The sequence below is a fragment of the Pieris rapae genome, chromosome 17 (assembly GCF_905147795.1).
Source record: "Pieris rapae chromosome 17, ilPieRapa1.1, whole genome shotgun sequence".
Classification (NCBI taxonomy): domain Eukaryota; kingdom Metazoa; phylum Arthropoda; class Insecta; order Lepidoptera; family Pieridae; genus Pieris; species Pieris rapae.
In genome coordinates, this window is record NC_059525.1 from 6,104,948 (window position 1) to 6,247,480 (window position 142,533).

The 142,533-nt window shown below is 31.5% G+C and overlaps 3 protein-coding genes and 1 long non-coding RNA gene across 6 annotated transcripts; 2 read left to right on the plus strand and 2 right to left on the minus strand.

Annotated features, from left to right (window-relative positions):
- The first annotated feature begins 319 nt into the window (after positions 1 to 319).
- On the plus strand, positions 320 to 69,764 carry LOC110995258. Its single transcript, XM_045631978.1, has 6 exons — positions 320 to 485; positions 51,645 to 51,853; positions 57,805 to 57,940; positions 65,770 to 65,903; positions 66,346 to 66,547; positions 67,551 to 69,764. The coding sequence occupies exons 1-6, from the start codon at positions 437 to 439 to the stop codon at positions 67,709 to 67,711; spliced, it is 891 nt and encodes a 296-aa protein (XP_045487934.1). The 5' UTR covers positions 320 to 436; the 3' UTR covers positions 67,712 to 69,764.
- A 6,144-nt stretch (positions 69,765 to 75,908) lies between these two features.
- On the plus strand, positions 75,909 to 78,588 carry LOC110995252 (BPTI/Kunitz domain-containing protein-like). The gene is made up of 4 exons (XM_022262322.2): positions 75,909 to 76,088; positions 76,830 to 77,018; positions 77,226 to 77,380; positions 78,414 to 78,588. The coding sequence occupies exons 1-4, from the start codon at positions 75,980 to 75,982 to the stop codon at positions 78,582 to 78,584; spliced, it is 624 nt and encodes a 207-aa protein (XP_022118014.2). The 5' UTR covers positions 75,909 to 75,979; the 3' UTR covers positions 78,585 to 78,588.
- A 973-nt stretch (positions 78,589 to 79,561) lies between these two features.
- LOC110995255 (transmembrane protein 135) lies at positions 79,562 to 97,473 on the minus strand. 3 transcript variants are annotated; one of them, XM_022262328.2, is made up of 10 exons: positions 97,452 to 97,473; positions 84,837 to 85,006; positions 84,387 to 84,520; positions 83,348 to 83,474; positions 83,119 to 83,270; positions 82,935 to 83,025; positions 82,528 to 82,680; positions 81,488 to 81,628; positions 80,145 to 80,311; positions 79,562 to 79,783 (listed from the first exon to the last, which is right to left on the minus strand). In XM_022262328.2, the coding sequence occupies exons 2-10, from the start codon at positions 84,993 to 84,995 to the stop codon at positions 79,729 to 79,731; spliced, it is 1,179 nt and encodes a 392-aa protein (XP_022118020.2). In that variant the 5' UTR covers positions 84,996 to 85,006; positions 97,452 to 97,473; the 3' UTR covers positions 79,562 to 79,728. The 3 variants fall into 3 exon arrangements, with proteins under 3 accessions (XP_022118020.2, XP_022118019.2, XP_045487914.1); XM_022262327.2 differs by lacking the exon at positions 97,452 to 97,473 and adding an exon at positions 94,199 to 94,264; XM_045631958.1 differs by lacking the exon at positions 97,452 to 97,473 and adding an exon at positions 94,138 to 94,160.
- Positions 97,474 to 124,293: 26,820 nt separating this feature from the next.
- Positions 124,294 to 125,827, minus strand: LOC123689926. The gene is made up of 2 exons (XR_006750791.1): positions 125,758 to 125,827; positions 124,294 to 124,496 (listed from the first exon to the last, which is right to left on the minus strand). It is a non-coding gene; the product is annotated as an uncharacterized LOC123689926 (long non-coding RNA).
- Between the last annotated feature and the right edge of the window lie 16,706 nt (positions 125,828 to 142,533).

The window sequence follows — 142,533 nt, forward strand, 5'->3', positions numbered from 1 at the left end:
CTTGGCATTTCATGACTGAATACTGTTTATGCTACCAATAAGTAATAAATAGCTTATTTGGAACTTATCCGGACATTGTGAAACAGGCCCTAATTATAAAAGGTAACTGAACATTTTCACAAAGTCCACTTGAACGAAATCACTCGAGATGAGAGATCGATAGTACTCAATAAGACATATTAAAACAAAGAACTTTTCCGCACGGTTTGAATAATGTTCATTGAAATTATAGGAAAAGTGTCACAGACTACAAAAATCACAATTAACTTTATGAAAATGAAGCACGCCATTTACTAAAGTGACTGGGGATTCTGTGTCACTGGCGCTTCAGTGTTCTCTAAGTCGAGGTATAGGACGGACGCGTCTTGATTTAAATGAATCATGTAGCGATGTTTTGTCAAACGGATTAAATTAAAGTGAATAGTGTGTGTTCAAGATGCATGAAATGTTCACGATTTTTATTCAAATGTTCTTCACTTTTGAGGGTAAGTTTGAAAAGATTTTTCTTTGAAATTATTTGTATATACATTTAGCTTAAATGTATATAATATATAGGAATTATAAATTTGTGAAAGTTTCTTGAAAGTTTTAATTAATTTTTAAATAAAGCCGGGTATTAAAGTTTAGATTGGTTACGATTTACCAAAATTGAAAATTGAAACTTTTGGATTTTGAAATTATCCTTTAATTTTGCGGTTTGTAATTGTTTCATTTAAAAAAATTTAAACTCACACTTAAATTTGATTATTTACAAGAAAAAATTATGTCACTTACTTAAGTTCAGTCAACGAGGTTGAAGGACAACGATTTAAAATATATATTCAGATAAATAGAACGCACACAATCCTCGTTATATAGTGTGTTTGAAGCTAAAAGAATTATTAGTGTGGTGTAGACACATTTCTTAATCTATTTTCCTACTAAAAGAAGATGCGCTCTTGATGTGATGATCTCTATAATATTATATAAAATTCTTGTGTCACAATTTTAGATAAAATTTATTATGTATATTCAGTACGTCTGAGAATCTTTCGAACCACTATGCTATAAGGGGTCCAGCCAGCCTATCCAGCCCAGTAATTATTTTTTTTCTTTTACTGTATTCTGACTTATCATGTATTCACGACATACTCATGACATATGATTCTTACGATGGATATCTCATCATAATTTAAATTAAAGTATATTAATTGAAATATCTTTCTTAGAATCAAACATTTTTTTAATAATATACCTTTTCATATTTAATTGCAGTATTTTTATATTTTACTGTATTACGCACCCTGCGCGTATTAGCTAAACGTTGTAACACAGCATGTATCACTACTTTTAAGCATTGGCTAAGTTTTCTAAATAAATGTACATAGTTTAGAAAATAAAATGTATTCCATTTCCGTCTTCACCTCTTCTCTACAAATAAATAGGGAGTATTATTTTACGCAACCAAACATCCCTATATAATTAGCATCTAAACACTACATATATAATTAGCTTTACATACATTTTACCAAGCATTCATTTTACTCTATTTGGAAAATATTTGAAGTGCGCTGGGCTGTCAGAAATTTTCCCTTTCATTTTTTTATCTCAATCAACTGCCATGACAGAGAGAGAGACTCAGGCTGACTTAAAACCAAATATCAGCCAATTTGCAATATGCACCACTGATTTTATTTCACTCGTATGCTGAAAGCCTTGCTCTTTATATTAAGAATAATTAAATTATTACAATTATTGACGTTTCTTATTTTATTTCTTAAATGAAGGGTTTGAATTGAAATGCTGAAATAACTATCGAAATTGTTCTCGATGTTTTTTTTTATACATCAATAATTTATAGTTTTTTAAATATATTGATTTTGATTTTATAAGAGCGTTTGTGCTCTAAACGTAAAGAAATGACTGCGAAAATTTGTTAATTATCGTTAAATATTATGTATATAGTAATCAATTAAGTTATAACCTTAATATTAATATAAATCTAAACAAAAACTTGTTTTATTAACAGACAATAAATCAGTCAAATTAATAAAGATATGTAGAAAATATTAACGCGATCATTGCTTTTTCTCAATGGATATTATCTAATATTTATGAAAGATATAGACAAAGATACCTAATATACAAATTTTTATATCTTCAGATCCCATGGATATCTAAATAATTGTAATACTTTTAAGTAAGTATCATTAGTACAAACAAAAACTTAGTTACATTACAGTGATTGAAAAGTTATCTGTACTGATAATTTAGTTTTTAGTCTATGTTGCAGTTTATTGCTTAACCAACTTGCGTTTTATTAAAACACACGAAAAAAATTGAGAACACAAGATAGCATAGTGGAATGCATTTGCTAAGATTAAGTTATAGAATAAATAGGATTAATGTTTTACTTAAATAAGTATTGGAATACACAGAAGTTATACAAAAATATATGAAACTTCATTATATGAAAATTTATACCGATGTTTTTTTACAAAAACATTTCTCACTAACACGCTTTTACAAATTATTTGTCGAACATTTTTGGTATTGAAGTACAGGAGTACAGTGATATCATCATTTCTGGCTCGCTTTGCTATTTGTATTTCCTGGTATGTTTGATTTGCAATGAATGACGACAAATCGTATATTCTACGAATCATCGAATTATGATTAATGAGGCTTATTTATTGCGTGCATCAAAGCAAGAATTTTAGTGTTAATATTTGAAAATCATACGAACTATGATGGCACCATATTAACTTTGATATTTGGGTCTCATGTTTGCCAAACCTCTTAATCCTGATTTATAATATTACATTTTAAAAAATTGTGTTGTGATATTTCTAAGACCGTTTTATATTATTATTCGTTTATATAATGTACATGTGTATTTATTTAAACTACGTATTGTTTTAAAGAAATTTCAAAACGGCACCGGAGAGTTTTGCATTAATAACAATATACAAACAGTCATGTTCTCAGATGGCTTGGCTTGAAATCTTCCATTACAATATAATAAATAACGCAAACGTCCTTAACAATTCTTATTCTATCAAAGGTTTTGCCTGTCTTGAAAACCCAGTTCGTCAGTGCCAATGGTCGTCCCTACCATTACTAACTTGTCAAGCCTATTTTATTCTCTCCTGGCAATAAGGCTAAGCCTTTAGTTCTCATCCAACACTACACTTCGAAAGCCTCTAAGGATTTTTCGGTCCGGTGAACGAATAAAAAAAAAAGGTATTTTCCATAAATAAGAACTTCTGAAGTTTCTGAAGAACCGACTCTTGGTAGACGCACTATCATAACGTTTCTGTTTTGCCATATTCTGGTCAGTTTACTTATTGGTACTATAGATGCCCGTCACATCCTCCTTCACTTATGAATGATCTTAAATAAACAAATTTGTCCACAAGTTCAAAGTCCACCATTTCTCCAGAACGTGTGAGGAGTGCAGCCACATCAACTAACATGGCTTTTGTCTTTACACTATTATTAGAAAGACCAACTATTTCACTTACTTGCTGGTGGTAAATAATCCTGTTTACCTTAACAATATCCATTTTTTTTATATAACAGGAGGGGCAAACGAGCCTGCGGGACGCCCATAAAGGCAGTCGTAGCACCCCATAGACACCTATTTTTAGTAGGTGCGTTGCCGGTTTTATAAAATATATCTAAAAGGATTTCTCATTTTTCAAACACGATTTGATTAAATGCTAAGATTAGAATCTGAACTCTTAGAGAAAAGAAGGAACCTTTTTAAAAAGCACAGTTTTACAAAAAACTTAATATAATATTGCTTCATAATATGTGCTACTTATATTATATATTACACTTAATTAAATAATAAATAAGAAAGTTACCGCGTTCGTAGGGTGAAAAAAAACATATAAATGCAAGACTTAGAAGACGTCAGGCATAAAATCAGGTTATCAGCTACTTACCTATAAAAACGAATAATAATAAAAAGGACACACCAATCTACGGACTGGCCTTAATCCAGACATTGAAATGTTGTAAATAGAGTAATTTAGTATGTATTATATTGTTATTTATATACGGGTTAGTAACCGATGAGATACTATTACCGAAATGCGGACTTGGAGCTCGTAAAGCACGCGAACACGTAAAAAAAGAATTTGAAACAAAAGATGGCGCCTTTGATTGTACTTATTGGTTGACAGCATGTCAGTCCAATGCGCGCAGACATGCGATATGATACATTACAAATTACACAACACCGCCGCTTTTGTTTTTAAAATTAAATTGTTTACTTAATTTGTAACAATGTGTCTTTATGAGTTTTTTAGCTGATATTTAGTCATAGGAAATTTATTACCTTAGTTAAACCTTAGTGCGGTAACAAATAATATGGACTTCTAATGCATTTTCTGACAGAGTTGGTGGTAATATAACTTAGGTCAGTGGATTTAACTAACTTTCAAGCAATGTTTTGTTTATGCAGTAATATTGTATGCGACTTCATGTCATTCTTTACTGTATTTATTTTCATAAATGTAGTGTTTAATTGACCTCTTGCGCGCATTAATTTATGTAAATGTAATTAATAACTGAAGATTTAGTAACGAAAGTGAATAATAAATAAAAGACCATATGTAGCAAACACATTTACATAAAAAATGTAAATATTTATAAATACGCGGCAAAATAAAAGGCTTATAGAATATTAAATGAATGGAATATGGGTTTTCAGCCATTTACGTGGAATAAATATTTCTTATTGTATTTTGAATTTTAGATATTTATGGTTTTGTTACATTCGTTTTGAATACTATTTCTAAACCAATAATGATAAGTAAGTAATACAAAAATTAGCCTAAAAAAATCGAACAAAGATAGAAGAAAAGTTAAGCTAAAATCAACAAAATCAATGTATGTTGCCTGGATGAAATCACTCGAAAGCGATAAGGCAACGAAGTTTTAGTAAATAAATAAATTATTGCACCCTTTTTTTTTCGTCTCTATATTTAAAATTTTGTTAACGCTAAGATAAAAAGAGACAGATGAGTCTAAAAAAAGAGAAAAATATGAAAATCGGAATATCGTACGATCAGTCTTATGAGCAACGCAAAAATAAATAAAAACGATGCCAAAGAAGCCTACGGAATAGGTATTAAAGGTAGCTCCCGCAGCCCATAGATACGTCAGTGGGTTCTTTTAAGAGAGGATATTTTTTTTAATATTCGCATACAAACGAAAAGCAAATAGTTGAGTGTTTAATTTAATAACGTTCGAAAGATGAAAACTTTGGTATATCTGATACCTGTAATTAAAATAACAAAGGCACATTATATAACTATGACATTATATAGTTTGTAACTTGAGCTCATTTATATAGTCTCGGCAAGTTGAGCTAGGAGTACCGAAGCGGAGAGCCGGCTGGCTTTGTTTAAACAACTTCTATTGGTTAGATCGCTTACAATTGTATTGTAGAAAAATATTTTTTCTTGCCTGAAATATATGTAGAAATTTGAAAGTTCTAGAAGAGAAAAACTGAAAAAATCTTTTTCCTTTTGATGATTTCATTCTATGCTCTTCCTGACTAAAACTCTAACTAAAAATGAATTGCGTTTCTCATATATATTCTGGAAATTTCCTACCCCGTTATCGGATTTTCTTGGAAAGTCTTTTAAAATCTGCGCTATAGGAGTCTTATCCTATTGTCTACCTATTTTCCATAAATCAACACATAAGAAGAATTTATATAAAAAATATGTCACTGTTGTTTGATAAAATTTATTATAGGCGAGTAGGCTTGGCTCATGATTAAAATTATAATGACAATTAAAAAATCTTAACTAAAACGTGTCATGTCCTGTAATCTCGGGGTTACTAACAATAAACAATAAAGTGCCCAATTTTAATTCAGGAAAATTCTAAGCAATAATATCGTGCTTATAATGATCATGGTACTGACTTCTTTCTTCACGAATATTCTTTAATGTATAAGTATTACAAATAAATGTTTAATTAAAACAGTTCCGTTCAATACCATCCTTCTTGAGTCTCAAGATCGAATTCAAATACTGGCAGTAATTTCGCTCCAATAGATCGGAACATTATGAGATTCATCAATACAATTTGCAATTCAGCTAAGTTTTTAACTAATTATGGTAACTAGACGTCCTTGTTGAAAATAGTCAATGTTTTAATTATTTAATACTAAAAAGTTTATTTTATTTGACTGATTCTAAATAAAGATATAGTGTTCATAATTCCGAAGGCTTACATTAAAACGATTACCTTTGGTTAGTGTTAAATTTAGCATGAGTTCGTTTGTGACTGAGAAGTGGGCGACTTGAAAAAAAATCAAACTTATTAATTTGTTGAGTAATATACTTTTAGTAATCAAAAATCAGATACTAATAATTTATAATTTTATTTCATGTTGAATTCTATGAACGTTTAAAATTTTATGTTGTGGAATATTTCGAAATTTCATTCAAGAACAGAATCCAAGTAATTACTTTTCAGTTTAATTGGATGTTAATTAATTTAATAAATTCGAAAATAAATTTAACTTATGATATTGTTTTGGCACAGTTTAAATTTATTCATGTAGGTAACATACTGTACACTTATGAACGTCAAAAAAGAAATATACATTAAATGCTTCTAATTTAAATATGCTAAACCATTGTTCTCTTAGAAGAATGAAACATTCTAATAAACCCCTTCAATCGGTGGTAGGATCATAAGTTTCATCAGCAGTATGCTCCAATTGCGCTCAAATCTTGCAAGTTAGAGCATCTGGAATTCAATAGATCATTTCAACTCTAACAAAGTTCTGGACCGAGATTCTTTTACTGAATTGAAGTTTAAAAACTGAAGTTAAAGTGGTTTTTTGCTTTAATTTGAGGTCATGGAAATCTTAATTCCTTAGTTGAATAAAAACTGAGTCTAAATCGTAGGGAAACATTAATATGTTTGTTTCCTTACGATTTGTGATACGGGATATATGTATTTAAATTGTTTGACTATATTTTTGCAAAGAAATATCGAAAAAAACTTATAATAAGCCCTATAAGTTTTTTTCTTCTTCCTTCATTATGACTTTTGGAAATTTGACTCGCATTGTTGGATGTACTTTTTTATGTTTCTTATGTACGGTTATACTTATCGTTACAATACGAGGGACAAACACATTTTCCACAATTGAGTGTATAATCGGGTATAAGGTTCCCATCTAAATTTTTATTTTTGAATTAATTAAAATCAGCGTCCTTTACTTGATGTTTTCTTCTCATTCGGTACGCTCTTGCCAGAGCGGTCGTGATCGCTATGTGGTAGAAGGCGCAGATGTGATGCGCTTCACGACGCTCCGCCACCGCTGCCTATTGGAGGTCATCCTGCTGCACTGATTCAGTGTTTCTCCTACGGCGGACTTAATCTGATCAGTCCAGCGTGTAGGTGACCTGCCGCGCGGTCTAGCGCCTTCCACCTGCCCCTGGACGACAAGGCGTTCTAAGGACTGATCGCCACGCCGAGATACGTGACCGAAGAGAAGAGAAGAAGACTTGATGTGATAGCGTACCAATTCTTATAAGAACGGCTATGCCGTCTGGGCGAGTGATTGTTCACATTCAGTATTACTCAATTACAGGTAGATTGTTTGCATCCTGTTCTTTAAATATAATCTTTTTTAATATTATAAAGTTGAATCATCTTTACTAATATTATAAAGTTGAATAGCTTGGTCGTAGTTACTTTAGATGGTAAACTCCAGTGGTCTTTTTTTTTGACGTTCATAAGTGTACATTCTGTTACCTAAATGAATAAATGAATTTTTCTTTCTTTCTTTCTTACTTTCGGGAACTACAACTTCCAATTGAAATATTATTATTACTTATTACTTACTTATTTTCTTCAATAGTATCTTATGATAATGATCTGATTGTACGTGTTCGCTGGTGTAGAGGCTGGCTATCTTTCATTCAGGTTTCCTTTTATAGAGTCTCTCACATACACTTCCAAATGTTAAAATCTTAGTTTAATCATGATATGTATGTATATGTGAAAGACGAAACAAAGATTTTTTATTATTTGTGTTGTTACCCAGAAAGGATGTTAAGCTACGAATTGAATAACGCGGGTGCAGCTATGTTCCAGTTAATTATAATTTACGAAACAGACCACAACTTTATCAGAAATATTTATTTTGACATTATATATGAAGTCATCATATATAATGTCAAAAGTCAGGTATTAATGTACATAAATCAAATAGCGCCACGTATGTAAACACAGTTCCACGTATGTTTATTTTTATATAATGGAAAGAGTTTAATGAAATGGTAGCAGAACTTTGCATTATTAAAATAAATCGTGTATGAAGTCACCAAATATAAGCTTAAACAAGCCTTTGATTTTTTTCGGGCAATATGCAAATTTCATGTTTGAATATCCATGACGTACTTATGGATACCTGCGGCGCTGTTGCTGAGCCAGTAGGATTTTATATCCTTAGTAGCGACCCGCCCCGGCTTCGTACGGGTGCAATGCTGATACTAAATACACTACAGAAAATCTGTGAACGTTGTATATAAAAATGTGGGTTATCCATAAGAGATAAACATATACCATCACGGACTTTTCTGTAGACCTTTTCAATGTGTACAATAATTAGTGCATTATTTTGATAAAACTCGTAGGGTTCAGCCTGCGTTTGCAATGTAAGCGGAAAAAATGTAATTATTTACGACATCACATTAGAAACCTCAAAAATAACAGTACTTTTCCACTATTTAATGGATGTTATTATACATATAAACCTTCCTCTTTAATCACTCTATCTATTAAAAAAAACCGCATCAAAATCCGTTGCGTAGTTTCAAAGATTTAAGCATACAAAGGGACATAGGGACAGAGAAAGCGACTTTGTTTTATAATATGTAGTGATTTGTTGTTGTGTATAAATTGGTAAATTCAAATATAATGTACTTAACGAAATACATAAGATAGCGGATATTAATTGTCCGTTGAGTGAGCTGGCAAAAGTAATATTGATTGTTAGCTCCTACAGTTAGTAAATTTCTTGTATTTTAAGTTAATTAATTTTAAAGTTTGTTTTTTTGTGTTTCGCCTGTAAAGTGTATTATAATTGTTCATACGTGTTAATTAAGGGTAACCTTTAAAAGAGTGTTGTTATAAATAAATATTTGAAAGACGTTAATGTCGAAGTTTTTAACGGGGCTTCTACCATTCTAAACAATTAAGCTTATATTGCTTAAGTATAAGTGTTAAGCAGACTTAAGACCACACATTAGAAATATTAAAATATATAATCAGTGGCGGTACAACCTTTTTATGTTTAGATTTATGTATCGGTTTCATACTAATTTGTCAATCGGCTAGCAGGTGATCAGCCACCTATGCCTGACACACGCAGTCGGGATTTTGGGTCTAATGTTAGCTGGCTTTGATATTTTCCTTTACCGTTTAAGCAAATTTTAAATGCGCTAGTAGTAGTTGTAGTTGTATGCAGCCGGGGAATGAACCTACGACCTCAGAGAGTCACACGCTGAAGCCACTAGACCAGCACTGACTGCTCTTTATAAAGCTTAGATATTTATACATCAAGTTACGAAATTATATATACACGATAAGCCGTATCTCACTAAAATGTGGTGGCTCACTCTCGCATTGTCATGGGATCAACAATTTTATGCTTATACATTTATCAATAATGGAATTAGACTTTATTAAAATTGCAGATAAACTTTATGATTTTTCCATCGTTCGAATTAAATTACGATATTTAATAACATCATAAATCGTAAAATACGATGGAAAGCGAACATAATGAGATATTTCAAAATGGCTGTGAAAAAAATAAACTATTTAACCAAAGGTTAAAACCATACATACTACTTTACATCGACTCGGCTAATTGGGCTGTGTATTGCACTTTATGCTTGGGTAATTAGGAAAACGTGAAAACACGTATAACATTTCCATTTTTTCTCTTTGTTGTTTACGATTAATTAACTGTGTTTAGTCAAAATATGTTCTGAAAATATGTTCGGTATTTGTTGATGCAGAAAAGTAATAGGAATAAATTTCCTAATTGTCAGGTCCCATGTCTATTTTAAATTACTCTTGAAATAGTTAAGACATTTTGCAATCAGTATTTAACTACTACAAGATATTTAAAATTATATTAAATATAATTTAATTGTCTCTTCCGACGACTTTAATGCTGCTAATCATGTAATATATATAATGTGGATATCAATTATTTTAGTGAAAAGTTAAAATCATAAAAATTTAGTTAATTTAAGTCCTCTTACGACATAAAGTTCAATTATTCCTAAGAAATAAAAAAAACCGACGCATGGACGCCGCCAATTTGATAATATAAAAATCGTTTAATGTATGTGAGAAATGATTATACTCACACTGCGATGTAGTCTTTCCGTACGCCGACGACGCACGATGCCATTGTCGATATTCAAATAACAGATGGGAAAAATGTTTCTATTTATGTAAGTAATAGTTTCGGCTAAAATATATGCAATATATTTAATAAGAAATAATTACACAAAAATTTTAACCGCGGCAAACAAATTTATATATACAAAAGGTGACTATTGTTATTAATACCACAAGAGCAGCTATATAATTTTATTGAAAATATAAATACATGCGAGCCTACACGCACCGTAATTTATCGAAAAATAAATATAATTTGTATTCAGGTTACGTTTGAAGTCGGCCTTTATCACAGCTACAAGTGACGCGAAATTATAATAATTCGTTTAAATACGGTCCTGAAATAGGGTTGTCGCGGAAATAAAATTTGATTTTGTAAATCTACATAAATTACGGCTTCGAGGAAATATTGTTTTGTTGGCTAAGATTTTGTTGTTCGTCGTTTTAGTATTTGAATCTTACTTTTTACTAAAAGATTTATTAAATAATGTTGATAGGTCTACATTTTCTTTAGTAGCTTAATGAATATTGGTCTTTTCAATCCAATTGTATAAAACAATTTCATTTCAATCAATCTTGTGAGAAATCATGGTCATACCAGATTTGTTTAACTGTCGCAATCTTATAAAATACTTAGAAATTTTTAAAATGACAACTGACAAGTTTTGATTAGGTTGGTCTATTAATATGAATATAAAATAAATAATTTTGTATATACATATATCTTAAGTACCTACCCTCTTAGTTGCAGACTTATTTTTTAAAGTGTATATTTTCTTTATCAAATGAGACCAGCTTCATCTTAAGACGGCTTTACAAGTCGATCGGTAACAAAGAGGCTCGGTTTCAATAAGTAATCAATCAATTCAAATCGCGATCAACGTTTGAATGACTTCTTGTGGAAAGACATTTTTATACAATCTTTTGGAATATTATTATCGAGAGATGGTGTAAGTTAGAACATGAATTAATAAATTACATTTGAAATTTATACAATATAGAGTAAAATATATTTAGGTGCTCTCAAGTAGATAAGATAATATAAATAATGTAAAAATATGTGAAATATCTGAAATATAATGTTCTATGGATTTTATAAATTGCTATATTGTGACAGCCCTACCCAAAATTATTCACAAGACAGTATTGGAATTTTAATTAAGTTGAAAATTATTTAATGACCTTAATTTAACATGGAAAATCACATTAGAATATTAGTATTACTAATGTAATGGTAATTTTAACTTTCTTTTAATTTTTTTTTGTCTTTACCTTTTCTAATGTAATAGAGAGTTGTTTTTCTTGGCACATACAATGCTTAAGTCTAAAGTACAAATACCGCGAAAGTATTACATACAAGACTCGTCTTATGCATTTGTGTCTATTGAAATTGCCTGAAGTTTCTGAGGTCCTGTCTCCCAGTCCAAACACAATCAATGGAAACGCATCATTGTTTGATCTTATATTCTTTAGAAATCTTCTTTTGTTTACACATTCTACTTTTACTGATATATGATGGGTGTGATAGATCTGGATCAAAATATTTTACATTTTATTGTATAATCTTTGCTTAATGAAGTCTAGTCAAAAACACTATGTCATTATCGCATAGTGTTTTTGACTTGTAGATCTTACTTACTTACTAATCTATAAAAGGAGGTTGGAGTACAGGTATAAAAGTGCGTGTCAGTGTGACCATAGAAACGTGGCTACACAGCCAAGTTTATAGTAGACAGTACTTTGTAGAACTTTCTTAGTTAAGAATAAGAATATAGGATTATTGTAGCTCAAAAAATTATCCAAGATTAGGCGTGAGAGGCATAGACAAACGAAATACCTTGGAAGGATTGTCTTTTTACCATAGCAAACAAAGGTTTAAAATACGAGTGCGTTCGAAATTTAAATAAATATCTCAAAAGTGTTTTGTTTTTTCCACATCCATCATTTATCAGGAATCCATTAAGCAATTGAAAGCGCTGGCGTCACGGGAAGGATTAAGTATTAAAGATTAATAGAAAATTCGCAGATAAGAGTTTAAGCAGGGTTGCGACATTCACTTTATCTTAACTATAAATTATTGAATTTTCCTTTTTTAAAAATTGGATTTCGTCAACAGTAAAAAAGAAAAACCAAAAAATAGGAAAAATAAAAAAACAAGTGATATGGCAAAAGAATGCTAAAGTGGGGGTGTTAGATGCTTCATTTTGTACAATATGACATTTTACTAGACTTGTCGATTTTTGGATTTATAAAATCCATAATATTTTTTAACAATTATATTAAGAATTACTGATAATAATTTTTTACCGCTTGACTGAAGGAAAGTATTAGTTATATACAATTTAAAAAAAAAAGTTATATAATACATTAAATTAAACATTATTTAACAACAACAACAAACAATATTTGCTAAATTGTAATACATTTTAATAATAATCGTACATTAGTAGCTTCATAGGAATACAGTTTCGTTCTAAAATATTTGATGTATATCACATACATGCTTCCTAAATATATTGCTAAAGTCTTTCAGACAAACGTTATTGAAGATTTATCAATTCAATAGATCTTTTGAATATTATACTAGAGTTTAAAACGCGAGTAATTCATGCTCTTTTCTAAATAAAACTGAAGTTTAAATAAATTTCCGATAATATATCTCTTTCATTTGATCGAGAATCTAATTTATCTAGATATTATATTTGGCAGCAGATAAATCTTGCAAACTAGAAACTATATATTACCTTTAGTATTGGAAGCCGTATTCAGCTGCTGCGTAGCTGCCTCTACTTAGCTTCGTAAGAACAATACGATATTTGGTACATGTTACGCACTATACAGAATTTTCACGGTAATTCAAATCTTGTAATTAAAATAAAAAAAAACATAATAATAAAAAGTTTCTTTATTTGACCCAAAACAAATACCACATTACATATGTTACCAATGAAATATGTTTAACTACTAATACTTAACTATAAAAAATATTGTTAGCGATAAGTATCTGAGGAATTGTAATACGAGATATACCAAAATATATAAAGTTAAGTATAACAATAATAATATAATCCTTTTATTTCAGATACTTTTATACTTTAAAATAAAAAATAAATCAGTGGCACCATATCCTTTTTAGGTATGAGCCTCAGATTTCTGTATCTATTTCATGATCATCTGTTAATCTAATAGGCAAGTAGGTGATCTGCCTTCTGTGCCTGACGCACGCCGTTGACTTTTTGGGTCTAAGATAAAACGATTTCTCACGATGTTTTCATTCACTGTTCGAGCGAATGTTAAATGCCCACATAGAAAGAGTCTAGTGGTGCATAGCCGGGGATCGAACCTATGACCTCAGGAATGAGTGTTGCAAGCTGAAACCAGGCCAACACTGCTACTTTTACAATTTCATGCATTTATATTTCTATCTCATTCATTTGTGTGAGTGGCGACGGCCACTCTGCCACTCTCTGCCATGTACCACCTGCTGTTTCTTTAATTTGATGCAGTACAGTTAACTATATGAACAGATAAATCATTTCAAAATTATCATCATAAAAACAAAATATGGTCAGTGTCACCCGTTGAATCATTAGAAGGATAGCGTAAAAGTTTTACGAGTATGTTAAATTACCAGACGAAGTATTAAGTAAATAGTCCTAAACTTGCTTATGTTGTGGCAGCAAACGTCAAATAACCCGCCAAAACAATTTCCTCTAAATATACCGTATGTTTTAAACCATTCGGAAGTCGCTATCATCGATTCGGTTGGTTGGTGAGCGTCCAAACCACTTAATTTCCTGGCTGAAAGCAATTTTTATGAAACGGGCAAGTGAATATAGAATAACGAGTGGTTGGAATCGCCAAACGGCGCTTACAATATTGACAACGTGTTTGCCAAAAGTTATCGCGCTGAACTTAGTTCTCATTAAAAGTTGACTGCTTTAAATGTTAGATGGCGTAATTAACAATTCAGGTTAATGTTATTTGGAAGATATTAAGTTTTAATGCCTTAATTTTGAATATGAAAATCTGTTCGTGTTTTTGTTCAGGGCTTTGTAATTAATTCAAACAATGAAACAGCCTAGTACATGTTATGTGTTGACGTAACATTATTAAACAACCATCAACTACTACCAACTAATAACATTGTTGTCTTATATTTTCAACTCCCAAAACTGTATACAAGCTAACAACTAGTTATCACTACTTTGATTATGCGGATAAATTACTGTAAATATGTTGAATATGATATTTTATTAGGCTATTTCAAAAATATATTATTTGACGCTAAAATATTATAATACTATTGCACTATTCACTTTCAATTAAATAATGAAAGATAAAGAAAGGGGCCAATGATTACAAGTTAATACAGGTTTAATTAAGTGTTATTAAGTGTTATAAGTAGTAAGGTATTTATTTGTGTTCATTGGGTTAGAACAAATTTTTGATAAATAATCTATACATATTGACGGAAATATGTCAAACAAAGAGTATTAACTTGGTAAATATCTTAATATATATAATAAATATTGTTACAAGGTAAGGCCCCAATGAATGTTGATCTTTAGCGTTAATATTAGTCCGCACTAAACTGGTTAACTGTTCCGGATGAGCAATTAGGTCAGGAAGAGCTTTGAAATGTTACAGTTATAAAAAAGGCTCAAAACTCTTTGATAATGAGGATCTTTACATTTCTTATGTAAAATGTCTAATTGGAGATTTCAAATTTTATGTAATGCTTTCAGCTTGTAAATATGGAAAATGAAAAGGTAAAGACTGCGATTTCCTTAAAAATTATTCTCTAATTTAGCAATATTTAGAGTCATATTATTAATTTTTTTTTAATTGGTTCTGGCATATAAACCAATGATTATGTACGTAAACTGATTTTATTAGCATAGTATTTATATAAATGCTTTAAAACTTAATTATTTGTATGAGAAATTTTATACATTACTAGTACATTAAAAATCAGAATAATTTATCCCTATCACGTTTTATAACATAGATAATTTAAGGGTACTTTTTTATTACAATATGTAGTATACAGAAAATCTCCATGCAACCTTCCTTAAGTGGCGTTATAATGGGTAGGACGTGAGTAATAATTATAAATTGTTTGTATAGGGAAATTTTCACTGTCTCTTTGTGTTCGTAAAGCGACACATAATCTAAATGTGTAGAATTGAATTACGTAATAATATATTTTTCCTATAATGACACAGATGGATGATTATTTGAAACCGAAACAACATTGAAACGGAAAAAATCATTGTAAATTTAAGATAAAAAACCTGCTATAGATGGCAATTAAATAACAGTTATAAATTACAATTAAATGTAATATTTTAATGAGTGAAAAAAAAAATTAAGTTAAATATTCACTAACTAGTCATTTAAGGTTTTTACCTTTTAATTTTCCTTCATAAGCCTCTACACGGCAAAATCTTTTTGATCATATTAATTATGCATCTTTGGAGACTAAGTAGGATTAATGTGATTCCTAATAATACCAAATTCCTTGGAATAAAGCTATTTCTGATTTAATGAGTGCTAATAACATAAAGAATAAACACGTGATAGATTTTAAATCATTATATATATAATATAACGAGTAATTATTCTTTTCAAGGATTTTTTTTTAACTGAAAGGCTTATTTTTATTCATATGTCGTATTATTTTAGGCTGTATGGTTAGAAAAACATTACGAATTAAAAACAAAATAGGTAATTGTATATAAACAACTGTAATTAGACGCTGGTATATCTGTGAATTACCTCTTAATTGTCGGTCGGTTTTGGATAAAGTTGTCAAAATATTTGTTATTTTATTTAACAACCAATTTTTCATTTGTTACACAACTTGCATCGTCACCGTAAGAATTATTTTTGTCTCAAAATATCTTACCTAATACTCGACTTCGTGACTTGGGTAAAACTAATATATGAAAATACATCAGTTCTACGAAAGGCATTTTGTCTTGCTTAATGTAGTCCACGATTTTAAAATATAATTTTTCGAAAAATATGAATTTTTTTTGGTAAGTATGTAAAGCATCGCTATTAGTTCGTAAATTTTAAATATATAATAATACCGTTAGATAATTTAAATTCAATATATCACACAGTTATGCGGATTATGTGAATGACTGACCCACGTGTATCATTTGTATTTATTGTTTGTAGGATCACACAGTTAAATTGAATAGTTTTACAGTTCAATTAGAGAGATGGGATGACTTGCTATTATACAATTATTCGATAGTCTGTAACAATCTAGAGAATTGAAGTGAAAGTCGATAGTTTGCTAGCTACAATTTTACTGATCATAGTAGATTCATGTTAACTGGAATGACTAACTTACGAATAAAATAGTATCAATAAATATTTACTGACCCTATTTTATAAACTTTTTAACTTGGGTTTTAATTTAAATTTCGAAGCTTTCTTTGAATAAAGATTTGGTTTGTTTTTTTAATAAATATCTTCGCTCAAAATTGTTAGAAATTAATATAAGAATTATTGCCACAAGGCTTCTCTTGAGAATCCCAGAATACCTTAATCCTGATTAAGATTAAATTATCCTTAATTCTTAGATAATTCTATATCACGCGAATCAGAGATCGTTTAATTTGCCAATGTTAAGACTATATTAGGCAATTAATCTGCATAACGTCTTAATATATGCGTAGCTTATTGGCTACGGTATTCGTTGGCCTAAACACTAAAAGAGGCTTTAAATTTACCTTCAGATACAAAATTTATCCAAATATGGTTTGAGACATAATTCTAAATATGACTCTAAAAATCACTTGTAATAATGAAACTAAATTAGTATGTTATGTCGTCTTCTATACTTAGATGTTTTCAAATTTACGTAACCGTATATTCTATAACAATAATCGTATTAGCTGTTATAGAGTCGAGTATATTAATTGAATAATCTCAATTCGAAACACAGATTAGCACACATTATAGTAATGGTACTAAACAGTTTCAATACGGAATGTATTATCTATGGAATCCTAACTTTGATTAACAATTAACATACAATACTGCTTTGTTAACCGTTTGTTTTGTAAATAGCCATGCTATTTGTTAATCTTTCAAAGGGATTCTGTGAAACTAGAATGATTATCAAAACGCTTATTTTAATAAGAAACTAATATATTTTAATATGAAATGTTATTTATTTACACAAGGATTTTATTGCTGCTAGTATAAATTATTATTATAATTTACATAGATTATTTTATAAACTTACCACTTATATTAAGTTATATGTAATTATTATCATTGCTTTAACTGTTATATAGCTTCACATGTAAAATTCAGCCTTCTAAAATCTAAACTTGATATCTTTTTAACTTCATTGGACCCAGGACATATGCTAAACCACTTAGTCCCGGGGGAGATTATTCGCAGCTTAAATGAGCTTATTTGGTGACAGATTGAGAAGCTTAATTCTGACTTAAATACCTGTTATATGACATCGGTCTTTAGGTGAAGGGATCTTGTTATCGGAGCCACAAACACAAGCTATATGTTAAATTTCCTATGAGTAGTGTGATTAAATTCTCAGTCTTGCTTCGATATTCATGAATTTGTCTTGGTCATTGGGTTCACTTGAGTGTGATATCGTTTTGATCACTTTGCGCATGAGACGGCAATATGCTTGTTAAAGGGAAATCAAGTTCGGTCTGAGTCAAGACAATCATTTTGCTTGAAAGGCTTTGGAAGCAATTTGATAATAGACCTTACCCATGGTTTTAGGTATTTGAAAAATTACATTGTTGGATTTTTTTAACTATCTTTATTTATGATATTCATGGGTATGACCCGGTAATATATTTTTGTTGACCTCCTTCACACATTTCATATTTTGTAGAACAACCATTCCAGGCATGGCCTGTGCTTTGTCCCTTAGGCCGTTACGGATTGCTGTTCAAACAAACAAACAAAAATCATTTATTCATGTAGGTAACACAATGTACACTTATGAAAGTCAAAAAAAGAAATATAAATTGAATGCTTCTTATTTTACAATTACTAGAACAAATAAATATTACGGGGGGTATGCGGCGTATTCCGGTTTTTTTCTCACCGCTTCTTCATTTGCATACGTAATCCGTCCCCCCCTTTCCCCGGCGTACCAACGTGCCCCTTTAGCCAGAAGAGGCTTAAATTTGTTTTGCGGCACACTCCTAGGTTCCGGCGAATCTCGTCTAGCTACGGTTGGAGAGAGCGTCCATACACAATGCCATCTATTGCTAACCTAGAATCAATGTAGATTTCTGCGTTACGCTTAATTTTGTTAACGTTATTAGTCGCGTTTCGCTGCGCCTTCAATTGTGTTTGAAAAACTGTTAAGTGGGTTTGCCATCTTTATCTTCTTGCTCTTTATTGTCGTTTCATCTTTACATTCCGTCCATGCGGCGAAAACTCCTACACTTGTTTGGCTGCTATCCGTATACATTTGTGGTCCAACGTGTCTTCCAATTTCTTCTAGATTTGTGAGCATATTATAGTGTAGTTTCGTTTGTTTCGCGTGTGGGAAATCTACGTATTGCATAGATCTCTTTTTTAAATCTCTCTCTCTTCTTTAAATCATCACCCTTCAGTATTTTCGGGCTGACCCCTTTCTTATCTCGCATACGGTAGCGTATCATATTTCAGTTTACGCGTCACCACAATGGCTTTGCTTGAAATCTAACTTGAAGGCTTACTTGAGTTAGGTAATTATTAGGTTACGTGTACATGACATCTTATTATTTAGGTAGGACAATTATTAGGTTTTTGTTGTAATATTGGATATTAATATATGGTTTACTGTATTAATATCCAATATTACACATCCATACGCAAACTTTATAGCTATTGCAAGCAAGAGCAGATCTAGCCTCCGCGTCATTTTTATAGTCAAAGTTAGTAGAACCTTAAATCATAAATCTTTTCATTACTTATTCTCCTTAAAACCCCAGGAGGTCATGACCCTGAATCCTCAACAAGGGCTTGGTATATGTAGGTACTTATAATTTATCGAATTATTTTGTTTTTTCATGCTTCCATGCCTTAATTCACTTTAGAATAATGTTCAGAAATTTGTTAGATGTTTGTGCGTAGACTTGAAATACCAGAATTTTTTTTTTAATTTAATGTCATATCAATTATACTTGTTAAAGTCAAGTACATTTCTTTCTAGTTTTACGAATAAAGTTTCTTTGACAGTCTACTTACTGGAGTTTTCAATATAGATGATGTTAAAAACCACTGCATTGGACACATACATTCGACACTATATTCAGTAGATAAAAGTGTGGGTTGGACGTTGGAAATAAGTTATTGCCTCCAATATTAACTGTTCTAGCCTGTAGGGCTTATCCAATGGAAGTATTATTTTTTCTTTGTAAACTTCTATAGGTTAGGGCAGACGTCTCTGTCTTTTACGTTGTGAGTCTAATATCAGTATTTTTGAGTTGACGCAATTTTTTTATTTTTAGTGTGTTAATAAAACACAAGAAAGAAAATCATTAGCACAGCTAAAGTACCCACGACTTCCAGTTTTTACGTCATAAAGTTATTTGTAACAGTTAATTCAAATACTGTCCATTTTGAAACAAAGTATTTGAAAGTATTAACTATCGATAACATAGAATACACTTTATGATATTAGCACATTGCACATTAGAAAGTGCGTAGTGTTTTTTATGTACAAATAAGTTGGATTAAATTGTAATTTTCCAATATAACGGCCGAAGTATGTTAAAACGCCTGAAATTGACTTTCCAAATTGCTTGAAATACAGGTCACAGTTGCTTTAGATGCTGAGCTCTCATTAACTATGTCTGACTTGTTTTAGATTTTTATAATTAAATGTAAAGACACTTAATGAAATTTATTTCGAAAATAAATTGTGTTAATATATTTCGTTGAATTTTTGAAGAAGAGATGCGATTAAAAATTCTTTCTGTCTGCCCTTTTTCGTCTTCATCGATCTAAAAGTTGGAAGAAAAAATAGTAGTTTTGAATGTCTAAAATAAAATCCATTATGTAACATCACGACTCTATTCGCACTCCTTTTTCATTGATTCGGTTTTGGATTTAAGCCGTGTTCTAGAAATTCAATCAAACATCAAACATAAATCTAGTTTCAGGAGTTGTCAAATCATTTTCTTTGTACGAATTCTAACATATTTGATAGCGCTTAGGACGAGATTGTGTTATGAAATACTTTGTTACAAGAGAAATACCTTCGCTGGTAATCGCGGCGTTTGGGAGTGTCTCCTTGGTGGAATATTGTGGTCGCTAGAACAGCATACACTTACCGTCTAGATCCCAGATGTGCGCTGACACAAAGTAGGATTGTACGATTGCCCAGGTAAAAGTCCTTCGTTACAAGACTGTTTTTTACAATATTTACTAACAAATAACTTAGATTACAGTTTTTGATGAGCTAATTTTACTTATTTAAAATCGGCACATAATATTTTTTTTAATGCTACAAATCAAAATTAACGCTAATAAAAGAAACAAATTATAGTATCTATTTTGTTCTCATTATGCGGTTTACTTTTAAGAGTTGCAAGAGTTTTGACTTTTCAACAAACAAAACCAAAGAGTTGAACTCAGTAACGGTTCAGGATATACGAAATTGCTGACGTCAAAATTGCTTCTTCAAAACGTTTAAGCAATTCTATGATAGCAGTTAAGTGGATGATTCGGTGCAATATCAATACAATTGCTGAATTCCAACAATGTCTTCGAGAACTGCATTTCGTTCACATTTTCGTACTAAATTCAACTGATAAAGATTTTGAGAGATATATAAAGTTCTGAAGGAATTTCGTCGCTTCTTAATCGTATAAAACATTATAAGTTCAAGTTCCTTGTTTATAAGCGAAATAAGAATTATTAAAATTGATAAATAGATTAATAAAATATGTTACAAAAAGTCTCCTAGTGGCAGTAGTTTTTTAAAGCTGGCAACATTTCCTCGCTGTATTGCAATATTCATTTGTATAATATAACCGTATTAACCAGTAAAATAATAAAATAATGTTTTAACTTTATTTTTATAGCAACATTTGAATTATGATATTAATACATAAAATTAAGTTAGTTGTTAAATTTTCTCATCTAAAATTAACGAATGATCTAAATATGACGGAATGGGGACGTTGAAGTTGAATCAAACCAAAATAATATTTTTTTTTTCATAATTAAAGATTTCACTGGTTAACACACTGGGTACACATATTTAAAAACTGCAAAGTTAAAGTCGACGTCTATTTGCTAAAAAAGGGAATAAATTGTGACCGTTGAAAAGGCTTTGACGGCATTTGTTACGCTATTCATGACTTTTTCATTCGCTCATAAATATTAGAGTCGTATTAATATATTACAAAATATAAAAATTAAATTGTTAATAGATCTATTGTTCTAATAAAAAGATCTCTTATAATTTCTGCGTACAGATAATTCTTAAGATAAAAAGAGGTGTGCGAGTGAAATTAATTTTCATATCAAATATTGTATTAATTCTTTTGTTATTAAATGGACATTAACTATAATATTATAATAAATTGTCTAGAAGAAACTGCTTTTAATTTTTTTTACATCCCTTGTCTTCTTCTACTTTATGTTTTCCTATTTTCTGTTATTGTGATGTAAATAAAGTATTTTCATTCAAATACTACTTAATCGAAAGCAAATGCCATTCTTCTATACAATATATTCTAAATCAAAACATTGAAATTTAATTAAATGTTTAACATTTCTGGACACACATTTTACCAAAGAAAATAGTGAATGGAATGTGAAACGAAAGGCTTTTCGATTTCCTCAATAGAGTTAAGTTAATGAGGAAGTTTTAAGACTAAAGATTCGAGCTCCTTTCAAAGGTGAATGCGCCCTACCAAAATTTTGTTTAATTAGTCTTTGTTTGTGTTAAAATTACCATATGACTTAAAAGTTTAATATGACTTAGGAAATTTGCATTGCCTTTATGTTAAACTTAAAGTTTCGTTTCATGAGGGACGTTTTGGAAGGAATTAATTACTTAAATATTTTTTCGTCAGTTATAGAATACTTATATAATAAGTATATAGATTATATAATATTTAAAAACTTGTAAACAACTAGAAAAATATATACACAGAAGAGTAACCATCAACAAAGCTAGAAGTTAATTAAAATTGCGAAAATAATTCATAACGTCTTGAAACGTTTAGATATTAACTAAAGTTGTTATTACTAAAAATATCTTCACATTCTAGACAATTTTATAGAAAATGACGGATGAATGCTATAAAATTCCTATTATTTTTAGTTTAAACAGTACTACCGGGCTTTATCGTTTCACCAGGGAGGCTTTCCCATAATATTTTTCAAAATCACGAAATACCTACCCTTAATTAAAAAAAAATATTCCTTTTGGACCATTGGTTTTATGTTGTAATGTCCAAGAAGGGTTTTATTCTTTGCTCAAACATCTTTTCTCGATCCATCTCTTTGGATAGACGGCTCAACCCATAGTCCCTTCAATAACGATTAGGTTTTATACTTAATAGTATAATAATAATATACTTATTTTATAAAATACATATATTTATCTAAAAACTGATGCCCAATTGATTACTACTTCTTAAGTACATTAAACTTTTTAGGATTTTCATAATGCCGACATCAATTACAAGTTTTTGCGCATTATTATAACTTATATTGTTACGTTCAGCGATATTTTTCACTATGTTATTAAAGGACGAAAAACTTGGCATGAAGCCTCTTTCCACGAAAGAGCGAAGGCAATAACATAGGTATATATACATAAATATCAGTTATGTTATAGTCCAAAGTAAATTCACTTTAGCTGATTATGCAACACAATACCACATTTTTTCCAAAATAACGGCATATTATTCTAAATAAAAAAAGAATCCAATGCTACTTTGTTTCTGTTTGGTTTCTGTCCATACTAAGTTCGTGTTTTTAATAACACGGTCACTCTATTTGGACCTTCGGTTTATGCTGTAACGTGGAAGTCCATAGCGGGGTGTTATTTGGAGCAGAAGTTCCTTCACTTCTTTTCTCGTCGTGTGGCAGTTTTCACCTTTCATTGATCCATCTTGTTGGATCGTTGCGTTGCCCGTTTTCACTTCAATAACCATTAGGATTTTATACTTCGATGTACCGCCATTCCGCGTGTCGTATCACCTCGACGTCCATCGTTTCACACCCACCAATTCTACGAAAAGAGCGTTTCAATTTAAAGTTAAAAAACTCCCCTATAAAGTTGATTCGCTCAGTAGAACGACGGATATCCAGGCATATGGGTACAATTTCATATTCTGTATCTGTGGTCCTTTATTATACCCAGAAGGTTATCCAAATAACTCTTACGAATATACAATTTTCCTATGTCGTGTAAACTCATTATCACCTATACCTAAAACCCTTTTTCATAGTACTGTCAACCAAAATTAAGCCATAAGTTCCGTTACAAATAAAAATGCATTTTTTATACTGAAGTAATGTTATATTATTAAATTTATACCTACCTAATTATTAAAGTCTCAGCCAAAGATAAAAAAATATTCTATTCGACATGGCCACCTTTTGCTCTTATACAGGCCTTTAATCTGTTTGGCGATTAATCTATGGATGTACGTACTTTACATACGTTTCCAAGGGAAATTTTGCCACTGCTTGCTTCAAAGATTTTTTAAGAGACTCAATGCCGCCTCAAAATGTTTGTAGTATAAAGGGTTGACACTGGCCCTCATGAAGCTCTGGGCTAGTCTTATAAAGACCGGAGCGATGGTTTTAAGCCAGTCTTTGGTAGTTCGTGCCTTGTGACCAGGTACAGAATCCTGCTCGAGAGTGCAGTATATATTTAAACGGTTTATTCCTAAGAGATTTCACAACATGATACAAGACCGTATTTTGATACACTTTGACTGAAGTTTTCACTAGTTTTGAACGAAATATGTAATTTTTATTTTAATCATATTTTATGAGTAGAAGAGAAAATTTAGAAGTAGAAAATAAGTGAAATTGCGCAAATTCGAAAGAGTTTTCCAAAGAGTGTTCCAAATTCAAAATAATTAAAAGTTTATAAAAGGAAAAGTTTTTATGTAACTGTATTTATGGCCAGACTAGTTATATTTGACACGGGTTTAAAGTCAACCGTAAATTCAATGTGTTGGTTTGGGACCAATTTGACACCATCCGTCACGGGAGGCCTCGTTAGATGTATATTGTTTCATTTCCGCTCTAAAGGACCCCTTAAGACCTGTCCGTGACGTTTCAATGAATGAAAGTGGGTTAAACTGTACCGTTGAATGTTATTCTTAACCATTCAATGAATGAATACAAACCATTTAAAATATTTAGTTGTAATTTACATAGTATTTTCTTGATAATTCTCTAAAGGTCTAAATTCTTGCTAGAATATTATTATATGATATACAATATAATAATATTCTCAAAAGGATATATTTTGGCGCGTTTGACAAATTCAAAAAGAGATTAAAGATGCATGTTAGAGTGAACATAGTGGACTAAAATTGGGACGGCTAATGGCGACGTGTATCTAGCTTGTATATACCTTCATATTAAGTTTCTCGTGTATATATTCTTATAAGTTTAAAAATCGTTTATTTCTACATTTAAGTGAATTTTAAGTATTCACACACACAAACGCACTCTAAACTCTAGAGTAGACTATTCACACAATATACACTTTATTTACACAACATCATGTAACATAATTTGACTGAAGTAATTTGTACCTATATATTTTAAAGGGACAACCCATTGTATATTATTTTAATTACTATATTGTACAAAAATATTACTTTACAAAATATTAGGCGAAATTATTTAATAGATTCTGTTCCATTAAAGTAAGAAAGAAAGTGCGGATTCGTAGTATTCAAAATGATTTTAAGAGCCACTTTGATTTTACATTATTAAAGTAGCGTAAGTTAGAAAACGGAATTTTTAATTAGAGAAATTTAATGCTGAGTAATTTCTAAGTGCTATCAAGTACCTTTGTCATGTTTAAACCGAGAAAATATTACAAATCACAAATGTGTACATTAAATCAAAATTTATTTTATGTGAATGATTGGTTGAACTAGGACCGTTTGTCATTTAAGAAAAAACGAGTGTGCTTATGACCACACGACTGAAGTGAAACTTCTTTCGCTCCATGTATGTACATATACATATATTAATTTTCTATAATTATTTTTACATAGATCTTTTATTTTTATTACTTAATTTGTTATTATTTACCCGAAAATTCACAAAACATGAACTCTAAAATGAATTTACAGTTTTATTCACTTTAAACGTAGAATATTGTTGTGTATTGAAAATTATTCGAAACGAAATAGGTTTACGAATAATAGTTTATACACTACACGGTCAGCTACTGCGAACTATGTGCGCCGCCATATGGGTTATGGCTGCTATGACGAGCGCCTTTCACTTTATCCCTACTCCGCGGCCGACCGTCACGCGACATGCGCCACACAGACCAAAAAGTTTGAGACGATGTAATAAAAGTTTCACTTTAAAAACATTTTCATTTATAATAAAGTTAACATATTACTTGGGGCAAAAATGGCCTGGAAAGGAGACTTAAGACAACGAAAGGGCGATGGCCTCCAACTACGTGACCATATATGGTGCGGGGGGAAAAGAGGTCACAGCTACATTGACTTTAGTAGAGAGTCACTCACAGTCCTCCACAGATAGTATCATTAATAAATAGTAATATAGTTAATGAAATAAATAAGTCATTAAAAAATATCCATCTAACCACATATTAATAGATATTACTGTAAAAAATCTGGTCCCAAACGTATTATAAGCGTTATTTGTTGAATAATGTTCAAACGCGTTTATTGCAAATGACGTGAGAATCGCAAGTTATTTGACACTAACAATTTATGAATTAGTTAAGTTCTATAAACTTATAAATACGGAGTTATGGTTGCTAAAGCATGAGCAAAGAGAAAATTATTTCGTATAATTGTAGAGTTAAGTTAATTTAGTTTCGATGTATGACTTTATTTAATTAATTTAACCAAACAGTATGAATGATTTCAGAGTAAAGTAATTAATTTTGAGAACAGAAAGTTAAATGTGACAAAGCGCGTAGGTCTTTTTAAAGAACATTTAATTAAATTTACTTATTATTAACCTCATGTGTAATACAGACATAATTTACACACATTTTTATAGACATTTCAATTGGTACAACTATTTAATTTGCATTTTTGCACATTAAATACCGCACAAGGCTCGCAAGGGCGTTGTCGACCTAAAAATGATATGCGCAACAAAAAATGATATAGCGAATAGTTTTAGAGATAAGGAGTATCCTCCTCCGTATCGCAATCATTTAGAACCACATAGTGGACAAGGTTCGAATCCCGAGACAATAACGTGGTTAGTACCGATAATCATATTAAACGTTAATGTGCAGAGATATATTTTTTACCTTTTAGACCTACCTGCTCGGACTTCAAACATCGTATTGTCATACCACAAAAATTTTTATATGATTATAACACCTACATTAAAAAAATGAATAATTGGGTGGTATCTCCAACCTTGCAAGAGAAAATTATAAATAGAAAACGACAAATAGGGCGAAGTAATGAGAAAGAATAGATAATACGCGTACTACAAGAAGAGTGCTTATTAAAACATTGACAAGAAAATTAAAATTGTATCCATAGCATTTTGTACATTTATGTATTTTAATTATTCCGATGTTGCATTAAAAAATAACACAATAGAAACATATCAAAAACTGCTTTTAAATTAGTCAAATCAGCGTTAAAAACGATTTATAACTTCCACTGCAAAAAGAGTATCTAGAAAGCCACATCCTGTTTGTTTCATTCTTTATACAAAGTACAGGGCATGACAATACAGAATAGGGTTTCAATGACACAATAGGCAGTTGCTTTTAAAGAATATAATGTTCTGATTGAAAAGAAACATGTACGCATTTTGTTTGGTGGGTTACAAAGTATACCTTTAGCTTTCCAAGGAAATGCCTTACACATCTTCCTGACCACAGTGGGTATAAAGGAAAGGTTAGGCTAACTTCTAAATACAGCTTCGTCAAGTGTATACAGAAGTTCTTGACGATGAAGTGAGTGACTTATTCTCCATTCGTACGCATCACAGGTGACGTTTTGGCAAATGATGAAATCACGTATCATCGTGCATCATCAGCAAAAGGGCCACTTCTTTGCTGTTATTCCAGTAAACTACGTTATAAATGGTATAATGCGGTACTGCTGGTTTCAACAGCTAAGAAGTACTCCAGCGTGCTTCTTTTTACATTAAACCTAAATAAATCGTCAAAAAATAAAATATATAAAAGGTAGAAAAAAAACTCATAGTTTGCTTTGCATAGTAACCTTATATTTTATTGCATAGTAACCCTGAGAATCAAGGTTCAAGAATTTAATCAAGACGATACTGGTACATTCATTTCGTTTACAATTCATTAAATAATTGAAAATAATTCTTACGCTTTGTAGTGGAATGGATTTTCCTAAGCTAATTGAAAATAGGAGTCTTTTTAGTCAGTAAATAGTTTCGTTTAGGAAAAGGGTTTGTTTATACCTCTACAGAAGTACATACACATATAACAAGTTGATTTAAAATGTAACAATAAAGCTATTTTTTCTGAAGGCTTATTAATATGAATGAATTTCCAACGACAGTGATGGGGTTGAAAAAGCATTAATAAATTTTGTTAGCATTAGGAGCGTTCTTGAACAAGTTAAAAGGAAGGAAATCTATAGTGTATTCCTTAAGGAATAGGCTATCAGTATATTGTGTATGCAAAAAGAACCAATACTTTTTTACATAAGCTCCGGAAACCAACGTCGCATTAATTCGGAATGTATATTAAACCTATATTCTAGTAACCTCAGTTACTAACACTAATCTTTCGGGAAATCATTTTAACAAGCCGGTTTGACGTAAGTAAAAACGACAAAATATAGTTTTTCCAATTCCCTTAAAACTCTTGGGTGTAAATATTTACCTAACATCTAAAGCATTATTTGTGCACGTCAAAACGATTCGACAATACTTAAAAACTTAATATTACTTCACGTATTTTACTTGTTATGAACTTCTTTATTCTTTGTGTATTGTATTTTTTTAAATAATTTCTGATACCAACTTGTTCGAGCGCTTCTAAGGATTGTCTTCAATATTCTTTTCTGAGAAGCATATTTTTAATAACTTGAATTACATCTAGTTTTTTAAGTAGAAAAACTGATCGCAACAGGAAATCGGTTAAAGTTACTTCAAAAAAATTGTTTCCAGTTTCCTTTTGTTGAGTACAAAAATCTGTTTTCTTTTTTCTTTTGGTGGCTTTCCGTTACTGGAGATTGGCCGGCAGTCTCGTGTTGCGTATCTTGTCCTGTGCCAGATGCAGCAACTCTTTTACTTTGACGTTGCGGAGCTATTTTTCCTGGCGCATAACGTGACCCAGGTACGCTGAAATCGTATCGTATCGCTCAATGATTTTTATTACTACTGAAAAGTGTAGTAAAAGTTTTTCCGGTTGGATTAAATGTCTCTTATTTTAATAAATGTTTGATACTCGTATTAATTAATGATAATGCGACGAGTAGTTCACTTAGTTATAGTTATTTGAAAGCAATTTAAACATTAAAAAAATAGATGTAGTAATTATTATAGTGTTTTGAGAGGCAGCTTAAAGCTTATTATAATACTTTTCTTATAATTATTTACTGTACAATTAAATTAAATTAATATCGTGTAACGCGGGCTTCGCTATATACTACTAGGATTACACCACAGGCATTTCTACACTAATACATAATATTACGCAAATTCATCCAATGAATAATCTTCATAGGGTTTCCATTTTACGTGTTTATCTTGAACATATTGAAAGCATGATTTCCATATCAATAAAATCTTGAAAGGAAATTAAGGCATTTCGGCATTAATATCGCAATTTGTTTGAGTAAAGTAATCATGTCAAGATTTATATTCAGTATGAAGGTAATTTATATACTGAAGCGTATTTAATGTGGTTTACATCAATAAACAAAATAATATTAACCGTATGTTACTTCCTGGGTTTGTATTTATAAAATTCGCAACCTGAAGTCAGAACATGAAACCATGAGGCAGAAGGCTCATCTAATGTGAAGATAAACCCTTTAAGCGTCCTGAGGCAAGGAGAACAGTCATCCTCTCTAAAGTACATGCAAACTCACGCCCAGGGGACAACGGAATGTACCAATTTTTACCGAAGGTAAGGAAGTATCATCCGGGGAGGAAGACCGAGTTTCAGTAAAAAAGAAGGTCGGCTTGGCAGATTCTAAACAGTATAACTAGTAGTAGGACAGCGTGGATGGTGGAATTGAGGCCACTAACAATTTTGAAGTCCACGGCGAGAGTAGAAGGGGTGCCTTAGTTAGTCTCCTTTTTATTTATAGAACAGGAGGCAGATGGAGTGTCCATCAGGGCGGTGGTATCACTATACCGCAGCTCAGATTAAAACTCGCAATGCTAGAGGGTGCGTGGCCTTCTGTCATTGAGTGTAGTGAATTATTTGGACAGCTGGTTCCACATTGTACTCTACTACACTAGATAGGTACATAGTGGACTTAACGAGAGAGCAGAGTTCCTCCCCTACAATAGTAAGGGTAGGCGTCCACTACCGGGTGCTGAACATCCCCGTGGACGGACGGGCTCTCGATTGCAAACGCGTGTCGTACCCTGATAGTCTCTGTATCTTCTACATAGTCATATTTTTTGCAGGGGGCATAGGGAATCTTACTCACCGCAACGCATGAAATGTAACGTTTTCTGTAAGGCCGTAGTTCTGCCATTGTGTCTTTTTTTTTTTTTTTATGAGGTGGAAATGCACTTATGCAGGCCCGCATCAAGAATATCGAACTTGACGCGGGGACTGTGGGGCTGGATCTACACTCAAAACCCTCTGCTATTCAGAGGGGTAGCGAGGCCCTACCCACTAAAACCACCTCAGCCCATCACACGCCCTTAAGATGGGCCCTCGGGGTTCGCTAGGCATTCTACCCAAGGTACCCGGGCTTATATCCGACATAGAGAGCTAATCATGACCTGCGGTTCCGGGCTACTCGAGGTCGAGCCCCCAACCTTGAACTACCGGTCCTTCTACAGTCATCCCCAGACCTCTCCCTCAGCTCAGCTCAGCTGCCTGCTTCTGCAGCATTACATGCTCACAGAAGGAGACCATTGCACTCCAGGCCTCCTCGCTCCCTAGCATAGCTATTATAATACCCGGTAATCTGCCAATGTTTCTGTCTATCTGAAGCCAACAGCATGGTACTTCCACTAGGAAGAGGGTTGATTGATTTCGGTGGTGAAATAACCTCTGTCATGTTATTTCAACAGTGGGCGATGGATTTCAACACAATTTATATCCAGTCGAAGGTATTTATTTAATCTAACTGAACTAGCACGAAATGCGCAACGTTGCCGTTTTGGATGTCGAGTTAGTTGTGAATGATGCGTAAAATTTATCGACTAATCGGCTTTTTACATATTCTCTGTAATGTTGTACAATATTTATATTAACACAATACCCTTGCATTACAAAAAATGCCATAACGTTTTTTCTATCTCGTAATAGAGAAGAAATAACATTATAAAATCTAAATTAATTTCGCCGGTAACTCCAGTATAACAGTTGGCGTTATATAGGCATACATTTGGATTTGTCATTGGCGTTCTATAGATACCTACAATTAATTAATTTATGAATGCAAAGGACGGCCTTTTCACTTATCTCTCTCTGATAATACGATCTAGAGAGCTAAACTAACGGAAAAAAGTGCATTAGTAAAATAATGTCGCAATTACTTATAAAATTTCCTAGAAATTTAAAACTGGTAGATTGCCTAAAAACTCTATAATATAATTAATTAGAAAACTTGTTTGGATATAAAATAATATAATTAGTGTACTTAAAATTTCTAACTTCAGTTCCAAGAATGTTTTAGGTTTAATTTAAATGGAAAATATTAATTGTATCTCAACGATTCGTTGCTTATTGTAGATTTACAACCTTTAGAATGTAAGTACAGAATGTAATATTTTTGTGTGAAATGATGTGATTTTTATTTATATATATATTTATTTTTCTCTGGCTAAGTTATAACTTAGAACTTAGCTAAGTTATAAGTAGTTAGTTCAATATGTTATATACATATTATGTGCCGATACATAGATAGATATGTCGAACGTTTAAAATATTATGTATTGACAAACAACCAATACAGTTGTGGACTATATTAGGGCAACATCACGTTACTTCTGGTTGTACAAAAAATATTATTTTACAAAAGTATATTAATATTATTTTAAACAAATACTCAGAAATGTTTTTGTCTACTGGATATTTTCTGCAATATTGCATTAAAAGGGGAGGATCCCTTTTAATGAAATATTACAAGGGACTTTTATTCATAATGACAATTCAACTTGTATAATTGACTCTTCATCAACTCAAGCACCAAAAGTTTTCAAAAAACAATGCTGCTTAAATAATTAAAAATAAGCTACTTTTATACCAAGTTTCATTGAAACTTTGACGGATTGGTTATAGATTTATGGATTTATATACAAATTATTTTCTTTAGGCTGATTATTATATATATATCAGGTTTTTATATAGATATGCTATTAATATATTTTCTAATCAAATCAAATCAAAAACATTTATTCATATAGGTAACATAATGTAGGTATACTTATGAACATCAAAATAAAGAAATATACATTAAATGATTCGAATTTTACATTTACTGCCAGTTCTCAAATCAAGGGCGTAGAACGAAAGAGAAGAACTGGCACTAAACTTTCCGCCACGCTTTTTTACACAATGTTTGTAAGGAGGTGCATAATATAATATAATAAAGAATAATAAAATAAATTAAAAACAAAGATTTGTCCTCTATCGGCAGGAGTCATGGTGAAATAGAAGCACGCACTTACTACTACTACGCAAATACATAGTATAAACAACTAATATCACCGCATACACGAATACGACCAGCCACCACAAGTAGCACCCGTTCACGAGTATGACGCATGGCCAGCCATCGGTGCCCTCGCCAACATGAAAAAGTCATGAAGTCATACATAAGCTTAAGTCGGTACCGACTTCGTTTTACTCACGCGAGCTAGGATGCTACAATATTCAGTAAGGATCTGGAATTAGTGTTTCTTTAGGTAGAAATTTTTTATATGAGACGAAATTTTTATATAAGACGAAATATTTGAACTGTTTTGCTGACTGTGTTTGTACTTTAATCACTATAGTCATAATATTCAATAATATTTAATATTTTTGACGTAAGTACTACGTACGACTATAAATATATTTATTAATAATTTATTCCTTCGAAAGATTTACCATTTCAAATAATTAGACTTAACAAGATTTATGTAATTAATCTACACAGCCGATAAGTTTTGTAAAGACTGATAAAGTACAAACAATAATTTAGTTTCATTACTTTATATTTTCAGTGAAAATTATTTTAATCTGAATTTATATTATATAAATCAGCAAAACTTTAACTTAACAACATCTTGGGAATTCAAAACTTGAGCGAATTCAACTATTGTTGATGTTGAAATTTTGAAAACACTGATCTTTATCAACTGTAACGAAAATACTTCCCTGGTCTAGTAGTTTTCTAGACCTTCAAATAAACCTTATTTAACCTTATTTGTGAACAGAACATATTTAATATGGAATTCAAAACATATTGTTTTTTTTAATTTTATAGTAAACCAGTGGACCCGACTGATTTCGTTCAGTCAAAAAGATTTGGAATGTCACAGTATTTGCTCGTATCTATTATATAGTCTGCACAAAAAATCTCCTGAACAGAACCGTCACCATGATGTCAGGGCAGTGTGTGAGGTTCAGCTCGGGTGACCAAAGTATCTTTGCTTCCACGAAATTTGGCTAACCTTCTGTGACCATTAAAAAACCCCGTATTTTTGTCTACTTGAGGGCTTCAAACTAAGATGCAAATTTATGGTTCAAATCTGATTGGAAAATAATCTAAAGGGACAGTTGGAACCTAAAGGTGACATATATTGAAAAATTGTGTGCCTCAATGATATATATAGATAGATAGAGATAGACGGGTTATTAACCGGCATGTAACTTTCTTGCTATTCAATAAAAGTTTTTAGTTTTTAAAATCTTTTCAAATAGCCCATTATCATAACTCAACAAGAAATCCTACCGTAGTCGTATGAGCTTAATAATTACGTCGTTCTCGCAATGATCCAGTTGATGACGTAACACTTGACTCTTGACGTACCCTTCAAAGTCTTGAGTACCCACATTATATAAATGCTTATGCAATTATGTTCTTGTTCGTAGTACTAACTTGCGGCAATGACTGACTTTGTTTGCGTGCATAATGAATTATATATATATATCAAACGAAAGGTATATAACTGCACTGATATTTTGGAAATCCAAATAACCATAGCTACATAAATGCGAGGTTTTTTTTACCGCACGATCTATAAGATGTGGATGAAGCATGGAAACGAGAATTATATATTACAATTTATAACAGAATGAAAAACTAAAGGCCACGTTTATTAGTAACACTTTATTGGCTACAAATGTAAGTGCTAACATATTTGTATTATATATACAGATACATGTGATATAACTCTTGGTGATCATAATATTTCAAATGCCTTCGGAAATTTGTTTCATAGGTCCGATCTCTTTGATCTGTTTAAAAAATGTTTTCTAAACTTTTGACACAAATATACTCGTACTTATGTACGACGAAGTTCCTCTGGTATGTAGTTTAAATATAAATAATTAATTATTTTACCAGAAGAAAATCTCATAAGATAATAAAGTTTGTCTGGTGCCATTATGTACGTAATAGTTTTTATACGACAAATGTAATTGCAACATTTTACCTATGTGCTAATTCTATGTTTGTAATGAATAAACTGAAATACGACTGAACTCATTTGATAAATTATTATATCAGTATTATTCGACCTACACGATTTTTATAATGGTAATATTTCCTTACAAAATATTTAAAATGAAGTCCCAGGCCCCAGCGAAGCAAATACAGTTTGATAAGGGAAATATTAACTTACGTAATATAATTTTATTCTGTAACATGACCTATTATTGGCTCTATACTCAATCATATCTGATCTTGAGATCTCTTAATACTCCATTGGCATGAGCCTGAACAAGCTCTTCTAATTGCTAGTAGATACATTGCTAATTGACTGATAGGTATAACAATACATCCTGCAAAATATTTTAGATTTCTTAATTAAAATAATGGCTTGAACTCAGAGGTTTATTTAGAGAATTTTTTTTTCTCTTCTTAAAAATGTATTTAACAGAAAAACCTACAATTTTTCATTCCGGAAAACCCCCAGAGGGGTAGCATAGCAAAATGTTCCATGTTGGTATGTACTTAAAAGGTTGGCTTAGTCAAATCATATTAACGAGAAAAAAAAAATATAACTACGTTAATAAGATTGTTTGAAAATTGTGTGTATGTATAAATATATATTCTTATAAAATAACTAACCATAAAAACTAATAAATATATTATTAAAAGGAGTCCCTTTAGGCAAGGTTTCGAAGATACTGGCAACGATCCCCCTTTGAATAGCTAGACTAATTCTTTGTCCGAGGTACCTGCCAGCTGTTGGGTCTCCAGTGATGTCGATTTACTTTTTCAGTATTTCCGGTCCGGAAAGATCCGGATGGGTCACGACACCGCCTGGGACAAAATCATATTCGGAGCCTAGACCCCTAGTATTTGCAGGTTTTAGCTTTTTCAGTCGCATCACAAGCCAGCATTGTGGTTGGTTCCATGAAGTTGGGAAGGGGCCAGTGTGTCTGAATAGGAATAATCGTCGTACGGTATGATAGCACATACAATATACATGTTTGTACACAAACCACTACTCCAATTATCCTACGACAGTGAACACTCCAGCACCTGTGATGGTGTAATTTTCAAGTCGATTTTTTTTACGAGCCATTCTGTGATATTGCCCGATAGCCTCTGAGAGGACGCATAAATTTAACTCTAAGATAGGTCTTGAATGGATCCTGATTCAATATTATGACAAAACGTACTTTAAAGTTATAATGTAAGTTCCCGGCATATCATTTGCAAACCACTGTTGAAATTCACACATTCGTGTAGTTGACTATAAGATAAATATGGGGCGAGAAAAGCCTAATTGATTTTTTAATTTGAATAGTAGTACTGATACTGGTTCATGTACGAAATGGAATCACCGGAAGGCCATTCTCTGTTATATATATTCCGAGGTATACGGAGAAGATCAATGATTGATGTTATAATGGAAGCGCCTGCATATCTACAAACTATTCAAAGGATAGCGCAATGTTCATACAGTATTGCACTTGATGCATGATTGTATTGTCGTAGAGTTTAGTGATAAGTGCCATGCCATAATAAAAAAAATATTTCATATTTAGTTGAAGTTTTAATAATTTATTATAAATTATAAACTACAACCTTTTACGCCACAGATTTTTGTATGTTTCTAAATCATTAATTTTTTTAATAGGCAAGTAGGTGATCTAGCATTCTTTGCTTGACACACGCCGCCAATTTTTCGTCTTAGGCATGCCGGTTGTGTCTCCATATGTTCCTTTAACGTACGACAAAGTGTATATACGCAGTTAAAAAATCATTGGTGCCTAGCAATTTCTCAGGGTTGTGAAGCTCACGTTCCAGTTACGCTCTTATATAGCTATTACTGACGATAATATACAGGCTGGCTGCTAGCAGAATATTGGCGTATAGAATTGTCTTGTTAATATGTAGTCATACTACTTTGAGTATAAATACATAGAATTACATAACTGATGTTACTACTGTCACCTTAAGAAACTTCAAAAATTACGTGCGCATACCTAAAAATCAGTATAAACAAATAGAAGTTTATCCATGGGAAACCCAAACTGCAGTCAAAATACTTCGCAATACACATATTCAAACCAAAATCTTGAGTCAAATTAATCAATATGTATACATATTACATTATATTGTGTTTCAATTATTTCGTAATCTAAGCCGTTTTACTAAAACAGCTAAATGATAATTTAAATTTAATTTAATTTTTATTCACATTGTATCATTTTTATTTGACCTCTTTACTTTGAATTTAATTTATAATTATCAAACTGCTCATTAGTAGTCAGCTAAATACAATTATTAAAATCAAATCTATTATTTATTTCATAAAGCATAGTTTTAGCTGGAAATATGATCGAAATATAATTGTGTTCATTAATTTTGTTCGTAGTTAGTGCATTTACGGTAATTCTGCGTCACAGGGGTTTACCAATTATTATGCAGGTTATAAAATATATTAAGTTATATAAGTTATATTTTTTTTATATGGGAGAAAAATAAATAATTTTAGCGGTGGTAGTTTACATATTAGATAATAATAATATTTTTTTATTTATTTTTCTCCCATATAAAAAAAAATATAACTTATATAACTTAATATAACTTTTCTCTAAGTTACGTCTAATATATGGAAGTGAAAATTTAATTAACATAGTATTTTTCACATTTAGGATACAAGACATAGTTCTAGTATGATAACACTTACGATCAGATGTGTCATAAATCCAATATAAGCATACGAATGAAAGGATATGACCAGTATATAGGATCTGGAATAGAAATTAAACAGGAGTATAATAAGAAAGACTTAAAATCACTTTTACTAGAAGTCCCAATCGTATCTGCTGGAGTTGGTGAATTTTAGCCCAGTGTTAGTTATTTCATTGAGAAGTGGGGATGGACCTAGGAGGGTCTGGGCCTTACTGCTACCTGCTATTTCGTAGCAGCTGTAAAAACCGTTAGCCAGTATTCGAGATACAGAGTAGTGTACAACATCGTTTTCAAAAATACACCTGCAGGCTGAGTTACTCTAAGTGATTTGTGAGAAATTTACTTTATTCAAAGAAAAATTCAAAATTCACCGAAGGTCACTCAGGTATATAAATTATCTTAAAACAGCAATAAATAGGCATCTACAAATATTATTTACAGAAGATTCTACAACTTTTTCAAAATATTGTAGATGTCTTATTAAATATTAACTTTATTAACTTATTTGTTTGTTAATTATAGAAGTAAATTTTTATTTGCAATTTTTTCGTTATCAATGAAGCATGAAATCTTACGTTTTTTGAGTAATTAAAGTGTAAATTTTAATAAATACCTCAAAATTGTACATAATTAAAAGAAAATTTTCGAATTTGAGGTTTTTTCAATTTTTTGCATTTTCTAATAATATTTCCTATGGTAATGTATATTTTTTTTACACCATCAGAAAGTAGATATTTCAACGAACAAAAAGCCCCCAAACTTTTTGAAAAAAGCTGAAATTTTGACGTCAGAATTTTCGATTGAAAATTAGGGTGCTTTTTTGATATTAAGTTAAAATGAGGCGAAAAAATAAATATTTTTAATCAAATAAATTACAGTATATTTGGGATATAATAAGGTAAGTTTTCACCAAATTTCGTAGAAAAAAAAAACTTTTTGAAAAATATATAAATAAAAAACCAAAAACTTGGTTTTTTGAATTTTACACCTAAATTTTTAGGTTATGTGAAAAAATTGTAAATACCAAAGTTGTAGATCTTTTTATGACCTACAACTTTGCCATTTAACTTTTTTCCATAGGACTGGTAGTTTCGCCGGAAATCAAGATAAACAATTTTTCCCCCTTAAAAGTCACCCCCCTCCCACTTCCCGAACTCGGATCGACCGTAATTTATTTTTCCTTTCATTTTGATCATATTCCCCTGCATTTCTAATAGGTTTCATCCTACTGTAATTTTTTTTGGTTTCAAAAATTATCGACACTGGTCTACTAGTCCTAGACCCTTTTGTCAAGTAGACAATCGTTAACCTTATTTTTAATTTTTTTCACACAGTTTTCCTAAAATAAATTTCTTACATTTATTAAAAGGCAGATAAAAGAGCCTCTGGGATTTTCTTAAAAAAAGTATGACTTTTCTCAAAAAATACTATTTACGACCAGGCCTACCCAATGCAAGTTCACCACCCACGGTTGCATTGAATATTATACATGTCAACTTCTCTTCTACATGGCTAAACAAATGCTTAATTTTTTTGGCCATGTAGTTTGTTATCTTCACATGTCGCTTCGTCCTCTTTTGACTCAAGCTGCTTCCATATCTCTCTATTACATATTTTACCACACAATATTACACCACACATCCATTCTTTCTTTGGCACTCCCAACATTCACTATCGTATGGTGACGTTGGAACGAGCACTCCGCTATTTACGGTCAGTAGAGTTTGAGATTTGTTGGCTATGCATAAATGAATGAATCGTTCTTCTATATCATCGCCATCCGGAGTACACATACATCCTAAGTACACAAACTTATCACTTGTTCCACTTTTGAACCATCTATCTGAATACCACATACAGTCCTATTGACGCCTCTTTCAAATACCTTACCTACTTTGTCTACCCTGTATAAATATTACAATTAGCGACCTTTATTAAGGTACTTATGCGTTGTGTACCCGTAGTAAATCGGAACTTGATTCACATAAGCTTCCTCGATAACACACAGTTTTCAATAATTAATTTCCTTAGATTAGCTTAAACTCGTCAGCTTTGTAATATTAGTATACGTTTGATTGTAAACCCAACCCATTAAAAAAAAAAAAAAAAAAAAACTAGTGGATTAATTTGATGATTATAAACGTTAAACGCTGTTGCATAATCAAGTGTTTTGAGATAGGAAGCAATCTGGGTTAGTTATATTAGACGCCGCGAACTCGGTTATGCGCGTATTAGCTTTTGAATATATTTTAGTTTTTTGTTTAAAATCCCAAGTTTAAACGGCCACATAATATGTAAGTCAAAGGTTGCTTTTTCTTGTATAGTTTATGTATTAATTAGTATATAATGCTAATAAATTTAATAAACAACTTAATTTATTATTGGGACTCAAAAAATTATGATTTTTTTTAAGAGTGTAATGTGTTAGCCATTTTTTTCTTAACTGAAGATTTTTAGTGTAAACGATTTGTAGAACATTGCAGTGTTCTTTGTATGAAAAGACAAGAGGCAATTTATTTCTCAAAAACCGGCAGAACGCTTGTCACGAAGAGACAAGGTATTCACAAAGAAGGTGAATGTTTTTAAGAAGAAAAATATTAAGTTATAGTTTTTAAAGTCGGCTTAAATTAAATCTGCCAAATCTAATCTAATCTTCAAGTTTAGTCAACGGACATATACCTCCATGCTGACCTCTAATCCCGAGAATAGAATAATTATTTCTAGCTGCTATAGAATCTGATCACCCTCTTCCACCAATCAAATGATTATTTCAATCAAAACTATTTTGTGCCATCCCAATTGTAACATACATATTTTTAATATTAATTGTTCACTTTAGAAATTATAGATTTAAGGAAGAAATCACTACAAATACTAAATCACTACTAATAAACTACAATAAAAAATTTATAATTCAGTATTTATAAACAATTTGTTTTATCAGATATACATATACCTATCATGCTTCTAAAAATGAGTTTGCAAATAATTTAAATTAAATTTAAACCGTTAAATTAAAACAAGATTAGAAACCGGATGAATTCAGGAAACATGTTAGCAAAACGAAATCTCAATCTCAGCGGTATACAAAATCTGAATAAACAGAAATAAGCAGAAACAAATTTCAGTGACACAGCGAGGAAAAGCAAAAGTTGCAGTCATTAGAGTTGCTTAACGAATTCTGTCGGTATGTTAAAACGACAGATAAAACTTGCTCACAACTCGTCGTTACGATTTTATGATTTTCATAGCAACACTTTCTGACAAGCGTTTTATTACTAACTTCTACATTTTATTAGTTCTTGACAACTGTGAATGAATTAAAGCATGCCTTTTTTAAATGACTATCACTTTGTTTCATTCAAGCTAATTAATCAACAAAACTTCAAACTTTAAAAAACCGTCAAGATATGGTCATCAAAGAAGCTGAATATTGAATAATAAATGATCAACACAAACAGTTAATACAATAATTTTATAATATTACGAAAATATATTCAATTATATCAAAAAGTTCGTCTATAACCAGTCTAAGGTAGCCACGATTTAATGTGAACCGGTTCTAACATTGTTAATTGTCGACACTTTAATATCGCGCACTCGATGATAAATCGTCAAAATGTTTGATGGGATTTTGTAGTATTTTGAATTTCAATGGTTTTGAATTGACATTTGGCACGTCGAGTTCTCATAAAGAACAATGATTATCATAAATAGAAGGAAAGTAATAAATGTTGGGAAGAATAAAAGATATTTTATACTATAATTTATAATATTGTTGAATATCTATTATCTAGTTTCTAGCTTTGAGCGTACATAATTATTATGCTTTGGTTCTATATGGACGTTTGAATTTATAATTTTATTTTCATTTATTCGTCATATGAAACATTTTACAGCCTACCCGTTTTCTTAAATATTCAAGTTAAAATTTCTATCCTTACAATCTTTGCAAACTAATAATATATTGAGGTAAATTCTTTCTGTGACATAAAAGTACTAGTTAAACTTAGTACTTTCAAGAATAGGTCATGAATAATATGATACCATCCCTTTTCTGTCGCAGACAAAGTGCTTCGTCCCTATAAAAAATGCTTAATTTACTCGAGATTTAGGAAAAATATGGACTACAGTAACAACAGGATTAGGGAACAGAATTGTGGAATCATTTTTTCTTGTAAGAAAATTTCAAGAAATTTTCTTGATTGCAAGCTTATCGAAGATAATATATAATCTTAATATAAATAAACCTCCTGTCACGATGTTTGTTCGCGATGGACTCCTAAACTACTTAACTGATTTTAAATTTAATTGGAACACCGTGAGCAGTCTGGTAACAGACTATCATATCTCTTAAGTTGAACCAGTCTTTCGATCTTTAAGTATAGTCGCAATTTTATTTTATTGCAAATATTTGTTTATTATTTGATACAATTCTAACAGATGGCGCTGTGTTAAAACTACCAACGTTTCACACAAGCTATCACATAAGTTCACCTACCGTTTCCCTTGAAAAGTTTGCTACTATGTGATATAACAAACACCTTAGCCACAGCAACGCTTGGCCAAGTCTTCTAGTTATTTATAATAAACTTTATTTTTGTTTTTAATAGTTAATTGACAATGATATTAATAATGAACTAGTTATAATAAATAATTAAATAGCGATATGTAACGTTAGTTAATTAATAATTGAAAATGTCAGTTATTTCGCTACACTTGAACGACATGTCCAAAGCACACAAGGCGCGGCTACTTCGTTAATGAAAACATAAACTTAGTAACAAATAAAATCTTAGGCGAAGATCTTGAGGTAGTAGGTGAGGTTGTTTTATTGATTACCACTTTATTATTTTATAATTATTAAAAAAAAATTATAGAACCAGGGGCAAATGGGCAGGAGGCTCGGCTCACCTGATGTTAAGTGATACCGCCGCCGCCCATGGACACTTTCATTGACAGTGCGTTGCTGATATATTTATACCTAAGATTAAACGAGATGAAACCATAAAATATTATATCATGCTCGCTTTCGTTCGTAATTTTAGATTGATGTTTAGAACTTCAGAAACTATACACTAAATCTAAATTTTGTAAGAAATTCACATATACCAACTAAATTTGTTATATTCTAAGTTAAAACAATTGTAACAAATAATGAATACGCTTTTTAACATACAACAGAAAGCTAATATAATTTAACGATTACAAGAACCAATTATGTCTCATAATACATTCTATACACGTACATAATTGCACAAAGTTCTATTTGTTCAGATAATAGGTATAATATTAACCCCGGCATCGCACGCGGAATTGACTTGCACTGAAATACCGAAATTACTGCGCGCTTTAAGTTCAAAGTTGACTCGGGTTTAAATTGCCGTCATTAACAGTTTATTAATTATGTTCCAAAATGGATAAAGTAAAATTTTATTTAGTGGAATAAAACTTAATATTAATAAATGAAGCTTTAACATGAGGTTCTACGTCTGTTTTACAATTTAAAATTTGTTATTTTTGGGACGCCAGATTGGAAACCTTTGTTTCGACCATTTGACAATATTTTACTTGTCAAAATGGATTTTATTCGATTTAAATTGGGTCACATTGAACCTGCAGCACCGTCTTGTAATACAAAGAAATAAATCCTCATTCAATCAATATGTTTATTATATATCCATCCATTTCATAATAAGTTTGTATTATGATATAATCAATCATAGATTACCATCTGAAATACCTATTCTATGACGTGGTAAATACAATCGAAATGTATATCGTTTTATAAAACTGTTAGTCGTATTTCCAACTGCGAAAATAGTTTCGCTAGTATTTCGTGTCTTGTGCCAAAATTAAAAAGGAAATATACTAGCATTTAACTAACCTTTAGCTGCAGCTAACTTCGAGACAGTTTTAAACTTAAATTGCCAAGTTACCTACACTGCAAGTTTGATGCCATAGTAAAACTCTTTGCTTTATAAATGTCTTATATAGATTTATGTTGCATATAACGTTGGCTCTGGAAAAATACGTTCAGTAATTATACTTTTGAATTAAATCGCCTCAATGTTACAGAATATTTTTAATAAATTGTCCTGAAATTAGGCATTCTTGTAATTTCGTTTGGATATGTTATTATTACCCCGTGTCTGTTTGTTACCAGGATAATATAATATTGGAAAAGATTTTCATTGTACCCATGTACCGGGTGTCTCAAATCAACGTAGACTAATGAATTAAATATTTAAATATTTTTAATAATTTTACTGAACTAACAACATATTATGGACTTATTTATTTATTTAATTATAAGTAATCTAACAGCTTATACTTATACAGATATAATACAAAATACTAAGACAATACAGAAAGCCAAAACAGATTACATAGATAAACAATTTATGTATAAAAACAGAAAACAAGCAAGCACATTAAAAGACAAAGATACATTAAAAAAAAAAATAAAAATAAAAAAAAAATAAATCAAAATACTAAAATTTGACATTTAAAAGCAACAAATAATACTAAGAATTTAAAACTACTACTAAAAAAATCAGATTCTTCCCGCTTCTCCAAGTTCTTGACATCTCACTTTTATTGTATTCTATTCTGTTCTGTTCTGTTCTATTCCGTTATATTCTCTTCTATTAGGTTCTGTTCTATTCGGTTCTACTCGGTTCTATTCGGTTCTATTCGGTTCTATTCGGTTCTATTCGGTTCTATTCGGTTCTATTCGGTTCTATTCGGTTCTATTCGGTTCTATTCGGTTCTATTCGGTTCTATTCGGTTCTATTCGGTTCTTCGGTTCTATTCAGTTCAATTCGGTTCTATTCCGTTCTATCCGGTTCTATTCGGGTCAATTCGGTTCTATTCGGTTCTACTCGGTTCTACTCGGTTCTACTCGGTTCTACTCGGTTCTAATCGGTTCTATTCGGTTCTACTCGGTTCTACTCGGTTTATTCGGTTCTATTCGGTTCTACTCGGTTCTACGCGGTTCTACTCGGTTCTATTCAGTTCTATTCAGTTCTATTCCTATTCCTATTCTATTCTATTCTAATCACAAACAATTTTCTTAATTTTACTTTGTTTCTTAAGTTATTCTGTTTTTCAATGTAGTCATTGATAACCTTCCAAGTTTTAATACTTTTTTTAACTTTTTTCTATAGTTATAATTCACTTATCCTTAAAAGTCCGGTAAATATGAGGGATGTTCCAAGAATTTGAAGCCAACTTCTTGAATGGCAGCCATCTTCACTCTCGACTTGCGCGCGGGCGCGGGGGCGTTTTCTTGGTGAATTAAAACATCATTACCGAGTTAACCACGCTTGCGAATTTCATCACGCAAACTGATTTTTTTTACACTTATAAAGCCTTAATCATCGATCCACTATTAATCCTTTTATTAGTGGTATTGGATCTTGACTATCCCAAAATAAACAGTCCAAGAACCTTATTTCAGAATATTTTGGAATATTCTTTCCAGTTGGAAATAACGGTTTCTTCTGTGTTATGGACGGTTTTTTTTTGTTTACGGGTTGTTATGGTGAAGATATACATAAAATTTTCATAATTTAGCAAAAATTGTTGAAGATCTTAACCAAAAACACCTGTAAGATTCTAAGTTTCGTATTTTGTTGTTGTGACGCACAGAAACGATCGCCGGCACTTTTTGCATACCCAACGTATTATATAATGGACTCTTCCGATATATTTTTTTCTATATGTTCTACTATAAAATAAACAGTAACACGACAATCTGCTAAGACTTTACTAACTTTCAACTTTTTTCATCAGTTCCGTCACTTCCGTTATATATTGTTTATGGAAGTACTTCCTCGTTTGGACCCAGAACACCAACGGGCAACCGTAGAATATTGTAAAATATGAACCCTTAATACTGCTCTCATGTCTTAATTTACGAGTCGTTATCAAATTCATAAAGATATTTTATTACGACGTCATGTTAAATTTTACTTACTCATTTTTTAGAAAACATTCTAATGACGAAAACAAATGACTTCTATTTTTTTAAACAAAACATAATTAACTGCTTTTTTTACTATTATATATATATATATATATACATGACTGGGCTATGCCTGAGTTTGTTTGTTTCTTTTTCGAGGAAATGTATCGTATAATCACTATTTATTGTACACCCTTCGTACAGTACGCAGGAGATAAGAAAGCATTTTAAGTTGTCAGCATTACATTTAAGATTAGGCTGTTACGTTCGCCGATTTGTATTGGCTGCTAATAAAAAGTATTACGATTTTTATGTTCGTCCTACGGTTGGTCGTAAATCTTTGCAGATGTAGTGGGTTTTTTAGTGCAACATCTTCTTGGATGACCCGTGGATATTTACGTGTTACGATTTAAAATCAAATCGTCTCAGATCTAAGGTTTTTTATATCTCATATTATTTGGATATTATCTGTTTTCTGTATTTCTTTTTTTTGACGTTCATATGTGTACATTATGCTGCCTGTATGAATAAATTATTTACGATTGTTTTTAATTATATGAGTACACAACATACAATAAAAAAACACATTTTTCCAAGGATTCCACCATAAACAAGACTTGAATTGTATTGTATATTAAAAATATAATCTGTAAATACTTTTTATTTTCCGTAGTTCCGACCCACGGACAAACATAGCGCGTCAAATACGGCTACGATAGAAATATAAAAGATACTTGTACAGTATATAGTATTTCAAATTTTAGATGCACTTCAATTTCAACGTTTGTAAACGAAAAACGTATTTGGCAAAAGTCACTCCACTCAAAAACTAAACTTTTGGGCCGGTTTTTTACAAACTGTCAACCCTTATTTTTATTCTCTCCTGCCAAAACTACAGGTACAAACTCAATGTACAAAAAATAAAAATGAGTGTTTTAAATTTCGAATTTAATTTGCGAATCGTAAAATGTATTCAAGTAGGCTTTTGAGGCACTTTAAAACGTCATTCTCTCAACAAAATCAAATGAGATGGTTCAGTATTTTTTACGATTTTCACTATTTTTATAGAAAAGCCCGTTGCACAGTTTTAGCGTGTCTAAGGGTGCCTTAACGTTTTTTGTCTGTGTAGTCGAAATTGTACATAAATATTTCTGAAACTGGCTACTAGCAGATTCAATTCTGTAATAGTGATTGATTAGGTTGATTTTATGTTTAAGTAAACGATTTCTGTAAGTTTAGATTAGATTGATTGAGATTAGATTGGGTAATGAATAAAGTGATCTTCAGTAAAAAGGAAAAATTACTTACGTATATGCATCCATATTATTAAGCGTAGGTTTTATTTTGATATTTTCGGTGAGACAAATAATTTGCAAAAGATTTATATGCCTATCTGTAGCGCTCAATATTTCTTTTATTGGTCGGGGTTCAAATGAAAAATGAGAACTTAGATGTGCTTACTAGCTAGGTTAGCTTAGCTGCCCATGGACATCTGCAACGACATACGAGTATGTTTTCGGAAGTTAAACTTTTACACCCTTCTTTACCTACATCCAAAACGATTTAGATTTTTTTTAGTGCTTAAAAAGATGTTACCTTAAGCTAAAACTTTATTTTAAAGATAGAAAATGAATAAGCTTCATGAAATATTGTATGTGTTAATCTGACGGTCTGTTGGCCTTGAATCGTTGACATAGTTTCTCTAGATTAAAAACTAGAATCTTATCGATCTCATGTTCTACTTTATAATTAAGGACAGTGAAGCTATAATTAAAAACTGAACTAAAATTTTACTTTGCTTTATTTTAACACATCAATATTACCATTGGTTTAAAACACTTTGTCCAATCATAAAGTAACCGGCATAGACTACACGGCAATAGCGATCTTCTTTTGTTTTAGAGTGGTTTAGTGCTCCAAATAGTCTTATGGATTTAACCTCATATTCCCATAGAGTGATAACTTTTTATTAGAGATTCATAGTTTCAGTTTCATATATTTACAAAAAGATTGTTTGTAACCTTAATAATATTACTAATATACACTATTTATAAACGATGGGTAAATTTAATGATACACTAAATTTTCTTCTTCTCATTCGGTACGTTCTTGCCAGAGAGAGCGGTCGTGATCGCTATGTGGTAGAAGGCGCAGATGTGAGGCGCTTCACGACGCTCCGCCTAGTCTAGTGCCTTCCACCTTTCCCGCACTAAATTTTAGTTCTAATGAATTTAAGTAGATATTTAATAATATTTTATGTAATAGTCTCAATTGTATAATTGGAAAGTTTTAATCGTATAAAGTATAAATATTTTAACTGAACTCAAATAATTAAAGTAGAATATTTTCCTACAAGACTATCAATATAAATCGCGTACTATAGATCAATACTTTATATAACCATGTAAGTCTACACAGGGGTAACCACATCGTTGGTGTAATGTAGCATAAAATGAATTTACTGTAGCGATTATGTTTGTATAACCTCCCAATCATCTGAACTGATTTACGCTAAAGTGTCTCAGATGTTGAGAAAAGCGGAAGAGGACAAGGGAAAACCGTTCCTTTAAATTATAATTGTATCATGAAATATTATAAAATATACTTTCAATACCTGAATCGTTTTAACAAGGAAACGCCCTTAAATTCGACTATTTCTGCGAAATTGGTGGCGGGAAAATTATGCCGTAATCTTTGTTTTTTTAACTGCGATCTGCGCTTTAACGGCGGGTAGAAATCTTAATGGGACATTTTGAATGCTATATCTTTCGTACCTAAAGGGAACCGAACAACGTTTTTAACAAGTTTTAATATAATTGTTACGGACTTTTTACTTTAAAATGTGAAATATTCTAAACACTTTATTAGGATTTGTAAACAGCAAATATGTGGTTCTTACATTGTTTATTCTTAAGGTAATTGGGCTGGTAAATAAAACTCTTTACACCACTTGTGAAACTTGTATTATTTTGAATATATTATGACCTTTCGCTGGTATATAAGAACTGATGCAGCACGTTGACCAACCTTACAATAATAATTAAAAGTTGGTATAAAACTTGCGCATAGAAGTAATTAGTTTAAAATGTTCACAATTTTGCGAAGAAATTGTACAAAAATAGTTTAAATACATCACATTATTTGTCGCAAAAACATTACTTTTTGTACTTATAAATATTTTAAAGGTTTTAAACATACAAAATACAACGAATCGAGATAAAATATTCATTTTGGTTAACATTATACATAATATACTTCTATGAGCACTAGCATTTAAACTAGGCCTAGCCTTAATGCTAGTTCCAGTAACATTAACAAATTTGTTAAGTTGTTTGTCATTAGATTCATGTGATTTTTTTATTAAACTAAATCTATAATAATATTAATAAAGAAGTAAACCTAACATTCTAAATCAACAAGAAAGCTTCTATAAATCTATGGAAATCCTTATTACAGGTCAAATTTCGCAAGAGATAAGACCTTTCCAGAAGGATTTGCCTGATTCTATCCTGAATCTGAGTTATGTGGCATTATTCTGAACTATGTCTAAGATTAAGGCGGTCTAGACCTAGATTAATATAAATCCTACATTACAATGACACTTCTGATTTTTTTTTAAATTATATTTTGTTACAAGCATTCATTGTGATTCATGAAACTTATATTTTTTTTAGATTGTAGTTTAGTCATTCTCTTTGGTAAATTAGTTATGGAGTTCCTGTAGTTTATAATTTTTTTCCTCTTGGGCAAAGAGATCGCTTGTAAGCAATAAGACCGCCACTTGCATAGGACTAATAGCGTTTTTTGTTTCTATACTTAACATAACAAAGTTTTATTAAATAAATTAAAAAATATATAAGCCCCTTGGACATTTTTGAAACAGTGTTTGTTGTCTAGCGTTACGTTAAGTATGTTACTTGAAAAGCAGAGGGATTTGAGTGTAGACCCAGCCCCACAGTCTATTTATTTATTTGGAAACAAAACAGATACATCATACAGTCCCCGCGTTAAGCTCGACATTCTTGATGCGGGCCTGCATAAGTACATTTTCACCTCATTAAAAAAATGTATGTTACTTTGAATTTTACTTTTTAACGGTAAGTAGGTAGTAACATTGTCACGCATATACCCAGAACGCACCATAAGCGTTAATACAAATAATTCAACGAATGTTTAGTTTTGTTATTTTATCATGTAAGGGTTTTTAGCTGTAAGAATGTAATCATGTTAAGTTTAGTCTAACACCGACCACCGTTCAAATAAGAATCGAACATCGACCACGGTTAAAATAACACTTGTATTATTTTTAATTCGCCAATAATGTTTCTTATTTTTAAAAAAAATCTTTTAAATACGTCACGATTTGACTAGGTTGTGTTATGTTATATTAAAAATTGATTAACCGGAAATCAAATACTAGAGGTGGTATTCGTTACTAATATATTGGTTATATGTATTATCTCATAATTATATTATATAATGGAATATGCTTTAATACTTATTTTTTATATTAAACGTCCAGAAATTGTTATAATACTTTAATTGGTAAAATAATTACAATAATAAGGGTTTGTTTCATAATGCCCGGATAAATTCCAAATAAGCTATTCATTACTTATTCGTAGCATAAACAATATTGTTGCGTTTCACGACTGTCAGATAGCGCTATTCGTCATGAAACGCAAAGTTTCTTAATCGGAACTTTTATCTTCCGAATAATTTATGTGTTGCATAGCTATTTGATGCTTTATCAATACATTGTGAAACAGACCCTAAGTACATAAGCAACTATTTTACATAGTAAATACTAAATAATAATCTCCGAAACTCGTAAGCGTCGGAAAATCTGTCTTTTTACAAAACTAAGTTCGTTAAGATAAATGAAAATGAACTTAAACCTACACCCTAGTTTGTATTAAAGTTCAAACTCAAAAGTCACAGTAAAATGAATAGCCGCGGTTGAACTTTGAATAATTTAATAGAGTCCTTTAGATATAGCTTTTAGGTAAAGCTCGAGTTTCGTTGAAAGATGTGAGTTATTGAATGGGTGAGTTAATAACAAAGTTGCAGGCCGTAATTAGTAACTTTTAATGTGTCTGGGTAATCAGCTTTTGTCTGCGCCTACGTGAATATTTAATTTTCGATAAATTATAAGTACTTAGATTATAATATCGAAAAATCATATTGTAGTAAAGGTTTTAGTGTATCTAAGGCGTCAACCACCTGAAAATTTATTGTATGCCCTAAAACTTAAATGGATATGGGCAGGCCACGTAGCGCGTGATACAGATTACAAATGGTCTAAAGCAGTAACCGAATGGACTGGTAGGAACAAGAAACAAAGGAAGATCAATAGAGCGATGGGCTGATGGGATCTAGAAGGTAGTGGAAGAAATTGGATGACGATGACACAAAATAAATTAGGGTGAAAAAAGACGGAGGAGGCCTTCACCCGGACAGGGGCCGCATCTTAGTTAAAATTGTATTTAAATCTATTTTATTTAATTTATGTAAATAGGATGTGGAAGAATAAAAGCTTATTATTATTAATTAATAACAGGTTGTTTTATAACCGAAAGTTAGGTTTTGTACGATATAGTAACCCTTATCATGCCATCAATGGTCGTGTCTATTTACGTTATTTATGTCTGCGTGATAAATGTACGAATTTTAAATTGGTTAATAAATTAGTTTCTTCATTGGTATTCCTTAAATTACATAATTTCTAAGAAAAGGTTTCGTCCTCGAGGAATATTTTGAATGCTGCAACAACATAACTTAAATCGCTGAAGGCCCGGTTAATTGCGAAACCGACCCGAGAGCCTCACTTAAACATTTTGTTTCCGTGGAATGAGGATAAAATTTATTTATTCTAACCCGAAGTTATTTTACAAGTTCAAATTGCAATATTTCTTATAAAGTAAATAAATATTTTTCTGCAGCCATTTTCACCAGCCACGAGTCTTTATCTAAGCCTCCATCTTCTATAAGTTTGTCTTTATGTTTGTCCGCGACAGACTCCTAAATTACTTAACCGATTTTAAATTAAATTGGCACACCGTGAGCAGTCTGGTCACTGGTGCAACTTAAGAGATAGGATAGTTTAGATCTTTAATTATAGTCGCAATTTTATTTTACAGTCACAATTATCTGTTTACTCCAAAAGATTCTAACAGATGTCGATACTTTTCGACTGGATTGAGTGAGTAATCAATCGATGGCACTGCTATGGTAAACCGACAAACATGTCATATACGCTACAATTCAATATCATGATTACCATGTGTTATTGAGGCTAAAGTATAAATTAAATTTATTTTGTGAAACGAAGTTCACGGGGGCAAATAAAAATTGCCAAAAAAGGGCACACAGATATACTAGAAGACGATTAAAATGGACATGTGTTTAAATGTTAAAGACAAAGGTATCTGAATAAAAGCTATTATAATTAATATAAATGATATGAAATAATAAATTTGTTCTTACAGTTGTTACCAGCCTGCGAGACGTGCGACTTCTCGTAGAACCCACAATTGTGGTGAGGGGCGGTGTAGCAGCCCTCATCTGCTCTCGAGACATGCAGGGGGCGCCACTATACTCTGTGAAATGGTATAGGGGTAATCACGAGTTCTACAGATTCACACCAATGGAGGTACCAGACACCAGGGTGTTTGGATTACCAGGGATCTATGTAGATGTAAGTCTTTTATTATTATACTAGGAACTTCCCGTGTCTGCCTTATTTTATTTATATGATCACGCCTCTTTCCTGAACATAATATATACCTCTCTCTCTTCTTCCACTTTGATACGATTCATGGGTTCTTTTTCCTTCTCTAGTACCTCCAGGTTTAGGTATGCATATAAGGCTGACTTCACCATCCATGGTTACTTTGTAACTTAACTAACTTGTGAACCGCACTTCCATCCATCCGTTTGAAACATACAGCCTAAGTGTACTAATCCACTTCTTCCACTATTTCTCTATATATTATATTTATGAAAATTACACAAAGTACATCATAAACTTAAAAACTAAGATTACTCTCAATTATACTCCCCGTTGCTGAAACGAAAATAAGATATCTCTAGAGTTGTATATAAAACTCAATGTGATAGTATCGTTTGTACATAATAACGTAACAAACGAATTTTAGTACTACGCCTAAGTAAAATAATAGGATAAATTTAAATCTTGCAGTGGTGTTGATTTCAGTCATCTTTGAATTAAGTTTCATCCTGCACACATACAAAATAAAAATAGACATGATATTTCGGTTCCTAATTGCCACAATTGATTTCTCAGAACGCCTTTCACATTTAAACCTGACATAACACACCTTCTCCTTTGGAATTGACTATATTTCGATTGTGAACTATTTTAATACCCAAAATATCTGAAAGACCCATTTAACAATTCAATTATTAACCACAAAACCCGATTCAAGGTCCATCTTACACGAAATTGTGAAATGTTTTGCTCCTGACACGGCTTAGTTAGCACTTATTCTCACATATAACCCACAATGGGTATAATTATAATTATCATACTCATAATTATGAGTTAAATTTTTAGTGTAGTATATTCTCCTATCGAATTTGACGGAATATCGTATAATATATAGCTAATCATCTTATCAGCTATAAGAGATGAATTATAAGAACAAAAAACATACAGGATATTTCGTCATTTATTTATTTATTTATTTATTTATTGGGAAACCAAACAGAGACATCCTTAATAAAAACACAGTCAAAAATAAAACAAATACAAACACACTGGATGAATCTACAACAGGTTACACTTATATATGATACAAAAAATAATACATGACAACAACACACATAAAAGTAATATTAAGTTAAGACATTAAGAGTTGCTTTATTTTATTCTTAAACAAAGCAGTAGTGGAGTGCGAAAAAGGGTCAATGTTTTTGATTGAATCTAAGGAAGAACACATCCTGTGAAGAGGCTCGCGGAACCCAATGTTGGTTCTGGGAGTCTGAAAATTAAAAGTTCTATGTAAGCGTAGAGACCTGGCAGGAACATTAAATGGTATGAGTTCATTGTATCAATACTAATGTGTGCGTGTGCAAATATCGCCGAAAATAATTACTACTGAAATGAAAGTTGAAAACGAATGAAAAATTAAATAGAACCCGTATTGATCAAGCTAAACCAAACATTTGATTTAGTAGTAAATTTTCTCAAGTTTGTAAACACTGATCAACACTTTCAATTTATTTCATGAAAACTATGTCAATGTCAATGTCATACTCGGTGAAACTGGCCACTGAATTTTAAAATAAATTTGGGTTTTATGGGCCTCATTATGTATTTCAATTATACCTTACGGTAATAACATTTTTGAGGTACAATTTAGTACTTTAAAACTACAGAGTTACGTTATGCTTCAAAACTAATGTATGTTATTTAGATACAAGGCTCACATGAAATTCTATTGTCACAAATAGTTGAATATTTTTTCCTGCCTTTTCGTATAGCAAATGAAAACAGAAATTTAACTTTTTACTTGTCAAATGATTCGCTCGCAATCCAACTCAGGGTCAGCAATGCTTTTAATGTCGTCGGTGTTTGTATATTCAACGCAGCAATATGTATGAAAAACGTTTCCCAGTATAAACGTATTTAAATTCTTACAAAGGAATTCTTTAGATTTACCTTATACCTGTCTCTGACATGCCAGGATAAGTTGAAATAGCACATCCACGTAAGTAGTTGAGCGCCTGACTCAATATTATCTACACACGGTACCGATAAACTTGTTTATAGTGATACTATAACTTAATGGCGTTTCAGGATTTAATAGGAGAGTCTTTATGTTATTTATTCAGTCATAAAAATATTTTATTGGAAAAGTAATTCCAATTTCTTGTCTTAAGTTCTCCGCGCTTCATTTGAGAATTGGCGCTAAATGTAGATGCATATATGAAGATATACATAATAAATTAGAAGCATTTATTATGTATATCTTTTTGATTTTCTGTGTACACTGTACATTGTGTTACATAAATGAATTAATAATGGATCCATCATATTATCAAAGAATTTGTAATGAATTAATACTTTTGTATTATAGTTTTATTTTTTTGGTTATAGGCTCAAAACTTAACGTTTAAAAATAATGGCGGAAAGTTACTTGCCAGTTCTTCTAGGCCGCTCTACGACCTTGGACTGCGAACTGGTAGTAAAAAAACATTTTCGAGGAATTAGGCATATTTATTTTACCAATCATAGAGTCTTACATAAAACAACTAACACCAATATGTTTATAATTTCAGAAATATCTCTTTTAGTTATGCAATGTTCATTAAAGTATTTGCATATAATTGTATTTTGATTAGCAAAATATTTTTGCTTAATTTACAAAACACGAAAATAATTAGCAAATGAAAAAATAACTATTAATTTATTATTGTTAGACACAGCAGCACATCTGAAATGTTTTATTAACATTATTGTATCTGTGCATTGCATAAATATTAAAAGAGACGGCTAAGATTAGAAAATGATATCTTGGAATGTAAATAAAACTAGGTCTTATTTCATTTTAATTCATCACGGAAGAAGTTAGCAATTTGCCGTATTAGACATTGTTGGTATTCTACAATATTGTCGATTCGGATTTATTTAAGATTACAAACACGTGAACTTAAATTTGTAAGTTAAATAAAAAAACACAAAAATACTAAAATGTTGACTAAATTTAACTTAAAGGTGTCGCTTTTTTTGACGGTGTGCGCGCATCATAAAAATGTTTGTTGACCAACAGTATCGGTATATATATCGGTACCTAGGGAGCAGTCCAAGTTTTAAAATTGCTTACTTAGTTTTGGAAATATAGTTAACCTTGTACAATATCAATAAGAAATTATATGTTTATTTTCATTCATTTCAGTAGACATGTTGTTTTTGGTTCGTTTTTTAAATGACTCTTATTGAAAGCTTTGTTCGACCGAAATTAATTCAACGCGCAAAGGCTTTGTACATAGGCATCGGGACAGTTTTATAAATTTTATCTCAACGTTAATAACTGCAAATTATTAAATAAATTTAAATCTAGTAAAATTATAGTAAATATTTTTAAAATCAGTAGATTAATATTTTCCTTATGTGTTTTACATTATAAACTCACTTATTACATATATTACTACTACAAAGGTTTTACTGTTACATTTTTGCGTATATTAGATAATTTTTCTTCAGTCAAGTAGAAATAAGCCTCTGAACTTGTTACACGTTGATTTTGGTAAACACAAAAGCTGCACATAAAGGTGCATAGGATTCAAAAATACAACTCAAATTCAAAAATCATTCATACATGTAGGTAACATAATGTATATGAACGTCAAAAAAGAAATATACATTGAATGTTTGTAATTTTACATTTCTGAAATCAAGGGCGTAGAATGGAAGAGAAGAACTGGCAGTAAACTGTCCGCCACACTTTAATTGCCAAGATTTTTCTTTTACACAACGTTTCTAAGGAGCTGCAACCGTTAAACCATGTTCCATATGACATCTAATCAAGAATAATAAAATAAATCAAAAACAAACATTTGTCCTCTATCAGCAGGAGGCATGGTAAAATAGGAGCAACTACATTAACAACAGTTAATAATCGTATCTTTAATTACTAAGCTGATACTGCTTTATAAACTAAAACCTTGAAGTTTAGTACAAAGTTCATAAATGTGAACAAATTTGAATATAAACAACTTCATTCACATTAATTAGAAACACATTTTATCTCTTCATTAATTAAGCTATTTAATGTTTTCTTATGTATTTTCAAAGCGTTATTTACTCATTTTAATTTGTTGAGCGATGCGACGGTATTCTACGCTAAACGTGAAAAAAATTAATTACAGAAACGACAATTCAAAAGCCATAATAATTTGCATTATGTTTCTAAAACTGAAATATTTGTTCATATGACGATAACGCTCGTGTGGGTTTCATAATAATGTATGAATTGCTCCTCGTTTGATTGTATGTGAGACTGAAAATGTTTAGAACTGCCAGTTTTAAACATTGCTAATGAAAACTTTTTTTGAATTTCAATTTTAGAACTCTTTGGTAACCTGATGTAGTCTATTGCATTCATTTGTCATTTGTTTTTGAGAATTGGTGGCAAATCTCAAACTCTTGTTACACGTGAAAATGTACCTAATGCGAGAAAATTTTCGGTCAATTATGTATTATGACTTTCGTCGTAGGCAAGAACAAAGCTATGATAGGCTTTAATTAGCATTTCTTTATGAAGCCCCATCTCGTGCCACTATTTATAATTGGTTTAAGGAGTTTAAGCGTGGGTGCAGCAATCACAATGATGATCCGCGTGAAGGACGTCCTTTAACAGCGAATACTGAAGATAACATCAGTGCTGTGCGACGCCTGATAGAGGAAGAAAAGAGAGTGACCTATCAGCTGATACGGGCAAGCCATTGGTATGAGTCAATTTCAAAAAAATTACACGAATATTTTGGCATCAGTAAGCTTTGTACCAGATGTAACCGAAAATGTTAGATAAGTTCAACGGCGGTGACTCATATCCTGTATTTGACATCGTTACAGGTAATGAAAGCTGGATATATTGTTACGAACCTGAAACCAACAGACAATCAGCTCAGTGGGTGTTTCCGTTCAGGAATCCGTTCATGAGATGATATTTGGATATCATAATACATAATTTAATTGATAAACAATATGGTTTTAGTAATTTTACTACTTTTTTTTTAGTAACATTACTAAATACTTATTAGACATCGGGCTAAGTTTAATTGACTATAAAATTTCATACATATTCTACAGGTATCTGTTTGAGGAATATGTGCATTTAATATTAAGGTCTCGAAGCACCAAATGAAGTATACACTAGAACCAATACAACATTAGCTATTTTACTTATCTATAGGGCATGTGAGGAGTTTTCTCTCTCTATAAACTCGATGAAAATATTATATAGCTGGAAATTAAATCTATAATCTCCAACTACACCATTAGCGTAACCTTGAACGATGCTAATTATCAAATCTTCATTATTTTAAACTATTAAGTGAGCATTACGCATTATATATAAGTCTGCCAACTTTTCAACTGCGTAGGCATATAAAATAAGTTTTTGAAAATACATCTCATTGAATTTTCATAACATGAAACCCAAAGGGAAGTTCAAAGGCAAAAAGTACATTATTATCCTTCAAAATATTCTCGGTCTTTTATTCTATATTCTTTTGCCACGGTTTGTATCAAATTTCTGATCAAAGTGTTTCAATGCGAGAAGAAATTGACATTTCGGTTGCGAATCGAGTGTCGCGGAAATATTGGTCTCAAATGTATTGGCTCAAATATTGCTCAAAGCTAATGTTAGCGACATCATTAGGCTTACAAGAACACCCATGCACTGTACTATCCAGTGAACCTACGAAAGATTTTTCTGGTAGTAATTAGTTTCCGTAACTTCTTCTATTCGTTTACCTAGTATGTGCCTGTTATTTTTAAAGAGAATGCTTTTTTACATCTAATTCATTCTAATAAAATATTTGTTATTTTATATTATATACTATGGTAGCATCGTGTAATATAATTTGCTTCACACTGATTTTTGTTATAAAATATTTCAGATGAACCGCTCAAACGGCTCCCAAGTTCTTCTGCGAAGAATGGATTTAGGTCTAGCTGGTAATTTCAGCTGTGAAGTGACAGCTGATTCCCCGTCCTTTGTAACGCAGATTGCCACCAAGTATATTGATGTAATTGGTAAGTATCATTAATGATAATACCCCGTTACATTGCCCCGGGGAACAGTTTTAAAAGCTAAATCTTTATTGTTTAGGAGAAGATTACATATAAAATTATATATATTATGAAATGATAACTTATTTTTCATATTCACCGTTTTAAATTTTGTTAAAAAATAACTAAATATGCGTTTATGGTTGTTTCACTATTTAAACAAAGTTACAACTACTGTGCTTTGTATAACTGTGCTTTATGTTTCTGTTTATATGTATGTGTATTCCGTTTTGGCTTTTGTGTGTAATGTAATTGTTTGGATATTGTTTAGTGATTAGCTGTAGGAATACTTAAATAAATAAAATAAAAACTACGTGAAGTAACCAAAAATTGACCAAGATACAGTATCACGTTATTGTTCTGATATTGTCACAAACCAGATTCTTCAGATTGTGTTTTGTACGACAGTAAGCTGAAAAATGTAAATGTGAAAAATGTAACCTTATAGGTTTTCAGACGTTACTTTTTATTATTATTGCTGTTTTAATAATAGTTATTTATTTATTTTTAAACACTTCGTAGAAAAGAAAACTAAATTATTTTGGTATTATTTGTATAAAAAATAATACACATAGTAAAGTTAATTTCGTGTTTTTTGTAAATTGTAGGTATTTAAAAAAATAATCAGTAATAAAATAACCAGTAATAATTTCCAATTTATTTGATTTTCAAGTAAAACTTCGGTACTTTCGGGAGTGTTTTCAGTAAACAGTTTCATAGTTATCTAAGCAGTGCTATTTCCCAAAACTATTTTAGTGCCAAGTTTAGTTATTCTCGTATCTACAATTGATGGGTGTAAACATAGCAAGTGGAGCAAATACCGATTTCAATGTATGTGTTTGTATTGAAAGTTATAGTAAGCATCGACTCATCATTTTATCTTGATTATTTGATATTTAATAGATGGCGTTGTGCATCTGTGAAATTCCTTTGAAATATATAGTGATTAGGATTTTATATCATAGATATCCACCCCACGACATCCTAAGCCGATTTCCGAGTCTCGCAGGAGAAGCTCTTGCGTGCCCCCCCAACCCTTAAAGCCGACAAAATTCCATTTAAAAAAGTTGAATACATGTCTAAACAAATTTGTATTTGGCTAACAATCACCGTAGCCTACGACGGATTAAAAGTTGCTCGCAAATAATCGCCTTATGAAGGCTACTTTCAAGCCGTGGTTCTTCACTTCGTACTTTCGATGGCCCAAGTCAAGGTCGAAGAGTCTCAGGGGACGTACTGCCGCTATTCGCGGGAAAAAGCCAATTCCGGTCTAGCTGCAAAGAGCCCAGCAAAAAAATTGAATTACTTGGAGCAGAACTTCGTCTTTCTCTTTGTTTACGAATACAGTACTAGTGGGTGGTGTGTCATTCCGTACGATAGGTTACTTTCCTACTATTATTAAATTTAGTGTAACATCATAATACTTTCATAAATTTTAGACTATAATTATTTGTCTAATTACGATTTAGATAAAGAAGTATAATAAAGTAAACCTATGTATTTTTCACCTTTATTACAAAGTTGGTTAAGCGCTAGGTTCGATTTCCGGCAAGAATGATTGCTTCGGGTTGAAATCTACAGACTGATTGGTAATCAGCTAATACTTAGCTATACAGAAAAGTGAAGAAGATATACTTTATCTAATGGGACTTCATAATTTACGTAACATCATGTATTGAACAGTTTATTATATATTTGATATATTTTATTTATTTATTTGCCTTTTACATGTTTATTATCTTCATCATCATTGTTCAACTCATCTATATACTGTAAAGGATTACCTTATGCTGTCATCTAAAATCTAAATGCGCTTTAAGCTACGGTACCTCATATAATATAAAAGGACCCAAGCTTTCACAAGCGATTTCTTCCAGTCAACCCTAGTAAGAAAATAAAAATATGCTGACATAGGGTAAAGTTCCGGAAGTGCATAAAATTTCCAATAACTCTAAATTATAAAAAAAAAATTCTATAATACTATTACACAGAGTAAAAACTCTGTAAAAAGAGCCTTAAAGTTAATGAATCAGAATTAATATATATACGTATAAGCTGAACACTAGAAGAGAAATGACCAAGAAGAGCATTCTTAAATGAAGTTAAAGAATGAACTCGTCTCCGTACAAGAGGTAAGGACTTCCAAAGCAGGAAACTTTGCATCGTAATGGAGACTTATAAGTAGGAATTTCAAGAGTTAGATTGTCACGGGAACTCCTATCAAAATAAATTTCTACTTACTAATACTTAATAAATTCAAATATGAAACATAACATAAATACGAAAATGCTTGAACCAAATATCTTACAATGAAAATATATAAATAATTAAAAATAAATTACGTTCCATTTTCAAAATTATTCGTTGAACAGTATTTTTTTATAAGGCTGCCATATAGCAGTAATTGGTTTTAATGCTTCATAATTTTATATTATCGAAATTTGATTGCATTTAAATTTCAGTTGGCGTTATTGCGTGACTATTGTTAACTATAAATGAGTGCCATGTTTCTACGCGTATATAATTAATGTAATTAAATCCTCCTTCATGGATGCACTTGAGTAACACTGAATATTTTTAGAACTGGCCAGTCAGAAACTCGTAATGAAAACTTTTTTGGATTTCACTTTTAGAACTGTTTGGTTACCTAATGTAGTAAGTTGCATTCATTTGTAATTTATTTTTTCGCATTTGGCGGCAAATATAACACACTTGGAAATGAACCTAACGCAAGTAAATTTTCGGTCAATTATTTATTATGACTTTCGTTGTAGGCTTACTTAACAAATAGGCTGCCATTAACATTTATCTCGTGTCACTATTAACAATTAGTTTAACAAGGTTAAGCGTGGATGTTTCAATCTCAATGATTATTCGCATGAGGCGCGTTTAACAAGGACTACTGAAGATAACATCTGTGCTGTGCGACGCACTGTGAAAGATAAGAGAGTTACTTATAGGCAAGCCTAGGCATTGGTATGAGTCAGGTAAAATTAGAGGTATTCGCTTTACGAGCCCTGAAGATGCGGTGAAAGCGTACCAAGATGCCATAGATCAAACTCCTAAAGAAGAATGGGTCCACTGCTTTTCTCTGGGGTTCTTTCAAATGCGACGATGTGTAGAGAGGAACGAAGATTACTTCGAAATTACAATTATTGATATGATTACTTCAAAACAACAAAAAGTATTGACAACTTTCTACAATAAGCCGTTTTTTCATTTTTTAAACATCAGTGTCACCTAGGTAAAATGTTTTAAGTGACAGACCGAAAAGGTTATCTTTCTTTTATTCCATTTATTATAAATAACTAATTTCATACAACTAATGGCGCTAAAACCCTGGGATTTCGCGTTGTTGGTATCTTGACTTTTATGTTGAGTTTTTGTAACGCGCAACGCCATGTTGCGACTGCGCTACGGATACAGAAATACTAATGTCTATATAAAAAAGCATAAATAAAAATAATAAAAAATAAAATACGTTTCTTTTCGAATATAAGATACAGGGATCACTTATTCCACGTCATTAAATTTGAATCGGTAGATATCCCTACTACTTAAAACTAAGTACTTTTTTTAACCATTATACAAAATAACTATGTCAAACAATACTTATTTTAAAACAAATGTCGCATATTAATTAGAAGCAGCCTGTCTCGCACTAATCCCAGGCCTTTTTATAAATTAGATCATCGTTACCTTTATACACAGCTTTTCTTTAAAACATTTCTTGAATTTATAAAAAGGCAGATATAAAAGAGACGGTAAATTAAAGACATGCGGAGCATGACCCATATATAATAGGCCATGAGTCATTAAGCTGACAAGTATCTAAAATAAACAAGTCTAGTTGTAGTACATCACTTAGTAGGCGAATTTTATAACCGCGTAAAAACGTCATTATCGTTTTTTTTTTCTTAGGCAATATAAAACTCTTTGGTGCCTGACATGCCAGCATTCTTTGGATCTAACCGGTGTAAACAGTAGTTAGGAGGTTTTAGGTTGACACTGCATTGAGTAGTCCTTTTCTTAAAATACTCGTAAAATGTATCTGCTTAATTCGCAATATTTAATATAAGCTAATATTAGTTAGTTCAATCCCATTTTGTATTTCGTAGAATCTAATAATATATGTGATATAGTTTCCAACGTAGTACGTACGTGTTGTAAATGCTACGTGCTACGAAGTAATTCAAAGAGCGCTACGTGGTCGTGTTATCGTGTTATTATTGTATCCGCTTAAGAACCAAAACAATAATTTTTTTATTTTAAATTTACTTTGAAAAAAATATTTTACCTCGGGGTTTATTTGTACTATATGGAGAGGCCGCAAGCAGTAGTTACTCAGGCATTATGTATCTTCCTAATGATGGTATTTCGATCTGATGATGACTGACCCCCTTTTAATGAATGGCAAAGGAGTATATGACCCAGCCCCATAGCCGCGTTGGATGTAGGTGGCGCATTATCTCGCTTAAAAAAGAATAAAAAACATTCGTTTTTGAGTTAATTTATTTTATTTCATTTATTAACACTTCGTTACATTACAATATAAAAATTTAACATAATTAAATGAAAAGCAGGGCAACTGGCGGCCTTATCGCATTCGAGCGATCTCTTCCAGGCAAACACTTAATTCGTTTCAAACATAAAAAATATAAGTTCCTCTATATATCTCTATATATAATGATATTGTAAATAGTATATATATAGTTATTAGATGCAATCGGTCCACCTTGCAACCAAAATCATAAAGCGACACAATTAATAATACAAACTTATTTATGCTATGACTTAGATGATCCGTATGGCGAAACAATTCTGAAATATTAAGACCATATAGGTAGCTGGTACCGATGCCCTCGTTAAATTTAAACATTACCCTCTCTTATAGATATCAGATATACATCTCTTAAAACTGCAACTATTCAAATTTAAATGTATAAGTTCTAGACCTAATTAAAACATTTTATCTAAACATAATGTTCAAGGTCACCGTATCTGCAGTAATTACCTTTATATTATTCGTTGATGTTGCAAAATCTTTTGAAGCTTTTCATGCTGTCTTAATCAATATGCATCAAAATTAAATAGGTCAAACTTCACTTGTGTGACGTCATATTTTAATTACTAATTCACATAACCTTAGCCGCACTCTCAGAATACATTATGTGCTACAATTGTAGATTTACATGGTAAATTCGAATAACATATTCGAATAACATTCGAAAAAACTAATACGTCACCTCGACGTCAACCGTTCCACAACTGCGCGTTTTTCTGGGCAGTTTTTGCCGCCCACCACCACTTTGTGGAACCAGCTGCCGACTGAAGTATTTGCGAACCAATTCGACTTAAGGTCCTTCAAGAAAAGAGCGTGCCAATTCTTAAAAGGCCGGCAACACACTCGCGAGCCCTCTGGCATTGAGAGTGTCCATGGGCGGCGGTATCACTTAACATCAGGTGAGCCTCCTGCCCGTTTGCCCCCTGTTCTATAAAAAAAAGTTATAGGGCATAGTAAGGATATTGTATGTATATTATACTGTGAACCTACAATACTTTCCTCTGAAAAAAATAACCAATGAAACAGAAATTACCACAGCAAACCCACAGAATTCACACACGTCTGTGTGAATTTTTAATTAAAAAAAATATACTTAGTATAGTTATTAAAAATATTTTAACTAAATTCTAATTTCTAAGCCTTTATGGCCTGTATAATGATTAAAATAAACTTTTTTAATAAAATGTCCGTTCTCATACAAAACTCATAATGTCCTTACAAATCTTTGTCCGTGGGTCTCCTTCGTCGCATTGTTAAAAATAATATGTCCTTTTCTAATTTATGCTTTACAGAGAAATGTGTATCTTTTGTGGTGAAATTTCATTTGCTGGGTATTTGCGAAAGCATAAAAACATGCTATTCTGTCCTTTCATATATTTCTATTATTTTAAATGTTTATTTAAGCTTTCATTAAGTTTACAATTGCCCATTTAACGTTTATGAATGTTAGAAATATAAAAAGAGGTTTTATTTTAAAAAAGTATGACAATGACCTCAAAATACTTTCATCGTCAATTATTATTATTAGTTTTGCTTGGTTTCAATTCGTATTTTGTTTTAATATTTTTACATGTGGAAGAAGATGCCCAAGCTTCTTTAAATAAAATATCAAGGTTCAACATGCCCAATAACATTCGTAAGGATTTATTTCCCAATAAAATATTAAGGATAATAAACGAACGAATTGGTTACTATCCTTTTCAAAAGCAATTATATTTTATTCCAACAAACTTAGTTAAGTACTAGTAACTTAGTAAGTTAGTTATTTAAAGAAACTATTTCCTACGACGTAATTTCAAAGAAATCTATGTTATCCGGGCACGAAGGTTAAAATTATTAAGGTATTTTAAGACTCTTGTTACTTCCAAATTGCAGTACAAATCATTGCGTTTGAACTAAGACAAAATCTTGATTACAGAATAGAGTTATAGTAATATTGTTAGCGTCGCTATCTCCAAATGAACTACGAACTTCCTAACTACCTCGTTACACAATGGCTTACGGACAATTTGTGATGTTCGGCAAGTTTAGAGTTACGTTGCGTTTGTGTTACGAATCAATGACGCATTCCTATTAGAGAGATACAATAAGTATTAATCATGTTGATTGTAAAGTAAGCGAAACAGGCATGCATGTTATAAACATTATTTCATAACACAATTATCGAGTAGCATAATATATAGTTGGTTTAAATCAAAAGAATATATAAAATACAAATTAGAATTGTCGGGTTATTTGTCGAAATAAAAGATTAAGTTATATAAATATACATATTTTAGGTAAATATACATATACATAATTATGTTTGTTATTAAAGTGCTGGGAACCCTGACACAGGCATATTTTTAACTTGAAAGTAAATAAGTAAGAAAGTAATCATGAATAAACACATTTTTTTAATTTTATAATTTGATTTATAAAGGGTTAAAGAGCAGGTGCCACCACATTATTGCATTACACACCATTGACAAGTGATGAAAAAATATGGAAAACTATTTGGAGCTTTTTTAAGGCGCACCTAAAGGAAGTCAAAAAGGATTTGTTTCCGTCGTTGCTATTTATAAAAATAGCGTATGATTAATAATATACAAATTAAATGGATCAAACTCGAATATAAGTTCTAATTCCGTAGTATTCTTATAAAAGAGAGTACGCTAGACGAGAATATAGCGGGGAAGCCTGGCTGCTAAAAAATAATACTCTATATATACTTAATAGTATATATAGAGAAACGCTGCTAGTATCTTCGGAACCTTGCCTAAAGGGACTCCTTTTAATAATATTTTTTAATAATTAAATTTTAAGGTTAGTTATTAGATATATTTTTAGTTTATAATTGTATATTAATATAATTAAGTAGTATATTATCTATTTTGTCATGATTGGAAATTAAATCTCAAGAAAAAATATAAACAATAATATGGATAAACAGACATGTAAAGGCTCTGCCAGAGGTTAGTTTACTCACATTTAACATATACTTAATAGTATTATGCTTAAATATTATTTATATGTTGATAGAACATGTATTATAAACAGAATATTCCCAATGGGTATATGTAACGTGAATATGCAACGATAAATCCTTTAGAAATTATGGGGCCTAAACTGAAAATCTAAATCATTTGATACCTCAGATCCAGATCGGTTCTGGTATTGAGGATAATTTTATATATACAATTTTAAGTCAGTTATAAATTAAGCTAATATTTCCAAAATAAAATTTCAGCGCTGCCAACGTCGATACCAATTCTCAAAGCAGATAAGGACCGCTACCAACCTGGAGAAACTTTGCGAGCAAACTGTACCTCACCACCAGCTAGACCTTCTGCAAACATTACTGTATATGTCAATGAGGAAGCGGTTAGTATATACAACTTGTTTTATTATAAAAAATATATAGTGAATTTGTCTAACCATACATTTTAGTCTTTACTATGTTTCTTTTATCTCTTATTAGTTCTTAAGACCGTTCCGGTAATGGTGGCTCTTCTCTATAAAAGACTGGCAATCTGTAGAAAAAAAAGTCATAACATCGGGCGCAGACAGTATAGCCCAATGCGAGAAAAATGGTCGAAATAGACCAGGTTCGATCGAGAAAGAAATCAGACGCTAGACCACTTCCATCGAGGCCAAGTGTTTAAACACCTCCAACTCTTACTAAGAGTAAATAATATTTACAACCAAACTTGGGTCTTCTGGAAAAGTTTCAACGCTTAAATAAAACATAAAGTCGCCGTATTATTATGAGAAATGTTTGATTCATATTAATTGTTTGACGTTTATTTAGAAACACTTTTTCCAGGTTCGAGCAACAGAAACGAGCCTTCATCCAACAGATATTGGCCTTTTCACAACGAAAGTGAATATAGAGCAAAAGATCACCCCGGATTTATTTCCTGGGGGTAGGCTGAGGCTAGCATGCTATGCAACTTTATACAACGTTTATAATAAGTCTGCCAAGCTGGACTTTCTAACACCGGAGACCGATCCGAGGCCAGAAAGAAGTAAGTTGAGGAGAATTCTTTGAATTTGTTACACAATATGTTTGTGTATATTGTAATAACGGCTTTAATACTTAATAAAATTCAATATATTATATATCTAAAATCTTCAAGACGGTGATAAATTTCTGTGTTTCAAACAAACTATGTGATTATACTTCTTGTTGCATATATCTGATTTCAAATTTGATTTTATACCGCGAATCATAAAATGTAGGGAAAATTTTAACATTTTATATATTTATAACATACGAGTTCAAGTTCGGGTAATATTACGAGATATAGCGTTCAGTTTGTGCAAAAACGTATGAGATTATGATATATGGGAGTCGTGGGATTTCATTCGGGATTTAGTGTTTAAATTTATTGTACTTTACTTATATCAGAATAGTTTCACAGAGCTATCATAATATGAAAAAAATAAAACTGTATTATACCTACACTACCTACCTACTACATACTAGTTTAAGGAAGCATATGCAACGAAGGTATTTAATTAAACTTAATTTTTTGTGTTCTACAATATATGCGACCCCACTTTCTTGGGGTCCAGGACTGCGAATTAAACCATTATTTTGGTACACATTGCGTTTGTTAGTTCGTCTGAATTAACATAGATGGCGCTGAAATAACATAAAAGTTTGATGTGACAGACAGAAACGATGGGTTGCTAAGCTAAAATAATTAACTAAACAGAGAAATTTAGTAACACAGTGCTGTTTACCCATCATGGACATCTTATGAATATAACTATTTTATAAATCTATCTATCAATATCTATTTTACAAATGCTACTTGAATCTTGAATTTCACAAACGATTTTTAAAATATATTGTATTTTTGGAACTATCAATTGCATGATTGTCGTAACAACCGATAGTGAACTTACATTATACATATGTTTTTTTCATCGTATTATAATAATATTTACTCAATCCAACTCCTTAACTTTAGTTAATTCTTTAATATAAATTCATAATTTATTCAAAAATATTTTATGTTCCAGTAACGCTCAACGGTGGTGCATCGAAGACGTTCTTAAATTGGTTTCTACTCATCTTGCTCTTTTTTCTTCCAATGGTAATGGCGCAGGACTACGATTTGTCGTATTATGAGGACACTGACGTTAGCCAGGAAGATGCCGTTGTATCTTTACTTGGAATATAAATATATAAATTATTATTTACGATATTATTACTTTACGGATTTTAGGCTTTAAATTATAACAGTTATTTAAAAAAAATCATTTTTTTACACCGTATAAGACAAAATAGGGACATTTTCGCATAAATAATCTTGGCCTTAAATTAGTTCATTTGTTTTTTATCATCATTTCATACTTTATACCGTATGATAGGCCCGTTTAGAGTATGAATTTACAAATGACACCAACGGAATTCGAGCAAATATAGGGCTTAAGGATCACAGTCATTCATATATAAGATTTAATGATATTTACATTGGGTTTACACAAACAATCATTTCACATAAAATAAATATATAAAACTCATTTCAGTTTCTAGTAAAATAACGAATAACTTAGGTCACAAGCTAAATTGCACGTTAAATGAGCACATAGAAAGAGTCCATTAGTGCACAGCCGGGGATCGAACCTACGACCTCAGGCATGAGAGTCGCACGCTGAAGCTAGTAGACCAACATTGCACTTAACTACTCTTTTCAATATTATTAAACCAACCTTTAATAGCGTTGAAAAAAAGGAGCTTGACTCGTATCTGGCGTTCATAGAACATCTTTCATTTTCCCAATTACCCATTTTCTGGAAGTTTCGGTTTCGAATGGTTGACTTTATAAAAAGACCGGGATAGTCCCGTGGGACGAACAACCTGACGCGTCCCTCGCAAGTATATGCTTAATTAATGTATTGGCTTTTAACTAGAAATGTACTGTTTTCATATATCCTTAATTTATCTTTTGATTTCATATGTGATCTGATCATAGTGTGACAATGATAATGACTAATTGAATAATTAAATTTTACCACGAACTAACTATTAAACTTGTTTTTAAGATTAATATTGAGACTCGACAACGCGAACTACAAATAAATCAGCTGAAAACCTTTATTGATATGTATTTTGATTTTACATGACATCTAATGAACATTGCGATAGAAAAAATCCATATCCAGTTTTTTTTTACTAAAAAAGGTATCAAGGTATAAAGACCGGCCGGGTGTCCATAGGCTGCGGTAGTTAGTTACAAACGTGCTCTCAATTATATATATAAAAAAATCTTATGTACTGAGTTATTGGAGCACAAATATCACGAAACTATCAAAGCCCTACGGTATAATTTCTAAGTTTACGTTTAGAGATGACTGATTTTTACATGAATTAAAATATTGTTATTTTTTTATACTGTGTTATTGTTTTTAATTTCACATGTACATATATTGTAAATACAGCGTTTAAATTAATAACATTTTAAGATTTGCCTTTTGCAGTAATAATACTTTTCATAAATTATATAAATGGCAAAGGCTTAAATCAGTCTTCTTAAATGTCTGAAATTCGAAGTTTCCAGAATAAATTTAACGTTATCAAAAATTTACGCAAAAGGTTTATCTAATTGGAAAATCATACAAAATACTTGCTTCAAACTCGTAATAATTTTTAAATAATGTCGTAAAAATTGTTAAGCTTAAATAAGGAGTTTTATTATTTGATACGGTTATGTAGCATAGCTATCATTATTTTTTAATTCTTTCTGTTACATAAAACATTTATAATACGTTTCGAGTCTGCCAGATGTTGTTATAAGCGATGGTGACGTAAACAATTGAATGATGTACATTGCGTGCCTTTAAAAAAGTTATAGCTTATACTTGTCAGCACTCAGCAGTATAACTCGGAAGGGTGTTTGGTTGCAGGCCTGTTATGTACGGTAACGATATAAAACTATTGTATTAACACTTAAATGGAGGTAATCCATAACTATACTATCTAACGACCCGTAATCCGTAGATGTTACACATCTCTTATTACGGAATTAGTAGTAAAAAATACATATTGATTTTTTTATTTATAGAGTACTATTTTTTATCCGGGTCAACTGTAAGTATTAAAGTAACAAACTTAGGTTTGCGAATTATTAGTTACCAGGAAAAAACCCAGGTTTGTTGACTACATTGAAACAAAAAACGCAGCAATGCATACAAGTCAGCAAGTCAAACGCCATCGACTCAAAATCTATTATTGAAAAAAAAATTATGCTTGTATTTTTTAAATCTCTAGAAATAAGTCCCAATGACTCACTGCTTATGTCACTGCCCAATGCCCCAGGTTAACTGCGTTGCATCATGTTAGGATTTTGTCAATTAAATATTTCCGTATAGGTCCTTTAATTAATGAAATGTCAAGTATATTATTATTTAATTTGCATTTCAATTTACTAAATACTAATAGATTATACTATATGTCTTGCGTCCGTTGACTTAAAGTATATATGGATTTTTAAAAGCTATGATTATATTAGTACATATTTCTCGTAGTAATTTCCTTTTATAGTAAACAGTAAACTAGTTGGCTAGCTAATAAGTAGTTTACTTAACTATATTTTACTGATTTGAAGATCCTTAATGTTTGTATCTGTTGAAACTTGTAATGCCAGTTCATTACCAGTTCTTCTCTTCCGTTCTACGCCCTGGATTTGAGAACTGGCAGTAAATGTAAAATTAAATTCATTTAATTTTTTTTTTGACGTTCATAAGTGTACATTGTTACCTACATGAATAAATAAATTTTGATTTGATTTGAATGATGTCAGCATAGCGCTGTAGTATTAAAAACCGTGCTAAATAAATATGGATGGCACTCCGTCAACGAAGCATTGATAACGTCATTAGGTTAGGAATCAATTGGGAATCGATAAATTGGGCACTTTAATGGCGTCATATAAGCTTATAAAAACTTATTACATTCTTGTGACGTAGTTTGTTTCATTATTATACCTTCAATGTTTTTCACGATAATTTAAAGAAATGATGTATATATATTTTTTGATCCTGTTTCTTTTTTTGTTCTTGCTTATTACACTGACTGAGATGCAACGTAGTTTACACTCAGTATATACTTATGATTTGCACGAATCTTTTTTACATGGCAATTTTATATGAATTTTTTATTGAATAAGGAATTTAACTTTATTACTAAGAAATCGAATTGTAAATATATTAAGTGCAAATAAATGAAATTGACACGAAACTTTGTTTTATTCTATAAAATTTCTTAATTTAATTTAAATATAACTTAAACGGAGTATTTATAAAAATTTCTAGTAACATAAAATGGATGTGCATATAAATGAAAAGTTCTGGATGAGGCCTTTACCGTATTATTAAATACCAAAAAACAAAACAATTATATAAATTAATATATGTACATCGTTTTGCATTATTGCAACGCGTAAAAAGTTGAGAAGTTTTTATTAAAATTATGCCACGTGTTCATAAACTTTATTTTGAAAATATTAATTAACAGCAAATATAAAGTTAACATTTTAGTTTTATAATAAATCTATGATAAAAATCTGTTGTTTCTTAAATACTCGTTTCATCATGAACGATTTTGAGGGGCTTTGAGGCCCAAAAACATTTCTGCTAATTAAACTTTTGTTCTAAAGATAGTTTTTTTGAAAATTTTTCTATGTCGACAGTTTAAGGGTATATATAGAGTATAATTTATTTCTCAGTATAGAACACGCAGAGAGACCATAAAATAAATAGAACAAACTAATTGTGCCCAGCGTCTCCGCATAAATGAGCCGAGAATTATAAAAGCAATGCAATTAGGAGCGCGCTAGAAAAATCAAATTAAACCTCTAATGAACAAACATAGTCCATGAGTTGGCTCCCTGTAGGACGGCCTGGGCTAACTCAATACAGAGGTATTTCTTTAAATATGCGCAATGACTTCAATGGCAACTTAAAAAAGATTTTTCAAAAATATACAGTCAGATCAAATATTAAGCGTTTTGAAACATTATAAGTACGAAGTTCTAACAATTGTATGCACTTCTACGTATTAAAAGAAAGGCAAATGCTGGGCTGTTGCAGTCACAGTTTTGCTTGGACATAGACAGGTCTAATATACTATACGTAGTGTCATATTTGTACGTTAATTAAAACGAGACAGGAGACAACGCACAAAAATACTAATGTATTTGAGTCAGTACAAATGATCAGTTAGTAATAAAATTAAAAGTCCCACGTAAAGGGGTTTTACAATATACATTTAAATTTAAATTATTCGATTTTGCGATATATTCGATTATGATCACAAATATTACGGTGGGTAAGCTTCTCACAGTATAGTCGCCATCGCCGTGAATTGATTTGATAGCTGCTGAAGAGATTTCTTTTAACTTAAACCCTGAACTGAGTTATGAACTTCTGGCAAGCTCCTAAAAAGGCACATAATACTTACTAAATATATCCTACAGAATCACCTAGTTCCAAAGTTTTAATTGTCCGGTCGACATCATATTCACAATGTACGATTTGAATCTAGGATTTCTTGTATCAGTTTATAATTATCAAATGTATTATTGCATTAGTCTCTATCCACAACCTACTCTACGCAAAAGTGTTCCTTCCGTAGTTGCATAGTTTGTCGCCGCGACTTCCGGCGCGGTATGCCACAACTTCAGCTAAGAATTTTATGCCCGCCCCGGAGTGGGTCATTGCGCTTTGAAAGGCTTCGATCGCTTTGAATATGAAATTTACTTTGCACACTTTCAGTTACATCGTATGCCATATTTTAGTTGGCTTGCTTTGCCATTGCGACTAATTAAATATTGCGCGCGTTTCCTCTTTAAAAATAATTTTAATGTAAATAATTAAATATCGAGGGTAGATGCTCAAAGTGCATATTTAACCTGCTATTTAAAAGATAGCATTACCTTACTACTATGTCTTTGATGGAAAACGCGGCACAGTCAAAACCTTGGTTGAATTTACCTCGAATTTTATTTCTATGTTAAAATAAAGAGATTTATCTAGAAAAGACGTCGGGAAATTTTTCCAGGTGTTTGCAAAATACAACTTGACACCTGGATTTCCTTATTGGCATCTGAATTGTTTCGCTCGGAGAAATACGGATTTGGTTTGGTATGGGTTATTTTAAGATTTCTTTACGTTTTATTGAAACATCTTGAATCGAGGACTGTTATTTTGGTGTTTCAATGTTAATGCTAATTCGGACATGAAATTGAAGGCGGTTTTAGAAAAGAGCAGAATTGACCTGGTGGCGTCAGCGACTCTCCTCCCTGAGATCGTAGGTTCGATCCCCGTCTGTGAAATAATAGACTTTCTCCCTATGTCCGCATTTAACATTCGCTCGAACAGTAAAGGAAGACATCGTGAGGAAACCGGCTTGCTGATACGGTTACTTAAATGTTTATTTTGTTTTGTATACTATACATATCGTTTAAATTTTTAATAGCAAAACAGTGTTGCTTTTAAAACAATATTATTATATAGAACTCTAAATGCAATTACACAAAGAAAAGATACGGCGGATGGAGAATTCTCAGGACATCGCAAGACATCCTTAACATCAGGCAGGATGGGCGGGCTGATGAGCAGGAAGGCCTATGAACATTCTCAATTCCAGTGGCCCCGCGAGTGAATAAATTCTTACTATAGTAAGACAATACAAAACATATATATTGTAAAACAGATACGAAGATTCAAGTATTTATAAGTCAACACGAAACCATTCCCGTCACTATGAAATAAACAAAGTTGTTCTTACACAAAGCCAATTATTAAACACATTATACAGGTACTAAACTGCCCTTATGTCGTATGTAAGTTCAGCCAACACATTAACAATGCAAATGTAACCACTGCTGTTCTGAATTTCATGCCGAATACATATGGTAATGGAGTTTTAGTAAACGTCAGATGTAAAGCTAAAGAAATTTACACTCCTAGATATTTTTAATGGAAACGATGCGCTGACATTTCTTCTAGAATAAAGAAATTGGGGATGGGTTTACAATTCAATACCTTGAATTTGATTATACTGAGTATGTACGAGTCTAAGCGTCCAAAAAACGAATTATTATCTAGTTCGGTTAGGTTAGGTTAGTACATTAATATTTTTATTTTAAAAAACTGTCCAAAAAACTAATTATTATCTAGTTTGGTTAGGTAAGGTTAGTATATTTATTACGAGGTATTGAATTGTAAACCTTAACCAGAAATTGTCCCAAGAGCATGACTCGAACCTTAAAAAACCCCTTAAGTTATGCGTTCGTCTAACAATTGTAAACCAATAGATTTTACTTTCAATTGGGCAATTCTACGCAATTAACGCTTGCAAAGCGTACGTTGGCCTTTGACCTAAAAATCAATGGCGTGTATTAGAAGAGTATTGATTAAAAAAACACTTACCGTTAATACAGAAACCTGAGGGAATTTAAGATGTTTTTTAGAATGAACAAATATTGATTAGCCTTTTTTAGTTCTTTATTTTTTAGACTATATCTGTGTGGCTATTACAGCAGCATGGAATTAATGCTTGTAGGTAACGTTCACTGAATTTTTTTATTATTTTGTTCTGATGATTTGTAGTTTCGGCCAACGGCGGTGATATAAAAGTGAACGCGATATCCAGACTCCAATATTGGGTTTTAGTACTACTGTAAATATTGAAAATCTAAAAAATACGACATAAAAATATTTCTTTTAAAATTAAATTGCTTGGGTCAAATTCACATTATTATTGTCACTACACTCTTCCATTCTACTTGTTGGTTTTCATGAAACTTTGGAAAACACCATCAAAGTTGTGGTTTGCCGACGCCATATTGACAGTTTGAAGAGTTTCGTTTCGAGTTTGATACTGGCAGAAAGTGGAATTAAATTAAAATTAACAGTCAACAGGCTAGGAAATTAATGAAACTCATCGATCCAAGTCATTTGGCTAGATGTTTGATTAACTAGCTGAACATATTTCAGGCCGCTACTTAAACGGCGCCGTTTAATTTAAAGGCTAGGCTGTTAATTAAACGGCTTAGTAAGATAGTTGGCTACGAAATAACCGATCCAAGTTTGCCGATGCAATTTTTTTTATTTTCTAAACAGTCGTAAAATAATTCAATTGTAAAAATAGTATATTATGAATGAACTGGGAACCAAGACAGGTATTTGTTACTTAAAAGGGTTTTGAAATCTCACAATTGTAACGCATACTAAAAATGCAGTCACAATTTTTTTTTATTAATATTTTTTATTCAATTGACAAATAAATAAAAAAGAGCGTACCAATTCTTAAAAGGTCGGCAACGCACTCGCGAGCCCTCTGGCATTGAGAGTGTCAATGGGCGGTGGTACCACTTAACATCAGGTGAGCCTCCTACCCGTTTGCCCCCTGTTCTATAAAAAAAATTGACGTACCACAAGCAAGGGTTTATATCGCTATCACTATTAGAAATTAAAGAGTACCAGCGCAAAACCCACGGCTATGATCAAGAACATAAGCAAAACCTCTTCTGGTTCATAGGTAGTAACGTAGTATTACATGTTAACAATTTTTATTAGAAAACCCACATCAGATATGGGTACACCACTCATTTCGGGTCTCCCTTAATTTATGAGCCCACGAAGTTAATTCTCGCGCATTGTTTAAAGAAAACTTTGCAGAAAGTTAGGTTTTACACGGGTTCTCTTAATTTACATTCACATGACTAAATTATGAGATTTGCTCAAGAACTCGAAAGCGAATTCCTTTGTGTAATAACATATGAAGTGTGTTCTTCAATGTTGCTTAGATACTTGAATGGTGTTATTAAGTTTTCATCAATCCTTTCTTAATGTGAAAGCGAACTATCGCCCAAAGTATAGTAATTTTTCAGTAGAGCTTTTTTTATTCTGTGTTTGTTATTGGGTATAACTTAGAAAGATGTTTTCATATTTGGATTAATTCTTAAATTTGGTTGCAAAAATGAATGTATCAAATACGGCACCTCCAATTTAAAATAATTATCAAATACTAGCTGCCCCTGCGAACTTTGTTTTGCCTTAACATTATTTTATGCCTAGGCTAACATTTGAGTAGCTATATACCAACAGAAGGAAAATATTGCTATCACATAGAGATTATTTGCTATTCCGGTATAAAAACCTTAGTAAATACAACAAATATCTCAAATTTTCTCTTCATAAACCTTCCTTAGATCATAAAAAAAAAATTTTTTTTGAGCTTTGCAACATACTGGTATACTATTGTGATTCATCGTTTATTTATATATTGATTCATATAAATTTTCCTATATTCGCAATAAATACAACTATTTTAATACAAGGAATGAATATTTGATTTATAACAATAAAAACTACAGTTACAATCATAAAATTTTATTTGAATTTACTCGAACAATAAACTCAATTGCACGATATGTTTAAAAATGTTACTAGTTTTAATAACGATTTTTATTCAAAATATTTTGGCGCTTAAACAAAAGTATAATACGTACAAACAACCGATTATACGGGTAACACCTTATGTGCCTGAAGGTAATGTATCATAATAAATAATAATCATCGAAACTTCTTTCTTCACTTCAAGGGTCAAATGGGCTCTCTTGCGTTTACCTTGACGGCATAGCCTTGGCTCTGAATAAGACTGTTAAAAACCCTGGGTCTTCTTCGACCAAACGTTATCCTTCACGTAGAGGAAATCAGCCGTAAACTTCACGCCGTTTCTAATGCTCTAAAACATCTCTCTAATTTTCTTCCTATCCGCACTAAAACTGTGTTAGCGCAATCTCTTCTGCTTTTTATTCTCGATTATGCGTACTCATGCACCTCTGATATGAATGAAGAGCTACTTGACAAGATCGAACGCGGTATCACTTTAGCAGCTTACCGTATCCCGTTTATCTTCAAGGATACTGTTCAATGAAAAAGGAAGTAAATATAAATCTGCCTCATGGCCTCTGTATCTGTTCTGGGACATACGTACGACTAGAAAGCCTCTTACTCAACTTAATGTGACTGGGCCGGGCGTCCAGAAACCTTGTCAGATAACACAAGATTTACAATGACGATATTTTGTGCACAAGAAACATAAAATAAATGACGATAAAATATATATATACGCCAAGGACAAACACTCGTACAATAGTCAAATAGATGCCCTGTTTTTAAAATAAGGAAATAAAGATGAAGTGGACTCCAATAACTCATTATATAATAATATAAGTCAGCTTAATTCGATAGGCTGAATCCAAGTTTCATAATTTTCTACATTTTCAGTGATCGACAAAACATGTCTTTTAAACCCAGACAGAGGGCCGTGTCGCGGTGAAATTATGATGTACTACTTTGATCCGAAAACAAAAAACTGCTCAAAATTTTTTTGGGGTGGTTGTCAAGGCAACGGAAATAGATTCGATTCAAGATACGATTGCATTCAAAATTGTTTGAGGGCTCCCGACGGTAGACGTGCGTATTAGAAATATATTGAATTACATTATTTGACTTTAATTAAAGACGACTACTAACTCTATTAAAAATTGTTTAGCTATTGAACACTCAACTATATATTTCGAAGTAAACATACATTTCATCAAACAAAATCTAATGAAATAAAATTCACTGTTGATTCAAAAAAAAATGAATCATAATATTACGTTTTTATATTTTTCCCAGGACAACGACCTAGGTGGTGCAGCCTCACGTTTGATTATGGATTTTGTTTCGGATCTCTCACGAGGTGGTATTATGATCCCATTTGGAAGGTTTGTAAAGAGCGAATATATTCGGGCTGCGGTGGAAATAAAAATAATTTCTATAATAAGGAACAGGTGAGATAGAAACACATCAAGAATAATATTTTTCTATAATTACTCTTTCTCGTATACTAAATTGTATGTTCACTTTCCTGGCCCAACAAGTACATTGCAGCAATCATTTTCGATACATGAATGTTCACATACGTGACTCCCATATTATGTTAAAATTAATCATGTTTCTAGTATATAAGAAGCTTAGCAACTATAAAATAATAGAGCTTATTTGGAAGAAAACCTAAAGTGCAAGTGAATAATGTGTACATAAGTGTTACACTTTATAGAAACAGAGACTCTATGAATAAACTTAGTATTTCATCTAAGTCTAAATTTAGTAGTGCTTTTGCAATAATTCAAATAATAACAAAAAGTGATCATTAGATTTTAAGCAGACTTGTATGTAGCTGATATTAAACCTACTGATATTAAGCGAAACTTTTAAATTTATTAAATTAGATAATGTATATTAAGAACAGTGCGGTCCTCAGCGAGACACATCTCTGAGGTCAAAGGCTCGATCTCAGCTGTGTACCAATGTATTTTGTCTATGTGCACTGGTTTGTTGGGTGTGCAAAAAGCATCGTGAGGATACCGGCATGCCTTAGACGCAAGTTGCCGGCATGGAAAGCTGATCACCATGCCTATTAAAAACACATTGATCATGAAACAGATACAGAAATCTGAGGGCGAGACATAGGCTCGATTATTCTTACATAAATTATATTTTAAATGAGTATTTAGAATATGTAATAGTGTTGTGGTAAATCACAGAACAGATTTTTAATTTGGTTTTGACAGATCAGATGTTTATATTTTCCTTTGAAAAATTGAAATGTAGAGGGCGGGTAAGAGTTTCTTTCCCGTTTTTCTCAGAACCAGGCCTTATGATAGTTTTGCGAACGGATGGCGTAGTCTTGCTCTTTCATGAATTTTCTAAACAATCTTGACATTCATAAGCATGCCCTAAGACGCATATAAACTGAATAAACGTATTATGATTTGATTTGAATTACGTTGCGCATGTTATTGCATATAAAACATTTTTCAGTGTGAATCGATATGCACCTATCAAAAGGGTGTTTTGAAATCCAAGTCGACGAAGAAAGATAGACTTAAGAAAATCCTAATCATAAACCCTATAGGAGCGACAACAAAGCGAGGGAAGTCTCAGCAAAATACTACTAAACTCTGGAATATAACAATTAATAAAACTCCATAAAGAACTTTATGTATCATTTTTAAAAGGGATCCTCAAAAAATATTCATGAGATAAACAATAAGGAAACATCTTTGCCTCTATTTCTGTAATCCTTCAAAGTCTACAATTGTGTTATAGTTATTTTATCTTCTAATGTACTACGTTCTTCTTACGATGTGAATAACGCGCAGTATTTTGCTGCAGGTTATCGGCATTTTTTATCCTGTTAACAAAAACTTATTATTTCCATAGCAAAACATAAATGAATCACCTCGGACCTAATTTTCGTTTCTTATTGTATCTCTTTTAAATTTAAATATTAATGGATATGTAAAATTAAATAAGTATAAATGAATAAACATTTCTCAATCTGGGAAACCGTCCAAAAAATTTAGTGATTCTTAAGTTACTGTCAGTTCTCAAATCAAAAAGTCTATAGCGAATGAGAAAGTCAAAGTCAAAGGCAAATACATTAATTCATATAGGTAACATACTGTACAATTATTATGAACGTCAAAAAAAAGAAATATACATTCAATGCTTTTAATTTTACATTTACTGCCAGTTCTCAAATCAAGGGCGTAGAACGGAAACGAAGTACTGCCAATAAACTCTCCACCACTCTTTAGAAAAACGGTGACATTTATAATATTGATATGAAATATTTACTCTAACGTAAATTGACTATTAATACATCTAGTATTGTAATAAGGAATTATGTTCAGTCTGACTACAATGTAAGACCGGAAAATCTTAGAGTTTCCAATTCATTTATTAATTCTATGACTCATAATAACTAAAATTTCCCCCTTATAAGACCCAAAAATTTTGCCTTTTCCCATTGCTTTGTGTAAATAAAAATTAATAAATAGACTTAAAACTAGAAGTGTACCATTGCTAAATTTAATATCCGCACTCTGGCTAGCCCAGATTCAAGAATTTTTTGCAAACGCATTTTGTAAAAGCCTGGAGATAATTGTATAAAGAGAAAACTAAAAAACATTATCACAGTCACCTTTAATGAACATAGGCACAAAAACAATTATCTTACCAAACACTTAAATATACTTAATTTTAAGGTTTCTTACTTAACTATAAATGCTTCATATCTCAAACCCTTTATTTAGGCGTAAATTTTTAATCCATTAAAACCAAATCTTAACTCTCACACCGATGCTATTTTCAATATTTCTAGTAGTCGTTTGTATATTTTGTCAGATCTGAAAAAATAGGTATCAATTATTTTGTGGTGATGGAAAAATTATATCATATCAATTACAGCATACGATTATTATATCATATATTATGTTATAATAAATAAGTCAAACGCTGAATACTGAAACATGAATAACTGCTTTGTATTAGATTTTTATATAGTTTATTTATAGAGGCGACATGAAAGAAGCAAATTTCATTGGCTATAGTAAGATAATATTATTTAGCCTACTCTTATAACTTCGTGGATAAATGAGAATAATTCAATTCGAGTTCCTAAGATTAGCGAATACACACAAATAATACTTGTCAGCTTAGAGCTATTCGATTATTTACCGCAGAAAAACATTACTATGCATAACATACCGTCCGTTAGTAACACTCTTCATTAGATTAAACACGTAGGACGGACATACATCTGGGTGCATGAAACGAGTATGGAAAAGTATTCCTTGACAAATACAGTACATTATGAGAGGCAGCTGAAACTTTTCCGATAGAATTTCCTTCTCATAAAGCATCGTTGAGTAGATCTGTAAAAAATATGAAAATCTTAGAAATTATTTTTAATACTATTTATAATTTAAAAATTCACCCGCGTTAACATCGGGTATTTTGCCAAGATTATTTGCCTGAACAACTATGTGACTGTTCACGTAAAAAAACTTATATGTTTTCGGTTTTTTATGGATTTTATATGCCAGGGAATGTTCCGTTCTAGGAAATATTCTGTTCGAGCCAGTTCATCGTTGATTTTTATTATATATACGTACTAGCGGATCCGACAGACGTTGTCCTGTCTACACGTCTTTAATTTCAAAATTTAAATTTTTAATAAGCCATTTTGATGAAAATTATTATTCAAATGTTATGACAATATCTAACGATCCAGCACATGGTCACACACGATATAACACAATGATAACAAAACTTTTTTTAAATTTCGGGACAGACTAAAATTAAAATTCGAATATTATTTAAAATTTGACACTGCGATGGTAGCGCTGTCTGTCGGATTCAATGTAAAACATTCCAAAATCAACAACAACTAATAAATTGAAAATTAATTAAAAAAACATTGTCCAGCGGACAAAATTGTGAATCTAAACCATTCCCAGATCCCCTTTAACACACACAAAAAATTTCGTCTAAATCGGTCCAGTCGTTTAGGAGGAGTTCAGTCACATACACACGCACACAAGAAATATATATATTAAGATTTGAGACTACTTCTATTACTGTTAAGAGTGATTAATTTTGAGTAGATTTCTTTTGTTATTATTTAATGGTTCCTTATTTAGAATAATTACTTAACGAATAAAAGTACGAATATTGTTACGACCGATCACACTCGAGTGGGGTCGAGCCGCCATCATGACTTTAGACAGTGCGTTCGGGGAACGCAGGGTAGTACTGATTAAGTATACAGTGGAACATTATGTTGAAGAGACACTGGACCGAGTTGGGTCTGTGATTTGTGGTCTACTCATTGTGGATAAGAGTGAGATCGCTGTCTTGTACGTAATGTTGGTAAAGGAATTAATCTAATTTAATACTGTAGGAATATTCGTATCTTTTGAGATACCAAATATATACCCTACTCCGCCATAACCATTAATTAATTGTATTTATGTAATTCATTATCCGTATATAATATTTAATTATATAAACGCGATTAAATAACGATTTAGTGACTTTTACTTCATTACCTTAAAAGCGCCTGTCAGAGCTGCAATTGCAAAACCAAGGTTTGGTTTGAAGAGGAACGAAAGGCCGGCTGCGTAACCGGCAGGTAGCGCGTACAATGCCGAATCATAACCACGCTTACGGCATAAGTAGCAGATTACAGACTGTAATAGAAGATTTATAATTAAATATTAAAATCAATTATTTCTATTTTTTATTTAATTATTTATTAAATACCCATTATAGACTTTTATCAACTGTGTGGTATGGGGCCAAATTTTAAGTTTAGACGATATATAAAACATCGAGCATAACATAATATACTATGTTAAATTAATTGCAAGTTTTTAAATTTAATTTTTATCTGACCAGACATTATATCGACTTTTATTGATTTTGAAATCAAATAATTAATTTGTAAAAATCCTAATCAAATTCGGTACACAAAGAAAGTAAAACTTATGACTTGCTTATACTTAAATGTATGGTAAAATTTTCTATACTGGAAAGATTTTCAAAGATTTCTAGTATATTCCTTATTCTGTAATTTTACTTATATAACAGCTTTTCTTATATATTTTAGAGGTTGCTATCGCGTGAATAATATTTATGAGGTCTGAAGAGACAGTTTATTATGAAGCCACATGTGTTCCAGCAGAAAATAATACCAAAGTTAAATTATAGTCGAGGACTTTCATATAAAATGCTGCTAGGGCCATTTTCTTGTTTATAGTCAAGTCGATGCCATAAATAAAGTAACAATTTCAAATATTAAAACAATTTCAAAAAAAAAATCAAATCAAGAATTATAGTAAGAATTTGAAAGTCTGTAAGGAGGAAGTGTCTGTCTCATCCCAAAACAATGATTGTTTGGCCGGAAATCAACTCTAGAACCACGGGGTTGTATGTATGTTAGCGACTAAGGTTACAAGAAGCCTGTAAATAAGGTTAAATATATGAATGACAAGTTAAATTTATGCCAAAGTAGGCTCCGAGTATCATGATAGTAGCATTTACTTCAAGTTTCCGATAGTTTTATTTTACTAGTCAAAATATTTCGTACTCTATAAATACCGATATAGCTGCCGAAGAATAAGGCCATGCTAAAGTGCCTTCCTCGAATGCTTGACAGAGTTTTCAAAGGCGTCCGAAGTTTTGGCAGAATTGTTTTTGCAAAGGTAAATGCCAGTCCGGCTGAGAAGTATGTCGCTGATCCCTGAAACAAATTTCTTACGAATGTAATGCATTACATTTTAATATCAGAGTTCGTGATGATATTTCGATTCCTTTGAATTCGATGAAAGGTATATTATGTTTATCAACTATTATGTTTAAAAAATAAACGACCTGACAGACGCTATTAATTTTTACATTTAAACATGCCGTGTTGGTGAATATTCAAACGCATGTTAAGTTTTCGTATCGTATTGGAATATATTTTTGGTTTAAAACATATCGAACAAAACTCACCTTAAATATATATTTCAAACACGGACCGTCGTGTGGACAAACATTTTGTTTATCATCTGTTTTTCTTCTTACCTTTTCAGGTGTAAATAACCTAAAAAGGTCAGCAGTCAGAATATTACATTTATAATTGTCTGCCGATGCGCGAATAGAGCCCTATACAATTGTTTAAAGGCTATTAACTTACCAAAGTAACGGTGTTCGATTCTTCTTCTCTCCTTCTAAACGCATGAGATAGAAAAGGAGAGCACTACCCAAGGAGAAGAGAAGCATTTGTTTAGATGTAGTAAGTGATATGTATCCAGAACGCTGAAGGCTACGTAGCCAATACTCTATAACCTGAAAGTGATGTATTGAATATTTATCTATATATTTATAATAAATTAATGAGAGTCAAAACTGCTATATTTACTTACTAAGTTACTAAATAAATTGATAATTAATCCTCTTCTTGATGGAGGTTCTATAAGAATAAATAACCCGTTTATCATATTAGGAATCATCAGATATGTGTAATAGTTTATTTTTCTTCCTAATAGAAATCTGAAAAAGAAATTTGTAATCTTTATTACGTGGAAGAAGAAAGAAGAAAACATCTCCTTTTGAGCGTTCACATTCCACTTTTTACATATCCTAAAATCTAGCCAACTTCAAAAACAAATCGTCAATACACAAACTCTTAGTAATTGCCATACTCGGGGATTTTTCAATTCCGTTGAAGAAGTTACTGGCTTCGCTGGTTTTATTAGTAAAACGATCAGTTTTCAGAAAAACTGGTTTCACTGTAACTCTGACCATAAACCCATATAATTTTATCTAAACGTTTGTAACCCAATCGACAACACAAAGATGAGGCTTAACAAATCAAAAAACAAATCTTAGAGATTGCATATTATTTAGAAGCTACATAGCCCGACATCAAGCTGTATCTATCGCACCGGTTGGTGGACCCTCAAATGACGAGAACTATTTAATATTATTTACCCTTTTTACAAAGTCGAAAGCAAATTGAAAAAAAAGCGTTCAAAAGGTTTGTAAATGACGACCGCCCTACATTTTAATCTGTATTTATAGATACTATTCAGTTTTTATGTTAATATTCTTATATTTTTTGCTATCAATTTCCTCTTATATTTTATTTGAAAAATATTTCCATTGCACGGATTCTCTATGAAATGGAAAAATATATGACAGGATAAAATGGGTGTGTGTTTAACCTAATACTGAAAACTCACTTGGGAAATACACAAGGAAACGAAGTTTCTACATTCCAAATCATACCTATATTTATTCATAGGTACGATTAGAACAAAAAGTATAAACTATTTTTATACATTCAAAGAAAATGTCATATCATATAACTATACATTTTACGAATCGTTTTAGAATACATAAGAACGAACTTGATCGCGAGTCCTAATCCTTAGATAGTTTAATATATAAAATATACCTTACCTAAGAAAGCAGCTAAGTGACACACATGTTCCACTGATGAGTGCCCCTAATATCGTTGACCTAATGTAATACTCTCCAGCCTTTATCAGCTCATTCTTTTCCAGAACCTTTTTTCCGCGTAAAGCATTTTGAGCCTGGAATAGGAATATTCCTTATAGAAGAAGAATAGAAGTTAAACCTATACCTTAGCGGTGTAACCTCTGGTCTGTCATTACTCAAAATCCCTACGTTCTATATCCATAACGAGTCTAATAATCTAAAAACATTCTAAAGACATATTTCTTTACATTGATTAAGTAGGATTATAAATCATATTGGTTAAATTTACGCGCGATATGGTACATGTCCACTCCTAACATAGGAATAGTTTTTCAATATCGGCGGCGGTATCACTTAACATCAGGTGAGCCTCCTGCCCGTTTGCCCCCTGTTCTATATAAAACAACGTACCAAGTGTATAATAGCGTAAAACCGAGCGCTACCAATGAATGAATCTTTGTATGTCTGTATTGATGATGACCAGCAGCTTCTATCCCATGGATGTAGAATCTCACTGCAGTGAAGGTCCCTGCACGCACTGTCGAACATGTGTTTGCTGATCTCCGCCATTTTCAGGAACCCTTAAACAAAGTTTAAATTTGTAAATTTTCAAACGACGACTAGGTGGCGCTGGCTTGACATTTTATCGATATGAAGTAGTATTCTACTACATCTTTTCTAAATTGCATGTTTGTGAGACGAAAAATAATATTTATAAAAATAAATAATCAACAAAATATAGAATTCATCATGTATTTTGTTGATTATTTAATTATTGATTTCACCTTTTTCATCGAACGAATCTTATTGGAACGCGCGAATTGTGATTTTTAAAATTCTACTTGGCGGTTTAACTTGAAATTACCAGTACTATGCTAAGAAATGATTCCATTTTGACAAAGACATCACAATAATAGACTTGACGCGCAATTGCTATTAATATTAATTCCTCGTGTTGAAATGTTTTATACGTTTGTTGGTTGTCAAGGTGAAATATTGTAGTTGCTATGGTGATCTTTTCGATTCTTCGAGAATTATTACCCGAAGTACATTGTTCACTCTATTTCAGAGGATCAAAACTAGATACTCATTTGGTAATCATTACTATAAGGTTATAAAATATGTATTTTTAACGATTAATAATAACAATAGTGAAACTACCTTCATATATATTTTTAAAGTTAAATCACAATTTTTGTTCAAATATTTTCAGGTAATCCTTTTTATAAATGTATTATAAAAATCTCATTAAAAACATAGACTTGCGTAAGCATTAAAGTGTGCAAAATGGGAACAGAGTGGATGATTGTTCCATCAGAGTAATTGAACTAACGAAGATGTAGGTGCAACTATTACACATCTGGGTCACCGCTAACTTGTGCATGCCTCGGGAGTTCTAGTGCAATAATATTATTAGAATATTATATAGTGATCAAAATACTTAAATTCCCCATTCCTTCCTTATCTGTTTTTCTGAATAAATCATCCATCTCATTAGACGCAAAAAATATTTTTCTTGAATTACATGTGTTCCTAAAACCTAATCTAAAACTTAAATAAAGAGGTGGGTAGGCCACGTAGCGCGTTATACAGATTACAGATGGTCTAAAGCAGAAACCGAATGGACTGGTCCAAAAGGAACAAGAAACAAAGGAAGACCAATAGAGCGATGGGCTGACGGGATCGAGAGGGTAGCTAGAAGAAATTGGATGACGATGGCACATTATAAATTAGGGTGGAAAAAGTTGGAGGAGGCCTTCTCCCAGACAAGCGCCGTATCTTAGTTAAAATTGTATTCATATCTATTTTATTAAATTTATGTTAATAGGATGTGGAAGAATAAAGGCTTATTATTATTATTATTACATGATTTCTAAAGGGGTATCCACACATTACGCACAGGTTACGTTTGCTCAAATTTTGTATAATGTTTCTCATTAGTCAGTTCACCTTTTTTGATTCATCATACAACCACTATGAGCGCTATATTTATATAAATGTTCTCGGGGTTTTTGTAAAATTAATTAAAATATCTTTTTGATGATTGTTTTCATTGTGTCTCGTCACTCTCGCGTGTCCATAATTGGCTAGAGCTTCAGATACTCAACCACAATAACCGATAAATTACCAATTCGTCTTTTGTTTTACATTCTTAATTATTATTGAATATCTGTCATACTCAAAATACATGATATTTGCATTTTTATCACTAATTGATAATAAAATTCCTGAGGCAGATTAAAATGTATATTTAATATAGTTTTATTTATTTTCTTATCAGTATCCTTACAGATACTTGTTATATCTATACAAGTACATTGTACCCAAAAGCCAAAAACGGAATATACATTTAAATAAAAACTGTTTGAATGTTACACAGTTTGCAAACATTACTTACTCATACAATATACATATATTATAATCAATAAGTAGTAAGATGCATTGATCGTTAAAACAATTTAATATGATGAGAATAACAAAGCCATTGTTTTTAATAAAATATACGAGACATTTTATATTATATAAAATCGTCTGTTTTTAAGCATTTTGCTAGTAACATTCAATATATCTATTTGTGTTACTATCTGAAGATATATATACGATACATGACTGAGTGACGAAAATAGTTTGTATTAGAACGAGGAATTTAAAATAATTTGTGTAGTGTGAAATAGTAAAAGCGACAATATGCCAGGGCAGTCAATGAAACCATTGAAAATGCCGTGTAAGAATCAGGTCGTGTTGTTTACGTCTATATTCTAGAGATTCAATACCAAAGTACTTAAAAGAATCTATATAGTTACCTTACTTTCGGAAATCCTTAAAACTTTTTATTTAAACTTTATTTAGGTATTATCTATCGTAGTATGTAATTTTATATAGTCTGTCTAATGTCTATATATAATCCTATATACTAATATTGAATTCTAGGTATCTAATTCTTGGTAATCATTTTTATTCATCATTGTTAATAAAGCTAGATCATTTTCAATTGTGCAATATTTATTTTAAAAGATCGTATTATTGATATTAGAAAAAGGTTTAAAATTGAAATTGTTATAAATTCAAACATATTGCTGAGGGATGGCAATATAACAGGGTTTCAAGGTGAACACAAGATACTTGAGGAGGCAAGGGCTACAAAGGGCTGTACAACCATTAATGATAATGATTTTGATAGCATAATAAATCAATTATCATTAGGCGCGTCCACACAGAGCGAGGTCCTTTGCGCGGCAATGGCCTCGCGAGACTGCCTATTAAATAGCTCACATAGGTAGCATGTGCTCGCATCAACGGGATAACATACAACATTATTTTTGGCTATGTTATAAAGTTGAAAATGATTGATTTTGAAACTTGTAGTTATGGCACTATATACAGTTATCAGTTATTTTCTATCTATGTTAACATGGTTACGGATATCTGATAGCTTAACTTCTCTCCTTTACCATGTGCAGTGACGTAAATGATAAATGTTTTAAGTGCACTCGAACCGGGCAATAAAATAGCGAGGTTGTGGCCTTAATTTACATGCACTTTACTTTTGCGTACTGAGATCGATAGTTCTTCAAGTTCTTCTGAAAAGCATGCAATTAAAAGTACGCAAGTATATAAAACGCAAAGAAAATCATGACCTTTTTCAGGATATATGGGGAAAAAGACGATAATAGAAGTATTTAATAAGGGTTAGATACAGAACTAAAAGAGATATTATTTAGTATTTTGGTTCTCTTCTACTCAGGAGAGTCTTGCATTTTACTTAAAATTGATCATATTAATTTGTTGCCAAAAATGCCAACTTTTACAATTATAACACAGTAAGTTTTTATTGGACTTAATTTTTTTAACATTCTTCTAACGCTAATGTTAACGCAGTTTTCACTTCAACGTAAAAAACAGTTGTATAAAATACACCTGTTTCAAACTACCTCGTAGGTAAACATTTATAAAGTAAGTAGCTCTTAAACTAGTATTTGTTATCAAAAGTAAATAGTTTGAGTTCAATTCTGTAACTGATGTTGCAAATTCTTGGAATTTTGTGCTCTAACATTAAACATTCCATGGCAACTTGACGAAGTCTGTATAATATGAAATACATCATCAATCAGGTGTCAACACGTGATGACCAACCAGCGCAATCAGTTAATCCCTTTCTAGTAAGAGTGATATGCTGTTGCCTTTGGGCCAAATACAAACTGCCATGGTCCGTGATCAGAAAACCGGCGTGAAGTGATTAAATAGGTTAGTTAGGCCTTATTGTACTCGCGTTTCGTTCTGTGAGTGAGACTCCCGAATTCCATCCACTATTATATATTATAATTTGTATAATACTCGCATAGTATAATATATAAATTGGCGTCGTTTAATATTTAAAGAAAGGCAGATCATCAGTATTCTGCTATCTATGGCATGTGTCACCATAGATCTTCGTATTTTAGGCATTCTGGTATTCTCGCAATACCTTCCTGGATCATATTCGAATAAGTTCCATTTATTCCCAGCTAGGGTAAATCGCCAGGAATCAAGCTACCTATAAGCGAGAAATTGATAGAATCCTATTAGCTTTAATGCGTGTTGATAATGGAGGTGAAGGTAGAGGGTAACACTGATATAAAAATAAAGGAATTTCTTATGAACCGTTTATATCTTTCCTTTACATACTTCCTGAACCATCCTATGTTTCCTACAAAAACACGATTTTACACCAAAAAGCTATTACTAGTATGTATGCTTCCGGCATATTCCCTTTAATATGTGTTTATTATAAAATATAAGGGCGGAAAAGGTTTTATATAAACGCTTGGTACGTTTATAATCTAGGAGATAGTACTAACGTCAAAAGCTTAACCTTAAATATAGGAAATATGCATTATTATAAAAATAAATACACAAACGTGTTCAAGAAGACAAACAAAAAATAAACATAAACCTGTTATCCATACAAAATATAATTAAGTTTGAAATGCAATTTTTTATATTATTTTAATATAAAAAAATTACTAGGCTATAGGTAATATAGCTAATTTACAATAGAATACCGTAATGAAAAATATTTTTTTAAATTTATATTTCTATCTCAGAGAAGTAAAGGACATATACATAAAATTCGTATTGTCTTATTATCGTGTTCGGTACTGAAAAACAAGGTTATCAAAGAGATACATAATCTCGACTTTACAACTTAAATTACCGGCTAATTCAATTTAATTAACACCTTATCCTTCACACTATTATAATATGAGGGTAACTTTTAATTTCACTTAAAACAGCGACCTGGCAGTAGCGGACGAGGCAAAGAGAGCTAGTAAGACTTGGAGCGAGGTGAAACACGAGGCTCAAGACCGAACGCGATGGAGACTCTCTGTGGACGCCCTCTGCCCCACCAAGAGACTACTACGAGACTAAAACAGCGACACAACTATATAGCGTCAATGGTATATAGTTGTGTTTTTATTTTAACACTTATGTATGTATTGTATAATTTAAAATAATGTTTAAATAATTATAAGTTTACAATAAAACATAACTTCAATCCGTTAAAAAAGTGTTTTCTTTAAATGTGTAAAAGTTATCTTATTAAAAGACAGTACTATGTATGTAGTTTTTAGTAAATTTTTTTAAACTTTATATTATAGAATGGACAATAAAAAGATGAATAAACACTTCTGTGATCCTATACTATACTCGATATATTTAAACCTATTTATAATTTATTTAATGTTGTGTTTAAGTCTCCTAAGTGGCGTAGAAGTTAAGCAAGTCTTTTACCTGTAAATTAGGTTGAAGTTTTTGAATACTACATTTGACTTTTCAGTATTTTGTGGCAAGAAATTTTTGCCATAATAATTTCAAAATATAATATTAGTGTTAAAATATCGGTGCATAAGCACTGAAAATTTTATTTTTTATAAAATTCATGAAAGACTACGCTAATTATATTTCCCGCGTTAAAAAACTCTATACGTCTGTCTTACTACGACTCTGTATGATATATATAGATGTTATTGCCACAGTTATGTATACGAATATTATTTGTACAAAAATTATTGTTATCGTGATATAATTTTTAGAGATCTGACAGAAATAGCATGGCCTTTAGCGTGTAACTCATTTCACTCAGGTTGTAATCAATTATTCATGTGGGAGTTACTTCATAATATACACTGTATTCTTCAAAAACTTTAGTCAAAAAGTGAATGGCTGTAAATTTACATTTACTACCAGTTCTCACGTGTAATGGCTTAGCTTATTGTAATTAAATAAAAGTAATTAATATATAAATAAGAAATCCGACCATATTTCCTGTTATTGAGGCATGGTCAAATAGGATCAGCAACACTTTACTTAACAGTATTGTTCGAACAACAGGCAGTAGTAGTATCAAGGGGAATCATGGGAGAAATGAATTAATACATAGCACCCTTTTACGAATATGACGTACTCCGCCATATTGTAACGAGAGAGATAACCCGAACGATGGACGTCGCCATAAGTAATTTTACTGAGCATGATGTTTCCTGCTCTGGGAAGAATACGGGAATAAAGTAAAATAACTACATCTTCTAAAGGATTAAGTGATACTAGGTAGGAAATCATCGTATAGAATGATAATATATATTATTAAATCCAATGCCATTAGCTGGTTTCTTAAGCTTTTTTGTACCTAAAATGATTAATTGCATAAAAACTTATAAATTAAATCAACAGCAAACAAACTGCGTTTTTGTATATAATCTGTAATTTATTGTTGAAACGATTTATGATGTGATTATTTAAATATGACGAAAAATTTACATTTTCATACTTTTCAAAAAGTCACCATAATGTAAATAAATGTATTAATTATTTTGTTCAATGACAATGGCAATTGAATTTATGTAGGTAAGTGTATAGTGATTATGCATTCTAAAACAATGTTGTTTATAAATATTTACACTCTGCAGAAGCAAATGTATAATGTATTTTTTTGTTGCATTCTACGTTTTACCTATTGTATTCCGAATCAAATCGACTTGCCTCATAATGATTGTTCATAAGTATTGCCAACATATAAAGCGTTTCATTTTTTTAATTTTAGACGACTATTGATATTAATGTAATAATTTAAATATCCTTGTATTATGTAATATGTATATTATCAATACATATATAATACAATGATAATATTTTTAAAAATGGATTTCGCCTACAATATCTTTTTTATTACTAATTTAAATGAGATATTTTAAAAACAAAACTTACAAATTATTTTTTCAAATGGCTCCAGGTAACTGCGTAATTAACAAGTAAAACAATTATGTATAATTATTCTCTGACATTCAACTCCCGAGACGCGACCTCAAACTGTATTGTATGCTCAATGACTCGTGCGCATTGTGTATTTGAACCAATACTTGGGATATGATATTAACATATTCTTTTAATGCAATAGGAACCGAAAATATCAGAATAGTAATTCTAGAGTAACGTTGGCTAGAGCGTGCGAGGTCGTGCGTTCGAATCACGGCTGTGAAATAAGGGACTTATTAACAGTACATTACACGGTGAAAATCAAAATGCAAATTTAAAAAAAAAACAAAATGCAGATACATATATTTATGACTTAGACCAGAGGGATTAGCTCTAATAGTGTTTGTACCGAAAACTATAATTAGCGTTACTTCCATAACAGGCTTATCTGATAAGAACGATAACGTTCATATGGCATACGGGCAAGTAACGTTGGTCGACTAAAAAAAAGCTGCGTACAAAGTACACATGTTAGAAGTAAAACTTCCTTGTAAATTAATTATTACTAAGGCAAAAGCCCCAATAGATGATCATGTACCAGTATATGATCACTTGGTGTATTTGTATATCTATATACACACAGTTTACACTGTTGTAAACGTGCTAATAATAATATTAATAAAATTAAAATCTGTGTTTACTGCACAAGACGTTTTGCGACAGAATTGCCATCTAAATTTCTAATATGTAACTACTAAACGAATACATCAACCAATCGCCTGTATTTTTTCTCGATCTCCCTACCTCACTCTCTCTCTCAATCAGTCTCAATCGCTCTCTCCCTTTTCTTTGACAAAAACGCACATTTTCGTAACGTTCCGCAAAAGATTCTCCTCATGCGCTCTAAGAAGTTTCAATTTAAGTCCATCTCATGTAGTCACATCTCAGTAGACAATTATTTAATTAGGTCTTTAAAGGGTAGTTAGGCGATTTTATAATGAAAAACTGTGAGGTATGAAACATGTGGCCTGCCTCGACTTCTTACAGCTGGGCGTTTAGATTCTTTCGATTTTGAAATAAATTTTAATTCCTAACAAACATAAAAATATAACTTTAAAAATATCTCATTTAAAAGGCAATTCATTAATCATTAATATCTACTTCGTGCTATAATAAGTACTGTTGTATTCATTGTATACAACAGTAATTTAAAATATAATATATAATTTAAGTAGTAATTTTCTTAACCTACAAATTAATAATAGAAATAATTAAAAGTCATTAAAATTAAAATCAAATAAATTTAAAAACTTTGGTCCCTGTGGCAAAATTATATATATTTTATTACGCGACGCAAATAATTTATCACACTTAATGTGATGGGCATAATAAATTTCATTTTTGAAGTTATTCATCGTGAATTATTTAAAGAATTAAGAATTCATGAGGCGCTCAGATGACCTGACTCCTGAGCAATTCTACAAACATTTATTTGTACAATATAAAAATCCTACCATTAGTTCATGAAACATGAACATTCTATTTGTTACACACGGTTAACGAACGAGAGAAAATAAAATTCAGTATTACAAATGTTTCGAAATAGGACTTGTTTGGCTAGAAAGAGTTGCCTGTAGGTTTAAAAACATGTTTTATCAAAATATCTCATAAAGTTTTTTCGCTTCTGTTCATAAAACAAAGGAAAACTTAACTTTCGGTTGTTGACTAGACATAAATTTTGAATAAAGTGTATATAAATAGTGTTCAGTAGTTTCTGAGATCCCGTATTGGGGCATGGGGCTTTTCAATGCATGCATCATAGAGAGGCATTTAGTTAAACGTCCGTTTTTTAAAAGACAATCATACTTTACGATATTTAAATCCAAAGTGAAGGCCATGTTTTGTTTATGCTTACAACTTAAAAACCATTTAAATCAAGATTAATAAATGATTATATGTATATAATCTTTACAAAAAGACTTACTCTTTATACGTAATTAACAGTAATTACGCATCACAAATACATCATTTAAATATTTAAGAGTCTTCTTTATTTAATTTGAAGTTCATTACTCTGTGCAAATAACCGTTGAAATTCATATGAACAATATTTTGTCAAATTACGGACCATTTCATCTATTTTTGTAACATACATTGCGAAGTTTGGTACGGTACGCGTATAAGTACTAGACTAGGTATTTCTTTTTTAAATACCTAGTTCGAATCTTAGAATCGTGGAGTACTTTAACTTATGAACAAATACAATTCATAGAGAGTATACCTTTTGTCAAGAAATCTTAAAGAAAACTTAATTTTTCGAAAAACTTGTGTTTTGGTAAATAAATTGTAATTGTCGTTTATCGGAAAACCATGATTATTGTCCCGATAACAAGACAAAAACAGTTTTTTTTATAAAGAAATATGTAGTATATTCCAAATTAAACCCGCAGTGTTTGTTGTATTAAATTAGTAAACACACTTATAAAACTTGATACAATAAGTCAAAATTTGATTTGAATACAATCGAATTACACACTTACCAGTATCGCAAACACATCTACATGCTTCACTGGTAAATGACTGACTGAAAAGCAAACATTATCTATGCATGATAATCGTTTTGATAAGGTTCGGTCATAGCACTAGTCATGTTAATTAAATGCAGCCTATGATGTGATGGACACACATAGGTCTTTTATTTCTATATGTCGATTATTACTCGTGAATTGTCCCTGTCAAGTGTTTGCATTATACGTCAAAATGTCAAGATGTTAAATCTGTGGAACTGTTTCTAATATATAGCAAATTTTTCTAAATTTATATAATTGATGCATTCATTAATAGCTACTACCCAAAACGAGAAAATGTTTCCAGCGTTATTAAGGAACAAACTTTAAAAAAAAATTTGATCTTTTTTTTAACACTTTTTAATTATTATTATTATTACTTTGTGGGATAAGAAAATTATTGTTTTATACTATTGTAATATTATGAGGAAATGTATTGAATTGCAGCTAAAAGTCTTTATGTTTTTATTTTAATTGTTATTATCAAGAACCATCAACAATTATGTCCTCATTATTAACGTTGTTTTGTTATTATAATATTCCACTTTGTGAAACTCTTCGATCAATGATTACTATAGAAACACAACAACAAACTAGGTCACTGATTTAACCCTGTGTTTGTTCAATTAAAGAGGCGTTATTAGTTATATACAGTGACCGTTCGAGTAATGGTTGTATCGGACTAAACATGCGTTCCTATAAAATAAAAATTATATATGCACCCATTTACAGATGAAACTGTGTACTGGCAACTTGCCAATACAATTATTATGGTCCTATGGTCTAAGAGCCAGTGCTAATTGATACAATATTTGGTTAAATTGTGTATTGCTCACTCGGTCCTCTGAGAAGCAGTGGGATTACCTTTTCGTTTTGGAATGGAATCTTATCACTGTTGGCCTGAAGGGCCGGGATAGCTTGGACTGTTTTCGGAAGCATTGCTCGGCCGTAATCGGCCCTTGTGACTAGCGCAAGGGCATCTTCTGCGAGATTCGGACCAGGAGATTAGCTCACTAGAGTAAGCGAAGTACCTAGTAAAAAACCTCACCTTCCCCGGTGAAGGCGATTTTATGCCCTAATCTGATTTGATTTTCCTTAGTCGTGCAGCGGATTTTAATTTGTTGTTAGCTATCGTGATTTGATCATCCGTAGGTACCCACAAATACATGTCGTGTTTTGCCGTATCTTCTCCTACGGGCCTTGCTTTTAGGATAGATAGTAGTATTTTGGATCACCTAGAGTGAGTTGAGTCCTGAATACCCTCGTAAACTAACTTAAGGTCTGTCTATATACAATATTCATTTGGCATATAGCCTTAAACAATTGAATATTTAATAAAATAAAAAGGGTAATAATACATCACCATCTTTTAGACTATTAGTAAGTGCAGTACGCTAAACAACTCTAAAGCTCACGGTAGATTACCTTTGTGGGAGATAAAGTGTGCCAATTTTTGAAGAGCTATTTGTTTTTACTGTTGCAACATTTCTGTAATTTGCTAGTTTTCCGAGCACTAATTTCATGAGAAATTTTAGTTGTTTTACATATAAAGACCGGCTGAGAAGTGATATAAGTGTTGTAGGGTAGAAAATATTTCTGCAAAAATTACCAATCTTTGACGAAAGTAATGAAATGTTTTTAGTTAATTTTCTGTGTCTATCTGTGTATGTGACGTGTTGATTATGTATATATGTACATCATTTTAGCACTGATACACAAATTGGTCACAATTTCTCCGTCCACGTTATTTAGATTTTTGGTAAAAAATTATAAATTACTACTAAATACCCCAACCCAACCCAAGTAACCCAAGCGACTCTTTTATTGATTTTTAAGACAGAAGTGCAATCTGACACAATTTTTATTGCTCAAGGGATAAAACCCAGCAGCTCCGGGATGCTGATTGTACGTTACCTACAAAAGTACAAGGGACACATTTATTTTATTTATTTATTTATTTATTTACACTTCGTTGCTAAAGAAATACAAATAACACAGTATATATGAATTACAAGGGATGCAACGGGCGGCCTTATCGCTAACAAGCGATCTCTTCCAGGCAACCCAAGTAAGAATAGAAATAAATAAAGAAAAATGATGGGTGCAAGAAGTGCAGAAGTTATATAAAAAACAAAATAAATTTATATTAAAATATAGATCCTTAATCTATTTGTAACTATATATATTATAATAAACAAAAGTATCTTTACTTTTTATTAATATAGTTATAGCACAACTATTAATTGCTGATTATTATATTATTGCTGAATTTCGAGAAGGAATGTTAAAATATATTTTCTAGTCAAAGAGGAGTGTAGAGTTCAGTACGATATACAATCTAATAATTTAAGCTGTTTACTGAACGCGAGGATTTTGAAGCGATACATCAATGTTTGTAGATTGCGATCGTATGTGCTTAAAGTTTCATACAGGAAATTGTTAGTTCCAAATAAAACTTTGATACAATTTTGAATCTAGATTAAAAATGTACTATATTTTCAGATTCAGAGACAGGACTAAGTGTCTCCCATATGTCAAATGCAAAACGTTTTTGACACAGGGGTTTGGCAATATATTATAGGTATATTATATGATTAGCCTTTTGTATCTGATTTATTACATCGGTTTTTCGGTCTCAGATGTGATCGTAAGAGACAAATTAAGGAACGATTAGTACTCAAACTAACCCTGAAGAAGCACTTTAATAACTCTGAAATGGGTTAGTAATTTTCATGCATAGAATCATATAATATTACTAGCAGACTCGGCCAAGCGTTGCTGTGGCTAATAAATCTAACTTATTTTACGGATTTGTCAGTTAGTCGAAAGAAGCATAATTTTTTAAACCGAACCGGAACCGTCTGATGAATCCGGCTATAGTAGAATTTAAGTATTCAAGTTCTTTCTAAAGAAATATTATAATTGTCGAAAAAAAAAGAAATTTTTTTGTTTGAATAAAATTGATTTAAAAAATATCATCACCTTTCTCTTGAAATTATTACACAGTAGTGTTCTGTACCATCAGGGAAGGTGATTAAATAGTATGACGTATGTATATACAGGTAGTTGGTGAAGCTATTTTTTGAATGAAGTGCAGTGCTGGATGACCCACAGCCGTATGGGATACCATACCGTAAAACTAAGGCAACATAACTGTTATGTGTTTTTGAGGCCACTTCACTAAAAGCAAATACAATTTGCGCGTGTTTATCGTAAACGTACTTACATGTGTAATTTATCGCGTTCAACACAATATATAACGACCAATTAAATTAATAAACTGGAGGACGCCGTTTATAAGTATATTCAGAGCTCTCCGACGTCACTTCATACATTTAGTGTGTGTGACGTCATAATTGTACGCGGTTTAGTATGACGTCACTTACGATACGTGACGGACGTAACCGGTTTTATCTTCACTGTTGCTTTTGTCACTCGAAAAAAATAAACGGGACAAAACTTTTTTAAAGCTAATTAAAACCAAAATATGTTTATTAATAAGATTGTTAGTAAATTCTGTGATTTCTGAAGGGTCTGTTTCACAATGTCCGGATAAGCACGCGAAACGTCGGTTTAAATTTAAAATTATGTACAAATAATTATAAGTTTAAATACAATAATACATAACTATAATCCGTTAAAAAGTGTTTTTCTTTAAATGTGTAAAAGTTATGTTAATAAAAGACAATACTATGTCCGGATAAGTTCCAAATAAGCTATTTATTACTTATTGGTAGGATAAACTGTATTTTTGCGTTTCACGACTATCAGATAGCGCTATTCGTCATGAATGTCTAATTAATTTGCTATATTTGTTTTAAGTATTGTAGAATTGTTTGATGATTTGCTTTTTTTTCAAAAACAGTACCGAAAGTTTTTTACGTCGGCTTTTTCTCTCGGCCAACACCCTCTGTCTTCTTTGCCGATGAGTAGGGATGCCAACAAGGCGAATTTAATGACGTGGAATAAGTGATACCATGATGATCTTATGTTCCAAAATAAACGTATTTTATTTTTTATGAAACGCTAAGTATATTATTCGGAACTTTTATCTTCCGAATAATTTATAAGTTTCATAGCTATTTGGTAATTATCCATACATTGTGAAACAGGCCCTAATATATATATATATATATATACAAGGTTAAAAACAATCCCGGATTACATATATTAGACATAAGTCGTCATTGATGAGAGAGACCATAATCGGAAGGGGAACTAATTTATTTACTATAAAAAGTTAACGTAAATGATTAAAAAATTTCGGCCCCACACGGAGAAATGTTCTCACCTCTGGGCGGGAGCTCAGTACTAGCTCCTTCCACTTGAGCATTTTCAACGGTGACCAATCTCTTTCCGAGCGGCTTGATCATTTCGCGATGCGTGAGATGTGGGGTCTCTGCATCTTCTGAACATTACAGAAGATGCACTTAATTTGTGATACCATGTGCTACCATGATGATCTTATGTTCCAAAATAAACGTATTTTTTATTTTGTGAAAACCGCCATTTTGAGCCCTTTTTTTCTAGAGTTCATCAACGATAAATCCATCTGACCTCATCCAATGCACTTAGCACCAGCTCGTGGCGATAAATACATCCTCTATGAGATTATATTGGCCTGAGGCCAATTTTAATTTCGCATAGTGTTGCATACTCCGGACGAGGTATGGGCGTGTTCTTTGGTAAATACACTAAGAGGCTGAATACATCTGTACGCCGCTGATAATGATTAATAATAATAGATTGTTTGCTTATTAATAATTTTTCCACACAGTAACACAATGTAACTAAATGCTTATTATACATTTAAATTTTATCTTGAACCTATCATCTGATCTTGATCGTTTTGCCTATTAATTTACTAAGGACTGGATACCATTACCATGAATGTAAAATACCGACGTTTAATATTTATGGATAACGTTGTCAATTCGACGTGTACCTAAATATTTTTTTGTATAATAAAGGAAAAACCCAAAGTAAAACCTTTAAAACTTTGCCTTAAAGATAACTTTCATTGATAATTATTTATTTCACGCAAATGGCAATTGCAAGCTCACCGTTTAGATGTGCGTTATCCCTAACTCTAGTTCAATTTCACCGTGAATAGATTAAACGTAAAGCCGTTAGGAAATTGAAGTTTGGAATAAATCTTCAGATCTTCGTACTTTACTGAGTAAATAGAGTAAAGTATTACTGCTTCTTGGATATTAAAAATGTTCCAAATTGTTATATCATATCCCAAGTAAATTCTATTTGTATATTATATTATGGTTCTTATTATATTCCACGTGTTACTTAATATTTTTTATTCAATTCATATGTCAAAATTTATTTTTATTGAATTCTTTTTCTACATTGGAATAAATGAATAAATAATAATGAATGAATTGCTGTTCACTGGTCTCCAAAACTCGAGAATCGCCGGTCCGGGTCGAATAATAAAATATATTTTTTTATTTAATATATAAATATGAAAATAATCTAATAATTAACCCCTAGCCTCACACTTGAACCCCACGGCCCAAAAGTCTCCACACCAAAACAAACCAAATTTGGAAGAAAGTCTCTCATATTATATAAAATATAAATACAAATTTATATTATGTTATAGAACAGGCAATATCTGTTATATATACTAAATATTATATTAATTACTACTACTACATTACTACCAAATTACTTAAGAAATAAATCAATATATCTAAGGGCTTTAATGGTGGAAGTTTGTAATCGGTTTAGTAGTTTTTATTTAATTTATTACAAATAAAAAATAAATTCATAAAGGTATCATAATCTACACTTATGAACGTCAAAATAAAATTCATTAAATGCTTTTAATTTTTACATTTACTGCCAGTTTTCAAATCAAGGGCGTATAACGGAAGAGAAGAACTGGCAATAAACTCTCCGCCACTCTTTTTATATAAATTAAAAATCTTGACTATACGTCATATTAGTAGACATAGACTAAAAATTAGTCATTTAAACTTAGGAAAACCTGGTTTTATCCTTATTTTCGCGGTTTACCTAGGTAAACAATAATTTAAAATCTATTATTCCAAAAATAGTTTAACAATTTAAATTGGGTTTTCCCATATTTATGTGGAACACTTGTTTGTTAAAATAGTTTATAAAAAATCGGCGCTTTATAAGTTTTAACCAAACAGTTGTATAAAAATATATTCCACTTAAATGATGAAACTTACAAAGCGATCTCTTCCAGGAAACTTTTAAAGAGAAATAAAATTAATTAAGGCAGAAAACAGAAAATAATCGAACAAAAAAGTAAAGGACACAAAGATTGTTATAATTTTGTAAACTTTATTAGAGGTGTGATGTAGACAAGCAATGCTTTATTTAGATTAAAACGGATATAAACAACTCCGCATCCCATATTTGACAAAAAAACAAATGAAACAATGAAATAAAATTAAGAGAAAACACCGTTACAATATTTCCTATATTAAACCATTTCTAAGAATAACTATTTATTACTTATGACATTAAATTTAAATCGCAACCAACAAATTTTAAATAAATAATTAACAAAACATCTTTGAAGGAAAATGTAAGTAAGCTGACAATTTTATGAAATCTCGAAAATATATTACGAGGCTTTTCATCAGGCTTCAATGGAGATTGAAAGGCCGAAATACGCTCGGCTTAACAAGACGGATATAAAAATTGTTATCATTAATGTTGTACTGTTAACAAATACTCCTGCGAAAGGTTTGGCTGGATGAGACAAATTTAAATTAACGCACGTATGAGAAACTTCTTATACGTAATTATATGGCATCGTTATTAATAGCTCCTCTTCGATGAATGGACAAATTAATAAATAATAATTGTAATTCAGTACACACTCATTCACAGACACATACGTAGACACACACACATACATTTACCCCTTGTGGTTTCCTTAAAGTATATACATTTCTTATGTACATATTACAAGGAAACCACACGGAAAGGAATAAAGTGTGCAATCAACTTTGTAAATATACTTACTGTTTTAGAAACAGGATATGGAAATATATCTTTGTTACACACAAATTTGCATTTCAATTGAAAATCTCATTTTTTTAAGAATGTCCGCCTAAACTAATTTCGATGACAAAACAGCTTATAATTATAAAAGATTTTAGAGCATTGTTTTGTTGTAAAGGAATTTATATTAGCATTATTAAAATTCTAAAAACATTCAAGTATATTTCTTTTTTGACGTTCATAAGTGTATATTATGTTACCTACATGAATAAATGATTTTTGAATTTGAATTGCTCAGGAGCGTACGGACTCGCCTGTCTACCATAATATGTTGACAACGAATTAGATCATATATCGGCCAGAAGTACAAAGAATTTGGAGAAACTGATCGTGTTAACACAGAAACAAAAGATGACGTGGCCGTTCACTAACCAGATGTCCAAACTGTCCGCTCCAGATGTTTCTGAAGAGAGAGAAGCTCAGAATCCATACTTATAAAGACTTTCGCGAAGATATTAAAAAAAAACCGCAGCGTTTCATAATATTATTGTAGTATTGATATTATCTTGATTAATCAGATGACAATGATTTGTATACAGAGACCCTAAGTAAGCTTTATGAGTGATTAGTAATATTAGCCTATGTTTGACCTATTTGTGTTGTCCGCATGTTCACAAGACATTAACGTCAACTGATTGTTCTTTACGACGTGTACAATTACAAATCATGCTCTGAATATCGACGTATCACAACAACAGATTGGTTAAAACAGTAGCATCATTACAGCTGACATAATTATTATCCTGCCAAATTACGTCGACCTTATATTTTTACTTCCATTAATAAAATAATAATTGAGCATGTAAAAATAATTTTGACATATATGCTGCGAGGAAAACTCGAAGACGACTGGACCAATTTGAGTATTTTATAATATTAATATATATTAATTCCTTTAATTCCTTTTTTAGGGAGATAATATTTACTCAATAAAAAAATATTTTTATTTAGAAGGATTTTGTTCCGGGAAAGCTTAGTAATAAAATGTATCGGCTCGTACAGCAAAATGTTCCATGTGTAGGTTTGTGGATGTAAAAAACATAGTAAGGTAGAGAAATTTGCGAGGGCTATTAGTAATTTATTGTTAATAAATACGTGTATCATGTTGTTGGTAGATTAGGGTTTTCGCTGGTATTAAGCAACTATTGCAAGTAATGACAAAAACAATATGTTAGTCTCACCTAAAGTGCATTGACAGAATATTTTTCGTACAACTGTTTCGATTACTCTGTCATCCTGACCCAAATTGTATTTCATGTATTCAATACAGAATGGCGCTGTTATTACGATTGAATTAAGGTAATGTTACATGTAATTGAACAATATGTAATTTGGTAAATTACTCAGAATAAAAATATTTTCTCTTATTTTCATCTTATTGCCTATTTGGAGGACTATTTGTATTTTTTACTATCATCGTTTAACAGCGTATATGAAATTAAAAATTGTTATTTTCGTCATGGTTTGTACGCACTACGCATGACAAACAAAATATTGATTACTTTTAATTTAAGTAGAAGAAATGCAAAAACTTTAACATCTTACGCAGTTCTTGCTATGCGTTTGGCAACATATATTTTTAAGTGATGTATATATTTTATGACGTGTTAGCCTGGGATCAGCTCTCATCCCGCTTCATAGATTTTGATTGGAATTTCTGTCTATGTGCGCGTTTAACAGTTGCTCGTACGGTTGGGATTACTGGCATGCCTTAGACCCAAAAAGTCGACGGCGTGAGTCAGGCACAGAAGGCTGATCACCTACTATTAAAGAAATAAATCATCACGAATTTATGTTTTCTTATAAATGTGTTCTTGGTAAATTTTTGACACCGTAAATACTAAAATATGTCGGTGTCAACTATTTGTATGAAATTTTTCAGTGATTTTTTTTTCTTTAGCAGCCACCAGCAGGTGAGAGCAAATATTATTGACATGGTCAATTTAATATAAGCTTTAGTCAAAAGTAAGTAGAACAAATAGAAACCGTTTATCATACACGGCTTTAAAGGCTGACAACGCACTCGCGTTCTGGAAAAGTGATTTTCCATGCGCGTTTAAAATAAATTGTTATATCCACAATAAAATATCATACAGACTACTTATTATTTCATGTATCACAATGTCCTGGTACCCTACTACCGTTTATATTTTATTAAATATTTTGTATAATCTTAACTGCATTTTACATACAAAACATCAGCCAAATTGAAGACAAGATTTTTGGAGTTTGAATTGTTTGTTGGTTATACTGGTGTGCACTTCACATGACACTTTGATTTGCGAACTAGCGAACTGTAGAATCGACTCCAATATTTTAAAACATTAAGTGCTCTTCTCGGATCCGAGTCGATCAGGATCATAATATCGGTGCCTCCCTCATCCGTGCGACCTGTTCATTATTTTAAACCATTGCCATTCGAGTACTCGGTACCCAATGTGCTGCCGACCACTCGGATCCGAAAAATTTTGTTTTTAATAAAAATAATAATATACACTCCTACATACTTTCAAATATTAATATTTACTTAATCGAAATTCGCCATAAAGTTTTGGTTTTCGGCTATAACTTTGTATCTATTGTGTTAAATTTAGAGTACAGTTCTCCCTCAAATGCCGAAAATGCACCCAATTAAATAGATGGGCTGCAAAAACTGCCTTTTTCGGCGTCCAGTCCAGTGCAGCCCTGGAATAAGAATAATATAAATATTTAATATGAATTTATATTTATAATATGAAAATTACCTCATCCCCTAGGTCGTTAACCCCCGCTGTACTATGGAATATCTATCTATGTGCACATGGTGAAAATATTATGAGGACTTACCCGTTTAAAGTCGACGATGTGTAACAGGCACAGAAGGTTGATCACCTACTTGCTATTAGAATAAATACCTATTTATATAATAAATAATGGCTAGAGCCGGTATGTTTTTCTGGTATATAGAGCTTCTCCGAATGTCAAATCTTCGAGTCTTTCAAGCACTATATGCGAACTAAGCCACGAACGACAGTGTAGTTATTGGGTACAAATAAACTTTGGCATGTTGCTTCTAGGTCCTGAAAAGCCGCTCTCCGTGGTAAGGCCTCTGGCTTTGTATGACATAACACAATGGGACCTACAAGATCCCATTGTTTTATCGCAAACTAAAGTTTCATTTACCTTTTTGCATTCCATTATACAAAAGTAATATTTTTTGTAAGCAGCCTTCATTAGCTAAATTACCTGCATTGGTTTTATACAAGATCTACAGCGTAGATGTTTTAATTTTGTTGAAATATATTTTACAATAGACTAGAGGATTAAGTCGTTTTAAAAATATTCCCCCTTCATTACAAATGCAAGATATCATTGGAGTTTTCAACCCCAGCGATACAGTAACTGTTTTTGGTTTTTAGGTATTTCACTATATGTCATATATTATGCACGCTGCTAGAATTTTATATTTTACATACGAGTAAACTATATGACAAGGGATAACGGAGAAATATTCATATCAAAAATCAATCAAATAATTTATTAACATTTGACCACCTAAAATGTAACTTTTGGTTGTTTCGTGTGGAAAAGAATAGCCAAGAAACACACTTACTCTTTAAAAATTATTATTGTATAAGAAATATTACTTCATTTTCTAACAGTGGATCAAACTACACTAAAAATAGTGATTGTACGATACCGTCATTGGATTTTTGGTTAAGATAAATCTACTTAAGAATTACGACCCCTATCCAAACCTGCCAAAAACTGTGGTCAATATTCAAGTATCTATTGTTGAGAAACACTATAACCCTAAAGCATAGCGAGTTACGGCACAGTATCTCACTGTTTTGTGAAATGTGATCTATACACCTCTCACAAAATCTAAAATGTAGGCTGTATTATGGTTATAACGTTCATATTTCGTTGTAAAAGTTCGGGTCATGACTTTAGTTGTACAGTCGCGATAGAAAGCGTTTGTCTTATTAAATATTTTGTGTTTAGTAAAGTCGTCTAACCTCTTTCTCTAGGTTCTCTAGACTCCTATTAGGTTTATTATTATAATGAATATATATAAGTTATAATGAATAACCATTAATTTGCCTTCTCTACCTGACACGAACCGTCGATATTTTCCTTCACTCGTTTCCCGACAGGCATTTTTATATCATACTAGCACCTGATGCTGCTGTGATTTAAGCAAACGAATTCAAATTTCATCTGTGCACCAACAACACTACAAACATCACGGAAAATAAAAAACGTATTTAAAAACCTCAAATAGCTATCAAATGATGTAATGACATAACACTTAAATCATACGTTATATGACATTTAACTAATTGAGACTTATAGTGCATGAGTAAGAAATATAAATATTTATTGTATAATCACTCCAAATCAATATAATTATGAATGGTTTTCTTTTTAGTATTTTTTTATTATTACTATGTAAGTTAAGAGAATTGTAAATACCGAATATTTCGCTGTTTTAATTACTAATAAACATGTTAGTTTTTAATTATGAGTGGTTTTGTATATTTCAGGCGTTTATAAGCACCAGTATACATTTGCGAGAACAAATGTTTTGACGCACACTTCTAACCGCGCACCGCTTATAAAATATTTCAGCTGAATTACGAGCGGTCTATTTCACAAATATAAACTGAAAATGAATGTATTACCAGTTGAAAATCGATTGAAACATGGCATTATAACTTGCTGGTTTGCAAGTGCTGCGTAAAAATGTATTCTTTAGTAACATCTAGGGAAATGTCTGGGGATTCTGGATCTAATAAACCAATTGTACCACGGTATTTTTGAGTCACATAATCTGTAAATAATAACTATAAAATATAAATTATTTTTCGTGATAGACGAATTTATAATGTCGGTAAAATACTAGCTTCTTACGAACACTGCTGTAACGACAAGAGATACATAATTTAGTTCTAGAGTTATAAAGCTTGATAATTACCAATAAAATCAGCGACATACAATTTTTAAGGGATTTTCATATTACATAAAAACAATTATTTAGTTATGAGCTTAATAGCTAATAATATTCATGTTACTACTTTGATTATTACATTTATATGGACACCTCACTGCTAAAGTCAATTCCATAGTTTTAGTATTCTTCATGTATAGTTTCCATCAAATGTGCATTTCTCGAAATTTTTTGGCTCCCTTGACGAGTTGATAGAAAATAGCCATATTTTAAGCTGTCTACACAATATTTTCTTTCAGAACATGGATCTTTGCCACGACCATCATTTAAATTGGGCTCTTAACATAAGCCTATATTTCTCAAATGTTTATTTATTTTTTATTTGCTTAACGAAAAATAAATAAATGCACGAGTGTCGAGGTCAAAGTTACGTACTGGGTAGTACGACAAAACGTCAATTTCATATGCAAGAACGTAAGACTTAGTTAATAAAGTTTTAAGAATATTCTTAACCTAGTAATAATAATTAAAAATTGACAATTAATTGGTCACTAAAATAAATTTAAAACGGTACAAATAAATGGTTCCTGTGGTAGTGCACTTAAAATGCTACAAAATACAAATATAAGAACAAGAAACAAACTTTGGGAAGCGCAACCGTAGTGTTAAGAGCAATATAGTAGCGCAAATCATAAAGGCTGTGCCATAAAGAATGGCACATTGAACACGTCTGTGTGGAAACGTGCCAAGGTATTGTGTATCTTATGCTATCAGTGTTTGTTACAAGTTTATAGGCCGAAGGGAAGTGGACATATACATGGAAAATTGTTATTGATATCTACGGTACGTATTTATTATTCCTAGGAAAGGATTTCAAAATTATTATCTGTATTTTGTAAATGTATATTATCCTAGTTTTTCAAACTTCTAAGGCGCTACATTATGAACACCGGGCCTTGCACCTTTTGGCACTGTGAGCGTCCATAGGCGTCGCTTAACATCAGCTAGGCTTTTACTACAGGTACCCCTAAACAAAAAAAACATGCGATTGTAAAATGTAAAATATGATTTTGTGACGACATACTGTTTAATGTTTAGTTTTTGATCTAGCACCTAGTAACTTTAGAATTCTAACAAGAGAGAAGAGACAATACTATTTCAACTGCGCAGTGACTCACGCTTACTTCACTCTTAATGTAATAAAGAATCTTATTTAATGAAAAAATGAAATCTTCGATTTAAATTTCGAATTTGGAATTCACAAGCCATTTTTAATGCTTAATTTTTAGTAACTCTCTTATCAAGGGTAGGCCGGCAAGTAACATTGAACTGTAACTGCAAGGCCAGTGTAAGCGCTAGCTCACTCATTTAGTGAGTGTAACTTGACCTAATTATATCAAGATGGCCATTGTACAGCCATTCAGTAATTTAACCTCTATTTTAAGATCGGTTAAGGCAAAACACAAAAAGGTTTTAAAATACTTAGGTTAAGGGTGCAACTCTCAAGTCGTGGGTTCGTACCTTACCCGTGCACCAATTAGTTTTTCAATATGCACAATTAATTAAAGGAAGAAAAATTAAATAAATCGGTATGTGTTAATTCTTTAATACAAGGAAGTATATCGGACCATGGAACATACCAAAATGTGTCAATTCCATGCTCCACATCTAAGGTTGCGAGACTCAGAAAGGTTTTAAGAAGAAAACGGCTCGAAAACGATTTTATTATTTTAACATATTATATATGTTGAAATAAACTGCGCGTTTTTCTAGGCAGTTTTTCCGCGCAACACCACTTTGTGAAACCAGCTCCCCACTGAAGTATTTCCGAACCAATTCGACTTAGGGTCCTTCAAGAAAAGAGCCTACCAATTCTTAAAAGGGCCATGGGCGGCGGTACCACTTAACATTAGGTGAGCCTCATGCCGGTTTGCCCCCGTTCTATAAAAAATATATATTTTCTTTCTAATTATTCTATAAAGATTGCAAAAAGCATTTTACGTTTTAGTTTAAAGATCAGAGGGTCACTGGAGGATTATCCTATAGTATAATGCTTAAGTGAAATAATAAACAAATACGATTTAGTTTATTTTATTATTCTCATGCTACCATTTTCAGGACTCGTGATTTCAATTTTAAAGCAATTTGTGTCTCAGTAATCGAACACGCCACCAGGACCCAGACTGACTAATTATTTTACGAAATGAAAAAATACATAAGGGCTTTAACTGAGCTGAATAACTGACTAACTAACAAATGATGTTTATAATATTTGCAATAAAAAACACATTTTTCATATTTGAGCCTGTCTGCTCAAAATGCCAAGTTTCATTAAGCAGACTGAAAGGTACACAGAAAATATTGAAGTCCATTGTTATACAATTAAGGTTTCTTTTGTATTCTACCCAAGCTAAGTGCTCATTTCAAAGTTTCTATTACCTTTGGGTGTATTCTTTGCTCAACAAACCTATTAAAGACGAGAATGTACACAATTTAATTTGAATATCGTACTTAATGATAGAACTTTTTCCTGCGATACCACACGCCTTTTTAGGAACATATTTGATAACCATTACAAGGTTAGGCAATATTAATACAATAAATATGCTATAGTGGACGTTTTCTAGACTTTTAAAGATGAAAAATTGCCTAAGCATGACATTTGCGAACTTTCTTATCATACACGCAACGCACAATGCAATCAAAAAATCTCTTAAAATGAAAAATAGAACCTGCTATGCCCGCCATAACCAAACCATTAGAATAAGAAATTAAATCAATGGCAAAAAAATAACAAAGACAACTTTTTTATTTATTAAAGTTGACCACGTCATACATAGTACTAAATCTACGGTATATGTTACTGTTTTTTCTGAAATGAATGAAAATTTAAAATAATATCTACTGTATGCAACTGTACCGAAATTGATTAAATAAAAGTTGTATTTCAAATGTAACATTCCTAATTCGGGCAAAAGCATTAATTGCCTAAACTTAATTACGTAATAGGCCAATTGTATAATTTCCATGACACATAATATTTTGTTTTAAATATACTTTTTTTAGGAATACAACTAACCGAATTGACAAGTCTGTATGGCTTATTTGAGTCCTTTAAATTGTAACTTACCTAAGCGATTACTGGAAGTAATCCGACTAATTTCAAGGTTTTCTTGCGAGACCATTATATTTAAAAACTTTTAAATAAAACATCGGATCTAAACTGCGATCGATCAAGCAATTTGTAGTTGGTATTAGATATTTTTAGTTCACACAGCTCAACACAGTTTGACAATTTGTTTCTGCGTCCTGCGATTTCGTATCCAGTTCATTGATTAGTTGTTTGAACTGGAGCAAACCAATCTCAAGGATAAGGAACATTTAGTATTCCAAACCTTGAATCATGTTTTCTTTTCTTGTCCTAAGTATGACTATTCTTTAGTTTCTCTGTCCGTTCCCCTTCCTACCAATATTTATTTACTTCTTCGAGATTGAAATCCCCTTGTATATAGTATTATAAGTATGTTTATTGTAAATAATAACATTAAACTTTAATTTTGATTTGTTTATTCCTTTATTCTGATTTTTTGTAAATTTAATGCGCTTTCAATAATTTATGTTATGTCCTTAGTTTTTTATAATGCATAAACTGTAAATAATTAAAACAACGAATTATAAAAATCCCATACTTGACGCTGGCTAATGCACAAACCGAGTTAGAGCCAAAAATAATAATAATCCAAACCTTTGAATTTAAAAAATCATTAAAATCGGGAAGTATGTTTTATATAATCCCGTCGTTTTAGTTCATATTGTAATTGTTAACAATGCGTTGAGTATAGAAGTAACCATAAGCTGACCAAACAAGAAATGTTCCCACAATTCGAAGCGTCCTACGTTGTTCTACGTGTATTATATGATAGTATTTAAAATAATTAAACTTTCTTTGATGTTTTCAAGGTGTCATTTATTTGATAATTAGTATTTTCCTTGCTCTATGAAATACTTAATTTGTTATTTTATTAAACTAATCAATAAAAATTTATATAAATTTGATGAACATTTAAATAATCCTAATCTTTGGGATTGATTTGCTCCAGAGTAAACAATTTTTATGATTCTAACCTTGGCGATTAAAAAGAGTGGCGGAGAGTTTCTTGCCCGTTTTTGTTGCTCTAAGCTTTTGACTTGCAAACTGGTAGTAAATGTAAATATCGAATTAATTTAACGTCTTTTCTGTTGACGTTCAATATACGATAAGTGTACAGTTTGTTTATCTATACGAAGCAAGCTTTTTTAAGTTTAAAGGATTATAATAGTAATCATTGGTATTAGTAGTTTTTATTTATATTAAAATTAATTTTTTTTTAATCTACGCTATCTACTCTTAATATTTTCAAGTGAAAAATCGGATATCTTTACCGAATTGCTTTTCTTAAAAGAAGCAAAAATATAATTAGCTACATGATACGATAAATACGACGTTACAAAAACCCTACTCACACGTAACCTAAAAACAAGTCAAACAGAGTGTTATGTGAAATACAAACGATTTGTTCCCAAATAGTCCCGTGGCTATATCAATTTCTGTCACAAGCAGCCCGTAAAGACCCCAGCAATAATATTGATTGATCGCGAGCCTTGTCACATATATTATACTGTTTCAATGGAAGCTTTTACTCTATTATATTTTTATCTTGTATTTATTCGTAATGCTCTTATGAAGATAATATAGTTCATGTTTTGTAGACGATTTTCCTTAGTTTGGCCACCATTCGATAATTTGTTGGTAAAGAAATTCTTCTAGTTTATAACTTACATTTTATACATATTCTAAAGAAACTTTTGATTTTGTTTTCTTTGGAATATAGACTCTTGGGCCATGGGGTGCTAGTGTAGAGGCGCCAATTAAAATTTGGTTGTGACCTAGAAGACTGTGCCGGTTTTCCCAGAGCTGGTGATTCTCCATCAACGGATAATCTTAACGCCGCGAGGAAACTTAGCAACATTAATTTTGTCACGGGGACCAAAATGTTTAATGTATTTAGTGTTTTATTTATTGCTAACAGTTATTATGTACAGCTTATATACTTTTATATAATATAAGTTAAATTATATATTAACTTATATATTTGCCTGTTGTCTTTGAAAAAATTCGACAGCAGCGCTCTCGAAGCAGGATTCTCCTTCACCACGACAACTCTTTAGCGCACTCTGCAAAACGGACTGTGGAATATTTGACTATACTAAAGTATATAAGATTTGCGGACATCTTGCCTAAATTTTGTGTAATTCTAAATAGGTTGTTGCGAAATAGGATCTATTTCATACATATTTCTAAGTTTTAACTTTTAATACATGTATGACAATTTAAATAAATCGAGATCTATACGATACAAGAGGCATTAGGGAAAGTAATGCGTATGTTCTAAGAATTACTTACACCCGGATTCTATATATATGACTATCCGTTTTATAGGCCTTATTTCCTTATAAATATTTATCTACTCATATTTTTGTTAAAGAACACATGGGTATTACCCACTTGTAGATTTCGAGATCGTGGACAAAGAATAGAAAATGTGGTAAAAGTGATTTATAATAAGCGCCTGATAAAAATTAAAAGCAATGTTGTATGTAATCGCATTAAGCTAAATTTGATTTTAATTTTCAAAATAGTTCTAGTAATAGGCATAGTATATAGTTTTTGTGGTCAACTCTGATAACGTATTATACCACAATGATTTAAAATCAAAAATTATATTCATATAAACTCAGAATATTCAATTACTAAACCAGTATTCATATTTTAGCGTATTTTTTAAAATTAGTGTTGCTTCGGTACTTTTATTATTTATGTTGTGTTGTCTTATCAATGTTCATCTGGATAGTATCGGCAAATCTACTTTGAGAAAAAAAATCGTCCTCTCACATCATTTATCTAACATTGATCTTCAATTGTTACCTGTTTCTCGTGTACATAAAATCTTAATCATTACTTGATAGATAGTAGTATATGGACAAAAAAGCACTTTATATTAATACAGCTAACAACTGTTTGTTATTAAATCTTAGATATTATCAAAATTGCTAAATATTTGCTTGACTGTATTACATTCCATTAAGGCTTGTTTCGTAGAAATCTGTCTCCAGAATTTCTTAACGAAAATAGGAATTTTCGTCAATTTTGTTGTTCGAGGCTATATTTCACAAAGCCTGAGACATTAACACGTTGCCTAATGGTGCGGGTGCGATATTTTTGTGTGCGAAAATTTGGAACTAGCATTACGCAATAAGGTATAAGAAAAAACTGTAGACTAGATCATATCTGTATAGTTTTACATACTCTATACCGTCGCTAGAATGTCGAGGCGAGGCGGGCGAGGTCCAGTAGATGTTTTAAAAATAAAGTAAAATCTTCTGCTCTTGCAATAATTCAATGTTAACCAATGAAAGTAAATTTTAGACAACCTAATTATAAAAAAGGGTTTTACTATTCCTTAACGACGCGACGGACAGCTTAATCTACCCCTCCTCATCCATGATAAATACTCGTGAAGTCTAGTATCAATATTCTGCAGGAGATTTTAGTTCTATCAAAAAAGTCAAAGCACCAAAGAAGTATGCCAGTCAAATACCTATTTAGTGTGCATACAATTTGAAACATTGAAGTTGTATTTTCGGAATAGTTTCTTGTTGTTACGAAAATGGAAACCGAAGAAGTTAAAGACGAAGGAAAAAATTAATAAATAAAATTATAAGATTAAACAGAAGCCAGTGGAGAGTCTGATTTTACTATCTGTTTAGTGATCATTTTTCTCTTATAAGCAATTAGGTGATCGGGCGCTGTTTTTTTATGATTTTTATATCAAATGCGCATGTAGAGAGAAAGTCCATTGGTTCACAGCGGGGATCTAACCTTTGACCTTAAGGATGAGCCACTACTCATGCTCCAATAAGATTAGGCTTAAAATAATTGTTTTTCCACTTGAGCAAGTTTTCTTTTCAGGTGCTGTAGAAAGGAATAAAATAAATAAATCTACACTATTTCTTCTATAAAAATCAAGTCTTATGAAATAGCAAAATTTCCTTTATCATTTCAAAAATTAAATTTTAAACCTTTTACTCTAGCAACAGTGAAATTGCACCAAACTAATATAACCAGCTACTTCCGCATCACAGAGGTTTCAAAGGGTTTTCAAAACATTTTAGCTCTTCTTTACTTTCCTCTCGCAATCAATTTTTGATAGCAATATCTTCTCTAGTCCATTTCGAAGTTAATCTAGACTGTAACACAGTCTATGTATATGGATAGTTATGAAATTATGTACTCATTTTTAGTAAGAAATCATAATATAACTACTATTACTATAAACTGTGGTTCTAGGAATGTATATCTATCTTAATATATAAAATAAAGCCGTGTTAGTTACACCACTTATAATTCAAGATCGGCTGGACCGATGATAGTTATCTCTTGTTCGGTGGATTCATATCCGCTCCAAATGGCAGAAAAAGTAATAAAATAGTGAATAACATTAATAAGTACATTAATTTTACGAATGCAAAAGCATGTGGTGGCATCTGTTGACAAAACTACGCATCAATCATCATTTTCAGTTGTAAATCAGAAAGTGATTTTGCCAGTATCGCAATATTGGCACTAAATAGAAGAGGCCTAATGTGATAAACTACCATTCTTCTTTACCAATAGCAAACAATAAAACATTACTGTATTTGCGAAAGTTGTATTAATGTTACCTTAATGAAATCCCAAAACAAGTTTAACTAAAGTAACTACGATATTATTAGACTGTACAGCTTAACAAAGCTAGCCGGGTCAGCTAGTATGTAATAGAAAATGTGGATTTTATAAATTGGCTAAAAAGTTGTATATGCTTTAGGGTATGTCTTTCTCGCAGTGATTGCAGTATCAGATTGTAGATGTCGCTGCAGTACTATGAAATAAGAATGGCCACTTTAGACATTCTTGACTTAATATGTTATAAGCCCTAGATGGGGCACGGCCGTCTACAGTGTCTATGTACGTTCGGTCTTGAGCCTCATATTTCACCTCGCTCCAAGTCTTCCTCTTTGCCTCATCTGCAACTGTAAGACGCCTGGTTTGCCTGGGCTGGCCATACTTCCGCTCTCCTTGCGGGTCCAAATCATGCGCTTGCTTAGGACCCCATAGGAGTGTATGGCCCATCCTTGATCGGTTGGCTTCAGTGTTTCTCAGCAGTGCTCAAGACAACATTAGAATATAAATATGAATGAATGAAAATAAGTACCACTGTATTTCATTCAAAAGACTGTACCACTATCTTGTAATCGGTTTTCCCAATAAACCGAAAATAGTTCTGAAATTAGTTTCATACAGCCTTGTTGTAATTGTAAGACGTAAATTGTGGAGAAAAATGAAAGCTTTTGTTGCAGGCTAGAATGTCCCTCTTATGACAAACTAAATTAGTCTGATAACATTGTTTTTTTAAGGGTTATTTGTAAAGTAAGTAAAGTATGGAAATTATTCCATTGCATGATTTATTTTCTATTCATATCTTTTTTAAGGGTTATTTGTAAAGTAAGTAAATTATGGAAATAATTCCATTGCATGATTTCTTTTTTATACTAAAACAGTATAGATATTTTTCGTAATCGTGGGAAAGGGGGGGGGGGGGCACATTTCAGCCGCGTTTGAAAGAGTTTTTAATTTATAACTCTTAAAGCACTTAAAACTTAATACTTTTAATTAAATGACATGTATATAAAATAGAATCTAATTCTATTATAAGAAATAATGTTTGTATTGCTATTTATAGCATATAGGATATTTGCTAATTCTAATATTACATATAAATATTTTATTTTTCCTTAACGTTCACTTATCGATACGAATTAATATCAGTCGCCCTCGAACTTATGTAAACACATAAAAACCCCATTACACTCACTATGACGCTTTTAATGTATAATAAATAATACCATAAATAACATATTGGCTACTTCGGGTAAACATTTTGATATATTTTGTTAATATTTTTTATCCGAATGTTATCCTAAGTGGCTTAAGCTAAAAGCTATGAAAAGTGACATGTACTGTCAGCAGTATACAAAATTTTAATTGTGGTAATAATTTTTTTTGTCTTTAAATTATATTTTTTAAGTCATGGAAAGGTAGAGCATATTCAACTGTCATGTCATCCTAAATGTGAAAATAAAATGCGTCTTATTTCACAATATATATTAATATATTTTAATGATAAACCTTCTTGCTGTACTGTGGTGATACAATAGCTTTAAGCTTCTGGACTTGACGTACACTTATTTAATCCATACTTGCTGACAGTATTAATCTGTTTTCAATACACTGTTGGATTTTCCCCCTGACGTCAACATTTTGTATCTATGATTAACGTTGCTGTACGTTGTTATTATTTCTGGAATTTGGAATTTAACACAACAATCAAGAGTTTAATCTCAATATAAACAAAGTGATTAAATGACCCTAACATTCTTACATCAAAACATGTATACAGGCTTTTAATGCATTTTAGCTTCATATTTATGAGATATTTCTTCTCTACTATTACATAATCGTAGGTTGATCAATCGGGTTTATAGAAACTTTTCTTTATGATAATGGGAAGAATGCAGTTTGAATCGTCGACGACCAAGTTCTCATGGAGAGTGTTCAAAGGAAAAGTTCGAATTTATACCTTTAGCTGAGTTTCACGGCATTCCACCCGTATCACCTAAACGTCCGTCGTTCTACAACTGAGGGTTTGAGGCCGCGCACCACTGCTAACGAACCAGCTGCTTTCAAAAAAAGAGCGTACCAATTCTTAAAAGGCAGGCGACGTACTCATTATGACCTCCCCTCTGGCATTGAGAATGTGCATGGTGGTATCACTTATAATGAGGAAGGCCTGTTCTATAAAAAATAGAAGTTATTGGTATTTTATATTGATATATTTTCGTCCAAGAGAATTGCTTACGTATTATCACTGTAAACAAGCTAAGAATACAAGAAATCCAATATTGAAGCATCCCTGCCCACTCCTGTCATGGCGTTTGAGCAAACCTTCGTTTCTCTTACCCTTTAATCCCCGTTGTGATAGCTCGATTAGCATTTTGTTAAATGGAAGGCTAAATCGATAGCTAATATGATCGTGTCCGATATCCCGAATATTCATGAGAAACCGCAGAGCAAACGGGAGCAAGTTACTCGATATAAATTGCGATTGAAACTCCCACCGGTGAACAATCGTTTGTGATTACTTCGCTTTTTCAGTTAACACTAGAATTGTACCGAGCTCGTTCTAATTAAGTTTCAGAATTTGGATACACATAGGGATTACAATAATTATTATGTATTACACACAAATATAACCCTTATTATGTATAATGTTTCTAATAATAATGTTAATCATTTTTTTTTTATTTCTTTTCATACTAGGGTTGCCTGGAAGAGATCGCTTGTTAGCGATAAGGCCGCCCGTTGCATCCCTTGTAATTTATATTTATGGTGTTATTTGTATTTCTTTAGCAACGAAGTGTAAATAAATAAATAAATAAATGTTTCGTTCTATAAAATTTTCATTTGAATTTAACGTAGATATGCCTCATATGTATCTATTTGGTGATTATTTGTTTTATTAATTATAAGCGATCAGCCCTCTGTACCTGATACGCACATGACACCTGATGACAAAAGAATCATGTAAAATTATTATCACCTGAACGTTGCATATAAATGAACTGAGTTCAATACTCGCAATTAAGTTAGCAAAATAAGTGGAAGTATTCAAAACAAAATCTAGATGCTTAAACTTTTAGAAACGGATCTTTACCAACCTCGTTACTATATCAAGCGTGTAATCTTCAACGCAAAGTTCAAATGCCGTGCACCAAAGGTTTTTTCATACAGTATATGAAAATATTATTGTTGAAGAATCAAAACCAAAGGATCGACGACGCACAGAGATTGCTTGTGGCGGCGTCCATGCGTCGGGTTGTCTCTCTCCCTAACATATGGCGAGGGGGCCGATGGCTGGCCATGCGTCATACTCAGCACATGTGAACGGGTGCTACTTGTGGTGACTGGTCGTACTTGAAGTCGTGTATGCGGTGATATTAGTTGTTTCTACTACGTATTTGCGTGTTGTTCCCACGAGTAAATCAGTGCGTGCTCCTATTTCACCATGCCTCCTCCTCATAGAGGACAAATCTTTGTTTTAAATTTAATTTTATTATTCTTGGTTACTCAAGATGTCATATGGAACATGGTGTAATGGTTGCAGCTCTTTACAAACGTTGTGTAAAAAACTTGGCGATTAAAAAGAGTGGCGGAGAGTTTATTGCCAGTTCTTCTATTCCGTTCTACACCCTTGAATTGAGAACTGGCAGTAAATGTAAATTCACAATTAATTTAAATTTTTTTCACGTTCATAAGTGTACTTGGTTACCTATAATATGAATAAAGACATTTTTGTTTTGTTTTGATCACTTTATTCCCTACAGAAACGACGCATTAATGTAACCGCCGCGGCCGTTATGAAATACGCCAACATTAATAAAACACATACGAACAACACCAACGTATCCGAAAATACGTTTAAATCTCACTTAAACGAAACGCGATAGTTTTCGCAAGAAATAGTTCTCGTAAAATCCTCGTGATAAATACGGGTACGGACATTGACGGATAGAAGCGGGACTCAACTGGGACCCCGCTCAGATTCCACCAAAATATTGTCTTGTTCTCAAATTAAGACACTAGTTTGTGATGTTACCGTTTACTTTATGGGCGCAATCTTTTTTGACAGCAACGAAAGTATCGGGTAGATTTTCAACTGGAGATTGAAGAAATTGCGTTTCATTTTCTTTTAACGAATTTGTATTAACTATAGAATGGTGGCATGATTTTTTTATAGAAAAGAAGACGTATATTTTTAAAGCAAAGTATTGAAAACGAAACTCTTGGGTCAGTACCTTATGTCTTAATGTCTGCAGCATCAGCAGCAAACTGGTACTGATTTAGGAACTCACAAAAAATCTTTCATTTATAGACGAATTTCTTAGTTCCTTTTTTAAGATAAAGGAAGTGGATAAAGTTATTTGGAATTATATATTTTTCACTAATTTATCTCGTGACTACAATTAAAGCGACCACGTCATATTTACTAATTGTCTAACAAACTAATTGTCTAACTAACTAATTGTCTAATTAACTAATTGTCTAGAAATACCTTTTCTTTATTTAAAGGGTCAAATAGGAGCTTCAACATCTATACTCATTCTTTTCACTCCCAAAACTATCTATATTATCGTTTAAAATTCTTCTACATAAACAATTCTTAACTGTTGCATTGCATCCCTGTTAATGAGATTGGCTATTTAGTTTATTATATTGTTTTTTTATATTTTTTTTAGATCTAAATATACTATACATAAAGTTTGCATATATATATTATATGTATAGGGTCGATAACTACACGAAATTTGTCATACAATATTAGTGTTTCTTTTTTAACTGAATAATTTATCATTTTCTATTATACTGATTCCATATAAATGAATGAATGAATTTACATAATGCTCATATTAAATCAAACATCATGAAGAACCCGGTAATACTTAGACGAGGTGATTCACCGCTTTGTAGAAGTAAGTAAAATGAAATAAAAAAACATATCTGAGGCCTTTATCAAAAGTTGCAGCGGCAGTCAATGGCCAAGATACAAGCATCGGTAACGCTACAGATACAAATTGTACAATACTAATTATCCTTTGTGAGTTAATGAGAACACAAAGTTAGTTACATTAATGAGTGTAATAAATTCGATAGGCGAACTTCTTTTCCGTTTACGTGACTGGCGGGGATACGTAATCGTGACCTTTGACCCTCATTGGGAATTAACAGAGTCGAATACTGAAAATAAGCTCAGGGAGATTAACTGTTATGGGTATAGAGTAAAGACCACTTTGATTTGATATGCTGATATATTGAAACGTGACAAACGATTTGTACATCGAAATACGTATACAATGCTCGTTAGGGATGCATGTTTGTTATCTGCCACAAAAGCGCAACCGATCGGAGGAATGCGTCAGTGTTGGAAGCAGGTGATGATTTACGTTATCCCTGTCCAGAAATCTCAGAATATTTTTCATGTAGCTTGAACAGGTAACTGTCCAAAAAATCATTGTTTCACACATACATACACTACCCGCATTTCCTCACCCTACCCTACGTAGTACCGACTACATAATAATAATAATAATAATAGCCTTTATTCAGATACATTTTACATTATATATATTATATACATTTAAACAAATTTTCATTTTAATCTAATTCTGGTGCATCTGTGTGCCCTTTTTTGGCAAAGGCCTCCTCCAAATCCCGCCATTCCTCTCTGCACTGTGCCACTCTCTGCCATGTACCACCTGCCGTTTCTTTAATGTGGTCAATCCACCTTCTCAGTTGTCTCCCTCTTTTGCGTTTGCTGTACCTTGGGCACCAGTTAAGCAGTTTTTTGCTCCACTTTTCTGTACCTCTTGCGATGTGTCCCACCCATTTCCACTTTAGCTTCTTGATCGTTATTGTAACATCTGTTACCTTAGTTATTTTACATACATACATGCTACATAAGTAGCACTAAATTTTGATAGAGTTAGCGGTCCCGACATCAACCTGAAGCTACATTTAGCACTACAGATAATGAGAGAACTACATCGAATCTGTATACAAAAAAGCCGAAATAGTAATCGTTTTCACCTTTGGAATATGGTTATATTCGAAGCACATTGTATTGGGATACCGTAAATATTTCCACTGGTTCAAACAAAAAGAAAACAAATGTAAGCGTATAATAATAATATCAGCGGAATTTGTCCAATAGAAAAGCTCAAAGCTCGCTGAAAAACAAAGTATTCGAAACTTTTTGCAAAACACTCGGTAAATATTATTTGTTTAATTATCAGTGAAAGCGCTAGGACTACGCAATTTATAAATGGAGAGACGTAAAACATTCGTTAAATTACATTAATTTATTATATATTATTAGTCTTACAATTAAGTGTTAGGTTATTGTTGCAGGTAAAAAGTAAATATTGATGAGAACACAGCATTGGCATATGACAGCATGACATAAACTAATTTATAATTATATTAAAATTATAATATCTCATTATTAAATGTAAATCTAAAGCCTTTCGTTAGCTAAGTAATCAGGGTGAACTTAAGTCCCGGTCCGATCCGCATTAACCTATCCAACCCCTTATTATAATGGAGGATACAATACTGGATTAAAGTGATTCGGTTTGATTTGTGTTTGAATTTAAATTAGAGAAGTAAAGTGGGTAGTTTTGGTTTAGCTTTCATTGGAATCGAAGATAATAGTTATTAGGTATTTAATTGGCCAAGAAAAGGAAAGAATATCAAGGAATCTATATCAACCACAGTTTCATATACAGACTGTATTATACGCACACACATTCCCATAATAATATGTACACTCACCCGTACTTAAGTTCTATACGATTTTTTGGCGCAATGTAATCTAGAGATATATAGTGTATATATCACCGATCTATGGAGATTTAGATGGAACTAGCGTTAAATCAATATAGCCACAATAATATTATTTGGTTATAAATAATGTTCATTATTATTATGTAACTCGTTTAGTAATTCTCAGGTCAGTACGGCCAAGGCAGTGCCCGGACCTTTTGAAGGCTTATGTAGCCAACTCACAGAGGTCGTTTCGATACAATTTTTAATGTGTATTAGAGCACCAGCTGCAGCTTGCACTATATACATACAGCCATAGGCAGTACATGGCTGATGAAAGATAACTTGGAAAAAAATATTTGGTTTATAGGGATGGGATTTAATGGAATGTAATTCGGAATGTGAAAGGCAGGATTGGTCTTCCTGCCTTTACGCCAATAGACACTTCCACCCCCGAGCGTGTATAGATCTAGGGACTCCACTCTGGACAGTCAATTAAGCCGGAGGCCTACTCATCGTCAGACGTCACGTCGGCCGGCCAAATGAGGCAAGGCGGAGGTGAGGAAAGGCGTATGTGTTTTTTTACATAATTACATATTACTAGCGGATCCGACAGACGTTGTCCTGTCTACACGTCTTTAATTTCAAAATTTCAATTTTTAATAAGCCATTTTGATGAAAATTATTATTCAAATGTTATGACAATATCTAACGATCCAGCACATGGTCACACACAATATACTACAATGATAACAAAACTTTTTTTAAATTTCGGGACAGACTAAAATTAAAATTCGAATATTATTTAAAATTTGACACTGCGATGGTAGCGCCGTCTGTCGGATCCAATGTAAAACATTCCAAAATCAACAACAACTAATAAATTGAAAATTAATTAAAAAAACATTGTCCAGCGGACAAAATTAAATAAGAAATTAAAGAAGACAAACAAGAAATAAATTGTAGTGCGTAAGGAACATAAGGTCTGATTCACTATCAAGATTGGTAATAAATGAAGAAATTTAAAATAATATATAATTGTAGAAACGATCGAAACGTTCCTGCCGTTTGGATGAGCTTAATTTTACCTACAAACACGTACAAAAGATTTATATATTTGTTTTACATACTCTGAGGTGCACCTGAAGGTTTTTGGACTGTACAGTATCTAAATTCAAATTGAGTAATCGATAAATCATAAGTGTGAAATGTTGTAAAATATTTCCCTTACTCGACACTCTAGAGACCACTTAAAGCTAATCAATCTAATGTGACATTTTGCTACTTAGCTGATAAAAGAGAACCTTATGTACGCAAACTGTCTAATATATATATAAAAGTAATCTTATATTGATAATTAAATTGCGGGTATAAGCAATAAAATTTAAGTACTTTAGTTAGAGTAATAAGTAGCGTAACTCTAATTACGTTCTCATATGAAACACTTTCAAGTAAGAAGAATCGAGACATATAAAATTTGATTTGACACACGCTAGCTACATATAACTCGCGTATGTCAAATCTAAATCTTGACTCTGAATGGTACCTTTAATGAAATTTATATTGAGCGAAAATCAACCACTTTTTCCAAAATGTATAGTATAGCTTTTATCTTTAGTCCTTATCGTTCTTGCGTTAATTTATATATATCTTATACTATAGTGAAAGCGGCCTTTGATTAAGCCTAGTACTTTAATGGTACCAGTTTAGTTTCAAAACGATGATCACGCCAATAATTTCAAACGTTTTAACTATCATTATTTAACTATAATAATAAACAGTAAATTAATAATAATAATAAATATAATTATTACATCAACTTTATATTTAAATGTGTACTGTTAAGTAGCCCTTTGAACAAAACGCTGTTTTGTATCTTTGTTACTCTTAGTTTATTTATTATGTTTAAGAAATATTAAAAAAATGAGTTTTTGATCAATTTAAGTGACAATTTTTAGGTCCTTTTTAAGGTTAACGATGAAGTTTTGATGAACTAAGTAATCGCTAGAGTTGCAAGTGTGACTGTAATATACAAATCGTAGTAGTCCAAAACAAGTTAAAACATATTGAATAGATGTTATTCAAGATTCAAGTTTTCGATACCGAACGGTGGAACAGAGGGGGGTGAAATTTATGGGAGTGTGTGTGACTAGTTTACGATGCGAGTTGGGCCAGCCGTGCGACAAACATAACAATAATTTTAGTTTTATTCAGCCGTTTTCACTCCCTTTTTATATACAGAATGTTTTTATGAATGCCCATTATTTGTTGCATGTTTGGAAATAGGGTAAAAATTTAAGGACAAGAGGTTTTATCAAGTGCATATTTTTATTAATTAAAAAAAAACATTATTTATTTCAAAATAAAAAAATATATTTCCAAATAGTTTTTATTTCATATTTCGGTGAACAGAGATTAAGTTCAACTATGCACCTTAAATTTTGCATGCAATGTTGATATGGCTGCATAACAACATTATTATGAAGACGATGATTATTTGTTTCTGTTTTATAATCAATTGTGTTCATGCAAGTGTTTCTAATCTATCAACGAACAATATTTCATTAAAGGCTAATACAGATTTATATTCCTCCGATTACTCTGATATATTAGTCGGTCGTAATTAAGTATACTTTATTTCCCGGGGTCGGAATATCTAATGTAATTTATTGTATTGATACGGCCAACTTGAATGGATTTCATTAAACGATGTACTACTTCTCTTTGCGTACAGAGTTAGTCGCTTCCAGTTATGGTACATTAAACTCTTCCAAGATAACTTTTTGTTGGATTTGTTTAATTTTTTTTACATCGTTATCTAAACACGTCATAAATATAGAGGGTTGGGGCCAATTTGATGAGCTAAGTGCGGAAGTATCGTTATTTTCTGTCTTATGATTTTGTATATTTGAATTTTACTTATGTTACAAGATAACTCAAAGATGTTGGGTAAGTAATTAAATGAGAAGTAGAACATGGTGGTTTCTTGGGAATTGTAAAGACTTTTAAGAATTTTTCAATAGCGTAAAAGTAATTACAAAATAAATCTAACTTGATTTATTTATGCTGATTTTTATTATTATTTCCAGAATGAAAATTAACCTTTTGAGAAAGTTATAATTTTATTCAGTGAAACTGAGGTAACTGGAGGCTTTGATTATACATTTAAACATCAGTGTACGAGCCCTGGCACGTACGGAATCATCACGTTTATAAAACTAGGAAAGCTTGAGTGAGCAAAATACATAAATATGTACAGTACAGTCTTGGCTCGTACATGGTTAATATAAAGTAACACAAGAATCTTCTATTATTAAAAGCAGCTGATAACCGAGGAATCGTACAATCAGTCTGTTAACTTTTTTTCAGTAGGTACATACCCAAGGAAACCTAACTTTTAATATCAAATGTATAATTCGCTACATAAGCTCCTTACTCAATAGAACCATGATACTTTATCCTAGTAATGTGTTAATATTTGTATGAAAATCTAATATTTGCATGTACCATGTGCGATTATAGAATGTTCTTTGGGTTTATGTAGTTAAATAAAACTCAAATATCGCATATTTAGTCTTTATCAATTATACGGAAGTTATAATCGACAAAATATCCATTTTTCTTTGCATGTTGATTTAAAGACAGCGTGATCTTCTTAATTTTCTCCACAACTTCCGGAAGAGTCAGGTTAGTGATGTGCCTCGTTGCTTTTGGCGCTACTTTATATCGATTCTTTTCATTTAACGCTCGTTTTATGTAGCTAGGGATGTCTGAAATGTAAAAAAAATAAGAAGCTTAATATATTATTCTTGTATGATAACTATATCTTATTCAGCAGTTGTATGTCTATATTGTATAATGCAAATAAGATTTATACAGTTTTTAATGATAATATAGAAAAGCAAGCAACATTATAAGGACATATTATGTATATATAAAAATTTCACATAATATGTATATCTGTAATTAAAGACTGCCTCAAGCCACACGTGTATACCAAATATTAAGCAGGTGTGTTCAAAGTATTTATTTATTTATTATGGCTAAGCTTCATTGTTTTTTTTACTATATTATTATCTCGTTTCTATTGGTCGTATTCCCTATTATGGTTATGTGATTTTCAAGGGACGCATAATACTGCGAGTTATTGTGAGATGGGATGTTATCTCATATATTGAATTTATTAAATAATATAGAACTTCTGATATTAATATTTCAAGAACTTTCTTAAGTTTTACTATACTTATTTGAATTAATATTAGACTGGAGTCATTAAAAATAGCGATTTCGTACTAATTATTTGTTATTAAATGTATTTTTGTTATACTACTTAAAGATGCGCGCGCACAGCAACACCTAAATTCGACATCGTAAAGTTAGGTCTAGGTAGCAAGGACATCGATAACTATGTTCAAGTTGTATATTCAAGTATTTTTATATTTAGAACACGTGTTTCGTAACAGAACAATTAAACAGTGTGAATAAATAAATGTTATTTTGGAGTTTTTCATAAATTTCATATACGACGGTGATAGTATTTACAATTAATTTATTTATCTAAATAAAATCTTTTTGATAAATTTTAATATTTATTTAATCACTACTGCAATTTAGTTAGTTTTTAAAAATTATAATTAATTTAATTTACTTCGTAGGTTAAGAAAATTGTAAAAAGTGTATATTTGATTGTTATGATTACTAATAAACTTATTCCGTGTAATGGAGAATTTGATTATAGTTAACAAAACAAACGATTAAAAAAATCTCAACATATGCAATATGGAATATGGAAAACTGAAACAAGTACATTACGTTTTTAATGTTAATGTGTAGTATTGAGAAAATGTGTAAACCTCAAATAGTAATTAAAGGGGCACTAAAGAGGCTTAAAAGTGACTTTTATATTCATGCTTGTCGTCTGATATAAGCCAGCCTCCAGATTATTCCCTTTCATTCCAGGATATTGGAACCATTGAATCGAGAAGTTTCAACACTGGCTATCTTTTGTGTAAATAAACAAATCAACTGTACCATTGTTATAATATTGGTATTGGGAGTCAGCCACACTCAACACAAGCAACGCGACAATCACAAGCATCCTTTGCCTTTACCAACTTCTGTTTAACACTTGTCTATGCCCCTGCTTCCTCTACAGAGTAGATATAAAACAGATGCAAATAAATAATTTTAACTGTATCAGCATCACTAATATTTTTAGAAAATAGAATTATATTGTCAAAATTTGATACTTAACATTTTCAAGTGAGTCTTGTAGAAATTGTTATCCTCGTTGTGTAATAATATAGTATAATAGTTATTTTAGAGTTTATCCAAATGTTTATGTTACAGTTAGTTACTATTCGGTCTTGGTTGCTACTAGTAAATGTTAGTAAAAATATTTAAAAGAAACAACAATACTACTGATATTTGGAGGACACCTATTTTAATAAGTGCATTGCCCGCCTTTGAGGGAAGAGTTCAGAGTGTACCGTTTCCTTTTGAAACAGTGAGCCTAATCCACAGTTCGCTGGCCTAAAAAAAACTCTGAATTTATATAAAATTTTGAATTAGTATGGTATGATGTTCATAAGTGTACAGTTTTCCTATATGAATAAAGATATTTTTGATTTGATTTGATATGATGATTAAATTGATTTTAATTGTAGCTTGTGTTAGTGCTCTAAAACCTTCATTGTAATTTCTATTACGCAACATGTTTTGGTGGCTATTGATGGTATGGTGATTATTAATAATTATGTAACTCTTGCGTTTTATTGTTAAAACAAAACAATCACTTTTTATAAATAATAAAATAAACCACATATTATTTTAATTGATATCTTCCTTCTATTGTATGCCAAAAAATACCCTGATTTTGTAAAAAAACAAAATATTATAATATTATTCCAGTAATGACTATACTCGAAAGTACCTACTACTTGAATAACACATTGAAGTTCAAGAACAGCGTTTGTTTAACAATAAAAAAAATGCTGGCGACTAAAATTTGAGATAGCTAAAATAGAATATATTTTAATTTACATACTCTATCTAAAGCTACTCTGCGATTATGCAGTTTATACAACAACCAAAACAATTTGACTTATACTGTTACTTATTGTCATGAGACTAGCGACCTAAAATCGTAGCCATTAGAGGTTGATATTGTCTGCAAAATCTCAATTGTCGCCAAGTGTAAGTTTATCTGGAAAGCGTAAAAGTTTAAACAAACGTTTTATTTGCATTCGTGTACTTACGTCTTGCGACGGGTTTTTGTGATTTGGAAATTTATTTCCTTAGACTAAACTTAACTGAAAAATACTGTTGGATTTTGCAGTTTAAGACGACTTAACGTACGTAAGCCACATGAAGTAATGTTTCAAAAGCTAGAATTTTTGTTTCTCTATGATTTTATTCTTAGGTTCTGTTACTTATCTAAATTTCGAATACGTTACTATTTACCTAGACAACATCATTCTTAACCTACACAGTACCGAGTGTCCAATGTATGGATACGATAGGTTTAACACTGAGCAATCAAATTGACGGGCATATTTTTGGGATTTGCAGTAGTGGTTATACAAAGGGTGGTTAAAAGAAATAGGCAGTAGGAGTTACCAATACGACTTATGTAAGATACTTAATACCTCCGACGACTACAGTCGGGGAATAGTCTAGATAATATAAATAAAAACTACACAGTAATAATAATAATAATGCATTAAAAGAAAACTGAAATAAGTTTAAAAAGTTTGGTTCTTTTGACTGTGCTGACAGCAAACATTGTATTTCATTTATTCGTCGAGGAAAACAGCAGCTCTGAGGTCACTGGTACTATGTACCAGACGCCAACTTCCCTCTGTATTTAGGGCATAACCACTTGAACATCACGTTCTAAGAGTCTCGGTCCAAAGGAAACGGTTGGACGTGAGGGCTATGGTGTCCCCGTAATTAGTATCTCATACCAAAGACCGTCTAATCGTCCAAGGGATATTTTTCCGGAAATCGTCAACTTCTATAGAGAACTGTTCCTACCATTTTTTTTATAAATGGAACGGAATGGTTCCAAAAAATTCAATATAGATTCAATTACTAGCCATAAATCAAAGTTATTAAACACGCGTCGATATTAATGACGGTTCTAAGTTGCAAGTAGCGAAGTTTAAGCAATGAATCAATACGTATGTCTGGATCGGGCCTAACATGATTTATGCGGCGTCAATTAGTACGGTCAGCAACGAAACTGGATTAACGTTGACACCTCGGAGGTTAAATTAGCCCTAACTGATGGTTAGGAATCAGGGCTTTATGCCATAAATTAAAGCAATGAATCTATTATACAAGAGTCAAAAGTACGGTCAGCAAAAACAACTAAATATATTTGTTTATGGATTATGAGCGTCTGAATGATGTTAACACGGAATTAAATTGATTAACTAACGCATAAATAATAGGTAATTTTTACACCGCACAAGCGGGTGTTAGATCCGGTTAATCTTTTGATTGAATCTGCGGTCACAAGAATGAGAGTAGCACGCTGAAATCAAGACAGGCCAACAACGTCTATAAATTAATCACAATACAACGTCAATCAGTACAGTCAGCAACTTAAGTTGATTAAGGCTAAGTGAAATAACGTGGCTTAGACTAGCAGCTGTCTGGCGTAGACAAAAACCTCATGTATGAAACTATTTCTGATAAATCAGACAGCCAACTGTTATTGTTACTCAATTAATTATATAAAACTTATTAAATATACGCTTTCAGAAACTATAATTGTTAGATATTCAAGTTATATTTTTAAGTTACTTGATTTCGCTTTTTATATGTTTGTATGTACGTAATTTTGTTTGCTTGTATCATGTGATAGTCCGAAAAAAATTGTTTTAAGTTATGTACTTGCGTAGAAAATAAATATAAAACTCTTATTTGTTTTTCTGAATGGAGTTACAACCCCTAAATGACGTTGAATGTTAATTTCTACTTTGAATAAAATCGCTGGCTTGTTCGATTTCAATTGATGTAGTTATCATGTTAAGATTAAGCTCGATTATATACCTACAAACTTAAATAAAATTCGGAATTACTACCTCACAGACGTTACACATATTTATTTGTAGGAACGTCCATGTTATAATTTAGAGTTTGTTAGTTATTTACAGTACTCTATATCTGTTTGTTGTTATAATTTTGATTAATTAAAGTCAGTTTGTATCTAAACAAATCAGAACATTTCAAAAAGCTACGCCATTATATAACATCAACGTAATAAATAATGAACAACAAGTGTCACCGAAAAAGGTTGAGCACGTCACAAGTAATCACGAACTCTCGGCTTATTTAGCAGACATCAGACGATCTGTCAAAGTCACTCGCTCATTCAGCGAGATAAATACTATGACACGATAAAGGGAATTGTAAATTTGAATATTTTTTGTTTGCGTGTTTAACAAAAAATAAAAATATTTCTAGAATAGTTATGTTTAGAATAAAGGTGAAGTATAATTTTTGAATTTTTAAAATCAGAATTTCAATTGCCTGTGATCACTTAATAATTGAATTCTTTATTTAAATTATCGGTTGCTTTTGGAATAGGGGTGAGATAAGTGCTAACCGCCGCGCACGGACACCTGCTACAGGAGGTTGGCACGTTAGTAGGAATGTTGAAATTCTCCTGCTGTCTGCACATTCACATCACTAGCTAGCTAGCACAGTTCTCCTCTTTATCTACAGTCATATATGGATTAGGACTAAAACAAATCAAGAACTGCACGATCGATATATGGAGGTGGCAGGGCTGAATGACGTACATTTCATAACATGTAAGTATAAAAGTACACATTCACAAATAATGTCCCAGGATGACCGAGCTTTGCTCGGTATTTTTTTTTAATAAATTTTGTTTTTAGGAAATTATATTTAAGTACGAATTACATACTAATAAAATGATGAAATATGAATAATATAGAATATATATATATATATATGCTGGAATAGCTTTAGTGATGTTGTGTCGTTAAAAAAATAGTATTATTATTCGCCGATAGATGTCAGGAAGAGGCATTTTCAGTTTGAATTGGGACTACTCAAACGCCACCTTTCTGTTATTTTCTATCATATATTCCTAGCTAGATCGATTTGTCGCCCCCGAAGCCCCCCGTATACTAAATTTCATAAAAATCGTTGGAGCCGATTCCGAGATTCCAATTATATATATATATATATATATATATACAAGAATTGCTCGTTTAAAGATATATATATTGTAAACGGGGCATTAATATACGTGCAAACATTTCACAGCGCGTAACGATTTCCATGCCCCTGAGCAAACTAAATCGGCACAGATCCTAAGCATTTGTCTGAAAAAATACCTGCATGTTGTGACTAGAAGCAGATTTGTCAATGTCACCGTTCATATTTTATCGGGAGGACAATAGTAAGTACATTTTGATACCGGCACCAGTTGAATTTGATCGATGACGAGTCGTGATCGCGGTCTCGTTTCCTCTATAAAATGGAGTTTTATAAATAATAACGTCTTTGTTAAGAGCGCCGGAAAGGGAAAAGTTAACTGTAATTTTTATCATGTTGTAGCTTGTAGTAAAACAAATTTAAACATGGAATTCGAGAGTGTAAGCAGATACGGAATATTGAAGCATCTCTATGGAAACCGGGACTAGTTGGATTTTTTAACAATCTGTAATATTAATAATAAGAACTTATCTATTTCAGATTATATGCAAATGTTAGTAAACAAAACAAAAAAGTCCTACTGTGGGGCATGAACAGCACAGCAATGTTTTACAATATGTGTGTTCTTTGTGATCAACACATTCAAAATATCATTGGTGCTAACACGATGCATCATGGATGCCACTCTTATCCGACTGATAGCTTTAAAACCGTCAATTCGGGTACCGGCAAACATGCCTGTGAGCCCAAAGGCCACCTTAACGCCTTTGTCATACTGAATACGATGCATATTCAATAATAATACTATCTTCATAAAATCCAAAAATTGAAATATATATAAAATGCGGTTAATTTTACATTCTCAAATCATGGGCGTAGAACGGAAGAGAAGAACTGCCAATAAGCCCTCCGTCACTCTTTTTAATTGCCTAGTTTTGTTTTACGTGGAACACGGAAAATGTTTAGAAAATGAAAAACGGCTTAATGTAGAAAGTTGCCAATACTTTTAGTGTTTTCCGAAATACCTAATCTCCGTTCCTCTCTAAACATCGTCGCATTCAATGGAAGCACTGAAAAAAATTGTGGGCCCAGTCTTCCTGCCTCTTCTACGGCATTTTAGTACAATATTCTATCTTCACAGTGACTTATCATATCACTTATCAACTTACCATAAAAAGATATATGCATACGAAATACTGCATTATATGTATATGACTCGTTGGTCTTAAACAATAACCGCGTTTAGAAACTGCACTATCTAACAACCTACTATGAAACTACTACAAAAGACAACGTGATTAACAATTACAATATTTATTTATTTATTTATTTATTCATAAGAAGATTCACAGCACAATACAAAAATAGATGAATATATACACAACAACATGGGCCAATTATAAATCTTCACAAATAGTTTAATTTGAATGAATATATATAACAAGAAGGTACCTAGACATTTCAAAAAATGTTAGTGTTAAACAAAACAATAACAATAAACAGAAAAACAGAATTTAATTTGTTGATATTCACAGACTAATACGAATGTAAAATGTTCCATAAAATTTTTGACCTCTATCCCTTTACGAGCGAGGAGTTAATTAGCGAGTTTTGCATTTTACATCACGAATGTTACACTTGTGAAGTACTAAAGTTAAAGCAAGTAATAACTTTTTGAAATGTAATAAATTTTAATTTATGTTATTTATAAAGTTGTAATCTCAATTATCGATTTAAGCTTTAAATTATATTGATATAGACGACTCCAATTTCTGTGTTTTTCTGTTTGCAAGCTCCAGTTATTTATTTATTTAATTATAAGTATCTAATCTTTTTTTCTTTTTCTTTTTTTGTATGTGCTCTAAATGAATGTCATGTTTGCCTCTAATTGCTCATCACATTCAAAATTGTATTTTGTGTTTGTTTTTACCAAATGTATCAGTGTGCCGAGCGTTGGCAATCTTTATCAATAAAAAAAAAAAAAATCTTACAGCTTATACTTATACATATTATAATACAAAATACTAAGACAATACAGAAAGCCAAAACAGATTACATATATAAACAATTTATGTATAAAAAACAGAAAACAAGCAAGTGCATTAATAGATAAAGATACATTAATAAAAAACAAAATAATAAAACTAATGTAAACTGAAATTTAAGTTAGTTACTAAAAACTTCTTGATTTCCATAGAATATGAATAAATACATCATCTAATTCGCGGGTTAATATCCTCAAGGATAAAATCAAAAGCAAACAAAACTTATCGTAGGATAATTCGCAAAAACATTACTTAAATTAATTATAAGGGCTAATGGGAAGCCTCGCTGCATCTGGCACAGGACAACACACGTGACTGACGCCAAACCACAAATGTAAATAATGGAGAGGCACCAAGAGAAGAAGAAATATCTAAGTATAACGCGATCAAATCTAGATCTACGTGAGTTTGTACATTCTCTTATTTATTTACTTATTTAGTAATCCTATAGCTAACATAAATTATACATAATGACATACAAATACACTGAGAATATAGCCAAATATGGAACACATGATATATTTAACAATAAAAAGATTTAAAAATGGGAACAAACAAACAAAAATTATTTAATACATTTGACTAATTGTGATTTAATTTATTTAACTAAGCTTAAATTAGTTGTGTTGTGTGATGATGTAAAAGTGTGGGTATGTACGTGATGGTGTGTATGTGGGGTGTGCTCATGATGTGTGTGATTTTGCGCTGTGGATATTCCTAATAAATTTTTTAACCACATTCCGCGATAACCCAAACAAGTCAAGGCCCAAATAGTGGTCACTGTATGTCCGGGCAGCGCGATACAAAACTGAGTCTTAAACATCATATAGTTTTATATTCAAAAATTGGATCATATTTTATTCTTATAGTGAGTAAAGACATAGACAATGTACTCCTTTCATTAAAGTGTCATCTGTCAAAGCCGACAATAGATAGCCAACACCTTAGCGAAATTGGGTCAGGCTAATATTATAATCCGTTTTGTGAGTTAGTAATTGGCGGGAAAGTGGATTAACTTGAGGACGGCGTAATATCCTATTCTCTCAATTTGCTGGCTCATATTTATTAGCCTTGATACTTGGTTCTTTTAAATGCGGCAAATTAAGTTAAAATTCTTAAGTCTTGTGTGCCTGCGACTCTCCTCCCTGAGTCGTAGGTTCGATTCCCAGCTGTGCACAAATGGACTTCATTCCAGGGGGCATTTAACATTCGAACGATGAAGGAAACCGGCTTGCGTTAAACTCAAAATATCAACGGAGTGCGTCAGGCATAGGAGTCTGATCATCTACTTGCTTATTAGATTGATTACATAAAACAGATTTCTGAGGCCCAGACCAGATTATTGGTTACTAAAAATTATTAATTTAAATTAATATCAATTGCAAAACAAATAACTGTTTTTGTCCAAGGTATCTTGACATTCCTCCTCGGAAGCCTATGCTAGGAAATTGTAGGACTAGGAGATTGTTGTGGCACTGTAAAGCCACCAATATTCAATTTGGTGTTAGACTTAAAATACTTCATAAATAAATTCCCACATAAATGATTTCTCTATACTCAACATATGAGTAAAACCGTGATCCTGACTAACCAAGATAACAAAAGATATTTATACATAGAAACATGGCAAAACTAAATAAAATAATCTTAACATTACAATATATTTAAATTTAAAATTTCTATTGTAAATTTTCCTTGAGTAAATGCGATATATTTTAAGCACATCCCATTCTAATGGTAGGTAGTTAAAAATTCTACCCTGTTTTACAGATTTTCATCAACATTTCCTAACCCTAACCGATACGGCAATAAATTATGAAGTAGGGTATCTTTAATATAATGTTATAAAAAGTAATTTCCTATTTCTTTTTTCAAGTTAAACCTCAGCCTACGGAAGCGAAATAGTAAATTAATAATATGTAGTGTTAGAAAGACCATTGAAAAGATACAAAACATCGACGATGTACATATCAGACAGTATGTGTGTTTTAGTTATGCCCTTTTTTCTTTTAATTCTTATTCGAATATATATATTTCCGAACCAATTCGACTTAGGGACCCTTCAAGAAAAGAACGTACAAATTCTTAAAGGGCCGGCAACGCACTCACGAGCCCTCTGGCATCGAGAGTGTCAATGGGCGGCGGTATCACTTAGCATCAGATGAGCCTCCTGCCCGTTTGCCCTCTGTTCTATAAAAAATATATATATACATCTTGTACTCGAATGAAAATTCTCGTCAAGACCAGGTTTTTTGCATCGGCTATCTATGGAGCGTTAATGTTTCAATTGTTTTTTAACGTTATACGTGCAATTTTAATGGTTATAATGTTATAGTGTATATGTCACTGGCCTTAGTATAAAAGTTAAATATTTATATCTGTTCGAAGTGGTAGACAGAAAAACTGTGTCCAGTTTGTGTTTCCACCACACCAACTTCTTTTCTATTTATGTATACTTATTATATATGTGTGACAATAAATAAATATCTGACTGATGATTATTGAGATATATAACATATCACGCTTAACCACTAGATTCCTCCTCAAACAATAAATTAAAGGTTCCCTAAATCGAGAATGTATTTATCACCCCATTTCTATCTATGAATCCTCTACCTGAATTGTTTGATTGAAATCACGAAACAAAACAATATACTAATGCTAAGTTAATGTTAGGGCGATAGTAAATTTCAAGGGTCTGCCATGAGCCCTAGGAATCTTCAAGCAATTTTGAACTTTATCTTAAAGTGAGTGAATTCAAAATGGTATTTAATTATAGCTCATAAAGTGACACTATGTGTATTAAGGAATCCAAGTTACTTGACACAGTTGATAAGGGTCGCTGTTCCAAAGGAAACTGAGTTTTATCGAATTATGTACGGCACAAAATAAGGCTGTAAGCGTTGTTTATACACTAGACACTTACAAAACACAATAGAAATAAAAAATATTACATAGAGCTCTGAATATATTACATACGATTTTATATGATAGAAATGTATAATTAAATTTGTAAGCTACTATTATAAATATATATACTGTTTTGAATTATCATTTTGTATTGTGATTGCAACAAAACTGTTAGTGCGTGAACCAGTAATCACATAATATTCACTAGCTAACTACTACACAGAGCAGCAGAGTGGCTTTTCGCTATTAAGCAATCTATTTCCGGCTTTCATATAAGTAGTTTAAGATGAAAGAAATGAATAAAATTACTACTATTATTAAGTAGTAGTTCATAATTTTACATTTAACTACACCGTATTTGTTAATTTAAAAAGATAGTTCATGGTGAATACTTGCAACCTTAATAACTAATTTGAATTAATTAATATATATTTATGGTTGATATTTAGCGTAAAATGCTGTGTACAGATATAATTGGATATCAGATTTTCAAATGTTGTTAGTGTGTAGTAAATGTATGTATGTAATCAATCTGTTTTCTGTTTTTGTACCTAAATGTAAAAATTAAATTAAATAAAATTTCCCTTCAACAGAAATACCTAGGAATATAATTGCACAAGGATTGTCCTAATTTAGATAAATCGGACAACATAATAAAATTAATTTAAATAACATACGCCAGCAACATAACCGTAATTCTCCGGGAGTTGCAGGTGTCAGGTGTCAGGGCATGGTTAACGCTTAAGTAGAAATATGTCCTAAAAATTACGTCAAACGCTTCTGTCTTGTAATTTTAAATAAATCTTTAGTGCAAATTGAGTTACTCTGGTATAGAAAATGATATTATATTTCGAAAGCTACCTAATTTATTGTGTTATTTGTTACGTTTGTTACGTCTGCCAAATTACTTGCCGGCCAATGTAAATTCCGATACGTAGATCTACTTATTAAGTTTAACTAACAAAAAGTACAATTTCCCTCCGCCTGTATTAATAATTATATTCTGACACAAATATTTTGTCTTTATCACTCTTATGTCATTTTACACTTATTTTTAATCGCGAGGAAAAAATTATTTATTCATGTAACTAAACATAACAAACTAATTATACATTCATAATAAAAACAAATTTAAAATGTAAATTGTTTATACGTTTAACATTAAAAATGCTCACATTTATTCTTTATAATCTGTGAACTGCCACAACATGTATATATGTACTGTATTATTGTATTTGTTGTACAAGCCATGTACAACAAATAATAATACATTATACGAAATTAGCACACACTTCATATTGATTAAGTTTATTCAATTAGAGCTTTAATTAAGCTCGCATGTATCTAACATGCGAGCTCTCTACAGATTAATGTTTATGCAGACAATTATTGAGTCAATGAACCTAGTTCTGGGTCTGGGTCTTGCTTAATATTAATCAGAAATTTAATTACTTGATTCATTTGTTTTACTCAAGATTGACTTTGTTTTGACCTTGACAGCTAAATTAATGCAATGGGGAGATAAATAGGCATTAATTTTTTTAACGGCAGTTAACTTAGTTGTTCTTAGATAAACTGTTCAAGCAAGTAATAGTTTCCTGTATGCCGAGTGTCATATACATACATTTATGTGACAGGCGTAGAAAGGCGTAAACGATGAACAAATATACGAGTATGTACCATATCCCCTTTACGTAGTTATGTCGCTTCATTAATTTAGTATTAGCTCAAGGTACAATAAATCCGGACCCACTATTAGAGTCAAATATTTTTAAAAATCTTCATTTTTTCCATTGAAGTACTGTTTGTATAAAAGTTGATGGTGCAAAAAAGTTTCAAGCTTTATTGTTTATAGTGACAATATACTTTATGTAAGATCTGTATTGTTAATAATAGCCCTTTTGTCTATTTGTCGTAGATTGCCTCGTTTTTTTAGTGTCATGCAGGGATCCTTCCTTCTGTGCCTACATACATGAAGTAGATTTTTCGTAAGAAAAAAAATATTTTTTATTTTTTACCCTCCTTATTAATTATATATGCATAACTGGTTATTACATCTCATAACTAAACTGATCGTAACTACGCAAAAAAATGTTATCGATAATTCATATAACATTTTTATAATATATTCCAAATTAAATATAAAGTAAATACTACTACTAGTATTACTATCTGACCAGACATCGTTTACATTTTAAATCATGTCTTAAAAGAAATACTAAAGCACAAATGATTATAGACATCCGCCAACTTGTCTGTCAATATGTTACGAGGATATTTTCACGTTAAGAAATATTATTTAGGCAATTCTCAACTACTAATTTGGTATAACAGTAAAATGAGTGAGTTACCACGTTGGCACTGGTTTTAAGGTAAGGCAGTTTGTCATACAAATCTATTTCCTCCTGTTCAATGCATGAAAGAACTTATAATTATTTATGACACCGCGAATTATTTAAGCTATTTCGTTAGCTGTTACCGTTCACACATTCGACGGGTAGATCACCGATAAGACAGTGATGTATGGCTGCAATTGCTTTTTGCAAATTGCTCGCCTTCCCTCATGATATTTATGTGCTTCAATTATTTTTACACAGCGCACGTTTGATGGGTTAAAGATGCTCGAAAATGGTTTTCATTGATTTTCCTGTATGATAAGTTTTTTTTTCCTGTATGTTTGTAATTTATTTTATTATGTTTATATTGTTTTATCGCTGTGCACTGTTTTATCATGATTTTATTGTACAACCTTGCTGATTATATGCAATACAAATAGTATTTTCTAATTACAAGTATATTTGATATTCATAATATAGTTCACATTGGTTGCCTGAACGCCCATAATATTATGTTGCAGGAAATTTTCATCGGGATCTATTCCCTGTTAAAGAAATTGGGTGCTACAAAACTTCACACATATTGTAGCAACACTGGGTTGAAAAATATTATGGTAAATTGCATTTTGAAAATACTTAAGATTTAATTTCATTAACAGTATTTTTGTCCAATCAGATTTAGACACAAAGTTTCGTCTTTCATCTTGATTTTAATTCTCACGAGTTGTAAGTCTGTTATCAGCCTTAGCGAGCTGCTTATATTTATGCCATACAAACAAATGTGTGTATTAGAAAAAACCCTATTAGTTTCTTATACTAACTTATTTCTAAATTTGATAAACAGTTTTGGTGCGGAAAACTTATTCAATATCTAAGACTGTAAAGTGCCAGTATTTTAATAGTAACTGCAATGCGAATAGCGATGAATGTGCAATAAATAACAATAATGTAGGTCATTAGGCTTCCATTAGCGTCACGAATGATTGTGTTAAGAATATCAGACGTGAAGAATTTAATAATACGTTTAACAGTTGAGGTAGTAATAAATTAATCGGGCTGGGTTTGCGTAATTATTTCATAGCATTGTAGTCGACATCATTTAGAACAACATGTTATATTGGACTACGTCAAAGGACCTGGCTTAATGCTTTTATATTAGGTTCTGAATAACAACGCCATCGACTGCTACGACAATCGGTTTTTACGACCAAATATGAATAGTCCCCTCAATGTCGTCATGACAGTTTATATATTGTTTAAATTAACTTAATATAAGTTTTAAATAGTATGCAAGACATAACTAAACAGAATCTAGAAAGAAATAGTCAAACAACCCGATTTTATACTACTCAGTTTTATTTTTACTACTTATCAAAAAGGGATTTATCACTTTAAAATGTTGTCCATAGACAAGAGGTTAGATCTGGCATGTCTGTTATAAATACAATTGTCAAAAGCCATACATGACAGTCTCCCTTTGCTCTTAAAATTAAGCTTAAGGATTCCTCATTATTACATTACACCTATACTGATTTCTTTTCGTTGAACCGTCCGAAGTTCTGACTCTGTTGTGTTAGTTATCCAATAAATGTTTCACTTAAACATCACTACTCAATGGAATATTATTGATATTTCTTGCTTTGTTAAATCGTATATTTATAGTTTTATGTTCGTAATTGTGAATAAAGCATGCTGTCTTTGCGTGTTACAGGGCCTGCAATTAATTATATTGTTATTTTTCTTAGATTAAAGATTTTATTGTAATGGCTAACGTAAACCTTTTTTAATAAATAAATATGTTTACGATTCCTCGAAATATTTTTCTTCACTAAAGCGACGCGCTATCAGAGTCGATAATAAGCTGTATACTCACAATAAAATATCATTTCATATATTATTTAAGTCTTAACGTTAAAACTTAAACTAACACTTAGTCACTTAAAACACCATTGAACATTTAACCCTTTTCGTCACGCAAACTGTATTCTATAAAATCTCAAAATAATCGCGAGCTTTGTTCATTCCAAAGGCTTACGAACACATTAGATTGGTTCTACGTGCGCATTAGATAGAACCTCTACATATTACTGTAAACGTGTTTGCAGTTGAAGTGACCCCACAATCTGCGGTACAAACTTGCTTTTTGCAGACTCAGTTTTGTTGGGAAAAGAGAAACATGAATGTATATTTTTGGATATGTCCTATAAAAAAAAAATACTTAACTGTAATTTTTTCACACTTGCCACAAACATAACAAAGTAGTGTAAAGTAACATAATGCTCTTAGCGCAGGCCTTCTTTTTTAGAATAGATTTCGCGAGATACTTGCACTGAAATAGTAGCAAGAACGACATTTAAATAAGTTCGTAAACACTTCGACGGAATGATAATCGTAGTAGTATGCGAGGTAATCCAAATGTTATAAAATTTAAAATACTTTTAACAAATGCTAACTTAATTTAGATGTGCTCTTAAATGTACCAGAACATAAGAGTCCAAATTATAAGCCAAATTTAATAATATATATTTAATAGTAATAAAATAGTTTATATATAAATTTTCCAATGCGTCGCTACAGATGTTGCTAGTCAAACATTAATTACAGTGTACAAACTAAAAGTAATCGTCTAAGTTCTAGTACGATTTAACTTAATTGTTGATTTTAAATCCTTTATTTAACAATCAACAACAATCTTTTAGTCAACAATTTTATAATGTGGGATTGAATCGTTTAAGTTACTAATAGTGTAGATACATATTAGGTTTTAATTTAATTTGCCTATCCTATATAAATCAAATTAATTCTATTTTCAATGTATGTGACTTGAAAAACAATTGTCTATCGTCATATCGTCAGTTTTTATTTGTTTTTTTTTATTTATTCATGGAATTGTATTGTGGTTATCTGTGATGTAACTTAACCAGCTGCTTTACTGTCAAATTGAATCCTGACGGCTTGTCAAGGGGTTTATTGCTGCTAAGCTTAGGAGATTTGTAGCACGAACCAACTATAATGATAGCAATATGAACCTTATCACTACCAAAAATATTTTAGATTTTTATACCTCGTGAAGAATAATCCTCATAGATCTATTTATCTTATGACTCATGTATTTGAATGAACGAGACAAAAACTGTTTAAATTTACCTATTTACTATACATAAAAATTTGCCAAAAATAAAAGGCATAAATTTTAGGCAACATAATTACATAAAACTGCATATATCACTATAATTCCTGAAACTGTCACAAATATGTCAGATGCTGATGCCGACTTAAGAATATAGTTTATTTATATATCATTCGGGACGGAACCTTGCGCCCTGCAATACCGCGAAAATATGACGAAAGTAATGCCTAAAGAATCTGCTATAGCCTCCCTGCATCTCTCAAAGAAGATGAATAATTGACGCTACTAAAAACGCCGGACTATAAAGTAGGTATGTAAAGCCTTGCCTTCGACACAAAAGGGCGTGCGTCACAGAAGGCTAACTTGCCTATTAGATTAATAAATGGTCCTGAAACCGATATAGAAATTTGAGGCGGAGACCTAGCGCCATTGTTTTTATATAAATATATATCGTGTGTAAAAAGATTTAAAACCAAAATTTTGTGTCAATGTTTTATCCTTGAGATTCTTATCTGAGAAAATATTTAGGCATAGGCACATTCTACACATTATTTTTTAGATTCACTTTAATTCAGTAATTACATTAATATTAAGGTTATACAATTTACGTATTATTAAATATAATTATATAAATCCGCAATCACGATCGAATTAATTATTTATGAATGAAAAATATAATACCGCATCCATTTAAAATTCACCGCGACGTATTTGGAATAGCCCTTACTATTAACATTTTAATCAGTAATTTCCATTATCGGAACGAAATTAATACAAAATTAGCTGTAGGTTGTCTGGATTCAATTATGGTAATGGAGACTTGTCTTCAGTAAAGGTTGCGCCAACAGACAATTTGCCCTGTTATTTGAATTTTTGTCTTTCGTAAGCAGATACTCATCTTTAAGCGGAGAAATAAAATTAAATGAAATGCTTCCACGCTTACATTTAAATGTATGACATGACAAGGAAAAACGTAATAGCTAAATGAAGATATACCACAATTCAACTTTTGTTTTTGCAACAGATTTCTGCATCTGTTTTCTTATATTACTGTGCCTTATTACAGGTCAATATTTTTTTGGTTATATTATATACTACTAAACTATATTTATAAATAGATCTAAAAATTTATAGGAGTAAAATTTAGAGGACGCAATTTGCGAAGCCATTACAAACCTGCCCCTTAGTTTGCAAATGAGCCGTCGCGTTGTTTGTATTAATAATAAGGTTTATCATTTTCAAGAACTACATAACTCTCAAAAAGATTATGATAGCTGTTTTACTCATTTATGAAAATAAACAATATACGGTAATGTTGTTCCAAGATGTTTTACCACAAGTGGCACCACGGAACAACAGGTACACCTGAAGATCATCTAGGGAAAAATATCTAAGAGAAAAAGGCCCGTTAGTGTGACTCCTCTAACCTAACATGTCAAAGACGTATTGACGTAAATGACGTTATAATTATAAGGGCTAATGAGAACTACGGATGGATAATTTAGCGTACAAGTAATATATAGTTACGCAGAGATTGGAAAAATTAAATAGAACGTATTATTCTAAGCACCTCGACTCGACTTTGTATTAGACCAAAGGTTTGGTTAGGCTAGGTAAGGTTGCATATTAACTAGTTTTCACTTATGATAGTATTTCTCAGTTTTCGTAGAAACCGGAAATTCGCTGTTCGTCGTATGTGTAACCTAATTACGAGACTGCAGTCTGATGAGAGCACTCATTATGAAGAGTGTAATACAGAACAGAATTTACTGCAAATTCAGTTCTAAAGGACGAATGCTTATAACACATTCAACTATGCTCCTCGGTATTTTAGATGTGCTTTTAACATCTATTAGATAAACATCGACATAGACATGCAATATCAATGCAGGAAGGTATACGTTACATTGAAAGTCACTGAATGCTTATTGCTATCGATTAGAATTTAAAACTAGTATAGATAGTTACGTGAGTTAGTATTTCTTAAGGTAATTAATGGCAATGTTTGATTTTACTTTTAAAAAAATAAAAATAAACGATAATATGTTTTAGACCAGTGATTCTCAAAGTAGTTTATATCAATTCCTAGGGGTCTATGACAACCTTCAAGGGGTCTACGTCAGCGAAAAAAAATTTGGGGGTCCATGAAATGAAAATGGATCCACGATAGTGGATCTTAACACACTGATAG

Coding starts and splice junctions, on each gene's coding strand:
- LOC110995258 (XM_045631978.1), top strand. CDS start 437: ATGCATGAAATGTTCACGATTTTTATTCAAATGTTCTTCACTTTTGAG. Junction 51,854..57,804: donor TACCAGGGATCTATGTAGAT/GTAAGTCTTTTA, acceptor AAAATATTTCAG/ATGAACCGCTCAAACGGCTC. Junction 65,904..66,345: donor TATATGTCAATGAGGAAGCG/GTTAGTATATAC, acceptor CACTTTTTCCAG/GTTCGAGCAACAGAAACGAG.
- LOC110995252 (XM_022262322.2), top strand. CDS start 75,980: ATGTTACTAGTTTTAATAACGATTTTTATTCAAAATATTTTGGCGCTT. Junction 76,089..76,829: donor AACACCTTATGTGCCTGAAG/GTAATGTATCAT, acceptor CTACATTTTCAG/TGATCGACAAAACATGTCTT. Junction 77,019..77,225: donor GAGGGCTCCCGACGGTAGAC/GTGCGTATTAGA, acceptor TATTTTTCCCAG/GACAACGACCTAGGTGGTGC.
- LOC110995255 (XM_022262328.2), bottom strand. CDS start 84,995: ATGGCGGAGATCAGCAAACACATGTTCGACAGTGCGTGCAGGGACCTT. Junction 84,521..84,836: donor TTTACGCTATTATACACTTG/GTACGTTGTTTT, acceptor TTCCTATTCCAG/GCTCAAAATGCTTTACGCGG. Junction 81,629..82,527: donor GCTATATCGGTATTTATAGA/GTACGAAATATT, acceptor CTTCTATTACAG/TCTGTAATCTGCTACTTATG.